Genomic DNA, 110,473 nt, shown 5'->3' with positions numbered 1-110,473 from the left:
ACGTCCCATAGGCATGGTCTGTCTCGCACTAACTCTATCAACTGTGTTATTAAAATGATTTTGCTACGACTGTCCAATTTCGTCACATTGATTGTATTTGAAGACATAAAATCAGTTCTTGGTAAAGGACTAAAGTTAACACTGGAATGTGATGGGCCTTGAAGTAATCCTGCGAAACGACGATCCGATATTGTCAAAAAATCGTTGTTGTTTGAATTGTAGACTTCGTTTGTGCCGTCCATGTTGTTTTGAACTCGCAGGCAGCAATGTTCAGGCAGTAGTTCAGGCTAAACATAGCCCGCCGTCTACTTGATTTTGATTGGTTTGCAAAGATATTTTCCAATGAATGAAAGAAAAAAGTTGAAATTTTTCAACTTTCTTTTTTCCTGGCATAGAAAAATATTTCCGACCGAAGATAGAGAAACACGACTAGAGCGCATGCTCAGCTTAAAGAATTTTTTGACAATCAATGAATGTTTGACCGCATTTTCTATAACACTAATATCGGATGACGCATATTTTCCTAAAAACCGTTAAATAGTTCGTTATCATGACAAATTTGATTTGTACAGGCATGTGTGTATTTACATATCAATGACTGATTTTTATCTGTTGGTAATTATAGTAACATCCATCTCTAACACTTTTATTTCGGTCCCTGTCGTAATTTAATCAATCGAACGTAAAAAAATCCATTTTTTTCATGCGTCCATCGAGGAAGCAAAGAATTATTTAACCATTATGTTGCTGTAGTATTACTTATCAACTTCAGCATTATGTCAATCGTATAACTTGCACATTAAAGAGAAAATCGATTATTTTATCTTAAATATATGGTCAGAGAAGGCTGAAGTCATTATAATGTTTTTACGTCTTAGCCAATTAAAGCAAGGAAAGTCTTGCCCTCAACCAATTATGTAGCGTCGGGGTGAAAGGTCTTACACTATTACACTACACTTGGTAAACAATGGTGAACGACAAGGCTTGCTGAAGTTGCTCACTCGGATGTCGAGTTTATTGCGTTATGCATAGCAAAAATAGTGCTAACTCAAAATTAACATCATTTGCATTTGCTTGTTGGTGTATATTTACTTTTTTTACTGCTAAATGAGGAAAACTTTCACGTCATAAGGTGAAATGGAGAAGGAATCCGCTTTAAATTCTTGGGCTAATTGAACATCTTTACGTTGACAATTTGTCTTTCGCTGAAAATGTTCGCTTTTCAGAGTGTTCTACATGCACTGATTGAAAGAGAAGTGCTTATTTGCTCCGTGGTTTGTGAGAAGGTTTATACAGTACACTTTAATACCATCGAAGATTAAAAGGAACAAAAACGCTACAACAACAAATGTAATTTCAATGTACTAGTTTTGCCTGGCTCGAATGAAAATCTTTACAATTTGTAAACTAGTGAGATCTATATAGTGTTTGCTTAATAATGTATCAAAAGTAAAGTATCCTCTAAAACAACGTCCACCATCAAACTGTCCTTTCCTGTTCTTTCTTCGTACACAAGAAATTAAATCATTCACAAGTACAAGAGCATTTTAAAAATCGCATGGATTACGTTGACAAATGTAGTGGTAAGAACGATAGCATGACTCATCATTCCATTTTCCTTTCGGAAAAAATTGGACGCAATTCTCTTTGTTTCCAACATTATTAGGTTCTTTGGGAGACCAATTGATAAACGCAGGCAGGGCATGTTGCATTGTATAAAATTGCTTGTTGTATTTATTACGAAACAAACCAATAAATGGTCTTTGCAGATTTTTTCTTTTGGCAACACTGTAAATGGCGTTATTCTCAACCAAGTTCTTTGGAAGAGCAAGATATCCTCCCATGCGTTGACATTCAAGAATGGCTTTGCTTCCTTTTGTCTTGGTTGTACTGAAGTAGTAGCAAGATTGACGAAGATAAGTCCAACCAGATGGACATCTACTTGCTTCATTTACTAAAACGAGTTAATATAATTACACAAAGGTCAATTAGTACAGAAAAATGTTAGCAATTGAAGAAAAAAATAGTGTAGCAACTAATACCTTGAAAATTATTCAAGTAAATGCATAGAAGAAACAGTAACTTAAACATTTTCGACTTTAGACACAGCAGTGAAATCTTTTGTGAAAAGACTTAAATCACCAAACACCTACCAAGACCAGCGAATGTGTAGGTAATCATTAAGAGGTATTATATATAAGTATTTAGAAGCTACGTCAGAGCTCCTTGCTGAAACAGACAAGAAAACTTCAACATGAATACAATACAATACAAAACAAGTCATTATTATGTTCTTACGTCTTAGCCAATCAAAGCAAAGAGAATCTTGCCCTCAACCAATTATGTAGCATCGGGGTGAAAAGTCTTTCACTACACTTGGTAAACAATGGCGAAAAACTAGGCTTGCTGAAGTTGCTCACTCGGATGACGAGTTTATTGCGTTATGCATATCAAAAGTAGTGCTAACTCAAAATTAACATCATTTGCATTTGTTTGTTAGTGTATATTTACTTTTTTTTACTGCTAAAAGAGGAAACCTTTCATGCTATAAGGTGAAATGGAGCAGGAATCCACCTTAAATTCTGGGGCTAATTGAACATCTTTACGTTGACAATTTGTCTTTCGCTGAAAATGTTCGCTTTTCAGAGTGTTTTGTACCCATACCAGACTTTGCAAATTCCATTGCAATTGTTAAAGTCGGTTTTTCATTGTTCAAATGCTGCGAAGAAAACAGAACAGGCAAATAAGAATGAGAGAAAGAAAAACAGGACGATCAACATACGGACTTTTCAGTTTAGGCGAGTTGTAATTCAGTATATGTGAGATTCTTCGGTACCAGTTGAGTTTCAAAGCCACATTTCCTTTCACTTTGAATTTATTACTTGAAATTTACTTCAAATACTACTCAGAAATGTTGTGATTCTACGTTGCGTATTTTTGATTCGATACGATAAGTAATGCATATATATCGTGTGAATTATTTTACAATGTTGCTTCAAACTAACTAGGGCAATTTGTCATTTCAATATTAAACTATAATTTTGATAGATGGTATTTGAGATGTCGTGTTTGCTTTCTTATGTTCTGCCATTTGCTGATCTTTGTGTCCACTTTTTGAAATTTTGAGCCTTGCTGTTTATTATCCTTTTTATATTGTAATTGGGCTGACATGTCCAACATTTGCAGCTGTTTGCTGTGCACACGACATCTTCGTTCTAGTTTTGAAATATAGCTAGTTGAGCGTTGTACTTCTGCTGTTTTAGTATACTGTACATACAGTATGACAAAGCGCCAAATCTGTACTCATATTGCACGTAATGACGCATACAGGAAGGCTTCTGTATAGAAATATAGACAACTAAGACGCTCAAAGTCATAACTTTCCACGATTGATCAGGACTAAACGGCTGACTTAGCAATTTTATTAACAAACCGAAGCAGAAAAATATACTAGGAGCATGGTATTGATGATTTTTGTTTCAACCAAGCAGAGACAAAATGCCTTTTTTTCGTTTGCTATGTGAAATCATAGCGATTTTTTGTTTCAAGGCGGTGGACATCGCTGTTCAACAACGCAGTCAAACAACGCTCATTTTCTCCTTAATGTGCAACATTTAGATTTGACATACCTTCGGGAAATGATATATATATATTATAAATTACACATGTTGTAAAATTCCGCTCGTTCCTCCATAGATGCTTGCTGATGTTATTTCTAGACAACTTTTTGCGATTGGACCCATAGCCTAATAGTGAGCCTGAGTATTTGACAAGCTGTTTATTTTCCTTTCACTGCAGAAGTATATAATAAAAACTCATTTTCATACCGGCAGTCTAAATATATCCTCAATTTTATTGTCTTCCTTGGAACCAAGGTTTTGAATGCAAAATATAAATCACTTTCACTAATTACTCATTCACTAGGCAGCCTTTATATAGTTAATGGCTAGAAATCATCAATGGAACAACAAAGACTCTTGTTTTTATCATTGAACTAACCACATTTGTATAGCACCCTAGCCAAACTAAAGCTAAAGAAACGCCTATCAGGCCTTTAAACGGGCTACTCGGTTATATTGTGTATTAATGGTATTAAATAGTTGCCAATTTGCACAACGAATTTTAGAGCAATGCAATCTCATATCTGGCAATATATTTATGTAAGTAAATTGTGTTTTGTTATACGTGTAAATAGTTATACTCACGCTTGAAACGATACAAGAAACACTTTAATTGGTTGAAGAACTTTGTATAAGTCACGTAGGATTCATGTAATTTTGCAGCAATATAGAAATATCCGTATTTTAAACTTGGGCTTACCTTTGCTAGCCTGAGTAAAAACAACAACAAGAGTTGGGCAATCATTACCTTGTTCAAACTTGACATGCATGGTCATGAAAGATTTGCGATGGAAAATGTAAATTGAATTAGCTTGGTGATGAAATTGAACGAATTTTTTAAAAACAAATAGTTTGCCAGCATGGTATTTGGCTAACAGTATTTTCAACAGAAAGCTCTTACAAACACCATCTGCATGCACTGATTGAAAGAGAGGTGCTTATTTGCTCCGTGGTTTGTGAGAAAGTTTATGCAGTACACTTTAATACCAACGAAGATTAAAAGGAACAAAAACGATGCAACAACAAATGTAATTTTAATGTGCTATTTTTGCCTGGCTCGAATGAAAATCTTTACAATGTGTAAACTAGTGAGATCTATACAGTGCTTGCTTAATAAAATATCATAAGTAAAGTATCCTCTAAAACAACGTCCATCATCAAACTGTCCTTTCCTGTTCTTTCTTCGTAGACGAAGAAATTAAATCATTCACAAGTACAAGAGAATTTTAAAAATCGCATGGATTACGTTGACAAATGTAGTGGTAAGAACGATAGCATGACTCATCATTCCATTTTCCTTTCGGAAAAAATTGGACGCAATTCTCTTTGTTTCCAACATTATTAGGTTCTTTGGGAGACCAATTGATAAACGCAGGCAGGGCATGTTGCATTGTATAAAATTGCTTGTCGTATTTATTACGAAACAAACCAATAAATGATTTATACAGATTTTTTCTTTTGGCAACACTGTGATGGCGTTATTCTCAACCAAGTTCTTTGGAAGAGCAAGATATCCTCCCATGCGTTGACATTCAAGAATGGCTTTGCTTCCTGTTGTCTTGGTTGTACTGAAGTAGTAACAAGATTGAAGAAGATAAGTCCAACCAGATGGACATCTACTTGCTTCGTTTACTAAAACGAGTTAATATAATTACACAAAGAACAATTAGCACAAAATAATGTTAGCGATTGAAGAAAAAAATAGTGTAGCAACTAATACCTTGAAAACTATTCACGACAATGCATAGAAGAAACAGTAACTAAAACATTTTCTACTTGAAATAGTTTTAGGCAAGATTTAAATCACAAATTTGCTATCTAGTGTAGCGAACGCATACCAATAATTATTTCCCTATGACATGCTCATTTTCTTCAATACGTTGAAGCTCCTTGCTGAAACAGACATTTAAACTTCAAAAGGATTACAAACGATGTAAATTGATCAAAGAATGAAGAGATAATGACAGCTGTACAGCTATTCAAAGCTATGCAGAAATAATCAATGTAAATATTTTTAACAACGAGAGTCCTACATGTTTTCGTCTTTTTTAAAACCATTTTAAACGCAACATGTTATATCATATCATGTGTGTTGATTATTCATTTGATTTATTTGTATTTGCATACTTTAAAAAAATATTTCATTCTGTTGGCAATGAATGTTATCAAAAGATACGGAACACTTTAAGAAATAAAGGCAAGAACGACTATTCATACATGTTCTGGGCCAAAATATTATATAAAATTTTGAACTTTTGAAAAACTAAAGCATTTCTTGCCTTCTAGGTTTAGCAGTATAAAATCCTCTGATTGTTGACGTTTCGACAAGGTCTACAAGGCAAAGAGCATTAAATTTAAAATTTCGCCATCTTATGTAAACATGACCATAACAAGTTTGTTTAAGGAAGGAGAAATTTGCAATTTTAGTAAAGTACTTTAAAGCTAATGCAGAAACATAGTGTTTTTCACATTTCTAGTGACCAACTTGATTCGTATACATTAAAATTTAACAGCGCTTGACGTTGCAATGACTAATCTACCACTCTTCTTGGGACAATGATATTGTACAGTTTATAAAACGGAGTTTAACAAAATAGAAGTAGAAAAGTTGTTTTTGCCAGTTCTCAAATGGCAACATTAAACATTGCAGTCTTTCTTAGCCGAGAATGCCATTCACATGTGCAAGATAAATGGAAAGATTGTACAATTATTAAAAAGCAGCTTTGGGATCTGACTACATTAGAACGATGGTTTGAACTCGGAAATATATCGTTACAAGTTTAGTATATATATTGATCAGCAAATTTTGTGCAATCCCGAGAACGACTGCGGGTATTTGGTTTAAGTATTGTCAGATGGTTCGACACCTTGGTAGCGGCAGTCATCTTCATCGGCTGTATTGGCGTTGTTTATTCCATTTGCCGCGATTGGGATGAGTTTAAAGACATTATCTCTAACTCAGAATTACGAAACAAATTGCTCTTGTGGAAGTAGCTGATTGCATGTACGTTGTAGATGATAAATATGAAATGATTTACCTTACTTTCATGATGTATATCTTGTATGTTTGTTATATTTCTCAAAAATCTATTTTTCGCTTTGCAAATAAAAGACATTTGATCGTATGCATAGATTCAATTTGCATCTTACGATGATTAACATTCAAATCTGGAGACATCTTGTCAACATAAACACGTGAGAGATAAATTGAAGTTGTACATGTACAGCCTTGTGTAAACATGACTGTCGCCTTTCGCTTTAGCCATGGACAAAACAATTACAAAACTGTTCTAACAATTACAAATCCTAACAATTAATTACAATATTTCATTTTTCCATCAATGGCAAGAAAAAGATGTTGCCTAAAATCTTTCAAACTAAGCAATTATTTGAATGAAAATGATGTCTTCTAAAAGAAATGAGGTGATAACCACAGTGAGTGTAGGATTGTGAGCGAGATTTTAGAATATGGGCATCGAAGCTAATGATGATTCAGTTAAATAAAACAAAAAGCAACTGATGATGATTCAGTTAAATAAAAGAAAACACAACTTAGAAGAAGCAAGACATCTTGAGATTGCAAAATATGACTCAAAACAAGACGAGAAATAAACTGTAAATTTTCGACTTTATTTCAAAGTCATCCTAAGACAGAATGGCTTTATTTCAAAGTCATCCTCATCCTCGACTTTATTTCAAAGTCATCCTCAGACAGAGTTTATGCAGTGTTCTTGGTAATCTGTAACTTCTCCTCTAATTGTCTCACGGCGACTAATCTTTTATGTCAACTGACATGAGAAAACCCTGACAACCATTGAGTTTGAAAATGACCTCGAATATACTTTTAAATAAAGTTTCCTGTCCAATTGTCCAGCTACATTGCTGTTTTTTAGGATTTCGTTGACTTCAAGTTCAGACATAGTAGAGGAAAATGATAGTTTTCGAAAACAACATCGACCAGATCTCCTTCAACTTGTCTAATCATATATAGTTAACTTAAACTTGGTCGATTTCATTGTTACCTAAGATTTCTGTTAAGAAGTTAATGGCAAGAACAAGTAAAATTGCTTCAAATTATGCCTTTTACGCATTTGTAATTCAAAAGTGAAATTCCAAACCGTATTTTTTCCCGACCACGAAATTCTTCACTTTCGTTTGGTAAACTGAGATTTCAGCTACATCAAAAGCATTGTCGTCTATATTCTTTCCCGGTGAATGTATTGGCCTAAGTTTCTTATATCAAAACACGACTTCTAGAACTGCGTTGTTTTAATAACATGCAAAAGTTATAGACCTATAATGCCTTATTGCAGGTAATTGCAGGGTTAACCCAGGCTATTCTTCTCATCTGCATTACAAGATTTTTTCAGTAGAAGTGTAACAACCAAAGAATTACTAAGGTGCTGAAGAACATTTATTTTCAAACAGAATTTGTAATACCTGTTATCGTCAATGTCTGTCATGATAAGATTAAGCCTGGATCAGCAGTAATAAAAATCCACTACTGCTGACATCTTGACATGCAAGATCTACTTGAAAAAGATAAAAATTGTGAGATACACCAAGAAGTGGGATGCACCTTTTTGTGGAAACTACCACATAAAAGAAATGCCAAAATGATATCTTGTTTGTTTTTTAAAAATTCTATATAATTGACTGTAAACTATAGATAACAAGCGGAAGGTCGAGAAATTTTTTTTGCAAAGCAGTCATGTCAGTGCAAATACCTCCGTTGGTCGCAGATTTTTTAGCGTTCTCGACCCAGTACAATTAGTCTCTCAAGGTATTATAGAGCTCAATGATTTTATAACGATTAAAACCGATGTTTCTGTGTCATCAACACTATGCATAAATTATAACGTATTATAAAATAAACACGATTAAACGCGTTCACTGATTGGTCTAGAGCTGTGTTTGATTTGGCCTGTGCAAAACACATCTGAGCTCAACCAATCAAATCAATCAAAACAAACAATCAGTCCAAGAGAATTTGCAAATCGACCATCAATACATTTTAGAGGAAAAAAATTTTTTTTTTTTTCGCATTATTCTTATTATATAAAAAAAACAAAAGATGTTTTTCGTGTTGGCACTGGCTTATGCAAACCGCGGAGACGTTTGTGAGAACTTTAGAGCATGTGCAACCCTCGCCCTACAGGCTCGGGCTTACGCTGATCTGCTTTAGAGTTCTCTCAAAGGCCTCCTTGGTTTGCATAAGCCCATGCAAACACAGTAAAAAATCTTTTATTTCTTAAATGAAACACTTACCCAAATTGATCGGAATTTTACAGTTTTATGTTGTAGATATGGAAACCATAGTAAAATTAATACAATTTTCTGTAAGTAGATGAAATTTTAGTTTTTTTTACAAAAGTTCGTGCTGTTTTGAGCAATCAGTAAATATTCCTTCTCGAATATTTTTTAAAGCGGAACGTGCGTTGCTATGGCGATACATTCTTATTGTCGTACAAAAAAACCATAGCTTAAACAGCCTTTTATTTTTATAAAACAAATCCATTACTTTATCTTAAGAAAACAAATGATACTGAGTCGATTCCCGGTGGTTTGGTTATCATAGGATGCATAGCACCGGAGATATTGATGCCGGTCGGCTTTCTAATTATTAGAGAGTCAGATTTGACTACGAGTACGACTACCGCTACGCAATTCGTCATTTGCGTGAGAACTACGTGATATTTTGCTGTCGTAACCATTGAGTTCTATAAAAACCATTGAACGGAACACATGGAAGGCTATGTCAGTCTATATTTTGAAGCCAGTAGAACCCAGTCTCCTTGTATTGTTTAACACACAGCCGATAGACAAAAGCGAAAAAATAACTTGTACAAACTACACTCTAAAAACATCCTGGTTAAAAATAACCAGGATGGGGTTAAATCTTAACCAGGAAAGTATTCCAAATGGGACCAACGCAATCCTTGTTATTTTAACAAGGAATCGGGGTTAAATTAATTAACCTTTATTCTTGTTAAATTCAACCACGACCTAATGTTAAAATTTTGACTCTTATCCCAGTTAAAATTAACTAGTTGCCTTGTTAAATTCCTGGGTGATTTTTAGTGACTCATTAAGAGAGTATATTTATGCTCAAAAAGTATATTTATTTAAGAAAAAACATTGCACGGAGACAACTTACATTTAGTAAAAACTAAAAACAAAAGATAGACAAGTATCATGTATATTAGCAACAGGTATATGCAATAGCTGGAGATGTTTAGACTTACATCAGTATATTTTCAGCGTTAATGGTCTGAAAACTTTAATGTTACTCTCATTGCAACAATAGCAGACGTAGTCTTTTGTTTTCCCTGTCTGTTTACCATGGTCCTCGATGCCATACAAAACGTTTGCATAAACTCCCACGACGAACAGCTCTGCCATGGGTAATTAACGTTAAGTACGTAAAATAGTTTAAAGCAAACATCAATTGCCCTCACAAGATTGAGCTGCTCCAAGCCCTGGCTTTCGATTATAACGAACACTTGCGTTGGGCTGCATCGACTACCAATTTCTAAACCAAACGGTTATCTTGAGGCTGTTTCTAAATATTTAGGTATGTTTGTAACGACCTAAAAATAATTAAACAGTACACCTGACACTTTAGATCAAATACACGAGTTTGACTATGCGACTACTTATATGGTGTATCTAAAAGTGACAATATATAGCTACTCTTGGAAGAAACAAGCAGAAAAAATAAAATCCAAAAACTAAGCCAAATTTTTAGTGATTTTGCTACTTTATTGTTCTCTAGCAGAGCTGGTACCGAAATTTTTGAAAATGGTGATGATCTAGCATTTGGTGCAAAACCTTAAGTACATGCATGTATTGACTTTCGTTTTTTTTTAATAATGGATTTTTGTCACTGTTTCATAGAACTTAAGGAAAACTTTCTCAGAGAAAAAAAATGCTCATGTTTTCAAACATTTTACTGCCAACAGCACGAGATAACGCTATAAAGTACTAAAACTCAATAATGGTTTGTTATATCTATTTTTTGCAATGGCATCAATCCTGCTTTAATGCGGGGGGACAACCATATTCATGTACTCATATACCAGTCTAATTTCTTTTCAAAACAATTTCCCTTTCAAAAGAAATCAGGCTGGCATGAAAGAATATAAAAATATGGTCCCCTTCAATTAACGATGGATTGACGCCCGTGCTTTTTTGAAAAAGTTTGTATAATTAGGTACTGTGAATAAGATATGAAAAGATTTTTAATGGATACCGTTTAATTTTCTGATTGTGGTGGCTTTGTGTGATGTAGGGTTGTAAGATGATTGGTCTAGTAGTCGGTCAGTGTGTGTTGTTTTGCGACAAACTGCTCTTCGTAGTTTTTGATTGTTATGTTTTACTAAACAGTCAAGAAAAGGAAGAGTTCCGTTTTCTTCGACATCTTTGGTAAATTATATGTGGCTGTTCTGTTTGTTGATGTGAGTGTGAAAGTCGTCAATCTTGTCTGCATGTAGTGTGGTGATTGTGTCATCTACGTAGCTAAACCAAAAAGGTATTGCATGTTTGTAAGTCGTGAGCGCCCGTTCCTCTATAGATTGCATTGCAATTTAAGCAACTACAACAGAAACGGGTGAGACAATTGCTGTTCCATGTAATTGTTTGTAGTGTGTACCTTTGTACTGGAAGTAAGTCCAGGTGAGGCAGAGCTTCAGTAGCTCCATAATGTCTTCAATCGGTAACGGAAATACGTCCGTGGTGTTTGCAATGAGGGTTTTTGTACAAGTAAGTGCCAGATTAAGTGGAATACTAGTGAACAGCGATTTCACATCAAAAGACACTAGTATATACTTTTCTGGTATTTGTATAGTGCTCAGTTTTTTAATGAAAGTTTCAGTGGATTGTTGCTTGTGTGTTGATTTGCTTGTAAGTGGTTATAGTATGTCAGTCAAATACATTGAGAGTTATTAAGTAGGCGAACCATAGAATGATACAATTGGTCGAATGGGTATTTATGGTTTGTGAAGATTTGGTAGTCCGTATAGTCTGGGTGGTCGTGGTACTGAACATCTAAGTCAATAGTAAATACGTTCAGATATAATGTTAAATTTTCTCATAGAGAAGATTTTGCTGTTAAGTTTGCGTACTAGTGATGGTGTTGGGTCTCGTTTGAGTAACATATACATGGGTGTTCATTTTGTCGAAGTAATCATTCCTGTCCATGACCACAGTCACGCGTCTTTTGTCTGCTGGTAAAATGACGATGTTGTTGTCATATTTTAGTCGTTTGAGTGCTTGTTGCTTGTCCTTTGTAAAGTTGTTGTCACGTATAGAGGACGATTGTAAAGTGGAGGCTATCCTGCTTCTGATCTCGTCTTTGGTTGTCTTTGACAAGTCTCTTTGATACGCTAGTACAGCCTCGACACTTGATACTATCGTCTCAGTCAGGATTCGTCTAGGTGTTATGGAATGTTTTAGTCCGTAAGATAGTAGTCGTGTTTTAGTTTCGTCTAATGAGCGGGAAGAAATATTCCTCACCCAGTAATCGTCATGTTTATTTCTTGTACGTGTTTTAGTTTGTTTTAATCGTTCAAGTCTTTGTTGTTGTTTGATTTGGTGTTGTGTCTCTGTCTTGTTTGCTCGTTTCTCTGCAATAGTTTGTATCGTAGAAAGTAAAGTATCACTTACTGTCGTTGGTATGAGTTCCTTCAGTTTGTTCAGTCTTTGTTCTTGTTGTTTGATGTAATAGTTTATTCGTCTGTAACAGTCGTTAATCCGTGCTCGTATCAGTCGTGTGCTGGTGGATTTGACAACGTCAGGTTAGTCAGTCCTTCTCAGGACTATACCAACCTGAATGATCTACATTTACAAACATGTATGTGATATGTTGATAAAATGGGCAGCTTGACAAACAACAGATAACATGTTATCAATTTCAACGTTAGAAAGTGTGTCACAGACGGACAAATTTAGTAACAGTGAGTGTAAAGAGCTTTAGGATTAGTTCTTAAAATGTGGGCCGCTAAACCATTTATATGCCCAGAAACAACCCCTGCACCATCATAACCTTGTCACCTGCAATCCATAATGGGTAAAGCAAATTTCTCTAGAGTTTCTAAAATAAGCTTTGAAAAATGTTGACCACTCAACCCCCATTTGCAATGTAGGAAACACATGAACTCTTCTTTAACATTCATTGAAGAGTCAACAAACCGTAGAACAAGGGACAATTGCTCTTTGTGAGAGGAATCAGCAGCTTCATCTGCAATGATAGAATAATATCTATTTTTTTATCTCGTTTATAATATCGTCTGATATAACCTGACCAATACAATTGATGATTTGTTTTGGCTGGTTTAGGAAATATAACTTTTATTCTTGCCATATTTGAGCAAATGATTTTCCAAAGTTTAATCACCAGCTCTAACTCTAAAACTTAAGGATTCAACAAAATTACCAACATTGCCATTGACTGAATAGCAACCAACCTCTGGATGAAATTGAGCATCATCACGATGACCTCGTAATCCAATGCCAAGCCTTCCACAAAAAAGAACTGTATAAACATTTTGTTTGAGAATTTTCCTATTTTGCTCAATGTCAATATTTATGTTGGTATCTTAGATATTTTCAATGAGTTGAGCTACACCTGGCATTTGAGATGATATATTATCCAAAATTGGAGAAGTAGATGCATGTAGTCCCATTTTTTCCCCCTTACAATTTCCAGCATGTCGCCTAAATGTACCTACAGCATCATTCCAATGACGAAAGGTGAACGAAATAGCTTGCTTATTCTCAAGCATTTACTGGGGAATTGGTGTCCAAAAATTACACATGATAAGCAATTATCACCATCTTCCTTTGGTGAATAACACAGCCAGGTAAAATCTTGAAGCCATTCATATTTAAAAGACCTTATATTGTTCTAACTCAAGGGAGGAAAAGTGTAATTTTCATCTGGTTTAAAAACATTTTTAATAAGCAAACAAATATCAGACATTTTCAAAACCTTTAGCTCTTTCGTAGTAGGTAGCTGCATCAAAATTGTGACTAAAGTTAGGCTTCACCTGTAAATCTTCCATGGTTTGTTGATAAACCCTAGTACAAGAAACCTCACTTGTCACTTGTCATGATTTCTGGTTTTTCCATTTTTGAAAAAAACTTACTGATATTCCCAGACGTTTTTTCTGCTTTTGCCTTTTTTGAAGGCACTGGGATGTTGGAGCAGAAATTGTCCTTTTAGTTTTGCTAGGAAAAAAAACTAGAGGATCAAAATGATTAGTTTGGAAACATTGATCTGGCTTAACAATCCTTTATACCAAAAAAAAAGATGAATTGCATCTGCTGATTCTTTAACTATTCTTCTTCCACAAACGAGAGAGTTGAATATTGATTTAGGCCTGCTCTCTCCACAGTCTGGGTAGTTAGTAAAAATTTTTGTCTCCAACACCGAAGAAAGAGGTAAAATGAATAAATATGATGACCACTTAAGGTCATGACAATTCAAAAAGGCCTCCTTTTTGACAAGATCAACACCTACAAAACCAGTATCTAGACAGTCTTGAGATACTGTCAAAGGTAAAATATTCTTTGAGGAATTATTTAATTCTTTATGCTGTTCAACAATTAAAGAAAATGAAGGATGTTCGCAGTGAAAAGTAGCTTTCAAAAACAGCTCAAGTGATGTTAACTGCCTCAAAATATGCAATAAACTGTTATCACCTGCCAAAAGCAATGACACTGAACTGTAGAACTACAGATACTTTGTAGTTGCCAGATACTTCTGATCTAAATTGGATAAAAAAGTCGTGTTCCTATAAGTCCTCTAACAAAAATTTAACTAACTGGCCAGAAAATATCTAACATAGCTACGTAGTTACATGTAGAAGATAATTCAAAGTTCAAACATAAATTCACTATTTGACTTTATCAGTCGAACCGGTCAAGCCACCCCGCTTATCAGTCGGATAATCCAGGTCAATTAAAATTTAACTGATCTGGTTACCAACGAGATATTCATTGGATTAGTCATTAGTTTTCAATAATAAATAAAACTGCATAGTTATCACGAGGTAAATGCGATAATAAAGTAAGAATAATTAATGAATTTTTAATAATATGAATAGGTAATTTTTGAATTGCAAACATCAGTCGCGCGACGGAGTTGACATACTCTAGATCCACCCCTGCTTTGCAAAACTTGAAGACATGTTTGTCACATTCTCCACCTACACAAATGTAAAGGAATAATGAAAAAGCTGCTTCTTAAGCTACAAAATTTCCAATCACATTTGAACGATGCTCAAATGTCCTGCTAGATTATTTATACTCAAAGTCTAGAACGAGGTTTAATATGCCATAAAATTCACAAATTGTAGTTTTTCAACAACCAAGACAAAAAATGTAAAAATACATAAAAGTGACTAACCTGGCACTGCAGTTCACATGTGATGGAAATTTAACAGAGCAGTATACACACTTCTGACGAATGAAACCAAAACGACTGTACTGGTAAACATTCAATGCTTTGTCAGTGCATTATGAAGCAGATGATCCGAACAAAATCTAAGAGCCTGGCCACTACAAGTAAAAATTCAAAGATGTTTCAAACTTTGTATCGCAAATGAAACGAATAATACAAAATACTATTGACCCTGTTATACGACGATGAGGAGCGGTTACAGCCACAGAATAAATGTAAAAATTTGAATTTTACAACAAGTTAAACGCGTTTTAAAAACAGAAAAAACATAGAACATACGTCAATGTTGCCAATTTTGCCATACGAACAAATCTACAACCTTATGGAAGAGATAGAGTAAAATATTTGTACTTTTCCTAACAGTCGTCATGTTGTTTGTCAGAAATTGACTGGCCAGGAAAATGGCTGCCAAGATGCGGAAAGCAGCATGCGCAGCAACAAAAACATCAAAGGTTCCAAGAAGAGTAGCCCTTCTGTATAGAATATATTCTGTGCTCGTAGTTAAATCTGAAACTCTCTAATCACGATGATATGTCTCCGTCGCTATGCCGACAATAGCCCCTATATATGGTTAAATACGCATCATATGAACACGCTGTTTGGCAAGAAAGAAAGTTCTTAAGATGGCGATTCTTTTAGTCTTTAGATGGTGTAATTTGGATGAATTTTGGGCAAAATACATCAGAATAAAACTGGTAAGCAACTAAAACGATGCGTTTATTGCTTTTACGTTAATTCAAAACTAAATATCTCATGTAAAATGCTATCAAAACGAATGAAGTTCACACCATCTGAAAGATCATTCATTGAGGTATAATTTGCCGGTGAGTTTGTTATTTGCGTTTTGTACATTCGAAGTTAAGAGACAATTTACTAACTAGGGACATATCCAAAGAAAGGTAGAATTGTTTTCCACTTTTGCGTTGGCTTTTTAAATTTCAAAATGGCGACTGGAAGGAGTGCACAAGTTACAAGTGTGAACTTAAAGAGCAAAATTTCACTACAGACGCAAGCAACACGAAAAATGATTTAGAATACGAATCATATGAAAAAAATCAAGGTGTGAACCAGAGTTAGGCTAGCTACGGACAGAAAGTGATGACACGGAAACTAATTTCCCTATTGTTGAATATTATATCGAAATGTTCATTGAATTATTGAGAGATGAACCTTCCCTATGGAAAATAACATACAGGCCTTATAAAGATCAAACAAAAAGAAGGAACGCCAGTTGTAAGATTTCCAAAAAAATTTGGGAAAGATAGTACGTCGAAATCTTTGTTTGATTCTTTTTACAAGCTTATTGTGTTCAGAGTTCAGAAATAAATGAACTGTATATGTTGACTGATATTTTTGTTGTTATATCCAAAAAGTTTCTGTGATTTCTCACTTTGTTGTATACTTCATGCATACCTAAGAATATATACTGAAATTAATTTGTATGTTTAGTACAAAAAGTCAAATTAAATTTCATAGTCAAATCAAAGAAAAAAACTCAAGCTCAAGAGTGATGAAGTACATTCATGTTGCGTTTTGCCATTTAAAAACTTTCATGTATACAAACTTTGAAGGAACTTATTGAAATTAGGTTTTGTCTCTTTTCCAAAATACTTGCACTTAGTATTTTGGCAAAGAGACAAAACCTAATTTCAATATAATTATTTTTACTATAAAATTTATTTTGTTTATAAAAGAATATGTACTCATTTTGTTCCACAATCTTCATCGCTCCTTAAAAGTAAACAGTTACTCAGAGATTTTCAAATACAATTATTTCATCATTACAAAACATATACAGCGATCATTATTCGACTAACGATGGCAGAAACTTGTGCAAATTGAATTGTAAGCGGTTGGCAATTTCAGTACTAATCACTGTGTGAAGCCATCGAGGGCATAAAGTATTCTTAGCTAAGTGCACGTATTAGCTTCTTCTTTGTTACTCTCACAAAAGCTTTTCGATCTGCTTCTAGGAATTTAAAATATACATGTAACAGCAAAACTTGCACAATGATGCACCAGTAGAATTAGCACAGTCATCAGACGTAATTTTCCGAAAAGACAATTTCAAAAAATTTTCTTTTTTTTTGGTGGCCCCTCCCTCTATATAACCCAGGGTGGCGAAGCTAGCTTTTGGGTTTAGCTTTGCCATGCAATTTTCGTTTACTCTTTGACGGAAACAATTTTCTCCAAAAAGAACTTTTCAATTGTTTTACAAATAAAGTGCTTAAATAATCATGTTTTATCATTAGATATCGTATATTGTTTGTTAACACGCAAATGAAGTGAAGTTTTGTCCCAATTCTCAAATTTTTCAATGAATGCTTGGGTCATTCAACCAGGTCGAATAAATTTGCACGTATATTAAAATAATAAATAACTAATTAGGGGATAGGATCATTATCTTTTGTCTTTAATATATTTGGTGCATGTAAAATTTGACCTGATAAATTAGCTCAGTCATTTTAACTACAAACCTTAACAGTTTTGATTAGGGAACAAAACATGAGTTCTAAAAAGCGTAGTAGCGATGCGAAAAACGATATTCGCTCTCAAGAAGAATAAGTCAAGAAGAATCGGAGAGAAACCAACAGATATAATAACTTCCGTCATCATGTACATATATTTTAAACATTTAAGTACTTATTCATTAAATCCCCTGAAGAGTGAGCAATCACAAATAAAGCTTGTCGGGAAGAATCTGTAGTTTTCGTGATTTTTTTCAACATCACTATATATATTTACGCTCTGCTCTCGGGCATCGAGCACTGTTTTGCACGGAGAATCATCACATATAGACTTCCTATATATATATCATATATATATAACATTACACTCTAATAATATTAACACCAATCATATTCACAATACACCAATACCCATGACAACGCATTATAACTAGTTCTGACTATTTAAAAAGATATTTATTATAAACAGTAAGCATAACACATGAACCAATTTTAGCATCTTCAGACATGAATTTGTGTGTTGTGTACTGTGTAGCTACTTGGTACTCATGAAATTGTACGATTAAAGGCATGTTGGCTACATTCAGTATATATTGGCAAATACAATGCAACTGTTACTTGATATATAGCACATCTTGCATAGACTTGTAGAACAGGGGCGGATCTAGGATTTTTCAAACATCAGCCATAAAACATCAGAGCTCTCCGCACCTGGGGAGGGTTCGAGGCATTCTCCCCTGGGAACGTTTGAATTTCAGAGCTTGAAAATGCCATTTTCAGCGTTTTAGAGCAATACAAAATGTATTTTGTGGGCATCGTTTTTGCGTAAAAAACACATTTGGCTTACATTTTTTTCAAATAAAGCAACTGAAGTGAAAAATACTTGAATGTTTTGCTAAATATTTAGGCTCATTATCATGCCAAATATATGGCTCATTAGCATGTCTAGGAGCATAAAATTTATTTTACGTAAATGCTATTCCTAAAAAGACGTTGTCTTTAAAAATTTCTACCAAGTTGTCAGGCATAGACCCCCCTAGAGACCCCTATTCAAACCTCTATGTAATTAGTTAAGTTAGAAATTTGGTACTATAAGGAGCAGTTCAAAGATGCAGAAAAGCTCCAACTTCTAACCATGCAAGCTTATTGTAACCCTTAACCCATCTCACATACAGTGCCAGCAAATTCACCTTTTAAGAAAAAACTCAAATTCACTTTTTAAGCAAAAATTTGCAATTAAGGACAGCTTAATGCCATTAATGTTTATTAGGCTATTAGACTATTATCTTCTGTAAGTATATGCAAGGTGTGCTATATAGCAATCAATAGTAGCATTGTATTTGCAAATACAAACAGAATGTAACCAAAACGCCTTTAATCATATGATTACACAAATGTTAAAATTGGTTCATGTGTCATGCTTACTGGTTATAATAAATATCTTTTCATATGATCAAAGCTTGTTTAAATGTAAATCTGAAATAATTTTGTTTAGAAGTTATAATGATCATCAGAAAAATTACCTAGTGATCATGAAAAATACTTTGCTATTTTGCCAAATTTCAAGGTTTATCTGCATACATAAGAACACATTTTTACTGTATAGAAAGGCTCGCCAGTGCCGGTCCCGACGAACGCTTCCCGAGACATTGCTCTCCATCCCTCCAGCGAGACATCAGCAATATCGCCGAACTCCAGAAGTGGGAAACCTCGCAGACCTTGACCCCTGAGATCTTTGCGAACTGCTGCAGCAACATAATGGCAGGCAACCCAAAGCTCCTCAGGAAGACCCATCATTAGCTTGATCCGTTGTTCATATCATCTATCACATTACATCTCTGATTAAAATTAATCGATATCAACGGTCTTAGATCCAGAAAGATCGGATACCCTTTGGAAATGAGCCCTCCAGTGTTGAATTTCAACCAAAAGGACACCTCATTAACATGTTGGTAGGGGCGTAGACGCCGCAAGTCGGGCTTAGCAAACACATAATTGTTAATGCCATCGAGTGTATGCACGAGAAAGGTTTTGAGGACCCGGCTGTCAGAGTTGTCCTCATACTCCACAGCGGGGTAGATCAGATCCGTGTAAAGGAGGACTGCCCGCCGACCCGAGCTCAGGTCTACTGCATTAGGAGGGTTTTCACGATTCCGGAGGAGCCACCTGAAGCATCCCACGATTTACCAGCCGCAATCTTGCCTAAGCCGAGGATGTGGGAGGGGCTATCTTTTTTGATCTTCAAGGTCTTACCAGCCGGCACCCTGATCTGAACTCGGCTCTGAGCCCGCACGTAGCTGAAGACTATACCGTCATGACCGGCGTTTGCCAGAGTCTGGTTTATAACTTTGATGAGGTGCCCGAACTCTGTGTAAGTCCCCGTGAGGATGCTGAGCGCGGTCTTGCTGTCACCAATAACAAAGTACAGCTTGTTGCTTTCAGGCCCGGTATTAAGATAATGGAGCTCAAACTGTGCACTTCCGACGAAAATCGCCTTTCCCGCAGTGTTCAGGTCCTTAACCCGGATCGTAAAGTTGGGCTCGAGGAGGCCACGGCTGACCGCCGGCAACTACGCTTGTTGCTGCTGCCATAACCATAACCAAACAACCGCCTTCCATCCAATTGGAGGTACAAGCCACTGACGCATTTACCGAAGGTGAACCATGGCAACGACTCTTGACACATCCCAAATCCACGAGCCCTACCGTGGTCTGCTGTCACCTGTGAAGGTAGTCCAGGATGCCATCGAGGAGAGGACCAAAAATAAGGTCTCCCTGCTTAAGGGGCGAGCTAGGGTCACTCTCTATCCGGACAATCCAAGTCTCTCGACAGGGATAGACATCAATTCGGCAAACAACTTTATGGCGCTTTCGGAATCGTATTTCATCGTCAAGATGTGCTATGCGGTAAAAGACAATCGCAACCCCCCAAACACGGGCGATTATCCCCATTGGATCACTCCCACGAGCCCGGCCTTTAGTTGGGTAAAAAACGTCGGTGTGGAGCTCAACAGACAAGAGGTCACGCAGAGTGGCGTCGTAGCTGATATGCATCCGGTTTAGCACATCCTTAGTCTTATGGATAGCTTGATCGGGAAGTTGCAATACGCGGATAGTGACTTATTTGGCTTAGAGAAGCTGGATCCCAAGAAGGCTTTGAAAACTCTCCCCTTGCAGACCTACTCCTATGGAGTAGACCCTCGCGTTGGCTATGCCTTTATGACAAACACAGTAGGCGGAGCCGGTCCTGATTTTAATGCCGATAATACCCTCAAAAGGGCGCCTAGTGTCCAGCTCTCTTCAACCAAAGCCTTCTCGAATACGGTGCAAGAAAATATCGATCGGAACTTTCATTATAAGTTGCGCTCATTCCTCCCCCTTTTCTCCAGTGGCGATAGTTGGCTGCCTCCGGGCACACATGTAAAGATTGGCGTCGATCTCCCACAAGGCGATCTCAGTCACTACATGATCATTTCTAACAAAGGGAGCGGTGCGGATAACGCAGATGCTATCAGCAGAATACGTAAAGATCTGCTAGAGCTCGACTTTGCCTACCTACCTATCACATGAAAAGAGACTACCGACACCAGATCTCGATCGCTAAGGTTCTGTATTTTCTCTGGCCCTCTCGCGCTCCTGCACAATGCCCCGATCCCCAGGAAGATGACTCTCTTCTTCACCGACTCGAGGCTCGGAGGCGCACCAGGACTTGCCCCTATCCTCTTCACCCTCGGTGCACTCAGCTCCCTGGGGGACAACGTCGTTGACAGTATCTTTGGCACGGGTATTCTTAACGGCAACATGTCTTACCCCTCCGATGACTACCGCGTGGAATATGTGCCATCCCTCGGGTAGACGACTGGTGGGGCTGCGAAAAGATCGAGGGCTGGAAATACTCGCAATACGACGGGAACAGTTCGAAAAACACACGCAGCGCCAAGGTCGACAACAAGACGGAAGACGTGGGCGTCGAAACGCGCAGCGCCTAGAAGAACTGCAAGGACACGACGGAAGACCACTGGGCGAGCGAAGAATAGCGGTTTGGATGAATTCAAGAGCATGCTCCTGGATGCTGCAAAGAGCACGGAGCTGCAAGAGGGACGAATCAAGCAAAATCGAGGGCCATTTCTAGGTTGAAATCGTCAGCCAAAACTTTGCTACCCAATGTCCTTGCTACGGCAACCGCGGCTGTTTCACGTTTCCATCAGCCCATCAGCAACAGTATCTCCCAGGCCTTGCGGGCCGCGTCCTCGACCCAGACGAGCGCCCACATCGGCCAGTCGTTCAACATTTAGAGCGGTGCATATCTTTCCGAAATGGATTTTCGGCTATTATTTCCCACCCCGGGTCACTCGTTCCGACGCCATGACGGGCGCCCGCGCCTCCTGTTATTCCAAGTGTTATCGCGAGCGATACTAACACTGGTGGCGGCAAATACCCCGCTATCCCCGCGCTTGAATTTCACAAAAAGGAGTGGTTTGACAAGCTTCTCTCTTCACTCAAAAAATGGGGCAGAATGTTTTGCTCTTGGGTCAAAGCAATATGGGCAAGAGCTTCTTCATGAAATGGCTCCTTGCTCACGTTCGTCCGAAAATGCTGTACGTCATTTCGAACACCTCTGCTGATCAATATATTCAACCTAACACGGTCTTGAAGCCTTTTTCCGTCATGCCTAAATCGGTCGAGGATACGAGTATTGAACCGGGGTCCTACGTCATGATCGACGACATCCGCGTCATGAATCTTAAATGCGGAACGCAGAGGGAATGCCTCTATACGTTCTTTACCATGTATAGCCATCAACTGAAATTGAAAGTCTTCTTCCTCTCCCAGAGCTTCGACAACATAAAGGACATGAAGGTTAACACAAACTTTCTCTATCTCTTCCGATTCACGGATAAGTCGAATGTGAAGCGGTTTCTTAATACGCTCTTCGGCGGCACGGGCAATAAACCGGCTCTCATCTTAAGGTTGTACGAGAAACCCTTGACCCGCTGCGAGCGCCCGATCCTCGCTATGGATTGCACCAATCAGCGATTCACCTATTATTGCGACGAAAAATCTCTTGCAGTGGACTTTCAGTGAAAGCTTTGCTCTCTCCGTCATTACCAGAAGAATCTGAACAAGAATTAGTGAAAGAAGTTCAAGAGGGATATCACCAGATATTTAAGCGTATGTTTGAAGAAAATGGAACATATTCGAATCCAGATCGTCCATTGTCTCCCACAGCGACTTGAGCGGGTGGCAGATGGTTATCTGTCGGCCTTCCTCATCCCAAAGGCGCGGCTTTTGGAGGTCCTCCAGTTTATCGAGAACAAACCCGAGCACATTATCAAACGCACTAATTCCTTTATGGAGGTCTTGGGTTATCTCCCCGAAAGGGACCGATGAAAGGGCGCTGGAGCACTAAATCGCCACCAGGATTTCATCTCTTTCTTGCGCAAATCATTGCAGTACATACCAAACCATCCCCTGGGTAAGTTGAGTTTGCTGGAGCTAAAAAACACGCAAGCGTAAAAGAGCTATATGCCTTGTTCGAGGGCCACCCTGCGCTTCTCAATGAAAGGTCGGTCCTCAGCGCGGTCAAATCCAGGTTGCTGAACTATTCTAAAGATACAGGCCAAGTTCGCGACAGCGTCGCTGATGTCCGTTTGAAAAACCAACTCCCGGCGGTCACTACAACCGCGCCCTCTTTCCAGACTTGGAAAGAGGGGGAGTTCGATCGCTTCCTGCTGCTCGTATTTGGCCGCTTTCTGGCGGGCCAAAAGATTCCCGAGGCCTTTCTCAAAAGCAACTATTTCACTCCGCGTGCGCAGCTGGTACAATTGTTTACGGAATACCCTCAAGGGTTTTAAGCAAATCTTAGGGAGCCTCAGGCAGATCAGGATATGCGTCTTGCCATCGTGGTTGACTATCGCATGCTTGTGAACAACGTAAACCAGCAGTTTCTCAACAGGTATCCCTTTGAGGTGGTCGCTAACGCCGTAGTCGACTTCGTCCATCCCTAGTTTCACTTGGTGAAGCAGAAGTTGCAGGAAATCAAGCCGCATGCTCTTGCGGTACATGGGTCAGGGCAGATGTTTGGTGACTTGGCGGCCTTGCTTGAGACCTACTCCAAAACACCCGAGAGCAAACTTATAAATTATGATCGTCATTTTATGCCTGGAGGCGTCAGAGGCAAGATGACTAGCGATGCTGCCCTTATTAATGTGCTCCTCATTAACGGGAGCCGCATCATTAGCAAGTGTCTTGCTATATTGAATGCTTGAGGCCTTGTTTGAATGTTTCATGTACATGACGTTTTGGACGACCACTTTGGATAAGATGGCGGCTGCTTCGGTGATCAGTGATCAGGAGGAGCAGCTTCTTCGTTTGCAGGATGATGTGGTGCAAAACAAAACAAAAATTGGGAATGATGATACCGAGGGCACTCTCTCTCATACTGTCGCGCAGCTGAAGATAAACAAGCTCAACCTCCATGGCGTTGATGACCGTTTGGGTGGTTTACTGAAAATTGCTACAGGAACGCTGCCTGATCTCGTACGACAGGACATTGTGGTGACGCGTTTTAGGGAGGGTGCGAATCTGAAGAATGGCAAGATACATATTCAGAGTCTCTGGGTTCAGCGGGCTGAAAACGAGTGGTATCATGAGAGTAGCGGTAAACTGCGAGAGGCTTGGGGTTGGAACTTCCATCTCTTCTGGCGAGGTGATGGCACCTCTCTTCTCACTCCCTATCTCGCGGTCCCGCGGAAGTCTCGGACAACTGGGGCACGTACGGATACAATTGGAGACGTAACTATAGGGTGTATTATCTTAAGTTCCCCTAATATATCATCAGCATGGCGTTAGATTTGTGTAGGACCCAAGCAGTCAAGATTTGGCTCCAGGCAAGGAAACCTCCTGTGACGAATTTAACGCGCTTCTGCTGCCAATACGATGCCAAGCAAGATCCACCGAGCTCGATCTCTGTATGGGAATACGCTTTTGATCGAGCTCGGCCAAAAGCTCGAATACCGTTCTCACCCAAGCTCAGGCCACCAAGCGGGTGGAGTATCGTCGTTCCGAATGCGCTGCGAGGAGGATGGGACTCACTCCTACGCGTATTACTCTGCAGGTGAAGAGGGGGAACGGCGGATGGTCTTCGCTTGGCCCGGCTCTCATCTCGAGTCGAGTGCTTTGCATGGGGATCGCGGCTGCTGTAAACGATGTTGCGACTGTCCGGCTGAAGATGAACGATGTCGAGAAGACAACTTTCGAAGTGCGCAAGCAATGCGGGCAGCTTTCAGCCTTCACAGTTTTCGACCCTGCATTAGAGGTTGACGCGGGGGCTGTTATTGGGTTTTTCTTCACTAGACGCTACCGTTGGTCAGCTCCAAAAAGTAGCTGAGGAAAGATCGTTCACTGAAAGTCAGCGAGCAACAGGAAATGGATTGCAAGCAGCTTTTCAGACAAAGCAATTTGTTGCGACTGCCTGTCTTTTCCAAGAAATTTTTGGAATAACTGGACCTTTAAGTCGATATCTACAGAGCGTAAATGCTGTCTTTGGAAAAGCAATGGATGTGGTTGATAGCTCAATTTCTGGAATTCAAATCATGCGTGACAAACCAGAAAAAATCATTGAAATGTCCGATTCTTTTCCGTTAGATGTCGAATGGAGGTCTACACGACCTCGTCGTCGACGACCAATGGACGGAGAACAAGCCAGAGATGATTTGGCAAATCCTCCAAAAGCACAATGGAGGCGAGACACATTTTATAAAGTGCTAGATTCCATTCAATCTTCAATGAAGAGTCGTTTTGAAAAGAATCGACCACTAATGAAATCATTTGCTTTATTCGCACCCAATCAATTTGACGAGCTCTCGAGCAAGTACAAGACATCTCATGATCTTCAATCTGCAGTGAAAGCCTTTTGTGATGTGTATAAGATAGATTCCCAAAGATGCGTTACTGAACTGTTAAGCTTTGCAGAAACATTTAAAAAATTTCACTGTTCTCAATTTACAACTCAAAGTGACCATGATCATAATGAGCAGAACTTTGAAACTATTCATGATGGTGATGGTGATGATGATGATAAAAATCATTCTGATACTGACATAAGTAAGCATTCGAATAATGCATCAATTACCGAGAAGGCTAAAACTCCGTCATTCTTAGATGCCTTTAAGCTGCTTTGTTTTCCAAAGTACCATTTAGTCGACGCATACCCAACATTATGCAAAGTTCATTCAATTGCATTAAGTTTACCCATTACCTCAGCAACTGCTGAACGTTCTTTTTTTTCGCTGAAGAGAGTAAAAACGAGGATTCGATCTACGATGGTACAGGAACGCCTGGAATCATTGCTTTTAATGGACGCATAAAGAGAAACTCTCCTTTCTATCGACAAAGATAGAATCATAACTTTACTTCGGAAAACCTCCGCAACGCTTGCAAAGGCATTAATATAAATATATTTTTCTATGAAAAACAAATAACGCAACAGACATATAATTGCTTGATGATACTTGGTTTTTAAGTTACTTTCTTTTTTATGAAGATTCATGTTTGTGTTTTATAAAATAAAAATAACTAAAATACTTGAAAATAGCTATAAGAAAAGGTGAAAGGGCGTAAAATTTGTGTTGGCCACCGCAGTAAAACTATGCCACCTTGCCACTGCTTCTGAATGTTTCAAATGTAGTTAGATTACTCTGGTTCTTTAGTGTGGTGTGATGAAGGCATCACATTACTTGTCTCGCTTCCTATAAGATAGCGTTTTCTCAACTGGTGTTTAGTGGTTTTAGGTTGTTTGAATAAAGACAGAAGACGAGAAGCAATAGAAGTTTGAGATTGAGGAATTAAAGTAAGTAATTGTCCTTTCACCTTTTAACTCTGCTATACCGTTCACAAGCCCGGAACTTGTCGCGTAAGGTTCTCTGCTTTGAGTAGACTTGTCTCGTTTGCAAGGAGGAGGAGTGGAAGGATTTTACTTACTATTTTATGTTTGCTTTAGTGTAAATAAAACATGATTTAGGTGTTTCCCAAATTACTACTCGAATTAAGTTTGGTCAGCTTATAATTCTCATATAGTAAAATATCGATATAATTGGTGTAATGGCGATGTTCATAGAATTATGCAAGTAATAATCGGCAGAAAACAATGGATTTCAAAGGAGCTTAATCCTGTATAAAGCTTGACTACATAAATATCGCCCAACTGGCAATAATTACATGAGTTAGCTACGCAACTTGCTTTGAGCCATGAAAAAAAAGCACAAAACTTTTAAAGTCAAAGATGATTCTTCATTATAAATATTAAAGCCCAGCAAAGTGCTTTTAAAAAAGCCATTCAATACAAAATCTAATAAATAGAAAAGAAATATTCAATAGCGTAACGTTTCATCAGAGCGTAACTCTCAAAACATCATCAGACAGTATTAAAAGGCAAGTGATGTCTGTGATGTGGTGTATATATACATATTACGCTCACTGCTTGTGCCTAGTTTGAGCACTGTCGGATTGTGTAGAGAGTCTCATATGGAGACGTTCACCGTGTTCGCGATATACAAAGCTCACCTTTATACGTTTAAGCACTGTTGTGACTCTACAATACAATCCATACGAAATTCACACTAGGACATCTAGCAAAGTAGGCGCACACGTAAACTCTTACGGCCAATTTCCATTACAATCGCTTTGCCCGCGCGGTCCTAGCGGGCGTGATCACAAATTGCACGCGCGTACACAATGCAATTTCCATTGATTGGTCTTGGCGGCTTCGCGCGTTCGTTTAAAATTACTTGTTTCCAAGATGGCGGCTTTAAATAGGAGACTACTTATTTTGATTTTATTAAGGCGACGGTTGCAAAGAAGGAAATATAGAAAGCGTTTTGGATAAGGAATATATACTTAAATAGAAAAGCAAAGGGGAATATCATACTTTGGTACGTGAGGCAATGTTATTCGACCACGAGTTTTCTTTCAAATGTTTCGAATGATACCAAGTAAGTTTGAAGAGCTACTTGGCTTAGTTGCACCAAGAATCACACGTTGGAAAGCCCGGCGAGAAGCCATTGGGCCAGAAGAAAGACTTGCAGTAACATTGAGGTACTTAGTTACTGGTGATGCATTCATTTCTATTGCAGCAAGTTATCGATTAAGTGCTGCCACTGTTGGGCGGGTTGTCAAAGAAACATGTCAAGTATTATGGGAAGTACTTTGTGCTAAAAAGTATTTGAATGTTCCTCAAACACCTAATGGATGGATTGAGCTGGCTCGTGGCTTTGAAGTTAGATGGAACTTTCCAAATTGCGTGGGTGCAATTGATGGGAAACATGTTACCATACAATGCCCCCCAAGAGGAGGTTCCATGTTTTTCAACTAGAAAAAATTTCACAGTGTTGTCTTGATGGCAGTAGTCAATTCAAAATATGAGTTTATTATGGTTGACATTGGCGATTACGGAAGGCTTAGTGATGGAAGTGTATTTGCCAGCAGCAACCTTGGCATTGCAATGGAGAACAACATGTTGAATTTACCACCTGAACGAACACTGCCAGGCACAAACAAACATTTTCCATACGTTTTTGTGGGAGATGATGCATTCCCATTACGAACATATATGGTTAAACCCTATCCGAGAGGTGTCATTCAATTAGCTGAAAAAATTGCGAATTATCGTTTTTCAAGAGCTAGACGAATTGTTGAGAATGCTTTTGGAATAGCAACATCAAGATTCAGATTGTTTAGATGTGCAATTACTGCAAGTGTTGAGGTTGCTGTTGAAGCTACAAAGGCTATAACTGTACTACACAACTTTTTGATGGCTGGTAGACATTCTGAGATTAATAACTCATACTGTCCACATGATTATGTTGATGTTGAATGCGAAGGCCATGTGAGAGAAGGGCTTTGGAGGAGGCAAGGAACAACTGCCCTGGTCTTCAGGATGTCACGAACTTGGGATCCAATAATTATTCAGTTAATGCAAAAATGTTGCGATAATTTTCGAGATTATTTTAATTCGAATGCAGGATCTGTTCCATGGCAACAGGCAGCTGTTACAAGCACATCTGACAGTTTCAACATAAATTATTGAGTTTGACCACCAACGTTTGATGCAAGTCTACAGACAATATTAAACTTATTATCTGTGTGGGTCTACTAATTTCAATAAAGGTCATAACAGAACATTATTTCATTATTTATATGTTTATATATTTTCATCAAATCAAAATGTTTATAATAAGTAGACTGAAATTTTCCTAGATTAAGGTTTAAAATAAAAAATGGAGGAAATATGTTAACTTCTTTTCTTTTATGTAATTTTTACAACAAAAAAATGACACACATAATACATTGGTCATATTTTTTCTGAACATAACCATCAGCTTTTGTAAATTCAAATTTCATTCTACTCATTCTCACCAAATTCATATTTCATTAACACTTGTTGTATTTCTACCCTGGCCATCCTATTTTTCTTGGGTGGTAGTTTCTCCAATATTTCAACAATACTGTTGCAGAACAAATGATTGCTACTTCTCCAGTCTTGTGTTTGTTGTTTCTGTTCATCTGACTGAGATAATGCATTGACAAGAAGCAAGTCTATTTTATCTTGACGGTCAGATCTCTTTGTTGTACGCTTTGGTGTTTGGTTGGTCAGTATATCTGGACCAGCATGAGCTTTCCTTTGTTACAACGAGTTTTATAAGTCGACATATCAGGTGTTGATCCCGAAGCAAGTAGTGGAGGTGAAGGTGCAAAGCTGTCATCACTTATACTTCCAGAATCAGTATTAATAATTTCATTAGATAGAGTAATATTGCTAGTTGTTTCTCGATTAGAAACAAAGTCTTTAAGGAAAAGTAGATTCTCAAACAGCTTGCATGATGGTGTTTTAGAAGCACCTGCCCTGATTTTTCAGCATCTTTTATTTTCTTCAGACATCTCATCATACCATCTCGTAAGTTCTTCCATCTGCGCTTCAAAATATCAGCTAAAAGTAAGGAGTGCATTTGTATTTATTAACTCCTGGCTTTTAGTCATTTTATACCAGCTGGTAATATTATGCAAAATCAACAAACATAAACTCAAACTTTTAACACAGAAGTTAATGCATGCTTCATGTAATCACTGAAAGACGCCAAGTACTCAAAAACCTATTCACAAGTTTGTGAAACATATCTTGTGGAGTGTTAAATCATTAATCTGCATCTATATTTAGTTATTTACCAATTATGAAGGATTAACAAAGTCATACACACCATTCCTGTTTAATTTGAGAGATATTTCTTTCCAGGCTTGGTTCTTTTTTACTGTGTCTTTATACCCTCTTGATGATGTGTCCCACAGTATTCGGTATCTGTGAACTTCTTCCACCAAATGTTCGTCTAGTTGTTCATCATCGACCTTTTCTTCCAAATCAAGCTGTTGGGATTCCAGCAAATTTTGTGCTTCCAGTGGTGGAAGACTTGGAGCTATGGTTTGCCCTTGTTCCATTGATACGGGTCGCCTCCACATACCTGATGTACTAGCGGCTTGCATGTTTATAAAAGATGAATTGTTAAACTCCGCCATGTTTATCATACATTGCATTGATTGCTTTTGTAGTAGGCGGTGTGATTGGTTAATACCAATCACGTGTATCTTTGGACGCGCGACTTCGCCAAGAAAGTAAAAAATTTTTAACTTTCAAAGCGTGCACGCCAGTGTTCAGGCGAAGACGCGCGCTGTCGACAATATTCACACAGCGCATGCTCAAAAATGTTCGCTTCGCCCGCGCGGGCAAAGCGATTGTAATGGAAATTGGCCTTTACGAAGATGATTTCCGACACCCGAGGTTTATTTTTCGTATTGCGTGGATATTGCGTGTATGTGAGCGATAAATATCGCTGCATATAATTTAAATAAAACAACAGAAAGACAAATGGTCATGGTGTTTTGAACAGATTATTGATCTAACCAAACTTAAAGGTAATCGCAGTATATTGTAGTATAATATATATTTATAATATTGACATGTTATTCGACATAGTTGCATTCAATTAAACAAAGACAAATAGTCTCCTGCGATTCTTAATCATTATTGTGATCAACAAAATGTCAATGTATAGCAGTTTAGAATTTAAAAATTTTATACCATTACACATTTATTTAACTTTAAATGTGTTGAAACCTGAAAGCATAAAGCAAATTAAAGCACAATTTATTTTGAAATTATTTTGCCCACTGGTATTACATATGTAAGCTTCCCATCACTTGTTCTACATTATAAACAAATCTAAATCAACTTATCAAGAAAGGTAAGATAACATTGAAAATTCTAGACATTTTAATCTCCATTTCCTGGTCTTTTGTTAGACGATGGTTTGATATCACTTTATGTACTAAATTTTGACATATTTTTATAGAATATAATCTTGCCAATTGTGTTTTATGCTTTGCATGTGCCAGTGGCAATTTGTTAACAACATATTCATGTATTATAAAGGAAAATCAGTAATAGTCATTTTACATTATATATGTAACATTTTTAATGTTCAAGGTAACTAAGTAACTAAGGAAACTAATTACCATCTTAGATATATATTACATATTTGTAAAATAAAATCTACAAATTTTGGCTGTCACTATTTGTACATATTTGTATATATATCAAAAATGGAAAGTTGCTATTAGTCACCTTGAACATTGAAATATTGATAAAGTGGTTACTTTTGTGTGTGCATGCACACATGAATGTATGCACATATATATATAAGCAAGCACCAAGTCGAAAGCTCAATAAATCATTAATAAAAATCCAGAGAAACTCTTACAATTGAATAAAAAATATAGCAATTCTTTCTATAGTGACAACTTTGAGTTTCCTCTAAAGCATTTTATTCTTATGATTCATTATACGCATTTTGGACACTTCCTAGTGACATTTGTCTTGTGGAAAACTGGATCTGGCATTGTTGGTGAAAACCTTTTATGGAACCACTCCAAACATTTGTCACACTGAGTACACCATAGGTCTGGTTTTCAAGATCTTTCTGGTTCCATGGCATTCAACAGTGGCACATCAGTGAAAATTTCAATTTTCTTTGGATTTGACTCTTGTCATCAATTTTCTTTTCTTTGTCGAATGGAAAGGAGTGAACTCATATTTTTCAGACAACTCAATAAGTGTGATCGCATGGAACCTTCATTTTACATCAAAGTTGTTGGATCTTGGTTAAAAGTAATGACACAAGAAATGCAATTGCAAACACCCACAGTCAACGTAATTGGATTGATAGTGGACATGTGGTATGTTGATTGTGATTGATGGTGATGGCTCATGGAGTAGGTTGGCAATTTGTTTTTTTGTTAAAGAACTGACTCTTCCATTGTACAAACTGTCATATAAATTGACTGAAGCAGGCTGACAGTCAATATTTGAAACCAATAACCAGTGATGAGTACCTGTGTGGAGAATCTGGAAAAAAGTACCCCGATGTACAGAAAAATTGGTAACAGGGCCATGTGTTGTGTTTTCTAAACCAAATACGGCAGGAAATTGTTTCTGCAAAACATTATGTGCTGCACCAATGATGTGATCTGTTATCTCTTTTCTGGTGATGATTATATTTATGTCAATGTCACTAAGTTTAAAAAATCCACGCTTTGGGGTCTGAACGATTTTTTCCAGTTTATCACCTGATTCTTTGTTGAAGGGCTCCATAGATCTGTAATGGGAAGAGCTAATTTCATCTGTTACAATTTTTGAATAATTTCGTCCAATCTTTGCTTGCTTTCCTTCAATTTCTGTTAATGTTGAAGCATAACTTCTTTTTAAAGTTGCTGCTTTTGCACACTTCGACCTGACCAGGGATTTTTCTTTGCCGGATTTGGGATGGGTTTAAACGGATTTACTAGACACTTGCTATTTTTGACGCTACATTTTGTGGGCAGATTTCTTTGTATCTGGCACTTTTAACACTATATCATTTTCCTTTGGAGAAACAACAGTCAGTATTTTATGACATTCATCCAATTTGACCTTTACTTAATACAAAAGATTGCCATTTCCCCATCCCTCAGCAACATAAGTTAAATTCTTTATTTGTCCCAACCGTTCTCTGCACCTTGCGGCTTCTGTTCCATGTGAAGATGGCTTTCGTTTTAGCTCAGCTACAATGGTGGGAAAAATGTTCTTGTCCTTAGTTACGTGGATTTCGTTTTCCTCTGGTGCTTCGACGGTTTGTGAAGAATCATCGGAGTGACATTGGCTTACCTCAAATGGCTTTGTTTCCATTACAGACGTGCAACCTATTTGATCAACTGTTAAAAATGGAGATTCCGTGTACGACTTCGGTAGTTTATCAAATGACCAAAGTGGAAAGTTCTTAAAAATCGCAAAGTAGTGCTTACATGGCAACCTGTGTCTTTCCCAGTCATAACAAATCACAGCTTGGAAGATCACCTGGATCACTTCCAAACGACAATGTATAAAACTTGTATATGTCGTCTTGACTACGAACTTTGAAAATTCCATGCATTTCGTCAACAACCATGATGTGTGATGCAAGGGTATATTCTGACGATGCAAGTCTTTCCATCTAAGGCCTAATCATAGAGTGTGGTCTTTCGTGAAGGTATGACGGGACATCAGAATTGTACTGCCTGTAATTGCTCTGCAATTTCGTATTTAATTTGACGTATCTGTAAAATTAGAGAAGAATTTCCTACGTTGTTGCTGCTGAAATACTAGCGCTAAGAGCAACAGCGAATTCCCCAGCCCGTTTTTTTTTACCTCTAGAAATAATATATTTTTGTGTTTCATAATGAAAAGATAATGAATGGAATCGAATTTCTAAAGAAATGAGCAATTATTTTGCTGAGAAATCCGATTTGTTGGAGGAAAAGATCGTGTTGGCTTCGCCATCGCCTAAGAGACTTGTTCAAGTAAATAAAAAGGAAAAAATAAGTAATTGTAATAAAGGTCGGGCAAAAAGTCTTCAATTAGCACTGTCAGCATGACGCTCAACGTTGAATTCTTGTAGCCATCCAAATATTCATGCTTGAAAGCTTTGTTTTGCCTTTCCACGCTATTATTTGTGTTTATGACTGTTAGCAGTCGATCTTTTTGAAAGGTCCACACCCATTTCTATAAATTTTGTCCGCGCAAGAAAATTAACGAAATCAACATGTATTGTAATTATTGATGAGCACTGTAAGAATGATATTATTAGCAAATTATAAAATTCTCTTGCCTTTTATTGGGATAACCATGTATTGCCAATCCAGTTGTGCAGTTTTTCGTTTGTCTTCCATTCTTCTGATGATTTAAAATTTTTAACATTTTCCTCGTAATCAGCCTCGGTCCTCGCTCTGGCAATTAATCGAAGTTTTGCAAGAATCTTTTTTTTTAATAAGAGCAATCCGTTGCTGCTTTTTGAAAGCCATCGCTCCCACGCTTGCACTTGATGGAAATCGCAGATGTACGTCTGACATTCTGTAATATATGCATACAAGTAACATCAAGTGTATTGACTAGATTGTACCTTTTACTCCACACCACATAAAAGAAATTTGTATATTTTGCCTCAATGAAAACAAAAGAGGTGTAGCATTGTGTGTGCCTTTGAAAGTAGTTTAGTTCTAGGTTTCCTGACTAACCTGGGAATACTCGGTTTATCGTCGACATTTCCTCTTCAGAGTAATCTACCATAAAATACGCTGGATTCCACTCGTTGTTCTAACCTCTTATAATTTGAAGAGCCTCTGCAATAGCGTACGATTTTTCACTTTGCAGAACAAAAGAACCAACGACTTGATAGCTTACATTGGTTTTTACCACAAGAAAAAACAAAGCGAGGCTGTTTTTTGTTGTTTTGTAAGTGGCATCTAGATGGATAAGCTCGTTACCATATCTCTTTAGAAGACGTTTCTGATTAACAGTCTGGCGAATGAATACCAATCCATTTTTTGACTCTGGCAAAACTGTGTTGTCATCATCGTCATCATCGTCATCGTCGTCTTCTTCGTTATCAACACTATTTTCTTGAGTAATCAAAGACTCTGCTGAATATTTAGCAAGCGGGTGAAAGAAGAAAGACTGGTCGGGACACCTCAGTTTCCAGTCATCGATTTTCTTTTGAAGATTTTCTTGGTCAAATTTTGAAAATCTTTCTTTTATGACTGCCTTGTAAATGTGGCTGCGTATGGTTTGTTTGGAAGGATAAAATCTCCGATTGGTTTTAGCGGGTGCCTTTGTTGCTTTGTACAGGTCTTGCTCCACATAGATTTTAAGATGCCTCCTAACTTCTTTAACTGAGCAAGCCCCAGCAACAACCAATTCTTGGATCTTGGAAACAAGCATCTTATCAATTCCTTGATGAAGACCTCCAGCCTACATACAAAGGAGCCAATTATAAAACGTAAGGTTTAAAAACAATATAGCAAGACATTGACTTGCACCGTACAAAAACCAGGACTATATATACCCTTACGCTTCCTATAGGGTGAGTTTTGTGCTCAGATAGGCAAGACAACTGGATATGGATCCACCTTTCTCCATTGGCATTTCCACCTTTTTGTTAGCATTCCCTAAGTTTTTTCGACATTGACTTTTGTCGCCAAACCGATTGCTCTTTAGTCTAAAGGCGCGTAAATTTATCAAAAAACTTTTGTGAGTAAAGTTTCAAGGCAAATTGATTTTGACACATCCAGAGATTTTTGTTCTTTACACCTGACAGATTGAGTAATGCATGCGAATAACACTGTTATTTAAAATTACCCTAAAGTCTGTAAATCTGATGTATTCCCTCATGTGAACTTATGCTGAAAAGTTCAATTTTCTTGTTTCTTGAACCATGTTTCTGTGCTTCTAAAACGAGTGGTCGCTAAAATTTGACTAAAAAATATAAACATGTTGGTAAAAATTACACCTAAAAGGAAAGGCAGCTGAAGAAATTCACGAAGAAGAAAGAAACCAAGATTACATGACAATGTTAAAAATACAATAAAACTCAAAGTTTCCCTCAAAGCTCTTCAAACTGGAAGTTTAATTGCAACGTACTATAAGGTTAGCAACGTCGTTTCACTTTCATTTTACTTTTATTAAATCTGTAGTATTGCATTAGCAGATGAATAATATCTATTACCGTTCTGTTTTTCTTCTTTTGGCTTGAATGCCTATCTACCCCATGACGACAATCGTAGACCCTATTGTTCACTTGAACGAACGGTATATGGTCAAATAGAAGCTGGCCATCTTCCCACCAAACCTTGCGATTGCCACTTGTGAGATCTAACATTTTTTCGATTAAAAATAGAATAAGTGATTTCATTTAGTTTAAATTGAACCATTATATTCAACATTACTGTGTCATTTACGTGGTTGTATTCTGTACACATTAAACGAAACCCTTTTTAACGAAAAACTGTGCTTTGCCTCTTGCTCTTTTTCAGACTAAAGTACTACCTATGAGTTGGTTTTCACCTTTTTTGCGATGAGTGTAGTTTCCCGATTCCTTGCTCGTTCGACACACAACGACAGACTGAGGATAAAAAGACTCAAATGTGCATGGACATTATTATAGTACTTCTTATATTAAAGAATATGACAACATTCAGGTTTCATATAACAATTTGATCTGGACAACAGAAATAAAGAAAGCATATAGATCAATATAGATTAGATATATTTTGAGAAAAGAAAAACAAACTGTGTCCCCAAATCCTTTTTTTTTGCTTTATTTCCACAAAAATTAGTTGTGCTTGCCAACTCGTACACTCTAAAGAGACTTTCTGCTTCCTTTATATTTTGCACAAGTTCAGAGCGTTCAGACAGTTTGATTTTAAATAAAGAAGTCGCTGCTGAAATGTCAATACTTTCCATATGTATAGAAATATGTGCTTGTTCTTATAAGAACAGTTTACCAGAGGAAACAAAAAACAAAAATCTAACTTCGTTTGAATTGTGTGGTGATGTACAATATGCAGAGACGGTTTACTATTTTAATTTATTTCCATTTTCCCGCGATAACTTTCAAATGGCCGCGAATTATAGCTTTACACGCAAAATTATCACGCGGAATCTACGCAATACGAAAAATAAATCTAGGGTGTCGTAAATCATCTTCGTAAGAAGTTTCCGAATGCGCCTACTTTTGCTACATGTCCGAGTGTGAATTCGAATCCATACAATGTGTAACCGTACGTCCTGTGTCCCAAGTGCAGGAGTCGCCATTTTAATATGGTGATAGCCGGGAGGGCGCATTGTTATACACTTTGTATATATATATATATATATAAGTTTGAAAATTTGTAATCCAGGCATTGAATATATAAAATATATATATATATACTATATATATATATATATATATATATATATTGATGAAGAAGAGAAAATACACAAAACTACAATTTCATCCCGACAAGCCTGTTTCGTGATTTCTCACTCTTCAGCAGATAATATTATTCCTTCTCATCAATATTTACGCTCTGCTCTTAAGCATCGAGCACTGTACTTACGGAGATTCAAATAAACAAAACTTCCTATATATATATATATATTATTATGGATAATATTCCTGGATAAAAGAGCGCTCAATATTCTATATATTAGAAGAGCGTAAGATAAAATGAACTAAAATAAAATAAAATGGACAATTGTTTGCTGTCGCTACTCAGAGTTTCACGCCGTAGGGCGATCTTCAGGCAACTGACAGATAATATTTTATTTGCTGACTATATACATCGACTAAAAGGTGTTAAGTTACATGACGGCATGCACTAAACATATCGGAACGTTTATTTAAAATGTTCTTTTTACGTCCTTTCAGGATAAGTAGCCTTTCTTCAAGGCAAAGACGGCAGGTTCTTTGGTTTTTGTTCGGAGGTGGAAGTTGTTTGATGAAGTCCCATTTAATGTTGTAGTTACGTTTGTTTTCTTTCAGTGTCCACGTGTATTTAGAAAGTTCTGTCTCGTTGCGGTATTTAATGTTCGTAATTGATTTAATGTGGTTTCGATATCGTGTCTTAAAAGCGCATGCAGTAACACCTATGTAAGTTTTTTGTTTCGTTGTTGTCAGTCGTTGTCACGTCGGCTTTGTAAATTACGTTGGGTTTCAGGCAATTGCCATTTGTCGGGCATAGATGTTTCTGTCTGCAGTTACATTTCTTTGGTGGGTTGTTCTTGTTCTGGGTTGTGTCTGGGTTAAGTCTTTTTAAAATAGTCTTGTTGTGTCTGGTTATGAAAGTTTTCATGTTTTCGCCGCAGCTGTAGCTTACGCGTATTGTGTGTCGGTTGAATATCTTGGAGAGTATAGTATTTGGTGGGAAATGTTTGTCGATAAGTTGTAGGAAGTCATGGGCGATGTGACATTCACAGATCTTCCAACCACCCACCATCAGTATTACGCCAATTACCCACATCCATCAACAACCGAATTAACACACTCTCATCTGACAAAGACACCTTCGAAAATGCCGCACCAATTTACAACCAAGCTCTTAAACAAAGCAACTTCACCACCCAACTCACCTTTAATCCATCAAACATCAATGTAAACACCACGCACAACAGAAAACGTAACGTCACTTGGTTTAACCCACCATACAGCAAAAACGTAAAAACTCACATCGCCCATGACTTCCTACAACTTATCGACAAACATTTCCCACCAAATACTATACTCTCCAAGATATTCAACCGACACACAATACGCGTAAGCTGGCTGCGGCGAAAACATGAAAACTTTCATAACCAGACACAACAAGACTATTTTAAAAGACTTAACAGACACAACAGAACAAGAACAACCCACCAAAGAAATGTAACTGCAGACAGAAACATCTATGCCCGACAAATGGCAATTGCCTGAAACCCAACGTAATTTACAAAGCCGACGTGACAACGACTGACAACAACGAAACAAAACTTACATAGGTGTTACTGCATGCGCTTTTAAGACACGATATCGAAACCACATTAAATCAATTACGAACATTAAATACCGCAACGAGACAGAACTTTCTAAATACGCGGACACTGAAAGAAAACAAACGTAACTACAACATTAAATGGGACTTCATCAAACAACTTCCACCTCCGAACAAAACCAAAGAACCTGCCGTCTTTGCCTTGAAGAAAGGCTACTTATCCTGAAAGGACGTAAAAGAACATTTTAAATAAACGTTCCGATATGTTTAGTGCATGCCGTCATGTAACTTAACACCTTTTAGTCGATGTATATAGTCAGCAAATAAAATATTATCTGTCAGTTGCCTGAAGATCGCCCTACGGCGTGAAACTCTGAGTAGCGACAGCAAACAATTGTCCATTTTATTTTATTTTAGTTCATTTTATATATATATATATATACTTTGTATATATATATATATAAAAATGAACTAAAATGAAATATATTACTTTACTTACTTTACATATATACAAAGTGTATAACAATGCGCCATATATATATATATATATATATGATAATGATAAGGATTCTCTGGATTTGTTTTAAATTTTTTATTAAGCTTTCAACTCGGTGCTTCGAGCCTTCGTCAGAATGTGAGAATATATTATTTACAAAGATTTTGTAGGCGTTTGGAGCGTCTGATTGGTTGGTTAGTAGTTGAGTTGATATTATTAGATGGTATAGGATGCGTTGTCATGGTTTCAAGTGTATCGATTACGTTAATGAAATTCGAGTGTTTTATTTTAGTCGTTGTGTTATTAGTTTGTTGTTTTGGTTTTGTTTTTAGTTGTGAATAGATGATGGGGATGTCAATATGTCTGTTAATTGTGTTGTTGTCTTTGCTGTACCATGCCTCTTTGAATTCTCGTGCGTGTTTTGTCTGTGCGCGTCCAAGAAGTTGTGTTTTTGTCCAGTCAAATGTGTGGTTGGTATGGTAGGTATGTTCTGCTGGTAGTGATTTTGGGTCGCGTCGTTTGATGGCATTCTTGTGTTCAGTGAGTCTTGTTTCAATTTTCTTGGATGTTTGTCCTATGTACTGTTTGGGGCAATCTTTACATGGTATCATGTAGACCGCGTTGGTTGTGTCGAATGTCGTTGTTCGGTCTTTATGTTTAGTGAAGTATGATTTGAGTTTGTGTGTTGGTTTATGTGCGACGTTTATTTTGAATGGTCGGAGTAGTCTTGATGTCATTTCTGATGTTCCGTTTATATATGGTAATGTCACTATTTTTACTGGTTCGTCTGTATCTTTGTTAGGTTTTTCAGTTTGTGGTTTGTTGTTTGTACACAACAAACATCCAAGAAAATTGAAACAAGACTCACTGAACACAAGAATGCCATCAAACGACGCGACCCAAAATCACTACCAGCAGAACATACCTACCATACCAACCACACATTTGACTGGACAAAAACACAACTTCTTGGACGCGCACAGACAAAACACGCACGAGAATTCAAAGAGGCATGGTACAGCAAAGACAACAACACAATTAACAGACATATTGACATCCCCATCATCTATTCACAACTAAAAACAAAACCAAAACAACAAACTAATAACACAACGACTAAAATAAAACACTCGAATTTCATTAACGTAATCGATACACCTGAAACCATGACAACGCATCCTATCTATAATATCAACTCAACTACTAACCAACCAATCAGACGCTCCAAACGCCTACAAAATCTTTGTAAATAATATATTCTCACATTCTGACGAAGGCTCGAAGCACCGAGTTGAAAGCTTAATAAAAATTTAAAACAAATCAGAAATCCTTATCATTATCATAATATGCCTGGGTTACCAATTTTCAAATATATATATATATATATATATATATTAATGATAATGATTCTCTATATTCTTATATATAGGATAATGATAATGATATGATTTTTTTTTTTTTTTTTTTTTTTGATTTTTTTTTTACAGAGAATCCTTATCATTATCAAAATATGCCTGGGTTACCAATTTTCAAATATATATATATATATAAAGAACGAACGTCTTACAAAAAAAACGTCTCACAAAGAGACGTTCACCGCATTCGCTTTATGCATTGCTCACCTATATAGGTTTGAGCGCTCTGGTGACTCTACAATACAATCCATACAATGTGTAACCGTACGTCCTGTGTCCCAAGTGCAGGAATCACCATTGCACTTTGGTGATAGCCGGGAGGGCACATTGTTTATACTAATATATATATATATATATATATATAAATAAAAGATAAAAGTTTCTCCGGATTTAAAGTGAGTTTTATTGAGCTTTCGACTCGTTGCTTCGAGCCTTCATCAGAATGAAAAATATTTATTTACACGTGCTTTTAGCTTGGAGACGTTTAGAGCGTCTAATTGGAGGAGTGGGTGGATTAATGTGATTGGATGGGGTGAAATGCGTTGCCATGGGTTTTGGTGTATTGTGAATATGATTGGTGTTAATAATATTAGAGTGTAGTGTTTTAGTTTTGGTGTTGTTTGTAGTTTTTATGTCCTTTTCCTTTAGTTGTGAGTATATGATGGGTATGTCGATATGTCTGTTTATTGTGTCGTTGTCTTTACTGTACCAAGCTTCCTTAAATTCGCGTGCGTGTTTAGTCTGTGCGCGTCCGAGTACTTTAGTTTCTGTCCAGTCGAATGTGTGGTTGTTTCCGTGGGTATGTTCTGCCGGTAGTGAGTTCGGATCTCGTCGTTTTATGCGTTTTTGTGTTCTGTGAGTCTTGTTCCAATTTTCTTAGATGTTTGTCCTATGTATTGCTTTGAACAGTCGTTACATGGTATCATGTAGATCGCGTCAGTTGTATCATGAATTGTTGTTTTGTCTTTATGTTTGGTGAAACATGATTTCAGTATTTGTGTAGATTTGTGGGCGACGTTAATATTAAATGGTCGAAGAAGTCTGGCAGTCATTTCTGATGTTCCGTTTATGTATGGTAATGTGACGATTTTTACTGTTTCGTCCGGTTTTTTGTTGCTTTTGTCGGTTTGTGTTTTGTTTTGTATTTTGTATATAGTTTTGTCTATGAAGTTTCTAGGTTAATTGTTTTTAATAAATGTGGAGTATAAGTAGATGCGTTCTGTTTTTTTTGCTTCTTCCGTATTACAATGAGTGTTTATCCTGTTGAAAAGTGTTCGAATGCAGCTTATTTTGTGTTGTGTTGGATGATTGCTGTTGAAATTGAGTATTTGGTCTGACATCCTAGACTTACTCAACCTTTGCCTCTCCACTGAATTCACCTTCCAAAACACATACTACATACAAATTTCAGGCACACCAATGGGATCACCACTATCCACATTCCTCGCAGAAGCTGTCATGCAACACCTCGAAACACAATCAGTCACAAAAAACACAAACATCAGACTATGGAAAAGATATGTCGACGACATCTTTGCCATAGTCAAGAAAGACAAAACTGAACAAATCCTACACACCATAAACAATACCACAAAGAACATTACCTTTACTAAAGACGAAGAACACGACAAACAACTTAATTTCCTCGACATCCTACTAACCAGAACAGATGACGGTACACTAAACACACAAGTATACCGCAAAACCACCCACACAGACCAAATACTCAATTTCAACAGCAATCATCCAACACAACACAAAATAAGCTGCATTCGAACACTTTTCAACAGGATAAACACTCATTGTAATACGGAAGAAGCAAAAAAAAACAGAACGCAACTACTTATACTCCACATTTATTAAAAACAATTACCCTAGAAACTTCATAAACAAAACTATATACAAAATACAAAACAAAACACAAACCGACAAAAGCAACAAAAAACCGGACGAAACAGTAAAAATCGATACGCTTTTATCGATACGAAACGCATCAAATGAAAAATTATTTGGTTGAAGCCAGACTTTGCTTTCTTTTCTTTAGACGGAGGACCACGTTGGACTGGATAGCAAAAACAAGCTTTTTAAATACATTTGACTTGCATCGCTTGATTGCGTTCGTTGTCGTTTCTTAAGGGTTGTTGACGGTGTCTTCTCTCAGGACGTCGACAAAGATTCACGATTCCTTGTCATAAGTTTGTACGTACAAACAAACTTGAATTAGCTTGGTGATGAAATTAAACGAATTTTTAAAACAAATAGTTTGCCTGCATGGTATTTGGCTAACAGTATTGTCAACAAGCTCTTACGAACACCATCTGCATGCACTGATTGAAAGAGAGTGCTTATTTGCTCCGTGGTTTGTGAGAAAGTTAGTGCAGTACACTTTAATACCAACGAAGATGCGTAGAAAAACGCTACAACAACAAATGTAATTTTAATGGTAATTTTAATGTACTATTTATTAGCTGGCTCGAATGAAAATCTTTACAATTTGTAAACTAGTGAGATCTATATAGTGTTTGCTTAATAATGTATCATAAGTAAAGTATCCTCTAAAACAACGTCCACCATCAAACTGTCCTTTCCTGTTCTTTCTTCGTACACGAAGAAATTAAATCATTCACAAGTACAAAAGCATTTTAAAAATCGCATGGATTACGTTGACAAATGTAGTGGAAGGAACGATAGCATGGCTCATCATTCCATTTGCCTTTCGGAAAAAATTGGACGCAATTCTCTCTGTATCCAAGATTATTAGGTTCTCCGCGATACCAATTAACAAACGCAGGTAGGGCATGTTGCATTGTATAAAATTGCTTGTTGTATTTATTACGAAACAAACCAATAAATGGTCTTTGCAGATTTTTTCTTTTGGCAACCCTGTAAATGACGTTATTCTCAACCAAGTTCTTTGGAAGAGCAAGATATCCTCCCATGCGTTGACATTCAAGAATGGCTTTGCTTCCTGTTGTCTTGGTTGTACTGAAGTAGTAGCAAGATTGACGAAGATAAGTCCAACCATATGGACATCTACTTGCTTCGTTTACTAAAACGAGTTAATATAATTACACAAAGGTCAATAAGCACAAAAAAATGTTAGCGATTGAAGAAAAAAATAGTGTAGCAACTAATACCTTGAAAATTATTCACGACAATGCATAGAAGAAACAGTAACTTAAACATTTTCGACTTTAGACACAGCAGTGAAATCTTTTGTGTGAAGACTTAAATCACCAAACACCTACCAAGACCAGCGAATGTTTGAGTAATCATTGAGAGATATTATATATAAGTATTGAGAAGCTAAGTCAGAGCTCCTTGCTGAAACAGACACGTAAACTTCCACATGAATACAATACAATACAAAACAAGTCAATAAAAGCAGTATTCTTATCATCACTTACCGAAGTAACTATATCGAGTAAATGATTTTTGCACATTTTTTATAAACGGAGGACTGTAGCTTTCATATGTTTACGTATTCAGTAATGCTATTATGTTGATAATAAAATTTATGATTTAAAGCAATTGTGATTGTGACTCTAATTTACATTTATTCATTTGTCTTTTGCTGTTTTGCAATGAAGAGCTTTTCTTATAGGATTCGAAATTTAAAAGACTATCCAGCTTTTGCACTGTGAGGTCATGTTATTTTTGAGTACTCGATTTATCGGCATGAAAGACTGTAAATTTGACATGAAATTACAAAACAAGATTTGTTATAAACTATGCACTAGGAACTGTAAACAGAATCACAAAGATTCTTTATTAGACATTTATATACAGGCAGAGATCAACTTGATTTCACCACGTCTTTGTCATAAGCCACACTGAGCCATCGAAGAAAGCGAGTGTTGGAAACTTGTTACTATAATATGTTTCGTCTTTACTATAATATGTTGTTAATGCCATAGTATCTAGTTAAATATCGATATAATAGGTGTGATGGCGATGTCCATAGAATTATGCAAGTAATAATTGGCAGAAAACAATGGATTTCGAAGGAGCTTAATCCTGTATAAAGCTTGACTACATAAATATCGCCCAACTGGCAAAAATTACATGACTTGGCTACACAACTTGTTTTGAGCCATGAACAACAAAAAGCAAAAAACCTTTAAAGTCAAAGATGATTTTTCATTATAAATATTAAAGCCAAGCAAAGTGCGTTTAAAAAAGCCATTCAATACAAAAATATTAAATAAAAAAGGAATATTTATTCAATGGCCTAACGTTTCATCTTGACTCTCAAGACATCATCAGACAGTATTAAATGGCAAGTGAAGACTGTGATATGGTGTGTATGTATATACATATATATGTGATAATGATAAGGATTCTCTGGATTTTTTTATTTCTTTTACATATATATGTATATAAGTCAGGGAGGAAAATTGTTGTAAACGAAGATAAATTCTAACCTTCGTATCTCAGTCAATCAAAAGTTCATATTCAGTTTATTTTACATTCCTTATTGAGACAAAATATTACTGCATGATACATTATCTTATAATACGTCATGTTACAAAAATTTTCTTGATCATCCATTAGTTGACATGCACATGCGAAACAACACTTGTAATGAACAGTAGGACTTATTCTATATTCATAGATAGTCTTATTAAGCAAAGGACGACAATGAGAAAAACACAGGATTCTTTATTTGACGTTCAATTACAGAACATTTGCAATTCATTTTGCCACGTCGTGACATACATACTGCAGAGGACAATAAACGTTAGACAATAACTCTGCTGAAACAAACACTAACACCTTACTAAAACACAATAATTGCATTGAAAATGAAACGACACAACTAAGAGATAATGAAACCTGTTGATTTATCTTTCATTGTAGAAGTATATAGTAAATATCTTATTTTAATAACGGCAGTCAACAACATTAATTTATTTTCTATTTTGAAATCTGTGTTTTTAGTGCTAACTGTAAATCACTTTCAATAATTACTGATTTGACTAGCCAGTGGTTATATTTTTGTCAATGACTGTGTTTTGTTAGTAATTGTCCTTGTATTTCTTTGATATTTCAATCAAATTCCGCCACGTCGTAGTCATGATGCAATCGAAGAAAGTGAGTGTTGGAAACTCAACTCTGATATTTTTAGTCAGGGTGAGTATTTTAGTGTTTCACACAACCTATTTATTTCTTTTGTAATCAGTTCAAGGCTTCAGCCAGACCTTCGAAAGCTTGTTTGACAATCAATGAATGTTTGACCGCATTATCTATAAATATGATATCGGATGACGCATTTTTTCCTAAAAAATGTTAAATAGTTTGCTATCATGGCCAATTTGATTTATACAGGCATGTGTGTATTTACATATCGATGACTGATTTTTATCTGTTGGTAATTATAGTAACATCCATCTCAAACACTTCAATTTCGGTCCCGGTCGTATTTTAGTGAATTGAAATTGAAAAAATCCAGTTTATTTATTTCACATGCCATGTTGAGACTTAAGAGGAAGTTACCTTTAGCTAAAATTTACGTACATGCTATTAATCATTGGTTATGTTATTTTTGATTACTTGATCGTTCCTTTGATGGCGACAAGCAATGAGATGGGGAGTAACAAAAAGAATAACAAGGATTCTTTGTTTGATGTTTAATTACAGATTGGCCACGTCGTAACCCACTTGTAGTCCCCAAACATATAGGCCATGGACCTACTTCGAAAATTGTGATTTTTCATGCGTCTATCGAGGAAGCAAAGAGTTTTCTAACCATCATTGATCTTGCTGCTGTAGTAGTACTTATATATATATATATATATATCAACTTTAGTATGTATGTCAATCGTATAACTTAATATTGCAAATTAATAAGAAAATCGATTATTTTATCTTGAGTGAATGGTCAGAGAAGGGTGAAATCAATATATCGTTTTTACGTCTTAGCCAATCAAAGCAAAGAGAGTCTTGCTCTCAACCAGTTATGTAGCGTCTGGGTGAAAGGTCTTTCACTACACTTGGTACACAATGGCGAACAAGAAGGCTTGCTGAAGTTGCTCACTCGGATGACGAGTTTATTGCGTTACGCATATCAAAAATACTGCTAACTCAAAATTAACATCATTTGCACTTGCTTGTTGGTGTATATTTACTTTTTTTACTGATAAATGAGGAAAACCTTCATGTTAGAAGGCGAAATGGCGCAGGAATCTGCTTTAAATTCCGGGGTTAATTGACCACCTTTACGTTGACAATTTGTCTTTCGCTGAGAATGTTCGCTCTTCAGAGTGTTTTGTACCCATACCAGCGCTCTTCAAATTCCATTGCAATTGTTAAAGTCGGTTTTTCACTGTCCAAATGCTGCAAAGAAGACAGAACAGACAAATAAGAATAAGAGAAAGAAAAACAAAACAATCAACTTGAGGACTTTTCAGTTTTGGCGACTTGTAATTCAGTATATGTGAGATTATTTGGTACCAGTTAAATTTCAAAGATACATATCTTTTCACTTTGAATTTATTGCTTGAAATTTACTTCAAATACTACTCAGAATAGTTGTGATTCTACGTTGCGTTTTTTGTTTCAATAAGATAAGAAATGCACACAAATCGTGTGAATTATTTTACAATGTTGCTTCAAATTAACTAGAGCAATTTGTCATTTCAATATTAAACTATAATTTTTATAGATGGTATCTGAGATGTCGTGTTTGCTTTCTTATGTTCGGCCACTTGCTGAGCTTTGAGTCCTTTTTTTGAAATTTTGAACCTTGCTGTTTATTAACCTTTTTATATTGTAATTGGGCTGACATGTTCAACATTTGCAGCTGTTTCCTGTGCACACGACATCTTTGTTCTAGTTTTGAAATATAGCTAGTTGAGCGTTGTACTTCTGCTTTTTTAGTATACTGTACATACAGTATGACAAAGCTCCAAATCTGTACTATGAGTACAGATTATCTGCATTATGCATTATTATGAGTATCTGCATTATGAGTACAGGAAACTTGCTACTATAATATGTTAGTCTTTACTATAATATGTTTTGTTTTGTTTACCTGTGGTCTTTTTAAAACAAACAATTTAATTTCAATATAAATTTTCACTACAACTACAACTAAGCAAAATCAAAATAATAAAGAGATTATGAAAGCTATATCTTCCATTGCAGATATTGTAAATATCGTTTTTTCACGTAATTCCTTCGTGCTTTTTAAAACGTTGTTGTTGTGTAAAATTGTTAAACAGATTACACACACTCATTGTATATTTAATTTACATAATTATGTATTTAGATATTAGACAATGAATTTGCTTTGTTTGTAAATAGATAAACAAATTTCTAGCATTTTTTTCTGTCGTATTTTAATCAATCGAACATAAAAATCCAGGGTAAGAAGTTACATGAATATACGAATATTGCACATCACCTCTCCGAACTATCATGCTGCTAGGCTATGCACAACGAAACTTGGTTGAAACTTTTAAAGTTAACTTTGAGCTGAAGATGACTTTGTTGAAAATGAAAAACAATTTTTTATTTAAACTACAGTTTTTTTCGTGTAAACTACAAGCAAAAGCAATATAAATTTTAACGTCATATTTCTTAAATGTTCATGCTTGCAGCTTTCACTCTTTGTAAATTTTTTTTTACAACATATCAATGTTTTTGAACTTTTTACGAGTAATAGGTTACTCGTGTTTACTTCAAATCACTTTCTCTTTAGTGGTAAGCTCACGAAGTAACAGTTTCACGACAGGATAGAATTGTATGCTGTAGACTAACTCCACTGTGCATCTTGGTGCTGTATATATAAATAGATTACTGGCTTCGGCTAGTCATCTTTGCCTTCCTATTAGCCAAAAAAAGCAATTGATTGGCTGCCACTATGCTAGTCCCACTCATAATAAGATATGTGCTGTACAAAAGAATTCTATAGAGTGAGATTACTGTTTGTTTCTATTCTGTGGTTTTACTCTGCTGCACACAATTCAAATAAAAGTAATCGCAAAAGTCGATCGCACCACAGTTTGCAATGAATGAAAATCAGCCTTTAAAGTGCATATAAACATTTCTTTGTTGTTACACTATCCAATGTACGTGGTGTAAAAAGCCTTATTCCAAAATTTTGATGTAATCGGACAAATATTTTGCGTCTATCAAAGTTGCAAAAATATACCAATTCAAGTGCTCGGTTTTAACGCTGAAGGACTGAGCCTGGAGTCGGGTGACGTCATGTAAGGAATCGCTTCCTGAACAATATAGTAATTTAAGAAGATATTTCTTTACTATTGTCACATCAAGCCAAATGCCCATGTACTCCCAAGGCAATGTACCAAGGACAGACACCTGTAAAACACGGTGAAGGCAATTTCAGATATGGTAGAGCACCTTGTGCCCAGGCCCTTCTTTTCGTGACACGCACGTGAGTAAATGATATTCTCCTTATCATGATAACATTCCTATTTCTTACGTGCTTGCAACTTGCCATGGCGTTTTATACTTTTTATGGCTTTACAGAAGATAGTGGGATAGTGAAATATCTTAAATAATAGCGGGTTTTATTCAAACATCATTTCAAAGATAAAGATGACTAAGGTGACTAGGTGAGCAAGTATTGTATACTTTTAATTTATTTACCGATATTTTGTAATTTGTAGTGCTGTACTTGCACTGTGCGAATTATTGCAGCGACGGTTTTTAGCACATTTCTATCAACGATAAATGGTAGTAAATACTCAATTTTCAATTGTGTTATGTTAGTATTCAAATTCAAACATTCTTGATGATGATATTTTCGCCCGAATCATTACACAAGAAGTAATTACAGGGCAAATGCAACAGTTAAAATATAAGACAACAAATACTGCACTGGAAACGTGTAAAGCACAAGCTAAGTTTGTTATTATATAGGCTATACATTGGTTTAGGTGTTGAAGCAATCGCCATATTACTTGGAGTATGCTATACATATGTATATGATACACAAACTAGTATTACTAATTACATAGGCAATGGGTGATGATTGATTTTGGTGGATGTATTTACACATGCCCATCCTTTAGACTGTTTTATGGGAATGGTTGTTGTGTGTTAACTTTACCTAGACAATCATTACCCTATTAGTAATTTTGTGTCAAAACATCAAAATTGACATGAGGGCCGCTTGGGGCATATAATTTTTACTCTCTATTTGCATGTTTTCTCCATTTCCAATCACCTGTCATTTATTTTAGGAAGAGTCCTTTCAGTTTATGGTGGGCAATAAAAGTGAGGATTCCTTGTTGTAGGATGATTTTCAGAGTCAATACATAATATGTGGTAGGATTGACAGCACCGTATACATTTTAAGTTTTCTTCAAAAACAGGTGCTCCACATAGTGGGCATTTGGAAAGTTCTGGCTGTTGTGAGTGTTGTTTTAGACAAGTTCCTCTTATTTTGTTGTAAATTCTAACCCTCATCTTATATGGATCACAGCCATCACTCATTGACTTTCCTTGCACAAACTGTGATGCATACCAGCAAACAAAAACACCACAACTTGAAGTATCTTGTTGAAGAGTATGCGGCGGTGAGGAGATCTGAAATTCTGACAGACCAAATTTGTTTTCAATAATTAAAGGGATGAATTTTGCTATAATCTGCATCTGTGCCTTGTTTTAATATCATCAGCTGCATTCAATGGATCAACATAAAAAATATTTCTCTGTTGCAGATCTATGGCAATCAATGTCCAGTGACAGTGAGTTGGGTTCCAAGGTGCTATAATGAGATTTTTTTCATTGCTCTTTTCAGACCAAAGTCTTCCTCCCTGACCACCATTTTGCAAGGAAAGCATTGATGTGGATGCTGCATAAAGAACATGTTCATGATCTTCCTGTAGACACCAGAAAAATGAATTGATTACTTCATCATACAACCAGCCAGGTATGAAAGGTTTTTCACTCATGCTACTAAGTAAAATCTGTGTTTCTCTGTGCAAAAATGGCTCTAATGATTTAATTTCTAGCAGAGATACAGAATGTGGTCCATTCCTTAATAGTTTTGCGGTGATTGATGAAGATTCTGTAATGAGAGGTGTGAAACCTGTGTGAGGAGTTGGCATGAAAGGAATTGTTTGTGTATCTTTGCTGGATGATTGCGTTTCCATTTTCTCTAGAGATAAGTCTTTATTATAGAATTTTCTCATCATTGCAGCATGTTGGCCAACTCTTCTATTGTATGGGTGTATCTTCTTTAATTTTGCAGATGGTAGATTAGATAATCTGGCTTTCTTTTTAGGATTGCTGGTTGTTGACTTGCTGATATTTGATGTTCTTTTTTTACGTTTCATTGACGTTTTCCCGGCGTCAGGAGCTGTAAGTGCTAGTCCTGAATCAGTATTGCTGTTATTCTCAAATTCCTGAAGTGCAGACTGAAGACTCTTTTCCAGGCTGGCTAGTGAAGTTGAATTAGTACACTCGTGGACCAAACTCTTTATTCTAGATAACAGATCACAACACCTAGTAATAGCTGTCCGTTTTGGGAACACTGGTTTAGGTAGAACAGCTGTCATAGTTTGTTTTATGTCAGCTTCTTCTGTTTCTTTTTCTTGGTCATGAAAACTTTCTGCACCACAAACTTGCTGAGCATCGTCAACTCTTTTCAAAATATGATCAATTGGTTTGAACAATATATCGACATCTAAGGTCAGAAATGGAGAATCTTTATATGCTGTTGGTAGGTTTTTCCATCCCCAACTTGTAAATTTTTTATTTTGAATAATCGCTAATAAGTGCTTGCATGGTAAATAGTTTCGTTGCCAGTCAAGACACTCGCAGCAAGGTATTTCTGTGTCATGAGGTGCCCTAAAATATACATGATAGTTGTGCTTTCCCATTTCACTGGTTACTAAAAATGCACCCATAGAGTCATCCACCAAAGCGATTGAACGTACATCTTCAGCATAAACAAGACGTTTCATGCAATGGTCGATAAGGTAGTTAGGACGATTATGCAGAAATTCTGGAATCTGTTTGTTATAACGCTTATATGCTGTGGAGCATTTTGTATTTTCGTTGATGTAGCTGAAATAAAAATATAATACACAACTTTTGGTGCAAGCACACAAAATTTAATACAAAATTTTGGTTTTAAAACCAGTATGCATGAGATTCATGCAACTTCACTTTACGGTTTACTCTCGGCATTAATATAAATAATATACGTAAGCTAGCCAGGATCTGCCTCTCATTCAGAAAGAAAAACTGTGTCGCTTTAGATCATCTATTAATTGAATGCCAGACTTACCTTTCGTATTTGTCAGGAAGAAATTCATTTACAAGAATTGTTAACATTGCGCTGAGAGAATACTTTCGTAAAGTCAGTAAATACTGGTGTTTGAAAGCCCCATTTTGTCTTTCCAACCCATTGTTTGTGCTAACATAAACAAGCAGACGCTCTTTTCTGAATGCCCATACCCATCTCTGTAAAGTTAAATATCAATAAAGTATAAAAATGGTTGTAGGTTTTACTTGTATTGACCTGACGAAGAAGGAAAGTACAATGAAACGTACTTTTCCACGTTTTTCGTGTAAACGCTTGTGGTAGTTATTTGTGCAGTACATTTTGCGGCCGTGCAATTGCTAAGTCTGTATTCTTTTTTTTACCTTTTTGTGTCTTATCCACGTGTTTTCCAGCCACCTTTTAAAGCTGTTATTGGTCTTCCACTCGCTAGTGTCTTTAACTTTTTGCAGGGCATTTTCGTATGCATCCTCAGTTCTTGCCCGTGCCAATTGTCTCATCAAAGCCAATATAAATTCACGGTTGTCTGCGATTCCATTATCTTTTTTAGATGTCCAACGTTCCCATGCTTGCTCTCGATGAAAATCGCAAAGCAGCACTTTGCAGTCTGAAAATATACCCACATGTTACACTCCATGATGAATTGCAGAGCTACGTAGCCATGGTATATAGAACTTTTTAAAAGGATGTTTAACTTTGTCAACACGATTACATATATATCGTAAAATAAAAATAATCTGCATGTAGAAATTGATCAACCCTTTCTTCCCTTCCCATGTCCAAAGTTTTCTAATATTATTATTATATTTGATTAGCGATGGAAGAAATATAACTTGTGAATTGCTGTTCATTGCTTTTATTATTTAGGTGTTACATGGTTGATTTAGTGCAATAAAGAATGCCAGATGTTTTGGTCAAAACCTCTTGCAGCTCGTGCCTCATACCTGGAAAAACAAACTCAATTGATTTTATTTCTTCTTCACAAAGATCGGTCATCATATGCTGTGGGTTCCATCGTGGATTCCATTGATGTAAAATACTGAGAGCTTCTGTTATACTAGCTGTTGTTTCATCTTGTATTACAAAGGATGAAACGATAGCATAATCAACATTAGTCTTCACAGCAACAAAAAATAATGGCAAGGAATACTTTGTGGTTTTGTATGTGGCATCTAGGAAAGCTAGTTCCTGACCATAACGACAAAGTAACCTTGATTGCCAAGCCGTTTGGTGTATAAACAAAAGTCGCCCTTTTTGCTCCTTTGCAGTCGTCATAACCTCTTCATTTAAACTTATGTCGTCATCGCTGTCTTCTTCATTTTGTAAGTCTGTATTTTGAATTCACCGCTTCCTTCAACGTATGGACGGAAATAAAATCTATCGTTGCTCGAAGCCTTTTCGCATTTCCATTTTTCAACCAGTCGAGTGACGTTGTCTTGGTCCATAAATGAAAGCCTGGCTCTCATTGCCGCGTTGTACATGTGATTTTTTATTGTTTTAGCTCTGGGAAAGTATCGTCGATTGTCACGCAGAGGTTGTTCTTTTCCTCGAAAAAGCTCATCCTGTATGTATATTTTCAAATGACGTTTCATCTCATGAACAGTTCGCACTCCTTCACTGACAAGTTCTTCTATCTTTCTAATAACCTTTTCATCTAGTCGTTGTGTCATTCCGCTGTGCTGAAATAGCAAAAGGCAAAACTAGTTAGTGTCATGAATTTTATCATGCAGATGCCACAAATGATTGTGATGTTCTTGTCTACAGATTGCAAGACGAGCATGTCAAACAAGAGCATATACCATTCCAAGTCTGTGCGTGGTGTGATCTTCTGGCCGCGGAAATGAAATATAGATTCTGCGTTCAGTTTTTACTGAGGAGCTGGGGTTTATTAAATGGGCTCGCAAATCAGCAGAGGTCGTGTCACGTTTCTTCTTTTTAGCGTCATGTGGCACCTAAAAATATTGCACTCTAATCTTTTAGAAAAAAACCAATTTAACATGTGTATACTTGTCGATTTACTATGAACAAAAATAAAGCCACAGTATAAGCAATTTTCTTTTTTATTAGTAATATACCTTGTATTCTGGAAACTTTATTACTTCTTTCATTTGTATGATGGCTGTGCAATCAAGTTTTTTACTATCTTGCTTCCAGAAACGTCTCTGTTTTATAGTATGATCTCCACGGTCGCCCTGTAATATGAGTAAAACTTTAATTTTAAGTCCAATTTACTTTCATTACCTAAAGAATTTATGAAGAGTAGTGGTGTCATCTAGAATAATTACCATGAGATTTGATTCATGTTTTTTTTTCTGATAAACGTTTCTGTCTACACCGTGTTGGCATTCCAAGACATTCGTTCCAACCAAATAGAACGGTACTCCATCAAAGGGATGGGCTTTTCAGTACCGGATTTAGATTCCCACCAAATACGGTGTGGTTTTAGGTCATTTTGGTCTAACGCACAAAACCATTGTAACAGTAGTTTTCATAGATTATGTTAACATACAGCGAAGCAATATAATATGTTACGTGAAGATGAGGAGATTTTAATTTCGTTAACAAGGTGCACTTTTAATAAATTAAAACAGGCCATGACCATGTACGATTATTATATTGATATTATACAGCAGGAAATGCACAAGATGAATCCTAACAACTTCCGTAAATACTTAGCTGCAGATAAACATTACATTTTAAACCTACTGATTTTATTGATTTATACTTGGTTCAACAAATGTATTCGACATTCTACTAAAATAAATACTTAATAATGTGTGATGATTGCATCATCACGGTAGAGTATTTCAAATATTCGCGCTCAAAACGCATTTTACCGGTGGCTCCAAAGCTCTTTGTTTTCGTGAAGACTGTGAATTTTGTCGTGGTCGCGTTTTCAAAATCCCTCACGAGCTCAAGCGCTTTTTCCAAAGAACTTACATAACCGAAAAAAGGATTTTCTTCGTTGACAATATTGTCAATTTTTGGAATATGTAAATCAGATAAAGTATAATCTTCCATGTTGCGAAAGAGTAAGCGCGATGTAATATGTAAATATGCTGAAAATTAATTATTAATAGCTTTAAGTAGACAAGTTAAAGCTAAAGGGCCTGGGCACAAGGTGCTCTACCATATCTGAAATAGCCTTCACCGTAAAACACTGCCCTCCAACTATAGAATAATTTGCATTTTCTGATGAATTTGAAGACGATATTTCCGACCGAGATGAGGACATTTTGAAAAAAAACGACGCAAAACTCGAAAGATTGGCAAAAATATTGATTATTTTAAAAAGCAAATAACTTGTTTTGAATAGAGCCTACGCGTGTGTCCTTACATGACGTCACAGCATGTACTGGATACTAGACTCCATTGGAAAAAATCTTAACATTTAAACCACATTTGCGAAGAAAGCTTTGATCTCATTTTATTTGTTTTTTGAAATTTGAAGTTTTTGAGAACTTCCCTCTCAAATTATAATAAAAGCCTATAAGGTTTCTATGGACTTTAAAGTTCTTGTTTGTATTACTAAACACCAACTAATGTCATATATGATGATACGCTTTTGGGATGATTAGAAATAGACAAATAAGTTAAGTTTAATGTTTATCACTGCAAATTGGTTTTATTTTCATTTCACCTAATGGATGGCTCTTTGTCACGCAAAACAGTAGTTTGTCCGTCATTGTTTAGCACAGTAGGAGTACTCTCAAAATTAGAAAGTTCAACATTATTTACCATAATGGAGCAGTCATGTTTACACCACTTTATCCAGGTGCCTGGTTTAATGCTCTAGGTAATTGAAGTCTAATTTATTAATGACAGATGTTAAAGTTAAAATTTCGGTCATATCTTAAACATACAGATGTACAACACAATTTGATGGCAAACAATTAAGTCTTAATTGCATTCACACACATTTTGTAACCTTGCGATTTTTATTAAGTTGTAGTTATCACACAAAACTAAACAGATTTGCAATCACTCTCATACATGTAACATTAAAAGTTCGCAAATAGTAACCATTTTCAAAGTGAGAATCGTGTCATTAAATAGCACTTTTGAAATGGCTATCGCATACAAATAATGTGGATATAAAGCAATTGAAACACATAGGGTTAAAGTATGGCACATGTTGTTTGGGCCAACAAAGTTCTAGGAAACCTAGGAGTTCTTTTGCGTAACCGAACGCTCAGCTTACAAAAGATTGTGAATTCTTTTAAAGACTTTCCAGTTTTAATGCCACATTGTTATAATCCAGACAATTATGCATAATTTTGAGCTGAAATATGAATATTTAATGACGGTTAACGTTTTGAGAAAATGGCATTTAAAAAGTGAAAAATCCAAAATATCTGTAATTTGGATGCCTAGCGTTCGTGTACAGTTTCACCAAATTTCCAGGAAAGTTTGTAAGCTTGAACAACATGTGCTAAATTTTAACCCAATGTGTTCCAATTGCTTTTTAGCTTTGTCATTTTTGTGCACAAACTATTTCAAAACTACTTCTCGGTAGTACAATTCTCACTCTAAAAATAGTTAATAGTCGCAAAAATTTTCCTGTCAGATGATCCATTCGAAGTAGAATTACCTATTCCATAAAATTTTTTTGCATATCTTGCGCGCTGATAACTTTAGCGACGTTTTTCTATCTGCTCAGTATTTTGAGCGCAATATTCAGCTGGTGAACAAGTTAGAAAAATAGAGATGTAAAAAAATTTTTGAAACCGTTTATTAAGCTTTTATGCTTTGATCGATCTGATAGTAAAGCAAGAAAACAGAAACACAACAGTATCAAACATGCTTTTCATATATAACTTTATTAAATTACTTAGAATGTACGTGAATGCTTAAGTAAATGTAAACTATGCAGAGATCTATAGTATATATGCTTGATTATGTATTATTTATAGAATAATTCGTTATCTGATGTCCACCATTAAACTGTCCTTCCCTGTTCCTTCTTCGTCGAGGTAGAAAATCATTCGCACGTACAATAACACTTTAAAGATGTTGGTTTACGTTGACAAATGTAGTGGAATATAGAACTGCATGATTCATCATTCCATTTTCCTTTGGAAAGAATTGAACACAATGCTCACGATTTGGACTGTTAGGCTCATTGGCAGCCCAATTAGTAAACGTAGGCAGGACATGTTGTAATGTATAAAATTTCTTGTCGTATTTATTACGAAACAAACCAATAAATGGTCTTTGCAGATTTTTTCTTTTGGCAACCCTGTAAATGGCGTTATTCTCAACTAAGTTCTTTGGAAGAGCAAGATATCCTCCCATGTGTCGACATTCGAAAATGGCTTTGCTTCCTGTTGTCTTGGTTGTACTGAAGTAGTAACAAGATTGAAGAAGATAAGTCCAACCAGATGGACATCTGCTTGCTTCGTTTACTAAGACGAGTTAATATAATTACACAAAGGTCAATTAGCACAAAAAATGTTAGCGATTGAAGAAAAAATAGTTTAGCAAATAATACCTTGAAAATTACTCACGACAATGCACAGAAGAAACAGTAACTTGTACATTTTCAACTTGAAATAGTTTTAGGCAAGATTTAAATCACAAATTTGCTATCTAGTGCAGAGAACGTATGCAAATAATTATTTCTCTATGACATGGTCATTTTCTTCAATACGTTGAAGCTCCTTGCTGAAACAGACACTAAATACTTCCAAAGGATTACAAACCCTGCAAATTAATCAAAGAATGAATAGATAATGACAGCTGTACAGCTATTTAAAGCTATACAGAAGTAATCAATGTAAAGATTTGTTTTAAAACGAGAGTCCTACATGTTTTCGTCTTTTTAAAACAATTTTAAACGCAACATGTTATATCATGTGTGTTGACTATTCATTTGATTTATTTGTATTTGCATACTTTTCAAATATTTCATTCTGTTGGCAATGTTATCAATAGATACAGAATACTTTAAGAAATTAAGGCAAGAACGCCTATTTATACATGTTCTGGGCCAAAATATTATATAAAATCTTTAACTTTTGAAAAACTCAAGCATTTCTTGCCTTCTAGGATCAGCAGTATAATAATCCTCTGATTGTTGACGTTTTGACAAGGTTGACGTTTTGCGAAGAGCATTAAATCAAAAATTTCGCCATCTTGTGTAAACATTACAACAACTAGTTTGTTTAAGGAAGGCGAAATTTACAATTTTAGTAAAGTAATGCAGAAACATAGTGTTTTTCACATTTCTAGTGACCAACGTAATTCGTATACATTAAAAATTAACAGCGCTTGACATTGCAATGACTAATCTACCACTCTTCTTGGGACAATTATATTGTACAGTTTATAAAACGGAGATTAACAAAATAGAAGTAGAAAAGTTGTTTTTGCCAGCTCTCAAATGGCACCATTAAACATTCCAGTCTTTCTTAGCCGAGGTACAATGCCATTCACATGTGCTAGGTAAATAAAAAGATTGTACAATTATTGAAAAACAGCTTTGGGATCTGACTACATTAGAACGATGGTTTGAACTCGGAAGTATATCGTTACAAGCTTAATATATATATTGATCAGCCAATTTTGTGCAATCCCGAGAACGACTGCGGGTATTTGGTGTAAGTATTGTCGGACGTTTCGACACCTTGATAGCGGTAGTCATCTTCATCGGCTGTATTGGCGTTGTTTATTCCATTTGCCGCGACTGGGATGATTTAAAGACATTATTTATTACTCAGAATTACGAAACAAATTGCTCTTGTGGAAGTAGCTAATTGCATGTACGTTGTAGATGATAAATATGAAATGATTAATTATCTTACTTGCATGATGTATATCTTGTATGTTTGTCATCTTTTTCAAAAATCCATTTTTCGTTTTGCAAATAAAAGACATTTGATCGTTTGCATTGATTCAATTTGCATTTTAGGTTGATTAACATTCAAATCTGGAGACATCTTGTCAACATAAACACGTGAAAGATATATTGAAGTTGTACATGAACAGTCTTGTGTAAACATGACTGTCGCCTTTCGCTTCAGCCATGGACAAATTAATTACAAAACTGTTCTAACAATTACAAATCGTAACCAATTAATTACAGTTTTTCATTTTTCCATCGATGGCAAGAAAAAGATGTTGCCTAAAATCTTTCAAACTAAGCAATTAGTTGAATGAAAATGATGTCTTCTAAAAGAAATGAGGTGATAACCACAGTGAGTGTAGGATTGTGAGCGAGCTTTTAGAATACGGCCATCGAAGCTAATGACGATTCACTTAAATAAAAGAAAACACAACTTAGAAGAAGCAAGACATCTTGAGACTGCAAAATATGAATCAAAACAAGATGAGAAGTAAACTGTAAATTTTCGACTTTATTTCAAAGTCATCCTCAGACAGAATGGCTTTATTTCAAAGTCATCCTCATCTTCGACTTTATTTCAAAGTCATCCTCAGACAGAGTTTATGCAGTGTTCTTGGTAATCTGTAACTTCTCCTCTAATTGTCTCACGGCGACTAATCTTTTATGTCAACTGACATGAGAAAACCCTGACAACCATTGAGTTTGAAAATGACCTCAAATATACTTTTAAATAAAGTTTCCTGTCCAATTGTCCGTCTACATTGTTGTTTTTTAGGATTTCGTTGACTTCAAGTTCAAACATAGTAGAGGAAAATGATAGTTTTCGAAAATAACATCGACCAGATCTCCTTCAACTTGTCTAATCATATATAATTAACTTAAACTTAGTCGATTTCATTTTTATCTAAGATTTCTGTTAAGAAGTTAATGGTAAAAACAAGTAAAATAGCTTCAAATCATGCCTTTTACGCATTTGTAATTCAAAAGTGAAATTCCAAACCGTATTTTTTTCCGACCACGAAATTCTTCACTTTCGATGGTAAACTGAGATTTCAGCAACATCAACTGTATGAAAAGCATTGTCGTCTATATTCTTTCCGGGTGAAGGTATTGGCCTAAGGTTCTTATATCAAAACACGACTTCCAGAACTGCGTTGTTTTAATAACATGCAAAAGTTATAGACCTATAATGCCTTATTGCAGGTAATTGCAGGGTTAACCCCGGCTATTCTTCTCAACTGCATTACAAGATTTTTCAGTAGAGGTGTAACAACTAAACAATTACTAAGGTACTGAAGAACATTAATTTTCAAACAGAATATGTAATATCTGTTATCGTCAATGTATGTCATGATAAGATTAAGCCTGGACCAGCAGTAATAAAAATCCACTTCTGCTGACATCTTGACATATGCAAGATCTACTTGAAAAAAATAAAAATTGTGAGATGCACCAAGAAGTGGGATGCACCTTTTTGTGGAAACTACCACATAAAAGAAATGCCAAAATGATATCTTGTTTGTTTTTTAAAAATTCTATATAATTGACTGTAAACTATAGATAACAAGCGGAAGGTCGAGAATTTTTTTTTGCAAAGCAGTGATGTCAGTGCAAATACCTCCGTTGCTCGCAGATTTTTTAGCGTTCTCGACCCAGTACAATTAGTCTCTCAAAGTATTATAGAGCTCAATGATTTTATAACGATTAAAATCGATGTTTCTGTGCCATCAACATTATGCATAAATTATAACGTATTATAAGATAAACACAATTAAACGCGTGCACTGATTGGTCTAGAGCTGTGTTTGCATTAGCCTGTGCAAAACACATCTGAGCTCAACCAATCAAATCAATCAAAACAAACAATCAGTCCAAGAGAATTTGCAAATCGACCATCAATACATTTTAGACGGAGGACTGTAGCTGTATTGAGTAAATGATTTTCGCACATTTTTTTAAACGGAGGACTGTAGCTTTCATATATTTACGTATTCAGTAATGTTATTATGTTGATAATAAAATTTATGATTTAAAGCAATTGTGATTGTGACTTTAATTTACATTTATTCATTTGTCTTTTGCTTTTTTACAATGAAGAGCTTTTCTTATAGGAGTCGAAATTTAAAAGACTATAGAGCTTTTGCACTGCGAGGTCATGTTATTTTTGAGTACTCGATTCATCGGCATGCAAGACTGTAAATTTGACATAAAATTACAAAACAAGATTTGTTATAAACTATGCACTGGGAACTGTAAACAGAATCACAAAGATTCCTTATTAGACATTTATATACAGACAGAGATCAACTTGAATTCGCCACGTCATAGTCATAACCCACACTGAGTGCTTTTAAAAAAGCCATTCAATACAAAAATCTTAAATAAAAAAGGAATATTTATTCAATGGCGTAACGTTTCATCTTGACTCTCAAGACATCATCAGACAGTATTAAATGGCAAGTGAGGACTGTGATGTGGTGTGTATTTATATACATATATGTATATATATATAAGTTCAGGAGTCACCATTTTACCATGGTGATAGCCGGGAGGGCACATTGTAATACACTTTGTAAACGAAGATAAATTCTAACCTTCGTATCTCAGTCAATCAAAAGTTCATATTCAGTTTATTTTACATTCCTTATTGAGACAAAATATTACTGCATGATACATTATCTTATAATACGTCATGTTACAAAAATTTTCTTGATCATCCATTAGTTGACATGCACATGCGAAACAACACTTGTAATGAACAGTAGGACTTATTCTATATTCATAGATAGTCTTATTAAGCAAAGGACGACAAAGAGAAAAACATAGGATTCTTTATTTGACGTTCAATTAAAGAACATTTGCAATTCATTTTGCCACGTCGTGACATACATACTGCAGAGGACAATAAACGTTAGACAATAACTCTGCTGAAACAAACACTAACACGTTACTAAAACACAATAATTGCATTGAAAATAAAACGACACAACTAAGAGATAACGAAACCTGTTCATTTATCTTTCATTATAGAAGTATATAGAAAATATCTTATTTTAATAACGGCAGTCAACAACATCATTAATTTATTTTCTTTTTTGAAATCTGTGTTTTTAGTGCTAACTGTAAATCACTTTCAATAATTACTGATTTGACTAGCCAGTGGTTATATTTTTGTCAATGACTGTGTTTTGTTAGTAATTGTCCTTGTATTTCTTTGATATTTCAATCAAATTCCGCCACGTCGTAGTCATGATGCACACAGCAATCGAAGAAAGTGAGTGTTGGAAACTCAACTCTGATATTTTTAGTCAGGGTGAGTATTTTAGTGTTTCACACAACCTATTTATTTCTTTTGTAATCAGTTCAAGGCTTCAGCCAGACCTTCGAAAGCTTGTTTGACAATCAATGAATGTTTGACCGCATTATCTATAAATATGATATCGGATGACGCATTTTTTCCTAAAAAATGTTAAATAGTTCGCTGTTATGGCAAATTTGATTTGTACAGGTATGAGTATTTACATATCGATGACTGATTTTTATCTGTTCGTAAATATAGTAACATCCATCTCAAACACTTCAATTTCGGTCCCGGTCGTATTTTAGTGAATTGAAATTGAAAAAATCCAGTTTATTTATTTCACATGCCATGTTCAGACTTAAGAGGAAGTTACCTTTAGCTAAAATTTGCTTACATGCTATTATTCATTGGTTATGTTATTTTTTAATTACTCCATCGTTCCTTTGATGACAACAAGCAAGAGATGGGGAGTAACAAAAAGAAAAACAAGGATTCTTTGTTTGATGTTTAATTACAGATTGGCCACGTCGTAACCCACTTGTAGTCCCCAAACATATATGCCATGGACCTACTTCGAAAATTGTGATTTTTTCATGCGTCTATCGAGGAAGCAAAGAGTTTTCTAACCATCATTGATCTTGCTGCTGTAGTAGTACTTATATATATATATCAACTTTAGCATGTATGTCAATCGTATAACTTAATATTGCAAATTAATAAGAAAATCGATTATTTTGTCTTGAGTGAATTGTCAGAGAAGGGTGAAATCACTATATCGTTTTTACGTCTTAGCCAATCAAAGCAAAGAGAGTCTTGCTCTCAACCAGTTTTGTAGCGTCTGGGTGAAAGGTCTTTCACTACACTTGGTAAATAAGGGCAAACAACAAGGCTTGCTGAATTTTTATCATTATTATTATTATTATTATTATTATATAGAAAATATCTTATTTTAATAACGGCAGTCAAGAACATCATTAATTTATTTTCTATTTTGAAATCTGTGTTTTTAGTGCTAACTGTAAATCACTTTCAATAATTACTGATTTGACTAGCCAGTGGTTATATTTTTGTCAATGACTGTGTTTTGTTAGTAATTGTCCTTGTATTTCTTTGATATTTCAATCAAATTCCGCCACGTCGTACTCATAATGCACACAGCAATCGAGGAAAGTGAGTGTTGGAAACTCAACTCTGATATTTTTAGTCAGAGTATTTTAGTGTTTCACACAACCTATTTATTTCTTTTAAAATCCGTTCAAGGCTGCAGCCAGACTTTCGAAAGCTTGTTTGACAATCAATGAATGTTTGACCGCATTATCTATAAATATGATGTCGGATGACGCATTTTTTCCTAAAAAATGTTAAATAGTTCGCTATCATGGCCAATTTGATTTGTACTGGCATGTGTATATTTACATATAACTGACTGATTTTTATCTGTTTGTAATTATAGTAACATTTTTATTTCGGTCGTAATTTAATCAATCAAACGTAAAAAAATTCATTTTTTCATGCGTCCATCAAGGAAGCAAAGAATTTTTTAATCATTATGTTGGTGTAGTACTACTTATCAACTTTTAGCATGTATGTCAATCGTATAACTTGTACATTAAAGAGAAAATCGATTATTTTATTTTGAATGTATATTCAGAGAAGGCTGAAGTCATTATTATTTTTTACGTCTTAGCCAATCAAAGTAAAGAAAGTCTTGCCCTCAACCAATTATGTAGCGTCGGGGTGAAAGATCTTTCACTACACTTAGTAAACAAGGGCGAACGACAAGGCTTGCTGAAGTTGCTCACTCGGATGACGAGTTTATTGCGTTGTGCATATCAAAAATAGTGCTAACTCAAAATTAACATCATTTGCACTTGCTTGCTGGTGTATATTTACTTTTTTTACTGCTAAATGAGGAAATCTTTCATGTTATAAGGCGAAATGGTGCAGGAATCCGCTTTAAATTCTGGGGTTAATTAACCACCTTTACGTTGACAATTTGTCTTTCGCTGAAAATGTTCGCTCTTCAGAGTGTTTTGTACCCATAACAGCGATCTTCAAATTCCATTGCAATTGTCAAGGTCAATTTTTCACGGTCCAAATGCTGCAAATAAGACAGAACAGGCAAATAAGAATGAGAGAAAGAAAAACAAAAGTCTTTTAGATTTGACATACCTTCGGGAAATGATATATAAATAGTATAAACTACTCATGTTGTAAGGTTCTGCTCGTTCCTCCATGGACACTTGCTGATGTTATTTCTAGACGACGTTTTGCGATTGGGCCCATAGCCTAATAGTGAGCCTGAGTATTTGACAAGCTGTTTATTTTTCTTTCATTGCAGAAGTATATAATAAAAAACTCATTTTCATACCGGCAGTCTAAATATATCCTTAATTTTATTGTCTTTCTTGGAACCAAGGTTTTGAATGCAAAGTATAGAGGCTTTGCATGAACACGTGACTTACAACTTGTTGATTAGCAACCGTAACTATGGCGCCATGATAGGGGGCATGCAAAACGCACATGGCGTCAAGTCAATAGGAACGAGTGCCATGCCTTCCTAAATATCGTGAAACTTTAAGTGTTGAAGATCGTGTTAAATACGAAGAGAAGTTAAAGTTAATTTGTGGTATCGATCCCTACAATGTTAGTCACAAATTTTTTTCTGACGCGATGGATTTATGGCCCAATGTTGAGTTCCCCGACATTGTGACCTACCTGTTGTTTTCAACAAGTAGGTATACCAAGGAGCAACTGAAAGCTTACAAAAGCTTAGAATCATACCAGTATTTTGTTGCTGGATGGGTGAGGTGTGTGTATGTCGGTAAAGCAAGTACTAACATCAAGATTTTAATCGCAAAGGTTAGTATAATTATTACTTAAAACGTGTTTTTACAATCATTGTCACAATCAGTATGAAAAAAATTTGGTGTTTAATTTATAGGTAAATCATTCGCAAAGCCTGAATGACACTCCTCTAAAACCATGGGCTGCTGTATAACAATGGGTCTGTTATAACAGCACATTGCAACTGTAAAGCTGGACTGGGAGAATGTTGTTCACATGCTGGAGCGTTGCTCTTTGCTGTTGAAACTGGTGTACGAATAGTAAAGAACAGGACTTGTACGTCTATTCCTGTCAGTGGCTAATGCCTAAGACAGTATCAAAGATTACTTATCAAGAACTTTGTGACGTTGATTTTACTTCTTCCAAACGTAAAAAGCAAAAGCTGGATGAACATATCAATGAATTAGCTTCTAGTTCATCATCTACTACCGATCAGACAATGACAACAGACAAGCCTCGTTTGCAAAACAAGTACAAGCCGTCTGAAAATCAAATAAAGAAGTTTTATCAACATCTAAGCGACACTAAAAGTAATCCTGCAATCTTGTCACTGATTTCTCCATTTAACGAAAAATTTGTGCCAAAGAGACCTGCTGTTAACCTTCATGACCCCTTGAATAAGTTGTACTCCCACCAATTTGCTTGTCATGAGTATGAGGAGCTAATTTCGAAATCAAAAGAAGTTATGGAGACAATTAAAATCAATCAACAACAAGCTGATATGATAGAAAAAGCTACACGAAATCAAAGCAAGTCTCAGATTTGGCATCAAATGCGAATGGGGAGAATAACTGCCAGCAACTTCCACAGGGCTTGTCGCACAAATCCTGAAACACCATCACTAAGCCTGGTCAAAGATGTTTGTTATGGTTCACAGTTTAAGTCTGATGCAACATCGTGGGGAAAGGCCAATGAGAAGAGAGCCCTAAATCAATATACACAAGTCAGCATTGACATATTGTTATTTCATGAATTGTTCATCCAGTTAATTAAGTGTTTATTGCTGCAAATTGATTGCACATAAAATTTTTTTTTATGCACTCATAAACCTAATAGCAAACATGTACTCATTTGGCACAAAAATTTAATTTTCTTAATTACATGGGCTTTGCTGTGCAATATATCAAAATAAATAATTAGATACATAAATATATATCTTAATTTTATTTAGGTAATGAAAGAAAATCATAGCATCTTCTCAGTTAAAGAATCTGGATTTGTAATTGATCCAAAGTACCCTTTTCTTGGTGCAAGTCCAGATGCAATCAGTTACTGCAACTGCCATGGTGAAGGATGTGTTGAGATTAAGTGCCCATACAGTTTAAGAAACAAGACTATCCAGCATGGCATAAGTGATGGAAAGAATTTTTGTCTCACTAAGACACCAAATGGTACCTTACAGATGGACAGGAAACACCAATATTACTATCAAGTCCAACTGCAATTAGCCTCCACAAAGTTAAAGTTTGTAGATTTTGTTGTCTGGACTCTAAATGACATTTATATTGAACAAATTCAGAGAGATGACGAATTCCTTGCTGTCAATATTGAAAAAGCAAAAGAAATCTACATTTTTGCAATTTTACCAGAGCTTCTTGCAAAGTTTCACACTTCAAAACCACTTCCATCAAATGACACATTATTGTTTTGCTATTGCAGAGTTAAGCTAGATGACACACTTGTTTTAAAATGTAGTAATGATAAATGTTTGTTTAAAATGTTTAACATGAAGTGCTGTGGTTTATCTCGAAAGCCGGCAGCAAACAAACCATGGTTCTGTGTAGACTGTAGAAAACTTTTGTAGAAAGGGAGAAAATGTAAATAGTTCACTAGCAACTATTTCAGAAGCAACTTCTGAGCCAATTATGCTAAGTTATGATGTTTGCAATATTTATTATTTATCTGTTTCAACATATTTTAGAATAAATTGTTCATGTTTAATGTTGTCGCACTACTCTAAAGAAACTACTGATGGACAACAATTAACTAAAGCACAACATACTGTAGCTATCTTGTCAAGTAAGCAATGTTCACCATCATCTGCTCAAAATAGTCGATTGGAGCTATTCCATGACCAAGAATTGTGTATTTCTGACGAACACTGCCAATAACTCGCTCCACATGTATGCGAACATTAGCTATGGATCTTGTTGTTTCTATCTCTACAGGTGACAGTTGAGCCTTGCCTTTAGTAAAAGCTGGAATCTTAATACTTGCACAGTATAATCCGCACTGTCTGCAATGTTAAATCCTCTGTCTGCTAGAACTAAGTCACCAGGAACCAGCTTGTTTAATATGCCTGAGTGTTCAGTAATAAATTTGTCTGACGCTACCACCCCATGCTTTTGATATAAACGATACTGTACCTTGTGGTGTAATCCCTATCAGAAACTTTGCAGTGTTATGATGTTTATAAGACGACCAAGTATGGGCTCTAGCTAAAAAATCGGAAGGGCGGTCGATAAATACTTCGAAGCAATCGATTATGACAGCACAAGAAGAACACCTTTCTCTAAAACACATTGGAAGTGTCAGTCTTAATTGTTCTCTATCTGGCCAATGAATCAGAAATTTCATGCTTGAAAACATAACATCTATGCAGCTTTGAAACACTCTTGATACAGTGGATGCATGAATGCCAAATCTGTAGCCAAGATCTTGAACAGGTAAGTTTAACCGTAATCGCATTAGAGTCAATAACATTTGTTGAAATCTTGTCAAGGAATTTCGCATTACAAGACCTGGACTTATTAGCTCAAGAATTCCCATAAACACAGCCATATTTGGTAGACCAGTGTAGAATCTAAGCTTTTCATCATCAGTTAGATTTTCGGGCGCCAAAGGATCATTAGTAGAGTTTCGTGTGGTTTTTTCTTGAAGCAAATCGATATCGATTGATAGCAAATCGGTTTGCACTTCGATACTTCGTGTGCTCATATACTCGGTCTGTGTTTCTTGTGATTCTGTATCTAGGTTATCAGCTTCTAAACCTTCTCCCATATCATTATTTATGCCAGAATTACATTCTAGATGATATCTTGGATCAGTTAGATGACGAAAGTGAGGACCATTATCCACCATTTTTTCCGAGGTTGCTTCCACTTGTTGAGTGCTTATAGCTTGCTTTTCTTTGTTCTCTCCAGTTTGCTCAAATTGAAGACGCCTTATTAGGGCTCTTTGACTAGTTCGATGGTGCCTTGTAAGCGAGGAGGTTTTTGATGGCTGACTTACTGAACCAGATAAGTGACCCATGGCGATTGTTGGAGCCCAGTCAGGATGAGTCGTCTCATATACTGTAGCTGGTTTCCCTGAATAAAAATAATAAACCTAGAGCAACACCGTACAATCAACGCTGAAGATGCGTATTTGAAACAGATACAGTTTACCTTGATGGAAATGAAGCGAGCAAACAGTTACATTTTTTTATTTGACCATTAAACACAGCGTCCCGCCGAATGTTTGAAAGCCATTTTCCACGCCGTTGAAGAGAAATCTGTCTGGTTTTTTCACCCTGATGTGTAATCACCTTTGGTAAATTAAAAAATCTGATATTTTTGTCCCTTTCAGAGCGTTTTCCACAGCCTACAACACAGCAAAACTTTCCCATGGCTCGAACGTATTTTGTTTGTTTTTTACATGCCCCCTATCCATTGAGTTCTATAATAACCCCCTATCCATTGAGTTCTATAGAGCTCAATGCCCTTATCATGGCGGCATAGTTACGGTTGCTAATCAAACGCAGTAAGTCACGTGTTCACTAATAAATAATTTTCACTAATTACTCATCTGACTAGTCAGCCTTTATGTAGTTAATAAGTAGAAATGATGAATGGAAAACAACAAAGACTCTTGTTGTTATCACTGAACTGACCACATTTGTAAAGCACCCTGGCCAAACTACAGCTAAAGAAACGACTATCAGGCCTTTGAACAGGGCTACTCGGTTATATTATGTATTAATGGTATTAAATAGTTGCCAATTTGCACAACGAATTTTATAGCAATGCAATCTCATATCTGGCAATATATTATGTAAGTAAATTGTGTTCATTATACGTGTAAATTGTTATACTCACGCTTGAAACGATCCAATAAACACTTTATTGATTGAAGAACGTTATATAAGTCACGCGTGATTTATGTAATTTCGCTGCAATATAGAAATATCCGTATTTTAAAATCGGGCTTACCTTTGCTAGCCTGAGTAACAACAATAGCAAGAGTTGGGCAATCATTACTTTGTTCAAATTTGACATGCATGATCATGAAAGATTTACGATGGAAAATGTAAATTTGTAACACGACGTAAGAACGATGAAGGGAATAACAAAGATTCACGATTCCTTGTCATAAGTTTGTACGTACAAACTTGAATTAGCCTGGTGATGAAATTAAACGAATTTTTTAAAAACAAATAATTTAACTGCATGGTATTTGGCTAACAGTATTTTCAAACACCATCTGCATGCACTGATTGAAAGAGAGGTGCTTATTTGCTCCGTGGTTTGTGAGAAAGTTTATGCAGTACACTTTAATACCAACGAAGATGCGTACAAAAACGCTACAACAACAAATGTAATGTTAATGGTAGTTTTAATGTACTATTTATTAGCTGGCTCGAATGAAAATCTTTACAATTTGTAAACTAGTGAGATCTATATAGTGTTTGCTTTATAATGTATCATAAGTAAAGTATCCTCTAAAACAACGTCCACCATCAAACTGTCCTTTTCTGTTCTTTCTTCGTAGACGAAGAAATTAAATCATTCACAAGTACAAGAGCATTTTAAAAATCGCATGGATTACGTTGACAAATGTAGTGGTAAGAACGATAGCATGGCTCATCATTCCATTTGCCTTTCGGAAAAAATTGGACGCAATTCTCTTTGTTTCCAACATTATTAGGTTCTTTGGGAGACCAATTGATAAACGCAGGCAGGGTATGTTGCATTGTATAAAATTGCTTGTCGTATTTATTACGAAACAAACCAATAAATGGTCTATGCAGATTTTTATTTTTGGCAACACTGTAAATGGCGTTATTCTCAACCAAGTTCTTTGGAAGAGCAAGATATCCTCCCATGCGTTGACATTTAAGAATGGCTTTGCTTCCTGTTGTCTTGGTTGTACTGAAGTAGTAGCAAGATTGACGAAGATAAGTCCAACCAGATGGACATCTACTTGCTTCGTTTACTAAAACGAGTTAATATAATTACACAAAGGTCAATTAGCACAAAAAAATGTTAGCGATTGAAGAGAAAAATAGTGTAGCAAGTAATACCCTGAAAATTATTCACGACAATGCATAGAAGAAACAGTAACTTAAACATTTTCGACTTTAGACACAGCAGTGAAATCTTTTGTGGAAAAACTTAAATCACCAAACACCTTCCAAGACCAGCGAATGTTTGAGTAATCATCGAGAGATATTATATATACGTATTGAGAAACTAAGTCAGAGCTCCTTGCTGAAACAGACACGTAAACTTCCACATGAATACAATACAATACAAAACAAGTCAATAAAGGCAGCATTTTTATCATCACTTACAGAAGTAACTATATTGAGCAAATGATTTTTGCACATTTTTTTTAAACGGAGGACTGTAGCTTTCACACATTCACGTATTCAGTAATGTTATTACGTTGATGATAAAATTTATGATTTAAAGCATTTGTGATTGTGACTCTAATTTACATTTATTAATTTGTCTTTTGCTGTTTTGCAATGAAGAGCTTTTCCTATAGGAGTCGAAATTTAAAAGACTATCGAGCTTTTGAACTGCGAGGTCATGTTATTTTTGAGTACTCGATTCATCGGATGCAAGACTGTAAATTTGACATGAAATTACAAAGCAAGATTTGTTATAAACTATGCACTGGGAACAGTAAACAGAATTACAAAGATTCTTTATTAGACATTTATATACAGGCAGAGATCAACTTGAATTCGCCACGTCATAGTCATAACCCACACTGAACATCGAAGAAAGCGAGTGTTGGAAACTTGTTACTATAATATGTTTTTAATACTATAATATATAGTTAAATATCGATATAATTGGTGTAATGGCAATGTTCATAGAATTATGCAAGTAATAATCGGAAGAAAACAATGGATTTCAAAGGAGCTTAATTTTGTATAAAGCTTGACTTCATAAATATCGCCCAACTGGCAAAAATTACATGAGTTGGCTACACAACTTGTTTTGAGCCATGTATAAGTTCCGTTGTGCTATAGTGCTATATTTATTCTCCTGACGAGTGTGGCAAGTTAAACAACTGCCATACGAAACAGCTCTGTAGGGAACAAATTCCTACGAAGTAATTCGTGGTTTATTTTATTTTCAATTATATATATACATATATATATATATATAAGTTCAGGAGTCACCATTTTACCATGGTGATAGCCGGGAGGGCACATTGTAATACACTTTGTAAACGAAGATAAATTCTAACCTTCGTATCTCAGTCAATCAAATGCTCATATTCAGTTTATTTTACATTCCATATTGAGACAAAATATTATTGCATGATACATCATTGTCTTACAATACGTCATGTTACAAAAGTTTTCTCGATCATTCTATCAGTTGACATGCACATGCGAAACAACACTTGTAATGAACTGTAGGACTTGTTCTATATTCATAGATAGTCTTATTAAGCAAAGGACGACAAAGAGAAAAACATAGGATTCTTTATTTGACGTTCAATTACAGAACATTTGCAATTCATTTTGCCACGTCGTGACATACATACTGCAGAGGACAATAAACGTTAGACAATAACTCTGCTGAAACAAACACTAACACGTTACTAAAACACAATAATTGCATTGAAAATAAAACGACACAACTAAGAGATAACGAAACCTGTTCATTTATCTTTCATTATAGATGTATATAATAAATATCTTATTTTAATAACGGCAGTCAACAACATCATTAATTTATTTTCTTTTTGAAATCTGTGTTTTAGTGCTAACTGTAAATCACTTTCAATAATTACTGATTTGACTAGCCAGTGGTTATATTTTTGTCAATGACTGTGTTTTGTTAGTAATTGTCCTTGTATTTCTTTGATATTTCAATCAAATTCCGCCACGTCGTAGTCATGATGCACACAGCAATCGAAGAAAGTGAGTGTTGGAAACTCAACTCTGATATTTTTAGTCAGGGTGAGTATTTTAGTGTTTCACACAACCTATTTATTTCTTTTGTAATCAGTTCAAGGCTTCAGCCAGACCTTCGAAAGCTTGTTTGACAATCAATGAATGTTTGACCGCATTATCTATAAATATGATATCGGATGACGCATTTTTTCCTAAAAAATGTTAAATAGTTCGCTGTTATGGCAAATTTGATTTGTACAGGTATGAGTATTTACATATCGATGACTGATTTTTATCTGTTCGTAAATATAGTAACATCCATCTCAAACACTTTTATTTCGGTCCCGGTCGTATTTTAGTGAACTGAAATTGAAAAAATCCAGTTTATTTATTTCACATGCCATGTTGAGACTTAAGAGGAAGTTACCTTTAGCTAAAATTTGCTTACATGCTATTATTCATTGGTTATGTTATTTTTTAATTACTCCATCGTTCCTTTGATGACGACAAGCAAGAGATGGGGAGTAACAAAAAGAAAAACAAGGATTCTTTGTTTGATGTTCAATTACAGATTGGCCACGTCGTAACCCACTTGTAGTCCCCAAACATATAGGCCATGGACCTACTTCGAAAATTGTGATTTTTTCATGTGTCCATCGAGGAAGCAGAGACTTTTTTAACTATCATTGATCTTGCTGCTGTAGTAGTACTTATATATATATATATCAACTTTAATTTGCAAGTTATACAATGTCAATAGTATAACTTGCAAATTGATAAGAATATCGATTATTTTATCTTGAATTAATAGTCAGAGAAGGGTGAAATCAATATAATGTTTTTACGTCTTAGCCAATCAAAGCAAAGAGAGTCTTGCCCTCAACCAATTATGTAGCGTCGGGGTGAAAGGTCTTTCACTACACTTGGTAAACAAGGGCAAACGACAAGGCTTGCTGAAGTTTCTCACTCGGATGACGAGTTTATTGCGTTAGGCATATCAAAAATAGTGCTAACTCAAAATTAACATCATTTGCACTTGCTTGTTGGTGTATATTTACTTTTTTTACTGCTAAATGAGGGAAACTTTCATGTTATAAGGCGAAATGGCGCAGGAATCCGCTTTAAATTCCGTGGTTAATTGACCACCTTTACGTTGACAATTTGTCTTTCGCTGAAAATGTTCGCTCTTCAGAGTGTTTTGTACCCATACCAGCGCTCTTCAAATTCCATTGCAATTGTTAAAGTCGGTTTTTCACTGTCCAAATGCTGCAAAGAAGACACAACAGGCAAATAAAAATGAGAGAAAGAAAAACAAAACAATCAACATGAGGACTTTTCAGTTTTGGCGACTTGTAATTCAGTATATGTGAGATTATTTGGTACCAGTTAAATTTATAAGATACATTTCTTTTCACTTTGAATTTATTGCTTGAAATTTACTTCAAATACTACTCAGAATAGTTGTGATTCTACGTGGCGTTTTTTTGTTTCGATAAGATAAGAAATGCACACATATCGTGTGAATTATTTTACAATGTTACTTCAAACTAGCTAGAGCAATTTGTCATTTCAAAATTAAACTATAATTTTATAGATGGTATCTGAGATGTCGTGTTTGCTTTTTATGTTCTGCCATTTGCTGAGCTTTGAGTCCACTTTTTGAAATTTTGAACCTTGCTGTTTATTAACCTTTTTATTTTGTAATTGGGCTGACATGTCCAACATTTGCAGCTATTTTCTGTGCACACGACATCTTTGTTCTAGTTTTGAAATATAGCTAGTTGAGCGTTGTACTTCTGCTGTTTTAGTATACTGTACATACAGTATGACAAAGCTCCAAATCTGTACTCATAATGCATGTAATGACGCATACAGGAAGGCTTCTGTATAAAAATATAGACGACTAAGACGCTCAAAGTCATAACTTTCCACAATTGATAAGGACTAAACGGCTGACTTAGCAATTTTATTAACAAACCGAAGTAGAAAAATATACTAGGAGCATGGTAATGATGATTTTTGGCTCAACCAAGCAGAGACAAAATGCCTTTTTTTCGTTTGCTATGTGAAACCGTAGCGATTTTTTGTTTCAAGACGGCAGACATCGCTCTTCAACAACGCAGTTAAACAAAGCTCATTTTCTCCTTAATGTGCAACTTTTAGATTTGGCATACCTTCGGGAAATGATATATAAATAGTATAAACTACCCATATGAAAGAATGTTTTATGCAGTGCCGTGTTTGAAATTAAATGAAGATATGATCTTCGCACTTTGCTGGACAATTTAAGCAATTGACTCTTGAACTTGGAATTGTCCGTTGAGTCACCTGAATTTTTCAGGTTCAAGAGACAATTGCTTAAATTGTCTAGCAAAGTGCGGAGATCATATCTTCATTTAATAAACTACCCATGTTGTAGAATTCCGCTCGTTCCTCCGTGGACGCATGCTGATGTTATTTCTAAACGACTTTTTGCGATTGGGCCCATAGCCTAATAGTGAGCCTGAGTATTTGACAAGCTGTTTATTTTTCTTTCATTGCAGAAGTATATAATAAAAAACTCATTTTCATACCGGCAGTCTAAATATATCCTTAATTTTATTGTCTTTCTTGGAACCAAGGTTTTGAATGCAAAATATAAATCATTTTCACTAATTACTCATTTGACTAGTCAGCCTTTATATAGTTAATAAGTAGAAATGATGAATGGAACAACAAAGACTCTTGTTTTTATTACTGAACTGACCACATTTGTATAGCACCCTAGCCAAACTACAGCTAAAGAAACGACTATCAGGCCTTTAAACAGGGCTACTCGGTTATATTGTGTATTAATGGCATTAAATATTTGCCAATTTGCACAACGAATTTTATAGCAATGCAATCTCATAACTGGCAATATATTATGTAAGTAAATTGCGTTCATTATACGTGTAAATAGTTATACTCACGCTTGAAACGATCCAATAAACACTTTATTGATTGAAGAACTTTGTATAAGTCACGTGTGATTTTGTAATTTCGCTGCAATATAGAAATATCCGTATTTTAAAATCGGGCTTACCTTTGCTAGCCTAAGCAAGGGTTGTCAAAAATTAATTGAGTTTCAATTAATTGCAATTATTTGTAACCAATTAATTGATTGGATAAAGCATCAATTAAAATTAATTGATTGGGCGCACCTCCAATTAAAATTAATTGATTGGCATTAATTGATTGTATTTGTATTCTTGTTAGATTTCTAAATTTGTTTTTTTTGTAGGCCTACACTTTCGAAAAACTCGAATTATGCCATGTTGACATTACATTTTTTATTTTCTTCTTCGCTTTTTCATTCTTAATGGGAATCCGAAAACTTATAGAACCTAAATGTGTGGCCTATGACATAGAGAAAAAAGTTAAATATATTTACTGTTGCTATACCTATTGCTATTGCCTGTACAATAGACCTACCTATTTCTATACGATATTAGCGTTGGTGTGCGTTCTAGTACTAAAAAGATATGTAGACAAAGTATACAAGGGTTGTCAAAAATTAATCGAGTTTCAATTAATTGCAATTATTTGTAACCAATTAATTGATTGGACAAAGCATCAATTAAAATTAATTGATTGGGCAAAACTCCCACTTTCAATTAATTGATTGGGCAGACCAATTTAATTGCAATCAATTATTGACAACCCCTGAGCCTGAGTAACAACAATAGCAAGAGTTGGGCAATCATTACTTTGTTCAACTTTGACATGCATGGTCATGAAAGATTTGCGATGGAAAATGTAAATTTATAACACGACGTAAGAACGATGAAGGGAATAACAAAGATTCACGATTCCTTGTCATAAGTTTGTACGTACAAACAAACTTGAATTAGCTTGGTGATGAAATTAACGAATTTTTTAAAAACAAATAGTTTGCCTGCATGGTATTTGGCTAACAGTATTTTAAACAGAAAGCTCTTACAAACACCATCTGCATGCACTGATTGAAAGAGAGGTGCTTATTTGTTCCGTGGTTTGTGAGAAAGTTTATGCAGTACACTTTAATACCAACGAAGATGCGTAGAAAAACGCTACAACAACAAATGTAATTTTAATGGTAATTTTAATGTACTATTTATTAGCGGGCTCGAATGAAAATCTTTACAATATGTAAACTAGTGAGATCTATATAGTGTTTGCTTAATAATGTACCATAAGTAAACTATCCTCTAAAACAACGTCCACCATCAAACTGTCCTTTCCTGTTCTTTCTTCGTAGACGAAGAAATTAAATCATTCACAAGTACAAAATCGCATGGATTACGTTGACAAATGTAGTGGTAAGAACGATAGCATGGCTCATCAAGAGTCAGCATGGCATCGGAAAAAATTGGACACAATTCTATCATTTTCCAAGATTTTTAAGTTCTCTGGGATACCAATTAACAAACGCAGGTAGGGCATGTTGCATTGTATAAAATCGCTTGTCGTATTTATTACGAAACAAATCAATAAAAGGTCTTTGCAGATTTTTTCTTTTGGCAACCCTGTAAATGACGTTATTCTCAACCAAGTTCTTTGGAAGAGCAAGATATGCTCCCATGCGTTGACATTCAAGAATGGCTTTGCTTCCTGTTGTCTTGGTTGTACTAAAGTAGTAGCAAGATTGAAGAAGATAAGTCCAACCATATGGACATTTACTTGCTTCGTTTACTAAAACGAGTTAATATAATTACACAAAGGTCAATTAGCACAAAAAAATGTTAGCGATTAAAGAAAAAAATAATGTAGAAACTAATACCTTGAAAATTATTCACGACAATGCATAGAAGAAACAGTAACTTAAGCATTTTCGACTTTAGACACAGCAGTGAAATCTTTTGTGGAAAGACTTAAATCACCAAACACCTACCAAGACCAGCTAATGTTTGAGTAATCATTGAGAGATATAATATATACGTATTGAGAAACTAAGTCAGAGCTCCTTGCTGAAACAGACACGTAAACTTCCACATGAATACATCACAATACAAAACAAGTCAATAAAAGCAGTATTCTTATCATCACTTACAGAAGTAACTATATCGAGCAAATGATTTTTGCACATTTTTTATAAACGGAGGACTGTAGCTTTCATATATTTACGTATTCAGTAATGTTATTATGTTGATAATAATAAAGTACCAAGTAAACTGAGGGTTTCATAATATTTTTGAATCATCCCTGTAAATTTTCAAGCCACCAACGCAATTCAGTCTTAGCTTTCTTAGAAATAATCATGGAGGCTTGGTAGTTCTCCTTATTTTTCGATAATGCTATGGTTTTATGTTTTTCAAGTTTGCAATAGTTAAGTGGTCCATATTCTACAGCAGGAAAACTTGATACTATATGGCCTAATACTTGGGCAACAGATCTTTTGTCAATTGCTCCAGAGGTCAGCAATGTTGTAATAAGGGTCATAAGTTTGCCTTTTTTCTCAGTTGTGAGTCGTACTGTCATTGTTTGTGAATTGATTAGAAATTCATTCCCAAACAGCAAAGGTCCAACTTTGTGGGCCCGTGAACAAAGTGGTTTGTAATCAGGATATGGGATAGGGCGAATAGCCTCTTTACGTTTATAAGAGAGCTCGTTGCACTAATGGCTAAATAGTGCTGTAGTATCAAGCAATTGTGGATTATCGATTTGTAATCCGTATTATCTATGTCAATGTCGTCATCTATCTCCTGAAATTCTGCCCCATGAAATTATACTCGACGTGTCAGAAGTCTCATCAGGTTATTCGTCAGATTCTTTCATGTTATGATTAACATCTAAAGCATTTTGCTCTATTATTAACGTGTCATTGCTCTCAACTTTGTGCCCAGAATTTGGGGCGGACTTTGCTCTCTTTGGAGCCGGTTGTGCGCCATTTTTCGCTTTATCTATGTATACCGTGTCGCTATCATGAGACCGTTTCTTGACAGTTCTGCGTTCCTCAAATATATTTTTCAAGTAGTCATTGGCTTGTGACATACTTGCCTGTTTTGCTGCCAGCACTGAAAGAAAATTTGCCTCGCTGTTTAAAAGAGAACTAAAGGCTGCGAGCTAAGAAGCCAATGCTTTTGGTCTCTCTTGAGACATAATAATATACGCCACAAAAAAGTCGCAAACAAACAAAATATGTTTAAATTTATTGTTGACTTATCTCTTAGAAGTAAAATATCCTTCTGAAGTTTCTCAGCAAGAAATTTGTGCCTTGTTGAGTAGGATTAAAGTGAAAATTTTTCTCAAAGTCCTTCTCTGTGGCTTTCCTCGCGACAAGACGTACACAAGTGGCTAACTTGTGCATGCGTACAACTTGACACGACCTAGGCTGATGACGTAGTAGGATTAAACTTGTTTCCGATTACATTTCTATTTAAAGATTCAATATTCAGATTTACACTAGGTGTCGATAAAAAAATAAAATATTTTACTGCCTTACATAGAAACAAATGGTAGCGAAACAACGTTTCATCTGAAGCTTTTTACTTGCTAACTAAATGTGTCGGCTATTATAGACGACTTGCCTTGTTACATTTTGCTGGCAGGAAGAATTGATGGAATGGTTTAAAACAATACCAGCAACAATGATCAACCTCTCATGGGATTAATCTGCCATCCAGAAAAACGTAAACAAGGCAAGTCATCCATAGAAGAAGATGGAAAATGACTGGTAGGTTCGAGTTATTGCGAATTGGCAGAGTATTAAAGGTGATGCCTTTCGTTTATTTTGATAGACGTTTTATTTGCGTTTTAGGTGAAGCTATCAGTGTTTCTACATTATCAATCGGTGTCGCCCACGAAGACAAGTTAGCACATGCTGTGTTATAGAAATCGTAAAAAAGACGAATTGTATTATTTACATACAGTGTAGAAAGGCAACATATACATTTGTTAGTGTTGCTTGCTGTATTAATCGGCAAAAACTCAAAACAGCTAAAATCATTAAGAGTTATATAAGCAACCTTTAAGCTCTGTAGGTGTGATACACGCGTGCTTGCGATATGAGTCAATGTCATGCTTCAGGGTTATCTACGTTACAATTATCAGGGCTTGGGCCATTCGGGAACCTTTCTAAAAGGCGTAAGATGGTCAAATGTGAGCCTAAATGATAAAATAGCTGTCCAGATTTGATTCGCACTTTTTTTTATAATAATAAAATACTAGTGATAATGTAATTGATCATTTTTCCCTCATAAAGTGCAGTCTGCTCTTGGACGTGCAATCACATCAAAATTATCATAGATTACTAAGCGCAAAATGTTGTCAAAAACATGGATGCAGCCATACCCTATATGTCAAATTTTGGGTGAAAATGCCAGCGGAGTTGCACAGGTTCATGTTTTCAATACTTTTTCTCCTCTTTGGATTTCCCTTAAAACTTCAATAGACGAGATTATAAAAGAAATAAAATATTGAAACTATGCTTTCAATCACAAACTTTTTAAAATCTCATCAACAAAACATGCTGAAAACTTGTGGTAAACGATTGGGGAGGTAGTGCCAGAGAAGAAAACATCGGTATCACACCGGTAAGCCAAATAATTTTATTTGTCATTAGCAATACTCAGTATTTTTAAGCAGTCGATTCTTTTCGAAATAAGGATATCTTTCCATCAAACAAAACTCACTCATCACGTATGAATTGAATCTCAGTGCTCAAGTAATGGATCAAGTAGGAATTATTCAAAATATTTTTTAGAAAACATGAGGTAAAATTGAAGTTTATTATTGTGTTGAAATTGAATGCTTTTGAGCATTTCAAGCATAATACAACTACAATGCACTATTTGTAAAACTGTAAGAATGTAAGCAACAAAGATAATGGTGGTAATGTTCTTCTTGATGCTACTATTTTGATCAATGACATTTGGTGTTTCTTTAAATGCTGTATGCATGGTAATAGTAAACATTTTAACATAAAAGAGCTTCTTTCACTTTATGATGCAAAGATTTGCTCATGAGTCATGACTGTGTGTATGATCAGTTAAGTTTTGCATTGCCTTTTCTGACAGCAGTAAACACACACTTGTTATTCTTCCAGGTTAACCAAGATTCCCTTGGGATGCTTTAGTTGCAATGAAGTTGACTGCAGAAAATGCAAAAATCAGTTTGTCTGATGAAGATGACGTGAAAATAAATAAAATGACTAATTAAAATAAATTTGGGATTATAAATTGCAGAGTCCCTTAAACTTATTTTTGAATAAGTTAGCATTGATTTCTATAATTGATTGATTTTATTTTGTTGAAGAGTTTTCTCTTCAAATTGCTAATGCTCCTCTAGTTGCAAATATTTTATCAATTCTTTGTCTTAAATCAAAAATATATATCCCTGATGATTTCAAAAATATATAACCCGATGATTTCAAGGGATTGAAAGGAGCCAAAAACTTCAAGGTAAAAAGTTACAACTGTTTGCGAAGCACCACAGGTCACTCTGGTTGTAACTCTCAAATTAAGGCAAATTGGTTAATTCAATTTTAAATGTTTTAAGAAGTTATTAAATCAGAATATTGTGAAATTGATGGAGAAGATTTATCTGATGATAAGTATTGAATTGTTTCCATTTGCCAAAATCATTTAACGCTTGGCTGAATTCCGGCTACCGTGCTCTTGTTATCAGCTCTAAAGTTACATGTAGTGGAAAAGAACATTTAGAGAGATGCATTCATTGATTGATTAGATAAGAGATGCTAATGGAGTACTTGTAATGAAATATTTTGTTTATTTCGCATGTGCTGTAGGAAGCACCCACTGTCTTTAAACATAAACACTCAAAGACTCTAAAAAAAAACGAAACATTTATGGGAAAAAAATGGTAATTTACAAATCTCAAGTGTTTCCACCAGACGGTGTTCAGTGTTGTAAGCATGGGAGTGAATTATAATGCTTGTTTGAGCACCTGTGGTATAGCTCGTTAACTTTTGTTTGTCATACGTAGATGTTATGTTAGTCAATAACAGTTTTCATTACAAAACATTTAATAAAAACGACGATATTTTTAAAAGCAAAAATGTTTCGTCATTAACACAATGCCATCTTCAGTGTGAATGAAAGTGATATGAAATATGATACAGTATAAGAGGATATGAATAAAGTATTTACATTGTATGGGAGTCTGATCTATTTAAAGGAAGTTTAAAACAAATATAAATATATAAATAAAAAAGTATTTACATTAGATAAATGAAATAGACCTATTATAATCTAAAGATAGTTTTGCAATGATGAATTTGAACATTTACATCAGGATTAGTTTTATTGATGTGAAGAGCTTCTTTGATTTTGAGAGAAAAAGTTGATTGAACGGTGTCGATGATTTTGAAGCAAGAAGTTGAAAATTTACTTTTGCACGAAAGGGAGGCAGGAAGATGTTTATAGATGGTGGAGTTTTTGTCTGTGTGTGTGTGTGTTCCTTTATCCTGGTATATAGTTGAAGAGAAGATTTACCAAAATAACGGGAATTACGTCCCGCACATAAGAACTGGTAAACTACCATAGATTTGGAGAGTTCAGGAAGTGGATCTTTAAAGCAGAAAAGGGATTTTATTTTAAAAGTTGTAAAATGAGTTTAATTTCAATTTCCTTACAATAATTTTTAATAGTTTTTGTATGTTTGCGTTGAGTGTGTCGTAAGTAATCAGCTATGTACGGTAGTTTTCAAAAGCGTTTGTTATCAGGTTGTTGCCCATCGTCAGGGTTCGTTGTGGAATTAGACCTGTCAGTACCTTTGTTGCTGTTTAAGTAGAGTTGTATTATTCTTCTGATGAAATGAAAAGGAAAAGAATTACGTTTTAAGGTGAAAATTAGTTTCTTTAACTCATGCTGAAAGCATATTTTTGTGTTGTTCAGGAATCTTGGCCGTAATATAGCAGCAAAAATGTACATTCCTTCTGGCGTATTTAAACGATAAAATGTATGGCCTTAAGGTAAAGTCGACATTACTACCTTTATATATGTACATTCTATGCTTGCCCAAAGTGGTGAAAAATATGACTATAAAAATAGAAATATGTATTTAAAAATACAAAGTCGAACACCTTAAAATACCAATCAACCACAAAAATACGAAGTAGAATTTCATTAAGTGGAAGTCCACAAATTCTTCAGGACGAAGTCGACGACGAAAAAACTACGAAGTCGAAGTTGACAAAAAAAATACGAAGTCGAAGTCGAGAATAGAAAAAATACGAAGTACTTCATCAAATGAAAGTCTGTAAATACGAAGTATTTCATCAAATGAAAGTATGTAAAATTAACGCGGGCAATAATTAATCAACATAATTAACATTACATTAACATGATGAACGATGCATTTACAAATCTTTAGACATCAGTGATAGAAATGACCGAGCAAGGCGTTATTCAACAACAAGGCTCTAAAGCTCAAGATCTTCAACGCTTAGTTCGCAAAATAGTTGTTGATTTAATGACTGATGAATCAAATGTGTCCACGACGAATACGCAAAATAGATTTACAAATGTAAATCAAGAATTAATAGTATTTTCCGTATACCGCGTGGCAATCCCACATGAGTCTCTGCATGTTCAGCTGCAAGTTTGGCCGGTATTTCTTCAAATAATCAGCATTCTTCAACGTCTTTCAACCCTCGACAAAACTATAGTCGACGTCCCGAGAGAAGACACCGTCAACAACCCTTAGGAAACGACAACGAACAGTATCAAGCGATGCAAGTCAGATGTATTTAAAAGCTTGTTTTGCTATCCAGTCCAACGTGGTCCTCCGTCTAAAGAAAAGCAAAGTCTGGCTTCAACCAAATAATTTTTCATTTGATGCGTTTCGTATCGATAAAAGCTGGTGTTTTGAAGATCTGAAATCAGAGTTTTCCCAATTGTTTTCATCTGTTCTAACTAAAAAAAGCAATCCGTATGCAGAACCAATTGCGTAAGTGTAGTATATATGCAAAATTACTAATTTTTAAAATTACAGCTAATATTGAATTTTTTGAAATTTAGTTTGGTGAACACTATACATATAATTATGCTAGGAGGTTTTAGCACTTTAGTACGAGCATTGACTGACTGTCACAAGTGAGTGCGAAATTTGCTGCTCAGACCTTAATTTTATTTCTTTATTTAAATTACGATACAAATATCTCATAACTGCATTTAGTTTTTACTTGGTATTTTTGTAGATTTGAATTTGTTAAGTGAACAGGAATGGCAATTGTTCTAATTCATCTCCCTAATGAACAAGAGCTTGATGGGGAAATGCTCATGTATATTGCTGCCACAGGCCCAGTTTACTTAAGAGCAATGGAAGAACTAGCAATGTTAAAAGAAGAGGTATGTTCTATTTTCCATGGTATGTTTGAAAAGAAAAGAAATGGCTCTAAAACCCTCTCTTAATTTGATGTTGTTTTTCTTTAATGTTTAAGAATCCTGACAGTCTCGATGATTCTTCAACTCTTAAAATTGAAGATTAGTTTTAAATAAATCAGATGACCTTTAATCTGGCCAGGAAGATCCCATTGATACTGACCCATTCAACCGGGATGATGAGTTGACTTATATTAATGTCGTGCAGCCAGAACAGCCAAGCACAAGTGATACAACAGTTAACCGTCAACAGTTTCCTACTTATTATGAAGAACCTAAAGAAAACTTTTCACCTGCATATGTGGCTGGAATGCTTTAGACTCTTAAGCAAATTTTTGACAGGAAGTCTCCTGAAATGCTGGCAAGAATTGCTGTAAGGAATAAAAACAATGACGATGCAATCAATAAGATATTGGACGTTGCAACAGAGAATTCTAAAAGCACTTCTGGTAATTTAAAATGCACTTTTAAATATCATTAAATTTTTCTTAACAAATCGAAAGATATCAAAAATGTTGCACATTGAAACCTGTTCATTGTACCTTTCTAAGAAATATCATACGCATTTATAAGAAGCCAGGACTTGACCTGAAGAGTATTCCTGAAATCGAATTTGAAAATGAAATTGGTATTGATGCTGGTGTATTGACCAGAGAGTTCTTCCATTTGGTCTTGACGGATTTTTACAAGGGAGATTCAACGCTGGCATTGTTCTTTTTGAAGGTGCTGCTGACCATCTGGCCCCAATTCACTGCAGCTCCTCTTTGGACAGTTGCTTGTTTTACTTATTTGGAAAAGTTCTATCCCACTCAATTCTTCTTGGAGGTCCAGGCTCTATTGGAATAAACTCTTCGGATAATTCTATGCTGACTACGTAAGATGGCTGTAACAGGATCCACTCTTTCAATAGACATCACGATTTGTCCTCTTTAAACATGCACTCCTCGGCTGAGCTGGGTTCCTCGAACAAGATTAACGACCTGCTTGAGGGGTGGTTTGCAATATGTCTCTCACCATGTGATCTAACTCATTATCACTTATACTGGAAAAATAAGAATCTGATAGAGTATCCAATTAAGTGCGGCGTCTTCCAAGTGTTCTAGGTGAAACCCCAATCATATTAGAACATCTAGCCAAGAAAATCCCAAACGTTGAAGTCCTGACACATCACTTTCATTCACACTTAATCGCAGTCTTCCTGGAAGTTCTACATGCATCATTGGTGCTTGAATGATTTCGTTTGAGAATTCATATTGCACATTTTCCCATTCCTTAGCACGGTCTAACAATCTTACTCTGGTGATTGCTGCAATTTCAAGGAGTCGTTAAATGTTGTTGCGCAACCTTGCCAGTTGAAGACTTGCTTTAAGTAACCTTGCCGCCAAATTACGAATGGTTTGTTCATATTCTTCAATACGTCTAGCAATGTATTCTGATCTACCGTTTTGTAATCCTCTATGATAAATCAGTGGATTTTAACATATCAGGAATTATATTAGCTGGCTGACTGATAAGCGGTGTAGCTCGACTAGTTCGACCGATAACGGAGTTCAAGAACGCTTATTTAAGCCATTCCATTAGTCAATAGTCAGATCAGTGGACGATCTGGAATAATCTCAACCGATAAGTGGGGTGGCCGGACTTATAAAGGAGTCCAATTGCTCTCGTGTAATTGATCATTTAAATTTTTCTCTTACTATGATTGGTTTGAATGATTTCGACAGGTAGCCAACTGAACTAACATAATGAAGCTCACTGTCTGAATTGAATGTTTGATTGTTTCATAGTAATTTTCTAAAGCATGATAGAAACTACAATCAGATAAATTTAGGGACATCTTTACAGACACACAAAAACGTCACCTTCATATCCTTCGACATCGTAGACTTCTATCCATCCATTAACCAAGACCTACTAAACAAAGCACTAGATTTCGCCTCAACCTACGACAACATCACAAACGCCAAAAAATCATCATTACACACGCTAAAAATTCATTCCTCATACACAACCTACAACCCTATACATTCGACGTCACATGGTCAGCTTCGACGGTGCTGAGACATGCGAACTCGTAGGAAGCTACCTGCTTTCTCAACTACAACACATCACAACAGACATAGGAATTTATCGAGACGACGGACTTGCCATTTCAAACACCACACTACTAGAAACAGAGAACATCAAAAATGAAATATGCCGCATCTTCAACAACAATGGACTACGCATAACTATCGAAGCAAACAAAAAAATCATTGACTTCCTTGACATCACCTTAAATCTTAACAATTCTTCCTATCGGCCTTACACAAAATCCAACTTTTCTCTGCAATACGTCCACAGCGAAAGCAATCATACACCAACCATAACAAAGAACATACCCGCCACCATCAACAAACGTCTATCATCCCTGTCATCCGACAAAGCACATATGACCAAATAACTGCATCATACCAAAAAGCACTCGACGAAAACGGATACCGATACACACTAAAATTTGACTCAGACGGTACTAACAAACGGAAAGACAGACTTCGACAAAATATACTTTCGTGCAACTCTCCATTTAGCAAAAACGACCACACGAACATTGGCCACAAATTCCTTTCATTAATCGACAAACACTTTCCCATAGACCATAAACTCAAGAAATGATTCAACTGTAACACTATCAAACTCAGCTACAGCTGCATGAACAATATCAAAGAAATAATCAACAATCATTACAAGCATATACTGAGAGCATCAGACAAAACTAACGACAACACCGCGAGCAAAAAAAAACGCATACAAAAACATGCAGCTGCCTACAAAACAAAACTGCCCACTTAACGGAAGCTTCCTAGAATCATCCGTCATCTACCAAGCTACTGTGAAAAGCAAGGACAATAACACAATTGAGACGTACATTGGACTTGCAGAAAACAAATTTAAGCACAGACATAGAAATCATACTGCCCCTATCCGCCACAAAAAATTACGAAACTCGACCGAACTCAGTAAGCACATTTGAACCCGTAAAGACAGCAACGTTGATCATGACATCTCATGGAACATCATCACACACAGCAAACCATACAACAGCACCAGCAAAAGATGCAACCTTTGCCTCAAAGAAAAATTCTTCATCCTCTACCAACCATCCAAATCATCCCTCAATAAACGCAACGAACTTGCTTCCTCTTGTCGCCATAGATCCAAACACTCCTATGTAATTTGTAACTATATACCTTAATCAATACGTTAGCTTCCGTCATCTAACTTTTAACTATACACCTTAATTAATATACTAACTTTCGTCCTTATGTGTATATTTTTTTAAACATATAAGTATTTATCATTAAATCTCCTGAAGAGTGAGTAATCACAACACAGGCTTGTCTGGATGAATATCCAGTTTTCGTGATTTTTTTTAACATCACTACATATATTTACGCTCTGCTCTCGGACATCGAGCACTGCTTTATACGGAGAATCATCAACATATAAGCTTCCTCTACATATATCATATATATAACAATACACTCTAATAATATTAACACCAATCATATTCACAATACACCAATTTTAGCATCTTCAGACATGAATTTGTGTGGTGTGTACTGTGTAGCTACTTGGTACTCATGAAATTGTACGATTAAAGGCATGTTGGCTACATTCAGTATATATTAGCAAATACAATGCAACTGTTAATTGCTATATAGCACAGGTTGCCCTGACTTGCAGAAGACAAAAATATAGTGATATGCCCTAAAAACATTAATGGCACTAAATTGTCATTAACTGCAAATTTTCACCTTGACAATCTTTGTTTAATTTTTGTTAGAAAAAAGTTTTGAATTTTTTCTCAAAAGGTAGATTTCTTGGTCCTGTATGTGGAGCTGGGTAAAGTGTTACAATAAACTTGCATGGTTTGAAATCTGAGCTTTTTTATATCTATGGACTGTCCCTTTCGGCACCTCATTTCTAACTTAACTCATTTCATAGATGTGTGAATGGGGTCTTTAGGGTCTCTGCCTGACAACTTGAAGGAAATTTTAAGACCAAATCTGTTTTGGAATAGCATTATTATAAATTAAGTCTTATGTTCCTAGGCATGCTAAATAGAATTAACATTAGACAAAACATAAAAGCATTGTTCATTTCACAGTTTTGTCAAAAACCTTAGAAAAATGTGCTGTTTTTACCAAAAATAATGCCACCAAAACCATTTTGTAATAATAAAACACTGAAAATCGTATTTCCGAGGATTTGAAATTCTAAAGCTCCCGGGGGAGCATGCATCCCGACACCAATAGGTGGGGAGTGCCTCCGGCGTTCCATGACTGATATTTGAAAGAAAATCCTAGATCCGTACCTGCTTTACTCCAGTTTTATAGACATTTTGTATGTCGCCGTAAAATGCAAACAAACAGACTTCGAGTGGAAGTATCAGAACAAAGCAAATGAGTCCCCAATACATCATAATTGAAAAATTCATAATATATTTTCAAATAAAGGCCAACCTAACAGCAAGGAAAGTCGATAGATCAACCACTACATTTTTGACAGACATACCATTAATACGTTTGACAGTTTAAAATGTTTCCCACCAAGTTGCCACTCGGATGTTCATATTTCAGATCAGCAATATGTTTCTCAGTCATGTCCTACTTTTAATAACTTGTTCACCAAACTTTCCACTATTGTGTAAATTGGTTGCACGTATGACATTGCTTATATGATAAGTGAAACCATGTCAACTAACAAATACCATCTCTTTCCTTAAGAAACACTTCCTTACAGTGTTTTAGCTAGGTCTTTTTATTGAAAACAACAGTAGTCTCACTTTCTTATACGCAACTTGGTTTTTTATATTTATTTGAAAGTGAAATTGTTTTGAAAAGAAATTAGCCAGGCATAGCAAAATATATTAATATGGGATCCCCAATTGACACGGGTTGACGCCAATGGTATCACTTTCTGTTTAGAAATATTGATAAAACAATACCGATAGCTGTCATGGCTAACATTCATATCCGTATATACTTTTAGCAGTTTTCTAGAGATTTTAATGGATTTTTATAATCACGGAACAAGAAATTGTTCCGACTGTGGGCAAAATGTTAAAAGTAATGCCAGTAAAATGCAATTCGACAAGGAAGCACAGGCTCCCGAAAAGCTTAGCCCTTCGGGCATTTGAGTTAACACTTTGTGTCATTCGGGCAATAAATAAAAGACTAAACGACGTAAATGGAATCAAGCTATATGGAAGAGATGAAGAAGAAAGGAATTAATTGCATTTAAAATTCCTTGCGTTATATGAAATTCAAAGATAACTTAATTGAAACACGTGCGGGCTTGGATGAATATATAATTTTAATTCGGCGTTAAGCTTCCAAAGTTGATATCTCGTTTTTTGATGGCTACACCAACTCATCCGACCAGGAAACATGATTAAATACTATGTACACGCCATGGTTGTTTTTAAGTTAAACTACTAGACGTTACTTGTGCTAAAACGACAGGCATTCTAGGAAGATTTCATATTGCTTCTGCGCATTGGAAATATTATTCTTATTATCTACTCAGTGCCGACTGGAAAGTTTGCAAGCTGTGCACCCGAGATCAAATCTGACTTTCGTTTTTGCTAGTTTATGCGTGCCAGAAAAACTAATTTTGCAATATATTTTCGTTAAAATATCGTATCTTCTCAAAATTTGCGTGCGTACGCGCGGATCTCGGGTGTGCAATACAAACGTTTTGTGCAATGCAAACTAAGCTGTGTATTATTACTTTTTTTGACGACTAAATCTCAAACAAGTCTGTTTTTTACTTATTTCATTTAGTATGAGCACACAGCAATCGTGCAAAGAAGTGGGGTGCCCCCCCCCGGAAAGAGGAGGCTCGTACGCCCATAAAAGATAGTGTTGAGATGTTGTATTTCTTTGTTGAGGTTAGGTTTACGTTTCTTGATATAAAGAGCTTGTTTGAGTTTAAGAGCGAAAGTAGTGTGACCGGTGTCTAAGATACGGAAACAGGATTGTGTGTAATTGTTTTTCCAGTGTGGTTACGAAGGAAAGTGTCTGAATATGTGTGAGTTTTTGTCCTTGGTTGTGTGTTCTTTAATTTGTGTGGAAAGGTGTCTGGTGAAATAATCCCAATGTAGCTGGGATTATTTCCAGCACAAGAAAATTCATAAACTCTGTTGGATTTTAAAAGAGTGGGAATAGGATCCTTGAAGCGTAAGTGATTTTTAAAAAATGCAATTTATTAAAATGCCAAAGTTTTGTAATCCATTTCGTGTCATTTCAAAAAATCTTCACAAAGCATTTAAAATTTATAGTTTTTTGAATCACAATAATTGGAGATACAAACAGTTTCAATTGTTAACAAACAGTTTCGGTTGTTAAAAAAGCAAATAATCATAATTGGAGAAACAAATAGTATTGCTTGTTAAACAAAATGTTTTGGTTGTTAAAGCAATCACAACCGGATGATATGCATTGGGGCTCCACTAATTGAGACCTTTAGATTAAAGTTAGTATACAAACCAGTCTTCTTAGTCATCTGAAATGAACATTCCAAAAGGTTTTTTCTATAAATTCCACATTGGTTTAGAATGCCTAGTTTGTAATTACAAACATGTTTGTTATAAATTTAACATGACTTATCCGCCAAACCGTTGCAGCTTTCGTCCCTTCCCGGGTACCACTCCTAAAAGCACGCCAGCCTGTCTTCGATGAGCTCTCAACTCTAGTAAAAACTTTCTTCTTTTACCGTTGCCACATGATTATGATGTGGAATTAGTCAATACCCTATATCCAGATTTTAAGTTTGGTTTTCCTTTTTATTTTTGTGGCCGTCATACTTCCTTTTATGCAAAAAATTATTTCAGCTAAAGAAAATCCGTATATGATTAAACAAAAACTTTGCAAAGAATTTGTGGCACACCGAGTGGCAGGGCTATTTGACTGTCATGCCCTTATTAATTTTAGGGTTTTGCCAATAGGTTTAGTTCAGAAAAATCCCCTGGTGAGTTTGGGAAATACATCATTTTTTATTATCATGCAGGTGGCTCATCAGTCAACGAATATATTCCTCCAGAATTCACTTCAGTGAACTATGCCTAAATTGATGATGCCTAAGATCTTCTTCGGAAAATAGGACCCCGTTGTTTTCATGCTAACCACCGATGGCCACCGAGTGCAGCGAAGACATTTCAATACCATCTTAGCAAAAGCACTAAAACATTATGAGCTTGATGTTTGTATATTCAAAATCATGGTATCGCATCGGGGCATTGGGGCGGCTACTCTTGTAGCCGAATCCAGTTATTCAGACGCACAAATACGTACAACGGCCGTTAATAAATCTGATACTTTAAAATAATTTATCCGTACTCCGAGATTAACTATACCTCTATAATTCCATGCATTTTTTAGGTTTATTTGACGGTGGATGCAGGGATTTGGAGAGTCCATATTAGGTATCACGTTAAACGGTATTTATCAAAATATTACATAAAGATAGAAGCCCCGCAGACGCCAAGCAGGTTACGTGTATTTTGTTTATTGGAGTTTTACTAGCCAAAGCAGGAACACGGCTTACTAATAAGTGTTTATTTCATAATAATGTTGATATTAAGTTTTGACGTTATAACAAAGTTTTGATAATATTTGTACATTGATTACGTTTGATTTGATTTGCACAAATCATTTTCATATAGATTTGCAGTAAAAATATATATGTTCTGTCAGTCCACTAATCATTTCAGAGTCGGGTGAGTTTTGCAGAGTATACCTTGAGGTCTATGAGTGGCGTTATTATTCTCTGTGATAATAATTTTAAAGCATTCTTATGCTAAGTTTAACTCCTTAAATTTGTAAAAGTTTAATAACTTATAATTTGGTATGCGCTCCGCAATCATAGCCATTCATTTCCCAAACTTTGAGTGGTTTGCTTTTTTACGCCCAGAAAAAAGAGCTCAACATGATTTTTGGATCGATGGAGTAATGGGTTGATTTTAAATTTGTTATTAATGGAGAAGAATTGATAAATATTGAAAATAAGAGCATCTTCTACTCTATAAGCATCAATTGATAAATACCTTGGTTTGTGTTTCCAAATTTTAACCAGGCTGCTCAATGCAGATGTTTTTCATTAAATGAATAAGGTACTTCTCATTTTGTTTAAAAGTCGATCTCCTTGTAAAAAAGCGTTTGCTTAAAGGTAGAACTTCGAAGGCTTTCAAAATATTTGAATCAAGGGAGGCAGAAGATGGATGATTGGGAGTGAGGGTTAATATTCGTAAATATCTGTTGTACTTTATCAATTTTTATTGAAATTAATTTTGATTACGGATTATATAACTTAAATTTATGAATATAACCACCTTCCGATTATACGCTTTCCGCCGCCATTAATTTTAATCACATGCATGCAATAGTGTAGTCAAATGCTTGTCCCTTCCTATATATATAATAAACATACGAATTTTAATTTTCATTGATCGTCATTGCAATTATTTATTTTGAGATAATGTGGGTAAGTTGTATAAATATTTTAATTAGTTTCCACTACTTAGGGTGTATAAACGATCTTTACAAATTGACTTATTGTGGTAGCTAATTTCAATTCTTAAGCACTATGTTAAACGGCTAAGGGAAAATATTATTTATCTTTGTTATGAACACAATCTTTTCTAGTCCTGGGAATTTTGACACAACTTCCAACTGAAAAATATGCAAAGTAATGAACAAATGGCATTAGCATAGTATTCAGGCTTTGAAACTTTACAAAAGCGTTGATTTCTAAAGATCATTTTTTACTATGCTCACTGCAGTTTTTTAAATCACAGAGTTTTTAATTGCCAAATGAAGTAGAAACAAAAGATAATAGGAGATAAATTCATTATCGTTTGTCTCATATGCATTTGGTGCTTGTAAAATCGACATTTTAAACAAGAGTTGCCCATTTTAACCTTAGCTGTCTTGAGTATAGTAAAAGAAACATGAGTTCTACGCCTGAACAAATGGAATCCTCTGCAAGCGAAATATCTTGCAGTTTAGTCGATCTAATAAAGACTGCTATCTTAAATCTACCACAGCCAATGTTGACAGCAAAGGAAATCTATACGTTCATCACCGAGAAATTTCCGTCATCTGTTCCTGAACGATCAACTTTTTACGTTGATGTTAAAAATACCTTGTCACGCTACGATTGTTTTGTGAAGATAGATAAAGAGATGTTTCTCAAAGAAGTAGGCAAAATTGACCGCTGGACTATGAGTGGCGTACAAAAAAAGTGTTTTGAAAAACAGCCTTTTAGTTACTTAGCTCTCAGTCAGATGGCAATCTTGAGTTCGTCATGTAAAATGATGACAGGACAACAGATCTTTGAATTTATCACACTAAACTTTCCTCAGTTTGCTGCCAATTGCTCAACTTTTACGCTTGGTCGTATTTCTGAAGCCTTGACAAAAAACAAAGTTTTTGTTAAAGACACGAGGAGATTCGGTCAACGAGCCTATTACTGGAAAATAGATGAAGAAGAATGCAACGTGAAAGGTGTTATGTTTGATTCGGTTAATTTACGTCGGCCATCTAAATCTAATATTCAAGATCAGTCTTCAAGAGCAGAAAATGTCTCGACCACCTTTGAATTTCCATGGCAGTCAAATTTGCTTCGCTCTGCTACTTTTAACGCACGTGTTGCACAAGCAACACCAGTCACCATAAATAGTATCTCAACTCAATCTGTGTCAACAGTTACACAATATCCGATAGATCCGACTGCGCAATCGATGACTCGCCAATTTACAACCACCACAAGCCAGCGACCTGACAGACTAATCAATCTAATTAAGATGGCTATCTCAAGTTCCCTAGGACCAATGTTGACAGTAAAAGAAATTTGTACGTACATTAGGAAGGAATATCCAGGCTTTGTCGCTGATCCACCAACTTTTTATTGGGATGTCGAAAATGTGTTATCACGCAACGACTGTTTTGTGAAGATAAAAAGCGAGTTGTTTCACCGGGCTGTAGGCAAAGTCGACCGCTGGACAATGGATGGTGTGCAAAAAAAGCCTTTTGAAAAACAGCCTTTTAGTTACTCTGCTCTTATCCAGATGGCGATCTTGAGTTCGCAATGTCAAAAATTGACAGCCAACGAGATCTTAGAATTCATTAAAGTCAAATTTCCTGATTTAGCTTTAACCAATGTTTTCAATGCCTTGTCAAAACACAAAGTTTTTTTTAAAGAAAAAGAGGATATACGACCTTATTACTGGAAAATAGATGCACAAGAATGCAATATAAAAGATGTTATGTTTGATATGGTTAATTTATCTCGGCCATCTAGATGTAATATACAAGATCTGTCTTCAACAGCAGAAAATGTCTCGGCTACTTTTGAAATTCCATGGCAATCAAGTCTGTTTGGGTCTGCTACTTTTAACGCAGGTTTTCCTCAAACAACAACAGTCACCATAAATAATACTCCAACTCAATCTGTCTCAACAGTTTTGCAACATCCAACAGATCCTATTGCACAAGATATGTCTCACCACTCGGCGTTGTGGGGAAGCCAGTATGCTTCAGACAATACAGAATACTATTAATGATATTCTTCATTAGCAAAAAACTGAAACCACATAAGACAACTACGAAATTGACAATTTTGGCGGAATAGCACTTTGTAAATTGCCTTCGTAAATCATATGTATTTATATACAATCATCACTTTAATTTTTACAATACATATTTATTTGGAGAAAAGCATTTTCAGTTGTAGTATTTCATTCTATGTAAATTATGATTACATAGATTTTTGTTCATAATTTTCAACGCAAAGAAGTACACACGTTGTAGTGATTTGTAGGATGAAAAATACCAAACTGCAAAAATGTAATACATGGGACTTGTTTTATAATGGGATCTGGACACCACGCTTCAACCAAAAAAGCAATTTATCCAGTGGCACACAATTAAAACTGGAACAACAGACCTCATATTCTACTACACACCCTATAAGTTACATTAAGAAATTATCACAATGACCATAAACCAGTTCATTATATTGAATGAAGATATCTTTTCCTTATCTATCATCTTAGATGTCTTTCAGTTGATCGACGACAATTTTTCGTCTAATATTACTAGTCAATCAGCAGTGTGTTATAATGTTTTGACAAATTTAATACCGAACGATAGTTTTGTCAATACATCTTGAGAGATATTTACCAAGGACAATAGCATAGATATATGAAAGAACAGAACTAAGACAAAAAATTGGAAGCGCTTCTCAAAAATAAAACCTTTTAGTTACTTTGCTAATATTAAGATCAGTTCATCATCAGCTCATGATCAGTTCATGATTATTTCATGATTACTTTAGCACTTTAAAGGGGTGGTTGGAAATGTGTAAGCGTTTTTGAAATATCGATCATAAGAAATGTTAGCACGCAGCGCAAATAAAATTTTTAGAAGAAAAATCGCTTTTTGAAGTCTTGGCACCAAACAAAATAATAACATACGGGGCCAGAGATTTGCCAGGCGGAAAGCGAATTTTCAATATGAACATAATAGCCCAACATAATACTTTTAAAAAAGCCATCACAATAATAAAATAGAAGGATTTATTAATTACGTTTCGTCTTTAACTTAAGACATCTTCAGATTAATTGAGTTGATATATATACACGAGGTTTTAAATACAAGCATATATTATGGGGTGTTAAATTACATGTGAGAGGAGTAGGAAGCTTAGATGACGGAATTAAGTGAGAATGGCGGTATATTAAAGAAGGTGAAGGGGGATTGAGTTGCCTTGGGTGTTAAGAGAGGATTTAAGTTTGGATATAAGAAGGCTTTCATGAATCATAAGGTCGTAATTGTCGGAGGAGGAAGAGAGAATTGAGAAATCATTAAAATCGGCAGGGTGAGATGTATTTCTTATATGAGAAAGAACTGCAGATGGTGGTGGACATAAGGAAGGCTTCCCTGTTAAGGGAGAGATTCCCATGTTCTGATATTCTGGTGTGTAAATGACGCGTGGTTTGACCCACATACGATGCAGAGCAGCATCGACACTTAAATGAGTATACAACACCAGATCTCAGGAGCTTGGGAACCCTATCCTTAAAAGGAAAGAAAGAGGAGAGACGCCTGGAAGAACGAAAAACAAAGCGAAAGTTGATATGAGGAAAGGCAGCATTGCAGAGTCGAGTGATTTGAGTGCGAATCTGAAGACAGTGTAGGCCAGTGAAAGGGAGACAGAAGTACATGATCTGAAGATGTCTTAAGTTAATCTGAAGATGTCTTAAGTTAAAGACGAAACGTCATTAATAAATCCTTTTCTATTTTATTATTGTGATGGCTATTTTAAAAGTATTATGTTGGGCTATTATGTTCATAATAACATACGGGCATGTGTAAATCGATATATTGTTATTTTTAAAGTCATTCATTCATACTTTATTTTTGTTTTAGGTATGTTATTTTATCACTACTGACTTTGTTTTTTTATATATAAAATTTTGAATATTATGATTCTTTATTCTTTCTTAATTAATAGACAAGAAGTTTTGACATTTCTCGTGTTTTTAATAGACTAATACGTCAAATTTTATTGAACAGCAGAAATTAATGATCTAGCTACTTTGTGTCATTTCGAAAAATCTTCAAATGCTTTTAAAATTCAAAGTTGTTTGAGTTGTCATAATTGGACAGAATTCTTGCATGAATAATATGAGAATATGGCTTTATAAAATGCGTCTGTAGTGTTTGACAAGGTTATAGGTATGTTTTTTCTTTCCACATGACATTGAAAAGTTTTTGAGAAAAATGTTGTGACGTTTTACATCCATTGGCACCAAATAATTTAATAATCCATCAAGCAATTAGTAAAATGTTCGACAATGTTGATTTCTGTTCCCCGGCATTGCTTAAAAAGCACAAGAACTTGGATCGTCATTATTTATCATGCGTTCAAGTTCTGGCAATTACAGTATGTGAAATCGAATTCAGCGATGATTTTTCAATTCTTTTATACATAGATCGACGCCTGTTTCGAACGTCCAAATTTACATGCAACGAACGTATTAAAGACAAAGGAAAATGCGATTAACTACCTCATTGTCTTTTTCTATAAATACTTTTGGTTCATGTAAAGTTCGACGTTTGAACTATTCTATAATGCCTTTGTAGACCACATGCAAATATGTACGTTTAACATCAAATTTAAACTTTTGTACTTTATAATAATATGCATCAATAAATACAATGAATTCACCTTGTACAACTGGTGAAAACATAGCATCTTCTACTCTATAAACATTAACTGATGAATACCTTGGTTTGCGTTTTCAATTTTAATCGTGCTGTTTAATGTAGACATTTTTCATAAGTATAATAAAAGTACTTCTCATTTTGGTTAACAGAATCCTCATCTTCCATAGCTAAAGAATAGATTTCGTAAGTAAAAAACGTTTACTTTCACGTAGATCTTCAAATGGCATCAAAATATTTGAAAGTAGATTGGCAGAAGATGGATAATAGACAACTTGCATTATTAATTCACATAGTAGTCACGCACATGAAAACATTGCAATAAGACCACCTAACAAAGCGAGTTTACTGCTGCTCTTAGTCACGTCTTGGCGCGCGAGCCCGGCTCACATATAAACACAATATGAATGTTACTATTGTTTACATTGTGCTTCAAGATCCCGGCATAGCGATCCGAGCACCCGGGTACCCGGGCTAGCTCGCTTCCATATAAAAACACTCTTCGCGTCGCGGCAGAGGTCAGTTAAAATGTTATTTGATAATGTGCATGCGTTGAAATTTGATGATAAGTTTAATTGTTATCTTCTAGATATTGAGTTCTAATAAATTACCTGGTGGGGAAAAGGAGTCTGGACACGGGTATCAAAAACATGGATGCCACAAGGAAAATTTGAGTGAAAAACTTTCACTTGAAAAATTATTTTTATCATTCACTCCCCCCTGTGGCTGAGCTTAAATTGAATAATAGACAACGGACAGAGTATTGTATGTAAACTGTAAAAGATAATTTTATTTGGGTTTGGTGGTCAAGTTTTTTTTATTTCGAAACGCGGCTCTGAAGTACTTGTTCTTTTTATCGAATCAGTGCAAAATTGCGAAGTTGATGGACACGTATTCATACGACGAAAAAGGTCGACTCTTTTGAGTTTTGTTAATTTTTGGCTTGGTTTCCTGAATCTCGATTGCTCATTATATAACAGTCGTGTTGCCTACTTTCTTGTTCAGCCATCAAGATTCTAGGCTCAACTTTCTTTATTTTTGCTGAGAATTGTTGCACCTAAATAATAACTAGCTGGATCTTTTCCCATTATATTATTATGCAGTTTTTTACTATACCTGAAATGAAAATAATGGTGATATGTTTATAAGTCTTGTGTTACATAAATTGTTGACAAACCATAAAAAATGAAAATGAAGGATTTATTACACGATTCATTGAATTTTCTTTTTGTATTTTTTCTTTGATACAGGATTACAAATTTCACTAATTTAATAATAAACCTCAACACAAATTGTGTTTTTTTTATCATCATGTTAATTTGTTATCAAACAAAACAAGCTTCTGCTACTTTTTTGCCTGCCAAAGAAAGTTTTAAAACAAAGAAGAGATGAGGTAATAATCAATGATAAAACACCAAATATATACCATCGACTATAAGCATCAACTGTAATGATAAAAGATAAATTAAAATGAGAAAAGTATTAAAAAATGAAGCGATTTCAAAAAAGCGAAAACGTAACTGTAAAAAAGCGACGGCACTGAATTGTAAAAGCAATAATTACATTCATAAAAATTGTATTATAACATCAAAACACAGAGTACTAAATCGATTGTTTTTCAAATATTACAACTCAACTAATATTTCATTATATTTTTATATTACACAAAATATTATATATTTATAATTAGTTTATTTGTTTGGTTTCCTTTGCATTCTTAAGTATTTTTGTAATTTTAGCAAAAAAGCAATGACTTGGAAAAATAAACATAATGAAACTTTAGTTCGTGAAATGTACTTTTTTCAACCATTTACCTTCAAAAAAGAACCACAGCAATGAGGTAATACATTGGAAATGATCAATGATTTATTAAATGATATGGATAGCTCAAAGCTTAACGTGATGCGAAAGTCTGTTCGAGACCACTACACTTTACTTCAAAAACAACAAAAGAAAAGATTAAGAGAGGATGAAAAAGGTTCTGGGATCTCTCCAGAGCCATCTGCAGTAGAAACTTCCATTGAGGAAATTATTCAATTGTTCAGAAATAGAGATGAAGAAGAGAAAATTTTGGGAGAGAAAAAAAAACAAAACTCTGTTGCAGAAGTAGAAAAGGCTGTGGAAATGAGACAACAGTCAATGGAAACATTAGCTGAAACTTACAAAAGAAAATCTAAAGTAAAGATGGTGAAAAACCTAAAAGAAGAATGTTATCCAATGGAAGTGAAACCATTGTGTATTTACAACAAAAGTCAAAAGTTGATGTAGAAATTAAAAGAGAAGAATTGATGTTGAGAAAAGCTGCAGCTGATGAAAGAAAACAACAACAAAACAACATCATTTCTCAACAGGAAGCTCTCACTAAAGCCTTAACTGACAGCATTGCTGCTCAGCAAAGGCAGCAAGAGCAACTAATGCATCAACTGCAACTTCAAAAGACTGCTTTACTAACATTGATGCAGAATATTGTTAAAAAAGACTGAAATGTTTTGTTAAAACAGAGTACAGTCGTCGATTGATTGATCCGAATAAGGCATAAAAAGACGCTCTCGAATTGCTCTCCACTTCGGCAATTTTGTTTTTGAATTTTTTTGAAAGCAATGTATTCAGATTTATATTCTCACCAATTATTCTTCCGCTGTTGCGGCGTTGTAAATTTGCCTAAACTAAAAATACGCTTGCGCCGGCGTTGTGAAACACAAGACGTCGCCGTCGCAAAAAAACCGTGCAACGTAAACTCTCAAATGTTGTAATTTGGATGTGGATTTCCCGTCCAGTTAATTATACAGGTCAGTGCTTCTAGCGCACATGCTGCCATATGATTTCGTCATTTGTGTTGTCGTGTTTATGGGATCAGAAGTTCGAATGCAATGAGTAAAAATAAACGTAAACGGCGATTGAAAGAACAGGATTTCAAGAAAAAAAAACTCAAAGTTGGAAAGAAGCTTCCCCTGCCAGACAACGTGACAAAAACCAATTTTAAAGCAAGGAGCATAAATATAATACAAGTATGTATCTGATCTATTGAGCTGTCATGACCATGTTAAGAGTGGAATTTAAAACCTAAGACTTGAAATTAGCTGTGATCAACTTTAGTATTGTTGTGCAAGTATTTATTATTGAAATTCCAGAAAATATTTAATTTAGAATGCTAAGGCACAATACTATTATTAGTAACATTTTAAAGTATACATGGTCTGAGTGCCCCCATGGATACCCATGTTATAGAATTTGGTATTTTTCCTGACAATCTATGCTGTACCCCAAATCTGGATTGATAACTAGTTGGCTTTTCATATCCCTCTGTCAGACAAAACATAAATCAAAGGCTAACTGTTATTTTATGTATGATGTAGAAGTTCTATTTAAAATTTTGAAAGTACATGAAACTTTAACTTTGCAATTTATTAACAATTGAAATGTCGCTTGGTAAATCATTGACAATTGACAAAGTTGCTTCTTTATTACAGTTCAAATGTTAACCTTGCTGATTATTAATGCTTTTAGTTTGTGCTCAAATCTAAATTTAAAATTCATCAAATTCACTTTCATCTGAATCGAGTAGAATAACTCTAGCATGTCATTATATCCAATCTGATCTGAATCACAATTTGATTTTTCCTTACTTCAAAATTCCTTTCATTGAAATTGGGACAGTCGTTTCAATGTGTACAAACTACTAAATTAAAACTGTTTGCTTCCAAAATATTATTAATAGTGGCAATAATTTAGTACTTCAAATTTGCCAAGTATCAAGTGCACTTCCCCTTGCTTTCACATAAGTTTTTGCTCCATCCCATGCCTGCTGATTTGTACGAGAGTTTACATTTTACAATTCAGTCTTCAACCTCAGACTACAGTTACTGCTTTTATAGTAGAAATCAATGTTCAATTGATGCTAATTTTACTGATTTCTGTTATTTTAGACAGTACTGACAAACTATTGACATGCATTATTCTTTCAAAATGTACAAACATTATGCTAATTTATGAACCAAAATTAGATTGCAAAATTGAGTATGAAACAACAGCGTTTAAGTCTTTTCCATGTTGCTTGCAAATGTGCACATTAATCACGCATTCTTCCTCCTTTGCATAAAACCTAAATGGATGACCCTTAAGAAAATAATTGAGATACTGTATAGAGATATTGTATGGTATTAAATATGTTCATTGTTTAACTTCCCACCACCTGGCACTTTACAAGCTTGAATCATTTGTGACTTTCAACTCAGTGTGTGAAATTTGTGGTGTCCTGATGTACGACAGATCTAGTGAAATATAGTATTGGATACAAAATTTGCTTTACTTGTATTCCAGTGGGATACAACATTTGTTCAAATAGGGTACAAATCAACGATTTTAATAGTAGAAGTAGTACCTTATTAAAGTTACCACTTAAGTTACTACCTTTAGTTACTTAAGTTGGTACCTTATTAAGTTATCACTTTGATCAGTTTTTTCCACATCAAAATAGCTGTCCTGATATCAAAGAAAGTAATTTTAAAGTAGGTAAAGCAATAGTGACTTATTGGTTCAAATCAGACTGGCAACAATGACATGCCAGAATTATTCAAAACAAAGTTATTTTGATTGACAAATTTCAAGTTTAGATTTGAGCACATACTTATTCTAAGCAATCTAAAAGGAACGTCTACATTAAACTTATGCCATCATCAGTGCGAATGAATGTGTTACAAAAGGTGATACTTAAATATATAAATAGAGATAAATGACTTACAGTTAATTGAGATAAGGATCGTATTACAAATATTTACATAATATTATAGTAATATTTTGAATTTAATACAAATTCATTTTCAGAAGTAGAGATAAGCTAATAGGGTGTTACAGATTCCACTTTTCCCATTCCGGGTTTTACAGATTTTGGCTTTTCCCATTCCGGGTTTTACGGATTCCGGCTTTTCTCATTCCATGTTTTACAGTGCCGAGTTTTCCCATTCCTCCATTCTATTCCCAATTCCCCATTCCTTCTTTTACAGATAGCCATTTGTAAATAATCTAACACCTCTAATCACAACATAATTGTGAATAACTTCCGCTTCCATCTCTTTTGTCTATACACATGTCATGCATCAGATTTCTTTATATATTAAACCTATGTAATTATTTATTTCATTCATTATACTGCACTGAAGATGGCATAAGTTTGCCAAAACATGTTTGCAATAAAAAATTTAAAAAAGTTGTCGTTTACGTTAAACCTATTATTTCAATCGTGTTGCTACGAAATTATGGAAACATAAAACTGCTTTGACTTATTAGAAATGAAAACAAGTACCATTCATAAAAATTATAAAACTAGCATACAGGATAAGTAAGTTTAGCATGTGTATATATAAGGCTTCAACAGCCAACTCAACTCTGAATTTGACTTTTCACAAGAATAACAACGTCCTATTCTCATATTAAAAAAGTTATTTGCAAATGATTTTTATAGCTATAAATTAGCACTGACATTTATTTTTTCTGAAACAATTCTGATGTTCATCGGCATATTGGCATTGGTAATAAGAAGAGTGATTCAAGTTTTGCTGACAGATTTGAAATATCAGTGATTGGTGTATGCGCTTTTAATGAAGATAATTTGGTTGTTTCATGTATTTGTGCAAATGATTAGAAAAGTGGGTACTAAAATAGGGAGTGCACTTTCTAGATACTAAATCCTAAACTTCGATGAAATTGTAAATGCTCTGGCCCAAGGTGTTGTAAAATATTTATCGGTATTGTCGTAATTTTGGGGGAAAGTAGGGTTGTTTCATCCTGACACGATATAAGTTTGCATGTAAATATACGTTTCCTACTTTACTTCTTACTTCTCCAGTGGAAGGATCGCAATAATTTCTTTGCATTCTGGATGTTAACGTAAGTTCGTGATGAGGACTGGCTATATTGCCTCCTGGCTTTAATGACTGAGAACAACTAATTGAAACGCGAACTATTGGCGGGCAGAACTGCAAGAGACTAATGGTAAAACCTTCATGATTTTGATGATATGGGATTGACAGCAAAATGTTGTTGAGCGCCTCTGGAAATACTGTTCTAAGGTTGACGAAAGGTTGAGGTGGTGGTGCAGACAATAAAGAACTTTGAAAAGTATTTGGTTCAGAGGAGAGTGGCGGTGGATAAGTAAAAACACGAAAATAATTTACCAAATTGTGACGCTCGGCAGCAAATATATTTTCAAATGCACACGTGGTTAATATTTTGGGATACCAAGAATAAAGAATAAACAATGAAAAATAACTCAACCACATTCCCTAGATTTATTCTAGAGTTTTGGTATATTGGGCAAGAGGTGTGAGTATTAGTATAATTGGCAAGAGGTGTGAGTATTAGTATATTTGGCTAGAGTTATGAATATTAATATATATGGCTAGAGGTTTGAGTAATAGTATATTAGGCTCGAGGCGTAAGTGTTCTTACTTGACCCAGCACATTTTTAACACCTTCAAAATACTCTACTTCAAAGAAGACAAAACAAAAACCAACTTTTACTAATGGAGGCAATATTTATCAAGACTTACAAACCACAATTGAACAATGGCCTTAAAGCCAGTAAAGAATTATTACTTTTTGAACTCATACCACCTCCCAAATAATTAATTGTCATCGTAATATTCACACCCCTTGTATAATGTCCACTTGATAATTTACCAGTACCACACAAACACATGTAAACAAACCCAACTTCCTGATGATGTCATTGCACCTGTATACAAATTAAAGCAACTTTTAGCTTCTCCCTACCTCTGATAATGAATCTGTAATAAATTACAATATTACTTTATTACTGCGTTCTCTCTTTTATTTCAAATACTACACTAAAGATGGAAATTTTATTTCAAGTTTGTTTCGTTTTATATTTTATTAAATTGTTGTAATGGATCATGTAATTACCAAGAATAAAGAATATGTAATTATTGTAATGGATCATGTAACTAATTAAAAAATATTGAAATTTCAGATAACCTTTCTAATTTCAAGACAAAAGTCTCTTAAAACCGAACCCGAAACTTACGGATTCACATTGTCTGACAACAACTGATTAATGACTACACATGTAATTAAAGAGTTGACATATAATCAATTCCAATTAGAATCACTGGATGCTGTATTGGCTTTATTGCATCGAGGATTGACACTTTCATGTCATTGTGTTCTCAATAAAACTGCACAACTCTTTATACTAATTAACACTAGTGATGCGTTTCATTGAGAACATAGAAGACTATTTTAGTAAAACATAAAAAATCGACACTCTGTATAAAATAGACATTATTTATTCTAAATGTTTCGACAAGTGTTACATGTCATAATCAGAAGAAAATGTGAACTTTTCAAAAATTACAAATTATAAATGAGATCGTGATTAACCGTTCATTCTCGTCATTTAAAGGAAATAAATAAATTTTCAAAAAAAATTGTTGATTCACATGACGCACGTACACCATGGCTCAGTGGAGGATTAATATGATGATTGTGATAATGCTCTTTGAATAATAATGACCAATTGTTAGAACTATCAATAATTTTACGGTTTTCAAAAATTATACCAACTAAACTAAAAGAATATTTACAGTCCAAAAGACTAGCAGGTAAATTTAGTAAGGAAGGAATATATATTTAAAGTGTTCACAACTATGTATATTATTGTAAATCTCTGAGTTGTCAGACTTTGCCTGATCTTTAATTCTTTAAATTTATCTTTTCATTTATAATGTGTAATTTTTGAAAATTCACATTTTCTACTGATGAGGACATGTTGTAACACTTATCGAAACGTTTAGAATAAACAATGTTTACTTTATACGGAGTGTCAATTGTTTTGAGTTTTACTAAGATACTTTTTGGCAGCATAGTTTTTGGAAGGATACACCCTTTACTTTCTTGTTAAGGATGTGAGTTTGGCAATTTTACTAATTCAAGATGTATTTATGATCACGTATTACTAGTTTTTTCATAATTATACCAAGGAGTAAGACTTGATAAAGTAAAGCTAATATTACTTGTTACATTTTGGATGTTTACAAATTAACTTGCTGTATGTTCATTCCAGAATTTGAAACCAGCAGAAAATGTGATCAGTGACGATGGCAACAAAAAAGAAGGAAAGTTTAAAGAGCTTCTTAACTGTTGCTCACATTACAATGTTCAGGCACGAGAGAATGCTCTCATCGGACTTAAAGATTTATTCAAAACCCATCCAAGGATTCTAAAGGATAATCTTGGTCAAGTTCTACAGCGAATACTGAACACTGTCACTGATGTCCACGAATCAGTTCGCAAAGCTTTCTATGCAATTATTTCTATGATATTTGAAAGTAATGCAACATCCGATATTTCCCCATTTTTTGCGAGTATTCAAGCACACCTTTGCTCAGCCATGACGCACTTAAGTGAAAATGTCTGTATTGACTCAATGAAATTTCTTGACCTTTGTCTAAAACATTTCCCACAGATTGTAAGGCAAGATCCACAAACCGTTTTGTCAAATTTCATAAATATTATATCTGTTGAAAAACATAGCTTGTATAAGAAAAGTTCTGGGTCCCATAACGTACAGTTCCAAGCTAAAACAATAACACAGACAACACAACTTACGGTCTTAAAAAGATTAAATCAACTAGTCAGTGTATCATTTAAAGGCGTGGTCAACATAAAATACAGCACTTCCTCCAAATTTGTGACCTCAAATGACAACAACGACAGCAGAAGTCATAGAAACGCCCGCGTGGACCTAAATCGACAGAGCATCGAAATCTCACCGCTCAACACAGGTCCCACAGTCCTCAGATCATCTCATCCAGTATTTGTTACCAATTTTACCTTAAACCGTGCCTCCTCCGACAGAAAAACGACACTATCCAATAGTTGGCTTATAGAGTTTGTCCAACGTATTTTCCCAGTTTTGCTAGAGTACTGGATCGAGTGTTGTCCTACAGAATTCAGCACGAGTCTCATTCCCGTTCCCAGGCGATCTCTTTCGCTCTTAATCATGAAAGAAATGCTCGAGATTTTCAACTCTCTTGTCGAAAGTTTGGAAAAGAGTTGTTCGGGTGAAAGCAAGTTTCAAGACTTTCTAAGAAGTGAAATGTTCTCCCAACTCCACACTCACTTAATCAAAATTTTCCCGCTCAGTTTTCACGTACAAGCTGGTGGACGAAAAGAAAGGGCTGAATCGCAGGAGAATATTACCGATATACGTTTGAATATGCTTATAGCTCAGTTGCTGTTTCGTCTCATTTCTATCAATCCCGATGCGATTGGTCAAACGAGATTAACGTCTTTGGTTCTATGCTATCTAAAAAATACATTAACCATTCAAGGTAGCAGCAAAGGTAACGCAAAGATCGGTCAATTTGACTTTGTTGCACTCGTTGGTCTTGTCAAGATGTTTGTCTTCAACATGCCTAAGGTATTCAAAGGTGAAAAAATACAATTGATACGAAGCTTGTATGCTGTTCAAGAAAATAGGTCTAAAGGGACTAATAAAATGATTTTAACAAGTGTATTGGCAGAAATCGTTGGCAGTGCAAGTGAATATGGGCATGACATGATTGCTGTGTTGAGTGATTGGATAATATTCTTGTTGAAACATTTGCGCCAAGACACGTCTGAAGAACTACATTGTCAGGTACTTTCGATTTGTAAATCTGCAAGTCTGCAAAATTTTCCAAATTTGTCGAACTGCATTGGGGAGACCTTGCCCCGTTTATTTCAAAAATTTTCAACGCGATCCGTGAAAGCTCAAAAACTTCTAATAGAACTTTTGTTCTACAATAAGCGATGTCCATCCAAGCATCTGTATGAAGTCTTGGTTCGGTTATGCCACTCGAGGTGTATTTCATTTGAAGTATTTGAATATCTTCTTTTCGTTCTTTTTCGATTGGTTAATTTTAATAGCAATCAGTGCACTACACCAAACTTTAGTAATTTCTTCAGTTTCTTATTCTCCGTCATTATTGGCTACAGCACTGAGGAATTAAATAAGCTTCGAGCATTGTCATTTGAAGATTCAGGCTTCTACTCTTTTAAAGACTTAAACGCAGTTATTGCCGTCTTTGATGGCAAGATGTTGAATTTTCAAATTACAAAGGAAAAATGGAGCGATCTAAAGAAGATAAGTCATGTTATTTGTGAAATAATGCCTAAAACTAAACATCCAAAAGGTCTTTTTCCAATTTTTTCCAACACGCTTAGCACATTGTTTACAGCGTATCATGTTTTACCGCTAGCTGCAGTGTATAAAACGCTCAAATTTGTCGAAGCCATTCTCTTACTGGCCAATAATGTAGGTGCTTTGTATGATGAAGCCACTCTGCCATTGGAAGGTGATTCAGAGCAATACAGAGATCTTTTTGTGGCACTTTCCAAGTGGTGTGCGACAGTTTGGAGTTTTGCATTTAAAATCTCTATGGAATTTGGAAAGGGAGAGTTGATTGAGACAGTCTGTAAAGATGTGAAAGCAGTCACACTTCAGCTTTGTAAACTATCCGAGGGTATTACGGAAAATATTCTGCGTTCACTCGTTCCAACTACTCTTCACGATGACAGCATTCGCTGCACTTGCGAAGTCATCACTGATGTATTCAAGTACCTACGAGTTTGCTTCAAACAGTCTCATCGTACTTCGATCCTCGACTTGTATACTAGTATCAACAAGGCATTCAATGATGGGAAGTTAGACGGCCAAACGTTTTCTGACTTCAAATACCAATACCAAATATGTTTGACGACTTTGGGTGGTTAACACTCTATTATTTACTGATTATTGAATACATTTTGAATTGTTGTGTAGAAATGTGTAGTATAATTATTTAAATATTTTGTTATTCAATAATATGTGACGTTAATTCGGAGTAAAAGATTTCTTTTGATATTTCTCAACATTAGCTGTCTGCTTCACTCTGCTTAACACCATCAGATTTGTTTAATCGCCGTATTTTAGGGGTTATGGGTATTAGAGTATAGCAACACAGTCGTGGACCATTAATAGATTTTATAAACAGGACTAACATGTTTTCTGTGAAAGACTAGCTTCCTCCTTTCTCAGACTTAAAAGAAACCTTCATAGAGACATTTGCGTTTTTGTTGACAGAACTCACGCCCAAACTGAGCGGCATTGGTGTTTTAAAGACAGAGTCGAAGTTTAAAAAATATTACAGTATCAATTGAGGAACCTGTAGTTTTCGTGATTTTTTTCAACATCACTACATATATGTATATATTTGTTTATTGTCCGCGAACTAGTACCCGAAGGTTCGAGTTCAAATCTCGTCCAAGTCACATGTTTTTCATGTGAATATTAAAAACCTTGTTAGGATTAATATATTATATATATATACTCTGACGATGGCTTTGGAATAAAACAACTATTGAAGTCGGTTTTTGCGTAATATGACGAATCATCAAGGCATCAATGTGTTCTACCTCAGCTTTGGTAGATTAAACAAACCTTGACCTTCATAAGTCTTCATACTACTTCATTCATTAATTGTTTAATAACACGCTAAACCAATTGTAAAATGAAAGCTATATACGCAGTTTGAGTAAAAAAAATTAAAACTTTCACAAATCTAATACTTTCAATAAAATGAACGTTTTTAAAGGTACGTATTAGTCCGTATATGCGTCCATTCCAGTTTGCTTGACTTTTAAGTGAAGGACAAAGAAAGACAACTGCTCACTTTCTTTAAGTGCATATGACAATAATGTTATTGTGTATTTCTCTCGACTTACGTAGACAAGAAGAAAACAAATACGTATGTTAACCAAGTGAGAAGTAATCCTTAAAATAATTAAAATGCTCCCTGTCTAAGTTGAGAAAATCAAACAACCAAAAAAGGACATCTATAAACTTTAACCAGAAATCTTAGCAGTAACATCTATAATGACATGTTACCTTAAATCAGGAACCAACTTGCCTGCTAAAATTCAACAATTTGTTCTTCGACTTTGATCTTTATGAGCTCTGAGGCAGGCTTCTAACAAAAGAAAGAAAAAAGAAAACACTTACTTTAAATAACACTTACTATTAAACGGAATAAAAGATAAATTATACTAAAGGACAGAGCCAACGCACCATTTATGGAAGTCTTGGTGGAAAGAATATTAGTTTGTTTACAAGGATGCAAGCTGTGGTAGGAATCGTAACAACGTTTTCGTTTTTAGCGTTTCCCAATGTGTCAAGGTGTTTAAAGTTATGTAAAAACAAGTAGGCAAATTGATCTCATATGAGAACGCAGCATCCATATATGAGTCAGTAAAACATGACACAAGCACAAACTGTGTAAATAATCACACACACTTACTAATATTGAGCATTAATTGGCAGAATGTTATTTTTAAATGAATAGATTACCTTGAAAACACATTACACATAGAGTAGCTGTGTATCTACCCACAGTTATGTATATTATACATACTATAAAAATATCAATTAAGTTTAAAGATTGGTAATCCAGGCATATTTAATATATAAAAATGAAAATTTCTCCAGATTGTTTAAAATGATTTTATTGAGCTTTCGACTTCGTGCTTCGAGCCTTCATCAGAATTATACACGAAGTTATTTAGTACTGTTTTTAATTTGTAGATGTTTAGGGCGTCTAATTGGATGAGTTGGTGGATTAATGTGATTGGATGGTGTGGAATGCGTTACTAACTTTAAATGTCTAGGAACTTAAAATTTATTTTACAATAACGCTATTCCAAAAAAGAAATTTGCTTTTAAAGGTTTCTACCAAGTTGTTAGGCATAGACCCCCTAGTGACCCCCATTCAAACATCTATGTAATGAGTTAAGTTAGAAATGAGGTACTACAAGGGACAGTTCATAGATGTAGAAAAGCTCAGACTTCAAACCATGCAAGTTTAATGTAACCCTTTACCCATCTTTCCACATACAGTGCCAGCAAATTCATCTTTTGAGAAAAAACTCAAAATTTTTTTCTACCAAATAATAAGCAAAAATTATCAGAGTGAAAATTTGCAATTAAGGACAGCTTAATACCATTAATGTTTATTAGGCATTTCAGTAGACTATTATCTTCTGTAAGTATATGCAAGGTGTGCTATATAGCAATGACCAGTAGCATTGTATTTGCCAATACAAGCAGAATGTAACCAACATGCCTTTAATTATATAATTACAGGAATGAAAAATTGGTTTATGTGTCATGTTTACTGGTTATGATAAATATCTTTTCATATGATCAAAGCTCGTTTTAATGTAAATCTGAAATAATTTAGTTAAGAAATTATAATGATCATCAAAAAAATTACCTAGTGATCATGAAAAATGATTTGCTGTTTTGCCAAATTTCAAGGCTTATCTGCAAACATAGGAAGACATTTTTACTTTATAGAAAATGCTTTTCATACATCAATAGCCCTTTGGAATTTATGGCAAACAATCTGGTATGAGCCGTAGATTAACACACCTTTACATCTCTACATGAGGTGTTCAGTTAGAAAAGGGGACAATATGTGACATGCCACAACATTTCATGTATGTGAAATACTCAGGTTTAATACCATTCGAGTCAAATTGTCAAAATTAAAAGCTTCTTGGATCAGAAAGTCTCAAAATCACAGGTTATAGTAGACAGCTTCTCATGTAATCAATGTTAGTTTTCTCAAATCTTAAACAATGTGTAGTATAACTCAGGGGTGGATCTAGGATTTTTCAAAGATCAGTCATAAAACGTCAGAGGCGCTCCGCACATGGGGGTCGCGGCATTCTTCCCTGAGAAATTTTGAATTTCAGAGCCTTGGAAATGCCATTTTCAGCGTTTTAGAGCAATACAAAATGTATTTTGTTGGCATCGTTTTAGCGTAAAATCAACACATTTGGCTTACGTTTTTTAAAAAAACTGAAGTGAATAATACTTGAATGTTTTGCCAAATATTTAGGCTCATTATCATGTACAATATATGGCTCATTAGCATGTCTTGGAACATAAAATTTATTTTACAACAATGCTATTCCAAAAAAGATATTGTCTTTAAAAATTTTTACCAAGTTGTCAGGCATAGACCCCTCTAGAAACCCCCGTTCAAAACTCTATGTAACGATATGTGACAATATGTGACATGCCACA

General features: G+C 35.3%; 7 protein-coding genes and 6 long non-coding RNA genes across 32 annotated transcripts; 6 read left to right on the top strand and 7 right to left on the bottom strand.

The window, feature by feature from the left end:
• Positions 1-1,349: 1,349 nt before the first annotated feature.
• Positions 1,350-43,610, bottom strand: LOC124439595 (pulmonary surfactant-associated protein A-like). 2 transcript variants are annotated; one of them, XM_046989862.1, is made up of 2 exons: positions 43,504-43,610; positions 1,350-1,954 (listed from the first exon to the last, which is right to left on the bottom strand). In XM_046989862.1, the coding sequence occupies exons 1-2, from the start codon at positions 43,550-43,552 to the stop codon at positions 1,548-1,550; spliced, it is 456 nt and encodes a 151-aa protein (XP_046845818.1). In that variant the 5' UTR covers positions 43,553-43,610; the 3' UTR covers positions 1,350-1,547. The 2 variants fall into 2 exon arrangements, with proteins under 2 accessions (XP_046845818.1, XP_046845817.1); XM_046989861.1 differs by lacking the exon at positions 43,504-43,610 and adding an exon at positions 2,043-2,179.
• LOC124439600 lies at positions 4,636-5,722 on the bottom strand. The gene is made up of 2 exons (XR_006946383.1): positions 5,341-5,722; positions 4,636-5,252 (listed from the first exon to the last, which is right to left on the bottom strand). It is a non-coding gene; the product is annotated as an uncharacterized LOC124439600 (long non-coding RNA).
• On the bottom strand, positions 42,799-57,287 carry LOC124439597 (hepatic lectin-like). Of its 2 annotated transcripts, none has more exons than XM_046989864.1 (2): positions 57,118-57,265; positions 42,799-43,415 (listed from the first exon to the last, which is right to left on the bottom strand). In XM_046989864.1, the coding sequence occupies exons 1-2, from the start codon at positions 57,164-57,166 to the stop codon at positions 43,009-43,011; spliced, it is 456 nt and encodes a 151-aa protein (XP_046845820.1). In that variant the 5' UTR covers positions 57,167-57,265; the 3' UTR covers positions 42,799-43,008. The 2 variants fall into 2 exon arrangements, with proteins under 2 accessions (XP_046845820.1, XP_046845821.1); XM_046989865.1 differs by lacking the exon at positions 42,799-43,415 and adding an exon at positions 56,428-57,031 and having other exon boundaries at positions 57,118-57,287.
• LOC124439602 lies at positions 45,276-46,244 on the top strand. The gene is made up of 2 exons (XR_006946388.1): positions 45,276-45,499; positions 46,007-46,244. It is a non-coding gene; the product is annotated as an uncharacterized LOC124439602 (long non-coding RNA).
• Positions 48,784-53,677, top strand: LOC124439598. 14 transcript variants are annotated; one of them, XR_006946380.1, is made up of 10 exons: positions 48,789-48,948; positions 49,579-49,663; positions 50,139-50,270; positions 50,356-50,420; positions 50,625-50,701; positions 50,829-51,062; positions 52,177-52,290; positions 52,494-52,948; positions 53,128-53,329; positions 53,391-53,677. It is a non-coding gene; the product is annotated as an uncharacterized LOC124439598 (long non-coding RNA). The 14 variants fall into 14 exon arrangements; XR_006946376.1 differs by lacking the exon at positions 50,829-51,062 and adding an exon at positions 49,821-49,914 and having other exon boundaries at positions 48,786-48,948; positions 49,579-49,749; positions 50,356-50,701; XR_006946370.1 differs by having other exon boundaries at positions 48,787-48,948; positions 50,356-50,701.
• Positions 49,963-52,204, bottom strand: LOC124439594. The gene is made up of 3 exons (XM_046989860.1): positions 51,992-52,204; positions 51,633-51,808; positions 49,963-51,409 (listed from the first exon to the last, which is right to left on the bottom strand). Exons 1-3 carry the CDS (start codon positions 52,124-52,126, stop codon positions 49,978-49,980), a joined length of 1,743 nt encoding a protein of 580 aa, XP_046845816.1. The 5' UTR covers positions 52,127-52,204; the 3' UTR covers positions 49,963-49,977.
• Positions 57,288-57,789: 502 nt separating the features above from the next.
• Positions 57,790-58,508, bottom strand: LOC124439603. Its single transcript, XR_006946389.1, has 2 exons — positions 58,430-58,508; positions 57,790-58,066 (listed from the first exon to the last, which is right to left on the bottom strand). It is a non-coding gene; the product is annotated as an uncharacterized LOC124439603 (long non-coding RNA).
• Positions 58,509-60,844: 2,336 nt separating this feature from the next.
• Positions 60,845-62,833, top strand: LOC124439601. Of its 4 annotated transcripts, XR_006946386.1 has the most exons (3): positions 60,845-60,947; positions 61,718-61,783; positions 62,289-62,833. It is a non-coding gene; the product is annotated as an uncharacterized LOC124439601 (long non-coding RNA). The 4 variants fall into 4 exon arrangements; XR_006946384.1 differs by lacking the exon at positions 60,845-60,947 and having other exon boundaries at positions 61,267-61,783; XR_006946385.1 differs by lacking the exon at positions 60,845-60,947 and having other exon boundaries at positions 61,267-61,783; positions 62,233-62,833.
• A 2,086-nt stretch (positions 62,834-64,919) lies between these two features.
• LOC124439435 lies at positions 64,920-66,810 on the top strand. Its single transcript, XM_046989661.1, has 3 exons — positions 64,920-65,561; positions 65,790-66,278; positions 66,787-66,810. The coding sequence occupies exons 1-3, from the start codon at positions 64,920-64,922 to the stop codon at positions 66,808-66,810; spliced, it is 1,155 nt and encodes a 384-aa protein (XP_046845617.1).
• A 115-nt stretch (positions 66,811-66,925) lies between these two features.
• On the bottom strand, positions 66,926-68,255 carry LOC124439434. Its single transcript, XM_046989660.1, has 2 exons — positions 68,005-68,255; positions 66,926-67,926 (listed from the first exon to the last, which is right to left on the bottom strand). Exon 2 carries the CDS (start codon positions 67,868-67,870, stop codon positions 66,926-66,928), a length of 945 nt encoding a protein of 314 aa, XP_046845616.1. The 5' UTR covers positions 67,871-67,926; positions 68,005-68,255.
• A 939-nt stretch (positions 68,256-69,194) lies between these two features.
• On the bottom strand, positions 69,195-70,035 carry LOC124439596 (mannose-binding protein C-like). The gene is made up of 2 exons (XM_046989863.1): positions 69,900-70,035; positions 69,195-69,811 (listed from the first exon to the last, which is right to left on the bottom strand). Exons 1-2 carry the CDS (start codon positions 69,946-69,948, stop codon positions 69,405-69,407), a joined length of 456 nt encoding a protein of 151 aa, XP_046845819.1. The 5' UTR covers positions 69,949-70,035; the 3' UTR covers positions 69,195-69,404.
• A 1,579-nt stretch (positions 70,036-71,614) lies between these two features.
• Positions 71,615-72,596, top strand: LOC124438579. The gene is made up of 2 exons (XR_006946138.1): positions 71,615-71,801; positions 72,251-72,596. It is a non-coding gene; the product is annotated as an uncharacterized LOC124438579 (long non-coding RNA).
• Positions 72,597-99,185: 26,589 nt separating this feature from the next.
• LOC124439162 (testis-expressed protein 10 homolog) lies at positions 99,186-107,259 on the top strand. Of its 2 annotated transcripts, XM_046989393.1 has the most exons (3): positions 99,186-99,356; positions 104,429-105,101; positions 105,144-107,259. In XM_046989393.1, the coding sequence occupies exons 1-3, from the start codon at positions 99,219-99,221 to the stop codon at positions 107,120-107,122; spliced, it is 2,790 nt and encodes a 929-aa protein (XP_046845349.1). In that variant the 5' UTR covers positions 99,186-99,218; the 3' UTR covers positions 107,123-107,259. The 2 variants fall into 2 exon arrangements, with proteins under 2 accessions (XP_046845349.1, XP_046845347.1); XM_046989391.1 differs by having other exon boundaries at positions 104,429-107,259.
• The last annotated feature ends 3,214 nt before the right edge of the window (positions 107,260-110,473 follow it).

Source organism: Xenia sp. Carnegie-2017, unplaced genomic scaffold (genome assembly GCF_021976095.1).
Source record: "Xenia sp. Carnegie-2017 unplaced genomic scaffold, XeniaSp_v1 HiC_scaffold_19, whole genome shotgun sequence".
Classification (NCBI taxonomy): Eukaryota; Metazoa; Cnidaria; class Anthozoa; order Malacalcyonacea; family Xeniidae; genus Xenia; species Xenia sp. Carnegie-2017.
The sequence above is the reverse complement of the archived record's forward strand: the minus strand, read 5'-3'. Positions and strand labels throughout refer to the sequence as shown.

Coding starts and splice junctions, on each gene's coding strand:
- LOC124439595 (XM_046989862.1), bottom strand. CDS start 43,552: ATGTTTAAGTTACTGTTTCTTCTATGCATTGTCGTGAATAATTTTCAA. Junction 1,955..43,503: donor TGTCGTGAATAATTTTCAAG/GTATTAGTTGCT, acceptor AACTCGTTTTAG/TAAATGAAGCAAGTAGATGT.
- LOC124439594 (XM_046989860.1), bottom strand. CDS start 52,126: ATGAGACAATTGGCACGGGCAAGAACTGAGGATGCATACGAAAATGCC. Junction 51,809..51,991: donor CGTGGATAAGACACAAAAAG/GTAAAAAAAAGA, acceptor TTAACTTTACAG/AGATGGGTATGGGCATTCAG. Junction 51,410..51,632: donor CTTCCTGACAAATACGAAAG/GTAAGTCTGGCA, acceptor TTTTTATTTCAG/CTACATCAACGAAAATACAA.
- LOC124439597 (XM_046989864.1), bottom strand. CDS start 57,166: ATGTACAAGTTACTGTTTCTTCTGTGCATTGTCGTGAGTAATTTTCAA. Junction 43,416..57,117: donor TGTCGTGAGTAATTTTCAAG/GTATTATTTGCT, acceptor AACTCGTTTTAG/TAAACGAAGCAAGTAGATGT.
- LOC124439435 (XM_046989661.1), top strand. CDS start 64,920: ATGCCTAAGACAGTATCAAAGATTACTTATCAAGAACTTTGTGACGTT. Junction 65,562..65,789: donor CCCTAAATCAATATACACAA/GTCAGCATTGAC, acceptor AATTTTATTTAG/GTAATGAAAGAAAATCATAG. Junction 66,279..66,786: donor TATTGTTTTGCTATTGCAGA/GTTAAGCTAGAT, acceptor CTATCTCTACAG/GTGACAGTTGAGCCTTGCCT.
- LOC124439434 (XM_046989660.1), bottom strand. CDS start 67,870: ATGGGTCACTTATCTGGTTCAGTAAGTCAGCCATCAAAAACCTCCTCG.
- LOC124439596 (XM_046989863.1), bottom strand. CDS start 69,948: ATGTTTAAGTTACTGTTTCTTCTATGCATTGTCGTGAATAATTTTCAG. Junction 69,812..69,899: donor TGTCGTGAATAATTTTCAGG/GTATTACTTGCT, acceptor AACTCGTTTTAG/TAAACGAAGCAAGTAGATGT.
- LOC124439162 (XM_046989391.1), top strand. CDS start 99,219: ATGAGTAAAAATAAACGTAAACGGCGATTGAAAGAACAGGATTTCAAG. Junction 99,357..104,428: donor GGAGCATAAATATAATACAA/GTATGTATCTGA, acceptor TGTTCATTCCAG/AATTTGAAACCAGCAGAAAA.